This window comes from Adiantum capillus-veneris, chromosome 20 (assembly GCF_014529385.1).
Source record: "Adiantum capillus-veneris isolate H3 chromosome 20, ASM1452938v2, whole genome shotgun sequence".
NCBI classification, from domain to species: Eukaryota; Viridiplantae; Streptophyta; class Polypodiopsida; order Polypodiales; family Pteridaceae; genus Adiantum; species Adiantum capillus-veneris.
The window spans coordinates 9,543,688-9,669,977 of NC_140950.1; the positions used below are offsets into that span (position 1 = coordinate 9,543,688).

General features: G+C 43.4%; 1 protein-coding gene across 1 annotated transcript; it reads right to left on the reverse strand.

Moving 5' to 3' along the window:
- Positions 1–35,006: 35,006 nt before the first annotated feature.
- LOC147432073 (uncharacterized) lies at positions 35,007–121,685 on the reverse strand. Its single transcript, XM_086492083.1, has 14 exons — positions 120,161–121,685; positions 75,272–75,358; positions 75,023–75,129; positions 74,868–74,918; positions 74,427–74,598; positions 74,023–74,346; positions 73,650–73,856; positions 38,330–38,827; positions 37,471–37,686; positions 37,202–37,390; positions 36,902–37,068; positions 36,659–36,811; positions 36,499–36,583; positions 35,007–36,125 (listed from the first exon to the last, which is right to left on the reverse strand). The coding sequence occupies exons 1-14, from the start codon at positions 120,755–120,757 to the stop codon at positions 35,742–35,744; spliced, it is 3,237 nt and encodes a 1,078-aa protein (XP_086348209.1). The 5' UTR covers positions 120,758–121,685; the 3' UTR covers positions 35,007–35,741.
- Between the last annotated feature and the right edge of the window lie 4,605 nt (positions 121,686–126,290).

Below are 126,290 nucleotides of genomic sequence, written 5' to 3' on the forward strand. Positions count from 1 at the left end.
CCCAAGTAATGATGCAACAACCCCAAATCTTTCATCTTGAAAGTAGCATTCAAATCAGCCTTAAATTCAGCAATATGTCTCTCATTTGGTCCAGTGATCAGCAAATGATCGACATAAAGAACCACAATGAGAAGTACATCACCCTCACACTTTACATACAATGTGCTTTCTGTTGGACTGTTATGAAAGCCTCGTTTGTCCAAATGAGTGTCAAATTTCTCATACCAAGCACGAGGAGATTGCTTCAACCCATACAAAGCCTTCTTACATCTGCACACTTTGTCCTCTTGTCCTTTTATGACAAAACCGCGAGGCTGTGTTACATAAACATCCTCAAATATGTCACCATTCAAGAAAGCAGTAACACTATCTGATTGATGTACATCCCAACCAAAATGAGCTGCCAATGCACATAGAAAACGCACAGTAGTCATATGACAAGTGTGGGCAAAGGTCTCTTCATAATCTATGCCTTTTTGTTGTGCATAACCCTTTGCAACAAGTCGAGCCTTATGGCGATCGATCTCACCATCCGGCTTGCGTTTCAACTTGTAAACCCACTTAATACCAATGGCCTTTTTGCCAGGAGGCAAATCACATAAAGTCCATGTGTCATTTTCTATAAGTGCATCATATTCTGTTTGCATGGCAGCCATCCAATTTTCTGAATTCTGTGCTTCATCAAAAGATAGAGGCTCCTCAACATCATGTAAGCTAGACACAGCCAAAGCATAACAATCTGATCCATAAGATGCATGGCGAGAGTCTAAATGAGTACGACTAGACAAAGGTGCATCCAATTTACTGTCACGCAAAGTGTGCACCAGCCATTTTGGCATACCTCTAGCCTGCTCATTTTCAGCCCTTTCCTCATCAAGTACATCATGTACATCTGCATCAGTAATATATTGATTTGTAACATTTTCAGAAACCCCCATAGGCTGTACATTTGCCTCATTGGAACTTACATTCGTATTTCCACCATTGAAAAGAGGCAACAAAGTGTCATAAATGTCATGTGAGCTTATATTACTGTCTTTAGTACATGACAGGGAGGGCTGAACATAATCTTCCACAAACACTACATCCCGTGAAACCAGAATCCGCTTTGTTTGCGGATGATACAACCTGTAACCTTTGCTTTCAGTAGTATAACAAAAAAAAAAAACATTTGACAGCCTTATCATCCAATTTTCTGCCCTGTGTTTGTGGCACCAAAGCATATGCCAAACAGCCAAAAACACGCATGTGCTCAATAGAAGGCTTTCTATCATGCCATGCTTCATATGGAGTAATAGACTGCAAAGCTTTTGTAGGACACCTGTTTAGTACATAAGCGGCACACATGATGGCCTCAAGCCAAAAAGAATGCGGCAAAGCTTGACTTTTGACCATACATTGTGCCATTTCCGTAAGTGACCTGTTTTTCCTCTCAACAACACCATTTTGCTGAGGTGTATAAGGCATTGTATATTGGTGTTTTATCACACGACTAGACAGAAATGCATTGAATTCATGAGACATACGCTCCCTCCTCGATCGGAACGGAGGGTGCCCATAGTACATTTCGAGACATTTTCAGCCATAGCCAAAAATTGTTTGAAGCACATAAAAACTTCAGACTTCTCTTTAAGTGGAAATACCCATGCATGCATGGAGTAATCATCAATGAAAGTCACGAAGTAAAGGTAATTGCCCAAGGATGGAGTTTGCATGGGCCCACAAACATCACTATGCACAACCTGCAACCTGCATGTGGCCCGAACTGAACCATCCTTTGGAAACTTAGAATGCTGCATCTTACCCAAAATACAGCCTTCACAAATGTGTTTGACAGGTGCTTCAAGAGGCGGCAAAGAAGCAAACATGTCAGATTTCTGCAAACGCAGCAAACTGGAAAAATTCAGATGAACAAAACGTGCATGCCAAAGTTTTGCATCTGAATTAGCCCTTGAATTTGCAACAACATTTGCAAAATCTTGTCCACACTTGTCATACAAAGTGAGCTTATACAACCCACTTCACAAAAGGCTCTATAGATGCAACAATTTCATCACCAAAACTGAGATCATGAATTGTACATCTGTCATCCACAAATTTGACTACAAGTTCAAGTCTAGTAAGCGCGGATACAGACAAGAGATTCTTTTTGATCCCAGGTACATAAAGCGCATCAACAAGTGTGAAGGAACTGCCATTTACAACAGTAAGCACAATATTTCCAACTCCCTGAACTGGATAAGAGGCATTGTTGGCACAAGTGACTGAATTCCCATGAGGGACAGACTCGAGAGAGGTGAACAATTTACGATGTGAGGTAATGTGCTTTGTAGCACCACTGTCGAAATACCACACATATTAATCTACAGCAACTGACAAGCATGCATCATGGACAGCAGGATTGTAAGTGCACTCTGCGCTAAAAGCCCATTCTGCATCAACATCAGAAACACTGTCTCCTTTCACAGAAGACTCAACAATGGTTGCATTTGTAGTGGAACCAGCATTTATAGTGGAACCATCCTCTTTCTTCTTAGCCTCTTTTGCCTTCAACTTAGGACACTGCTTGATCAAGTGATCATTAGCTTTACAATAATGGCAACACATCTTCTTTTTGCCCTTATCACCAGAATTGCTAGACGAAGCGTTGCCAACAGAAGCATTGGGAACAGAAGTTTTGCCACTCGCAGCAGAACCATAAGTAGTGGCTGCATTGCTGTTACCACCCTTTCTTTGAGAAGCAATAAAAGCCTGTTCAACTACATGCTGTCTAGTCCTGTTTTTTTTTGGAAAGTGACTCTTGCAACAGCAATGTGCATAATGCATCAAACTTGACAACTTCTGGATTTCCTTGGGTCATAAGTCTCCAAGTACTAGCAAAAGTCTGGTAAGAATCTAGTAAGGCATCAAGAACAGTCTGCACAAGGGAACTGTCTGAAATGACTTCACCTGCAGAAATAAGTTGCTCATTGATATCCTTGACACTAGCAAGGAAAGTTTCCATATCATCTTCCTCATACATAATCTTTGACTCTAGCTCTTTACGCAGCAAAGCAATTTTAGCCTCATTGCGACTTGCATAAAGACCTGCTAAAATATTCCAAGCCTGTTTTGTAGATTTTGCTGAACGGATGTGAGGAACAATGGTGCGCTTCATGGACAACGCAATCAATGCATGAGCATGTGCATCCTTTACATCCCAACGAGCTTGTTCTACCATAGGCAAAACAACTCTAATAGCAGCAATCCTTGTAGTAAGACCTGCAACATCCTCAAGATCACCTACATCCTCAGAACCAGGACATACATCAATGCCCTGCACAATATTCCAGATGCTCTTTGACACAAGAACGTGTTGCATCATATAAGCCACAAAGGGTAATTGTCCCCATCCAACCTGTCCTCAGCAGCAAACATCTTGAAGAAATCCGTGTTGTTGTCAGCCATGGTAAATGCTGCACCTGATGTGAAAACTGCTCAAAAATAGGAGAAACAGAGAGGAAACAACACGTGCTATATAGCACAAACCATAGAAGACTGTAAGGCACCTGTTATGCAGAAAACGGAAGTGATAGAAACTCTACACAAAATGATAAAATAGCCTGTGCAACACTGCCTGTAGTGGAAATGGAGGCCGAAAGCTCACTAAAATGGAGAAAGTGAGCAGGCGTGTGCTGGAGCAGCTGGCGACTAAGCCCGGGAGGATGCAACCTGCTCTGATACCAATTGTTGGAATTAGGGTTGCAGAGAAACGCACACAACTTGTAGAAGACGAAGGAAGCTCAAGGCATACATTAGAGAGTGTGTTACTTAGTGTGCAATGGAAAGATAGATAGCCCTAGAGTGATGGGCCTATATACAATGCACGGGGGAAAAAACCTCCTAAAGAGGGAAAAAATACCCCGGCGGTCCTAGTGTGTTCACACACATCACTACCACATGTATATGGTAACAGAAGCATTAGCAACTGCTGTCCATCTTATTAATAGATCTCCTAACAAGGCTTTAGATGAGAAGGTACCTGAAGAGATTTGGTCTGGGAAGCCACCTTCTTACAAGCATCTTAGAGTCTTTGGCTGTGAAGCGTATTCCCATGTTCCAAAGGAGTTTTGAAGCAAGTTGGCTCCTAAGTCAAAGAAATGCATATTTCTTGGCTATGGCAATCCTGGCAAGATGGGATTTTGGTTATGGGATCTTGAAGCTAAAAAGGTAGTTCCCAGTAATGACGTATACTTCAATGAAGAAAAGATGCATAAGAAAACTGTGCATACAATGGAGGTCACGAGAGTTATCTTCCAAGAAGATGGAATTGTCCACAATAGGGCTGAAGTGCCTAATGTCAGACAACAAGTATAGAATCCTCCTAAAGTACAAGATGTTGCTGAGGGACAACCGGCTCAAGCAGTTATTAGAAGGTCTACAAGAGTTTCAAGGCCTCCTGACAGATTTACTCCCTCATTGGACTACATTATGTTGACAGATTGCAGAGAGCCTTCCTGCTATAAGGAAGCCATATCAATGGATGACAAGGCAAAGTGGGAGAAAGCTATGCAATCAGAAATGGACTCATTGCATAAGAATCAAACTTGGAAGTTGGTTCGGTTGCCTAACGGTAAAAAGGCATTACCATGCAAATGGGTGTACAAGCAAAAAATTACACCTCGTGATAATAAACCCAAGTACAAGGCACGACTTGTTGCTAAAGGATTTAAGCAACAGGGAATATTGATGAGATCTTTTCTCTGGTTGTCAAGATGACTACTCTGGGGTGTGTACTTGCATTGGTTGCTAAAGACGACATGGAACTTGACCAGATGGATGTCAAGACGGCATTCTTGCATGGTGATCTTCAAGAAGAAGTTTATATGCAACAACCAGAAGGTTTTGTTGAGAAGGGCAATGAAGACTTGGTGTATCAATTAGAAAAGACTCTTTATGGTCTAAAACAGTCATCAAGGGAGTGGTATCGTAATTCTACTCGTTCATGCTTTCTCAAGGCTAAAAACGTAGCAATATGGACCATTGCCTCTACACTAAGCGAGCTAACGATGGTAGTTTGCTGATTTTGGTCCTTTATGTGGATGATATCTTAATTGCCCGGAAATGTAGGGATGAGATTTCAGCCTTGAAGTCAGAGTTACATGCAAACTTTGAAATGAAAGACATGGGTGAAGCAAGCCATATCCTTGGCATGCGCATTAAGCGAGACAGATGCAAGAAATCGGTCTATTTGTCTCAATCTGAGTACGTTGCTAAAGTGCTCAAGCGTTTCAATATGGAGAAGGGGAAGGCATTGAGTACTCCATTGCCTCCATATGTGAAACTTTCTAAAAATGATTGCCCTAAGTCTGAAGAGGAAAAGGCTGAAATGGCACAAGTGCCTTATTCATCTGTAGTTGGGAGTTTGATGTGTGCTATGATTGCTACACGTCCTGATATTGCTTTTGCAGTGGGAGTTGTTAGCAGATATATGTCAAATCCAGGTTGACAAACCTCTTGATCAACTCCTTTCAGGTTCGTATGTTCCTATGCAAAGACATTGGGATGATGTTGTGGCCTTCTCTTTAATCTTTGTCTTTTAGATGCTTGTTGATCTTGATCATTCTTGGATTTTTCTTTGAGCCGAGATTCCATTCCTCTAGTTCTCGATCATCTGGAAGTAGCCAGTTTGGCCCACCTCCCTTTCTTTTGGCCATCAAATCTGCTTCCGTTTCAGTTTGAATGCCTACAGTGTAATCATTGAAAGGATTGTTGACTTCTAAAAGATCACTTTAAACATCCAATGCCCAGTGCTACTGGATTTTCCTCATCAAAGTTTACTAAACTGGCTCCTTTCTCTCGTCTGAAGTTGAGCTTCTCTGATGTTGAATGTTCTAGTAAGTGACCATCAATTTGAACTCTGTTCTCTAGAGTTTAGCTCAGTGAATTGCTTGGATATTGCTGCTTTTGCTATTTAGCTTTCTCTTTATCCATCAGCACCGCACTTTGATCAATTTCTGTTAACGGAAAGATGTTCATGGAGGCGAGCATTCTTTCAATCTTTTTAGTCCCATATTTCTTACATAAATCTTCCGATCTTAGAGCCTTCCTCCAGCTTCTTGTATTATCTGTCTTGATTTAAATTCTTTTGCTGGAGCCTTGAATGGTTAAGGTTTGATTTTCATAGTCATGAAATTGCTCTCAGTCCTGAGCCAAGGCCTTCCTAGCAACATGTCATAGTCTCCTTGAACATCCGGTACCAAAAAGCTGGGTTTGAACTTTTCTTTTCTGACTCTTTCTGCATGTTCTCAATAATCCCAGTAGCTTGGACTATTCTATGGTCAGTCATTGTCACTCTGAAGGGAGCTGGCTTCATCTCCGTTATCCCCAATTTCTAACTTAAATGCTCGTCAAGGATATTCACTCCGGCTCCTCCATCCAAAATGACACCAGACAATGGTTCCCATTGTTTTTGCAGCTTATAATCTATTTGGATCACTGGAACTTCATTGTCCCAAATAGCTGCCAAGTCCATTGCCTTGGCCTTTGCTTCAACTTTCCTCTTTTGCTTGATAAATTTGGTGGCCTTTGGCGTTGTGCGTCTTATGTCATCCAGTTCCATTGTCAGCTTCTGAATGCGTTCACAAACCTTCACATAGATTTAACCTTGTTCATTGCCAGAGCTACTGCTATCAAAACCAAAAGATTTCTCCTCTTGAGTGTATTCACAATTCCATCCCGTGTTCTCTCATCTGTGATCCTTCATCAAACCATTAGATTTAACTTTGGTTACTTCTACTCTGACTTGCCGTGTCTCATTTACCAGACTTTTCATCGTAGCGATCATGGACTCCTCAAGACCATATGACGCCTTCTCCTTCATAGGTTCTGAAGACTGGGGCTTAGCTGCAAGTGTCCTTTGCTCTTGCCATTCGTATGCTACCTTCTCCTTGCCCTTAGCCTTCTAGACTACCCTTTTTTTCTCCCATTGCTCATGTTTGGAAGGCTACTTATTCTCTTCTCTAGAATCTCTTCAATGACGATTCCCTAGCTTCTAGTGGTTGCCCTCATTGATATTGGTTTTGGTGCTTATTGGTCGATTACTTATGGCTTGGTTGAATTTGGACATTGAGCTGCGAAGTGGCCATACTTGCCACACTGGTAATAGTTCAAAATTTGCTGTAAAAAATCTCCCCTGCCCCTATCCCTGCTAGCTCCATTCTGGTACTGTCCTCGACCAGCCCAAGTACTTGTGCTAGCTTCATTTTCTTTAGACCCACTGACTCCATCTGCCTTGGGTGCTTCAAGATTGGTGAGTGCGATCATCGATAGATCCTTTCCTTTCTTGAAATGGTGAATCTTGATTTCATAATTGTTCCAAATGTGACCAGAGGCTTTAGAGTAGGTGAACTAAGAGCACTCATTAGACATATGATCCTTTGATCTACACTTGGAACACCAAATCTCCGATTTCTTCATTGAGGGTCTTGTTTTTGCTATTTCAACGATCTGTCTGGACATCTCCTCTATCTTCATGGTCTAGGACCCCTTCTTCTTCCCTTTACCCTTGTCATCTGATTCCCTTTTAGACGAACTGGAGTTAGAACTAGACCCAGAACTTTCTTTAGTAGAAGACTCACTGTCACTGGGCTGTCTTCTCTTATGGACCCTTTCCTTCTTAGCTTTGCTCCAGTTTTAGTGCTCTTTGTACCAAATCATTGAATTTCTTAGTTGGTGCTAGTACTTCCCGCTCTCTCAGTTTCTTACTCCAAAATCCATTTAAAAATCAGGCTATCATTCGTTTCTCCGAGGAAAGTTCTTGTAGTTGTCTCGTTGATTCTTTGTTTTTCTCTGCATAGCTCCTGATTGACTTCTTACTCGATCTGGGTTCTCCCTTAATAGAGTGGTTGGTCTTCGACCTCGTGTGCTAGTAGCTCTAATACCAGTTGGGAGGTAGTTAGTCTGTCCTAGAGCAAGTTAGCTCAAACCATCATGATTGTCAAAATTGAATGATCTAGATATATTCAGACAACTATTCCAGGTTGGTACTTAGAGTTAGTGATATCAAACTTGGAAAGTTCATATAAGAATAATCAGAGTACAACTACCAGTGATATTGGACCGTACAAAGTATACTAGTAAATGGCTCAAGATACAATAACAGGGCTTTGGGATTACAAGAGATCTAGAGATCAAAGTACTCAAGATAGAGAGAGAGTGGAGGATGACAAGATGTCCCAAAAATGAATAGTGGGTCCTATTTATAGGCATCTTAGTAATTGTGCACTGTCAGTTACAGTGGTAACTCTCTGGTTAGTACTTTCGGAAGCTTGTGGTATTCGTCAACGATCTCCTAAGGGTTCTTCCGCCTTCTACATTGATATATCACATTTTGAGATCAAAGAGATTGTTTACACAAGAGATGCAACAAAAAACCTGCATCCCAACATCTTAGTGGACTTATACTCCCCTAAGTTGAATGTCATTGGATTTAGTTCTCCAAATTGTGTTCTATCTCAAGTTTTTGTTGATTTTAGAAGATTTCATACTGTTCTAGTAATTTTTCACTACAGGTAGTTCCAAATTCTTCCAAACTCTATTAACCGCTTCCATATACCATCTATGACGCCTTGGTAATCCCCCAAAGCCAAAATATACTTCTCTAGTGAGGTTGCAAAATAGGCACACCTATTTTGGATTCCATCCAATATTGAATCTTTTACCTTTTTGAAGTTGCCCAAGGTTGTTAGGTTTCAATGGTGAAGGGGTCTAACTTTTGGATATCAAAACCTCAGTTGCCTCTCTTTTTTACTTGGTTCAACAATGTTTTCCTAGTTTTAGCTCTGTTCCAAGATCTAGCGGTCCAAATGACTCCAAACTTGGTAGTCTTGTCTACAAAATGCATACAATCAAGCTATATGGTCAAAAATAAAGGTTGGGTCTTAGATGGGTGCTCTACAAAATAGATGCACCTATTTTATAGGTGGCCTTGTGAATGTCAAATTTTCAATTTTGATCTATTGCACATGTTCATAGTGTTGTTTGGAGTGTAAGGGTAAACTTACTTATGAAAAAGTAATACCAGACCGGTGATCTACAAAATAGGCGCACTTATTTTCAACTTGGCTAGATTTTGAACAACTTCAAATTTTGATAGCACATATGCAACACTGACAGCATTTGACTTACCCCACTCCTATTTTAATTAAAAATAGCACAAGATGGAGATGAAATAACAAATTCTTTGAATCTTACCCTCCTAACTTGGCGTTGTCAACACCGACTCAACAAAAGTTTGAATTTCTCTGAATCTTATCCTCCTAAATTGGCATTATCCTTATCGACTCAACACAAGTCTCAAGGACCATCCACCATCTATTCCCTAACTAGCCTATAGTGACCAAGGTCCCTGGAAAATCTCCTACTCCTCAGTATCCTACACAGTCCGTAAGCTGCCGTCTAACTTTGCAAAATCAAAATAACAATTACTCTAGAGAATTCTAGACAAATTAATGGATTTTACTCATGATTGTGTGGGGTTTTTCTCTAGTTTAGGTTGCCTCATCCATGAAAATGGTGCCAACATTTCGGTCGACTGCCAAGCCTCACCATATCAAAAGTTAGGTTTCAATGGTGAAGGGGTATAACTTTTGGATATCAAAAACTCAGTTGTCTCTCTTTTTTACTTGGTTCAACAATGTTTTCCTAGTTTTAGCTCTGTCCCAAGATCTAACGGTTCAAATGACTCCAAACTTGGTAGTCTTTGTCTACAAAATGCATACAATCAAGCTATATGGTCAAAAATAAAGGGGGTCTTAGACGGGTGCTCTACAAAATAAATGCACCTATTTTATAGGTGGCCTTGTGAATGTCAAATTTTCAATTTGATCAATTGCACATGTTCATAGTGTTGTTTGGAGTGTAACGGTAAACTTACTTATGAAAAAGCAATACCAGACCGATGAACTACAAAATAGGTGCACTTATTTTCAACTTGGCTAGATTTTGAACAACTTCAAATTTTGATAGCACAAATGCAACACTGACAGCATTTGACTTACCCCACTCCTATTTTAATTAAAAATAGCACAAGATGGAGATGAAATAAAAATTTCCTTGAATGTTACCCTCCTAACTTGGCGTTATCAACACCGACTCAACAAAAGTTTGAATTTCTCTGAATCTTATCCTCCTAAATTGGCATTATCCTTATCGACTCAACACAAGTCTCAAGGACCATCCACCATCTGTTCCCTAACTAGCATATAGTGACCAAGGTCCCTAGAAAATCTCCCTACTCCTCAGTATCCTACACAGTCGGTAAGCTGCCGTCTAACTTTGTAGAATCAAAATTACAATTACTCTAGAGAATTCTAGACAAAGTAATGGATTTTACTCATGATTGCGTTGGGTTTTTCTCTAGTTTAGTTTGCCTCATCCCTGAAAATGGTGCCAACATTTTGGTCGACTACCAAGCCTCACCATATCAAAAGTTAGGTTTCAATGGTGAAGGGGTATAACTTTTGGATATCAAAAACTCAGTTGTCTCTCTTTTTTACTTGGTTCAACAACGTTTTCCTAGTTTAAGCGTTGTCCCAAGATGTAATGGTTGAAATGACTCCAAACCTCGTAGTTTTTAACTACAAAATGCATACAATTAAGCTATATGGTCAAAAATAAAGGTCGGGTCTTAGAAGGGTGCTCTACACCCATCTACAAAATAGATGAACTTATTTCATAGGTGGCCTTGTGAATGTCAAAGTTTCAATTTTATCGATTGCACATGTTTTTAGTACTATTTGGAGTGTAATGATAAACTTACCTATGAAAAAGCAATACCAAACTGGTGAGCTACAAAATAGGTGCACCTATTTTCAACTTGGCTAGATTTTTAACAACCTCAAATTTTGATAGCACAGATGCGTTACTAACATCATTTGACTTACACCACTCCTATTTTAATTAAAAAAAGGACAAGATGGAGATGAAATAACAATTTCTTTGAATCTTACCCTCCTAACCTGGCGTTATCAACATCGACTCAACAAAAAGTTTGAATTTCTCTGAATCTTATCCTCCTAAATTGGCATATCCTTATCGACTCAACACAAGTCTCAAGGAACATCCACCATCTGTTCCCTAACTAGCATTTAGTGACCAAGGTTCCTGGAAAATCTCCCTGCTCCTCAGTATCCTACACAGTCCGTAAGCAGCTGTCTAACTTTGCAAAATCAAAATTACAATTACTCTAGAGAATTCTAGACAAAGTAATGGATTTTACTCATGATTGCGTTGGGTTTTTCTCTAGTTTAGGTTGCCTCATCCTTGAAAATGGTGCCAACATTTTGGTCGACTGCCAAGCCTCACCATATCAAAAGTTAGGTTTCAATGGTGAAGGGGTATAACTTTTGGATATCAAAAACTCAGTTGTCTCTCTTTTTTACTGGGTTCAACAATGTTTTCCTAGTTTAAGCGTTGTCCCAAGATGTAATGGTTCAAATGACTCCAAACCTCGTAGTTTTTAACTACAAAATGCATACAATTAAGCTATATGGTCAAAAATAAAGGGGGGGTCTTAGATGGGTGCTCTACAAACTAGATGCACTTATTTCATAGGTGGCCTTGTGAATGTCAAAGTTTCAATTTTATCAATTGCACATGTTCCTAGTACTATTTGGAGTGTAATGATAAACTTACTTATGAAAAAGCAATACCAAACCGGTGAGCTACAAAATAGGTGCACCTATTTTCAACTTGGCTAGATTTTGAACAACTTCAAATTTTGATAGCAAAGATTCATTACTAACATCATTTGACTTACCCTTTTCCTATAAATTAAAAATAGCACAAGATGAAGATGAAATAACAAATTTTTTGAATCTTGCCCTCCTAACTTGGCGTTATCAACACCGGCTCAACACATGAATCAATATAATGCTTGTAAGGAGAGGGAAGCATTAAATCTAGCCCTCCTAACTTGGCGTTATCAACACCGGCTCAACATATGAATCAATATAATGCTTGTAAGGAGAGGGAAGCATTACTAACATCATTTGACTTACCCTTTTCCTATAAATTAAAAATGGCACAAGATGAAGATGAAATAACAATCTTTTTGAATCTTGCCCTCCTAACTTGGAGTTATCAACACCGGCTCAACACATGAATCAATATAATGCTTGTAAGGAGTGGGAAGCATTAAATCTAGGTTTAGATCTAAACCAAGTGTAGCTAGGAGGGACTAATCACACATGTGTGGCTTTCATACCAATTTTAGAGTTTAGGGAGGATGAATTAGAAAACCATTCATGGCATTGGCATGATAATTAGTACTTAATCACACACTAGAGAATAGAGTAGAATAATGTAGACACAATCTTGATTACAAGATTGAATAAAAGTGAGTACAAAGAGGCTCATTATACAGAGCTAGTGTAGGCATCTCATATGGCATCAGTCATGGCATCATAAAAGCTCCAAATCAGCCCAATTCACCTGAGAACTCCTAGGTGACCATTAAGGCTACTATAGGGATCTCTTAACTAAGTCTAGCTGAGTCCACACCCTCTAGTAATGGCGCCCAAGGGTATCTACACCCCTTAGCTTCCTTTTACACATGCTACCACATGGTTCTATGCCACCTATGCATCCCAATCCACAAGAGGTATTACATGCAAGCATAGGCTAAAGCCCATAGCCTAAGACATTTTCAAAACATTTGTTTGGAGCATTTGAATGGACTCAAATATTGGCAATGATGGATGTATGTCCATTGGACTACAAATTTTTGTGAAGAACAAGGATATGATAAATCCTAATCAAAATGGTGTCCATAGTGGGTGAGGATGGTGATAAGTCAAAAGTGGATTCCAACAACCTAGAGAGAGAAAACAAATTAGAGGAGATATTTTTATAATAATACAAGAAGAAATCTCCATCAATGAAATGACTTGTCCAAACAAAGGATCCAATCACTTTAAGTGAATCGGATTAAAAGAAGCAACAACAGAGTGCACTATTTTTGGTAAATAATGGAGATGATGCTTATTTGACTTTCCAAACCAGTGCCGCAATCGACAAAAATTGCTATCAAAACAAACTTGAGTAAAGCAATTAAGAACACATCCCATGCCAACATTGAGAGGAAAAACACATTCTCTTATGCGGTAAACATATAAGATTGTGTTTAAGATATAATAAGGCCAAGGCTCAAAAGTAAGTTGTTATAGGTGAACAATTGTATAGGAGAAGTAGGACCAACAACTTCATCTATGTGAAACAATTAGTCTCCTATCCTAGAGCAAGAAATGCAAGATTGGTAGAAGGTAATTTTTCAGCAAACACAACAACAAGTTCAATAATGATGGCTTAAATTTGGTGGACTGTTACCATATACATGTGGTAGTGATCTGTGTGAACACACTAGGACCGCCGGGGCATTTTTCCCCTCTTTAGGAGGCTTTTCCCCCCGTGCATTGTATATACGCCCATCACTCTAGGGCTATCTATCTTTCCATTGCACACCAAGTAATACACTCTCTATTGTGTGCTTTGATCTTCCTTCATCTTCTCCAAGCTGTGTGTGTTTCTCTGCAACCCTAATTCCAACAATTGGTATCAAAGCAGCTCACGTCCTCCCGTGCTTAGTTGCCAGCTGCTCCAGCACACGCCTGCTCACTTTCTCTGATTTCAGTGAGCTTTGGCAAGCGTCCGCAGGTCGACAAATATTTTGATTTGGGCTCATTTCGGCCTTCGTTTCCACTACAGGTAGTACTGCACAGGCTATTTCGTCATTTTGTGTAGAATTTTTGTCAATGTCGTTTTCTGCATAACAGGTGCCTTATAGTCTTCTACGGTTTGTGCTATATAGCACAGGTTGTTCCCGCCACGTTTCTCCTATTTTTGGGCACTTTTCACATCAGGTGCAGCATTTACCATGGCTGACAACAACAACACGGATGTGTTCAAGATGTTTGCTACTGAGGACAGGTTGGATGGGGACAACTACCCTATGTGGGCTTATATGATGCAATATGTTCTTGTGTCAAAAGGTGTCTGGAACATTGTGCAGGACATTGATGTCTGTCCTGGTTCTGAGGATGTTGCAGGTCTTGCTGCAAGGATTGCAGCTGTTAGAGTTGTTTTGCCTACGGCAGAACAAGCTCGTTGGGATGTTAAGGATGCGCAGGCTCATGCATTGATTGCGTTGTCTGTGAAGCGCACTATTGTTCCTCACATCCGTTGAGCAAAATCTGCAAAACAGGCTTGGGATATTCTAGCAGGTCGGCTTTGGATATTCTAGCAGGTCTTTATGCAAGCCGCAATGAAGCTAAAATTGCTTTGCTGCGTAAAGAGCTGGAGTCGAAGATTATGCATGAGGAAGATGATATGGACACTTTCCTTGCTAGTGTCAAGGATATCAATGAGCAGCTTATTTCTGCAGGTGAAGTCATTTCAGACAGTTCCCTTGTGCAGACTGTTCTTGATGCCTTACCAGATTCCTGCCAGACTTTTGCTAGTACTTGGAGACTGATGACCCAAGGAAATCCTGAAGTTGTCAAGTTTGATGCATTATGCACATTGCTGTTGCAAGAGTCACTTTCCAGAAAAAACAGGACTAGGCAGCATGCAGTTGAACAGGCTTTTATTGCTTCTCAAAGAAAGGGTGGTAACAGTAATGCAGCCACTTCTTATGGTTCTGCTACGAGTGGCAAAAATTCTGTTCCTAATGCTTCTGCTAGCAGCACTTCGTCTGGCAATTCTGGTGATAAGGGCAAAAAGAAGATGCGTTGCCATTATTGTAAAGCCAATGATCACTTGATCAAGTCGTGTCCTAAGTTGAAGGCCAAAGAGGCTAAGAAGAAAGAGGGTGGTTCCACTGTAAATGCTGGTTCCACTACAAATGCAACCATTGTTGAGTCTTCTGTGAAAGGAGACTGTAATGCTGATGTTGATGCAGAATGGGCTTTTAGCGCAGAGTGCACTTACAATCCTGCTGTCCATGATGCATGCTTGTCAATTGCTGCAGATTCACATGTGTGGTATTTTGACAGCGGTGCTACAAAGCACATTACCTCACATCGTGAATTGTTTACCTCTCTCGAGTCAGTCTCTCATGGGAATTCAGTCACTTGTGCCAACAACACCTCTTATCCAGTTCAAGGAGTTGGAAAGATTGTGCTCACTGCTGCTAATGGCAGTTCCTTCACACTTGTTGATGCACTTTATGTACCTGGGATCAAGTAAGAATCTCTTGTCTATATCCGCACTTGCTAGTAGGCTTTGACTTGTAGTCAAATTTGTGGATGACAGATGTACAGTTCATGATCTCAGTTTTGGTGATGAAATTGTTGCATCTGGGCTTTTGTGCCGTGGGTTGTATAAGCTCACTTTGTATGACAAGTGTGGACAAAATTTTGCAAATGCTGTTGCAGATTCAAGGGCTATTTCAGATGCAAAACTTTGGCATGCACGTTTTGGTCATCTGAATTTTGCCAGTTTGCTGCTTTTGCAGAAATCTGATATGGTTGCTTCTTTGCCACCTCTTGAAGCACCTGTCAAACATGTTTGTGAAGGCTGTATTTTGGGTAAGATGTAGCGTTCTAAGTTTCCAAAGGATGGTTCAGTTCGGGCCACATGCACGTTGCAGCTTGTGCATAGTGATGTTTGTGGGCCCATGCAAACTCCGTCCTTGGGCAATTACCTGTACTTCGTGACTTTCATTGATGATTACTCTAGGCATGCATGGGTATTTCTGCTTAAAGCGAAGTCCGAAGTTTTTATGTGCTTCAAACAATTTCTGGCTATGGCTGAAAATGTCTCGAAATGTACTATGGGCACCCTCCGTTCCGATCGAGGGGGGGAGTATATGTCTCATGAATTTAATGCATTTCTGGCTAGTCGTGGGATAAAACACCAATGTACAGTGCCTTATACACCTCAGCAAAATGGTGTTGCTGAGAGGAAAAACAGGTCACTGATGGAAATGGCACGATGTATGGTCAAAAGTCATGCTTTGCCGCATTCTTTTGGCTTGAGGCCATTATGTGTGCCACTTATGTACTTAACAGGCGTCCTACGAAAGCTTTGCAGTCTATTACTCCATATGAAGCATGGCATGATAGAAAGCCTTCTATTGAGCACATGCGTGTTTTTGGCTGTTTGGCATATGCTTTGGTGCCACAAGTGCAGCGCAGAAAATTGGATGATAAGGCTGTCAAATGTATTTTTGTTGGTTATAGTGATGAAAGCAAAGGTTACAGGTTGTATCATCCGCAAACAAAATGTATTCTGGTCTCTTGGGATGTAGTGTTTGTGGAAGATTCTGTTCAGCCCTTGCTGTCATGTACTAGAGACAGTAATGTAAGCTCACAGGACATTTATGACACTTTGTTGCCTCTTTTCAGTGGTGGAAATACGAATGTAAGTTCCAATGAGGCAAATGTACAGCCTATGGGGGTTTCTGAAAATGTTTTAGATCAGCCTATTACTGATGCAGATGTACATGATGTACTTGATGAGGAAAGGGCTGAAAATGAGCAGGCTAGAGGTATGCCAAAATGGCTGGTGCACACTTTGCGTGACAGTAAATTGGATGTACCTTTGTCTAGTTGTACTCGTTCAGGCTCTCGCCATGCATCTTATGCATCAGATTGTTATGCTTTGGCTGTGTCTAGTTTACATGCCATGCAATCAGAATATGATGCACTTATAGAAAATGACACATGGACTTTATGTGATTTGCCTCCTGGCAAAAAGGCCATTGGTACGAAGTGGGTTTACAAGTTGAAACGCAAGCCGGATGGTGAGATCGATCGCCATAAGGCTCGACTTGTTGCAAAAGGTTATGCACAGCAAAAAGGCATAGACTATGAAGAGACTTTTGCTCCCACTTGTCGTATGACTACTGTGCATTTTCTATGTGCATTGGCAGCTCATTTTGGTTGGGATGTACATCAATCAGACATTGTTACTGCTTTCTTGAATGGTGACATATTTGAGGAAGTTTATGTAACGTAGCCTCGCAGTTTTGTCATAAAAGGACAAGAGGACAAAGTGTGCAGATGTAAGAAGGCTTTGTATGGGTTGAAGCAATCTCCTCGTGCTTGGTATGAGAAAGTTGACACTCATTTGGTCAAACAAGGCTTTCATAACAGTCCAATAGAAAGCACATTGTATGTAAAGCGTGAGGGTCATGTACTTCTCATTGTGGTTCTTTATGTCGATGATTTGTTGATCACTGGACCAAATGAGAGACATATTGCTGAATTTAAGGCTGATTTGAATGCTACTTTCAAGATGAAAGATTTGGGGCTGTTGCATCATTATTTGGGTATACAGTTTAAGCAGTGCGATGGTGGTATTGCCTTGTGTCAGAAAAGTTACATAGAGACATTGCTATGTAAGTTTGGACTTGAGGATTGCAAACCTATTGCCACTCCCATGGAAACAGGTTTGAAGTTGAGTCTACATGATGCTGGTGATCTTGCTGATGTCACTCTTTGCCAAACTGCTGTTGGCTGCCTCATTTATGTATGCAACACGAGGCCAGATATTCAGTTTGCAGTCTCACAGGTCAGCAGATTTATGCATAGCCTAGGGTCTAAGCATTGGCAGGCTGTCAAGAGGATTTTCCGCTACCTTAGTGGCACTTTACATCTTGGCTTGTTTTATCCTAAGGGGGGATCATTGCCGCCATACTTACATGCTTTTTCGGACTCAGATTGGGCTGGTTGTTTTGACACGCGAGTGTCCACAAGTGGTTTTTGTTTCATGCTTGGCAGTTCATGTATATCATGGTTGGGCAAGAAGCAACCTACTGTGGCCACTTCGAGTTGTGAGGCTGAGTACAGGGAAGTCTTCACAGCTACGGTTGAGTGTGTATGGCTCAGACGCCTTATGGCTGATTTGGGTGTTGAACAGGACACTGCCAACACTATCTACACTGACAGTCAGAGCGCATTGGTAGTTGCGAGGAACCCAGTTTTTCATGCTCTCACAAAGCACATTGAGGTGCATTACCACTATGTCAGGGAGAGGCTCTCAGCAGGAGAGATCAGCTTGGCTTATGTGCCAACACACTACAACCTTGCAGATCTTTTCACAAAGGCATTGTCTCGTGAGAAGCTTGAAGTTTTCCGCAAAGCTTTGGGCTTACTCCCCTTTGTGGACTGATCCTGTCCTCAGGGCATGGCACTTCCCTTTACTCATGTGCCAGCTCTCGTTCACCGCATCACTCCAGGGGGGATTTGTTACCATATACATGTGGTAGTGATGTGTGTGAACACACTAGGACCGCCGGGGCATTTTTTCCCTCTTTAGGAGGTTTTTTCCCCCGTGCATTGTATATACGCCCATCACTCTAGGGCTATCTATCTTTCCATTGCACACCAAGTAATACACTCTCTATTGTGTGCTTTGAGCTTCCTTCGTCTTCTCCAAGCTGCGTGTGTTTCTCTGCAACCCTAATTCCAACATGGACGACTCTAGTCTCCAATGCTAAAGAATTTTGAGATGCATACCAAATGGAAAGTATGTCATAGAGAAAATATATATCACCAATGGAATTTTTATTTCCTATTTTGAGAGTAGCACATTAACTTGAATGGACTAAACAAGAATTTTTAAGAGGCTAGAAGAAATTGGGTGAGCGAAGACTTGTAGCTATTGATCATATCTATGCTTAAAAATAAAAAATAAAAATTATTTCATATGATGGCAAAAGAATTCAAGAAAGGGGATTTTGTTTTAGTGCTTTTCTTAAAGCAGCATATCCCAAAGTTTTAAAAGAAGGAAAATGGTCGATTTTATCATAAATGATGGCTTGTTGAGTGAGCTATTAAACTAACCACTTTGGATGGAGATATAATGGCCAATTGAATTGTGGATGCCTATGAGAAATACCCCTCCCCAAGGTCTATGCAAGGATTATACAATTCTTGATTTTATACAATATCAATATACATCAGAATTGTGAAAGTGATAACATAGGCTAGGAGTTCTCAATGCTTGACATATCATGGAGTTTAAGCCATGAGCCAAATTGCATCTAGAGGTACCCAGCAGCTAGTGTTGCCTCTAAATGTGTATAAATAAAAGCGTACTCAAGAAAATGACCAAGTAGAGGGTAAATGTATGTGTACACTGCATTGCAGTAATAGAGAGAGAGAGAGAGAGAGAGAGAGAGAGAGAGAGAGAGAGAGAGAGAGAGAGAGGAGGGTGAAATAGAATGCATAGAAAAATAGGAGAATGACAAAAGGGAATCTTAATGCAATAAAAAAATATGGGTATACCATAACTTTAAAAGATAAATGATTAAGTAGAAGCATCGGACTTGGTGTAGGATCGACTAGTCCACCCATCCATATTCGGACCCAATGTAGGATCGACTAATCCACCCATATACATTTGCTCCTACTACAGACAAAGAAAATTCACTTTTTCGGGAACAATCCAAAATACCTCCACTTACTTGAGCCAGCAAGGTCGCTTCACCTCCCTCCATGAACCTGAGCTTTGAAAGGATTCCAAATACCAATAGATGATGGAAATCAACACCAACAATGCCAGTTTAGGCTCCATGCCTCTTTGGTGACACATCAAGTGTTGGCCAAGCCAAGACAAGATCCCCACTGCATTAGTTGTGTAGGTAATTCAACCCTTGACACACTAACTGTGTAGATGAGCCTAACAAAAAAGAAGAAGATGTAAGCACCACCCCCAATCCAAAAAAGCCCTAGGTCATCTACCTTTTCGTCTAAGACTAAGGGATGTAGGTGATCCCAATCTTGTGTCGATGCTATCGTGACAAACATAACATATGAGCAATTAAAATAGCATTCTACATATGCACAAACCATCATTTCCAAGGAAATCAGAATGTATAGAGTCTCTACCCTTACGCGTCTAAGGGATGTAGATGAGCCTAACAAAAAAGAAGAAGATGTAAGCACCACCCCCAATCCAGGTCATCAACATTTTCATCTAAGAGAGGGATGTAGGTGATCCTACTCTTGTATTGATGCTATCATGAGAAACATAATATATGAGTTCAATAAAAATAGCATTCTACATATGCACAAACAATCATTTCCAAGGAAATCAGAATGTATAGAGTCTCTACCCTTACACCTCTATCATAATCCATCAAAACCACTTCATAATCAATCCAAAAACAATAAATTAAAATCCAATCCCCATCACATGGTTGAGCACTCCACCCTGCTTTGGGTGATACATGTCCATCCTGCAAAACCAACTTTAGCACATAACATGGTAGCAAAATTTCGTCAGCATTTTGGCAACACAACCGTAACCCAAAAAAAATCCAAGAGCCACACTGGCTTCTATAACCAAAATCATAAAGGATTCTTAGCCCTTGACCATGAACCATATTCCTCACTAAATCAACTCCCACACTTGGAGTTTTGACTATACACACCATAGTCAAACCAAGCCAACACACATGGTCTTTAAAGAATGAATGTTTAAGTGTAAGAATAAGACCAATCAATGACTAAACACAATCTCAAAAATATCATTTTGAAAGTGTTTAACCATACATAAACGATATACTATGATGGCACCTTACCTCCTTTGTACATAGAGCTAGTTTTAACCTAGAAGCATCGAAGTAGTACATGCATGCACATAAGACATCCACAACCACCTTTGAGGTCCCATTACATCCTACAAAATCATTACATCAATCCAATCATGATTCAAAATAGCCCCACCACTTTGATCAACCATATGCCATAACTTCACATGTAGGTGTAAAACAACTTTTTCTTAGTTTTGGATGCACAAATGACATGCAAAAAACTCTGTTTGATCTTATACCAATGTATCAATTTTAGCCATGTATCATAGACTATTAAATTATCACATCACTTCCCCCATATGAGACTCATGCAAATAATCGTGATACGAATAGAAAGCCGTTTTTTGCAAAATTTTCCATAGGGTTCGGGTTGACTAACTATATATTCATACTTAAGTTTATGAAAATCAAACACATGAAATCAAATCACCAAAACAAACCATAAAACGTATATGAATCACTCATCAAACCCACGACTCTATATGGTACTACCCCTAGGTAGCATCTCTACACGTATAGGTAACCTCGTACAAGGAACGATTAATAACTCGCACTCATAAAGTGATAATAGTGATCTAAATATATTAATCAACATATATAATGAAGGTTTTGATTTGGATAAATGGGTTTACTTATTCCAAAAAGTCTATATAGTGGTTCTCCAAGGAACCTAGACTCTACAATATCGACTCTACAGTGGGTAGCAAGTTGTATTTTGATCATAACTCTTCACTCAAGTGGAATTTTCACATGACACATAGAAGAGAAGAGAGAATTCTCTAAATGATATGTTTAATCTCTCATTTAAGGGGTTCGGCTTGATTCATAATGGTTTAGGAGATACGGCCAAAACAATGTTCTTACTGCCTACGTGACGTAAAAGCAAAGAGTGTTTTGTATGCATCTACGACTACCCCTATCTTTGGGGGGATTTTTTTGGCAAGTATTTCTTAGTGAACCGTTTTTGGAATTTGACGAGTAGATTTCCAAAAAGATTCTAGAGAAAGGTGTGCGAGAGAGAAAGAGAGAGGATGCATACGACAAAGACCTATCCTCTTTTTTCTTGCCTCTCCCTCCCTCTCTGTCCATCTCCATTGAGAGAAAATAGAGAGAGAGAGAGAGAGAGAGAGAGAGAGAGAGAGAGCATATCACCGACTCATCCTCTTTCTTTCTCTGGCTAGCTTTCCCCCTTTCTCTTTCCCTCTCTTCCCAGTGTGAAACAATTAGCTAATTAATGGATCACCATGGTGAAAATAATAGCTTATTGGGGGGGGGGGGGGGGGGGGGGAGAGAGAGAGAGAGAGTGAGAGATAGGCATACATACCATAAATTAAAAAATACATCATCGCTCAGATTTAAAAAGGTGACACTTTGTATGTTGTGACTGCATACAATTTCTTGAAGACCCAGGTTCTGTAGGAGCATAGTCCTCTATGGGCAAGTGATTATTCACCATGTGCTCCAGCTACTCCTTTTGTCTTCCCTTGTCCTCCTTTGTGATGATCCCATTTGTCTTCCAACAAGAGATGGTAAATTGGTCCTTTCAATATTAGCAACATGTGCATCTTGAGATTACAGATTTGATAAAAGCCATACATAACTAATGTTTTCTTGATCGCTTACTTGAACCATTGAGCTCCATATGTTGCGTCATCATTGATGATGGCATCTAGGGCATCCCAAGCAGATTTGATAGACGTCTTCAAGTCATCAGACATTGTGGCAAAAAAGTAATGCTCTATGTAAGCTAGTGGTTGTAGACTTCTAAAAGTGTGAAGATAATGACATTTTATGAATCTTGAGAGGCTTTTACTTTAATATAAATGTGAATAGATGGCTGATGTGACATGCCAATAACCTCATACCTTTAAGTTTTCATATACCGAAGGTGAAACTCTCTTCCCGAAATTCTCTATGCTCTTCCTTGTCTTCTTTGTGTTCCGTCACAAAGCCCATAGAGAAAACAACAATGGAGAGCAAATGACCTCGTCGACCGTCTACATCTATCAAGTCAGTGGAAATATTCAAAAGATTCGACCTGGACCATGGTCGATGGCTATCAATTGCAATAAGCAGCTGGATACTTTTATAGACAAGAAAAAGAAAGCGGGCGGGTAACAAATTTGTCAATAGCTAAGAAGGACATGTAAAAGAATTTTGCCTATCTCAGATGGGAAGCCGATAAAGGAAGTTCTCTCATTGAGCATGCATATATGCACTCTAATATGCAAATTGATGAATGTTCCTAGTGCACCTACTTCAAAGCCTCTGGTCACATATGGAATAACTACGGAATATAAATTCATCACTTCAAGAAAGGTAAGTAATTATCAATGATCACACTAACCAACCTTGAAGCACCCAAGGCAAATGGGACCAACGGGTCTAAGGATAATGAAGTCAGTACAAGTACTGGTACTAGCAGAGGTAGATATCAGGGAGGCACTGGTAGGGGCAGAGGACGAGGAAATTATGAAAAATGATACCTAAATTTTTACGATTGCGGCAAGTATGGACAATTTGTTTCCCAGTGCCCTGAAGGTTCAAAGCCAGGAACTACTAACCAAAAGGAACCAAAACTAGTGCTAGTCAAGGTGGTAACAAAAAGTAAAGGGGTAGTCATTGAAGAGATCAGAGAGAATTACAAAACATTGCTCTTCAATTTTCAACAAGAAAGTCAATATTAGGTAAAGTGGGAAAAATCTCACAAAATTGAAATTGTGGGAAAAATCGTTTTGCTAACTTCAAATTTGTCGGACATGATAGATCGAGATTCTAATTTCAAGAGCTTTCCAACGATATGTTACATGGAAGGGTTTTGATAAACTATTTGAAAGTTTACCATGCTACCATTTTTTTAATGGGAATGGGATTTTTCCCACTTTATCTAATATTGACTTAAGACAAAGAAGATGTATTCCAAAATCATATATCTAAAATTATTAATAATCCTTCATCATTAGGATTCCAAAATTTCATATACGTGGAGGAGAGAGAGTCAAGGATAAAATATATATTCAAGAGCATGTTTCATTATTGATCAAGGTAAATTATTATGCACTTACATGTGTATGGTAGGACAAGTGTGCTCCCTAATGAAAGCATTGAAGAATTGAACTTTGTCAATAACTGACTGATGGATAAACATATTAACATTTTGGCTTAAACCTAAGACATGCAAGAATACAAAGTATATGTGTTGACACACAAAATAGGGTCCCCTGCATGCAAAACTATTTTAAAAATCTAGGCACGTGCAAGTTGGCTCTTTGGAAATTTGAACCTCATACTTATTGCCATGGCTTCCTTCTCCATGGGTTTCCACCTTGAAAACTTCATTGACCTCTTCAACTCAACAAATCTCCTCTATCACCCTCGTCTTCAAAGCAAGAGCCAAAGAAATTTTGTGAGTTGCCTCTACTGAAATGGTTGTGAGGTACTTTGTTTGCACCCCATCTTGAGTGTTGGAATGATCGTTCTGCATTGGAGTATGTGATGCCTCTGTCACATACTCCTTGGCCCTTGGAGCTGCCACATTTGTAGAAGTGCACTCCCTTGAAACTTTCTCACTACCCATTTTCATACAATTTTTGCACTTCCTTCGGAGTAAGGTTTGTGCCAACTTGCAATGGCCAAACAATTGATACCATCCTAGGTTGTGTGTCAATATTGCTTTCCAAAATATGGCAATGCAAGACATGATTGAGACAAAACAAAAACCATTGGAAGACCATTCCTCTTGGATGCTTATAATATCCTTCAAAAGTGGGAGGTGGAACTCCCAGATTGGTTCGTGCAATGAATCTACCACATCTTTGCCCTCCATTAGCCCACTACAAGTCAAGATCTTTGCTACCTATGCAGGTGTGCCAAATAGCCCACATTGCTTCATTGATCTTGTTGTCCTTTACCATAGGTCCTCCCTCTTCATTCATCCTAGTAGGTGTGTTTGTGGACCCTTCACCTGAAAAGTTCCTGCTTGGTCATCCACATGGCCAGCAATCCGGCAATCCTTGGTGATTGAATTGTAGTCCGGTTGATGAATTGAATCATCCTCTACTTTATCACCTTTGTGGAAACCCCTTTTCTCAAGAAGTTTCCTTATTGAGTGTTAGAGGTGACCTCCACCTCATATGCATGCTCCATCTCAAAGTAGAAAGTGTGCAGGCCAAACAAGGCTATCATAGGTGTTGACCTTATGTTGCCTCCTCTGCAAAGAAATTTTGCCAAAAACCTCACGTTATCGAGACAATCACATAATAATCCGTGGCCCTAGGGGACTCCCCAAGACCTTCCTCCAAGTCCTTGACACACATCACAATACAAGTGGTTCCCTTTATGAGATCCTTTCCACGCATAAGAGTGCTACCTCGTCGGGCAAGTAGGGGATGATAGTGGTTCAACCATGCCCACACATTTCATTATTTAAAACACAGACCTTTGAAACCAAGAACCATGTCTACAAGGATCCTTTTGAGTAGTCCGGACTCCACAATAAACATAGGCGATCACAAAAAGCTCAACGTCACTCTCTTTAAGGATTTCAAAAAATGGTTCCTACTTCACTCCTTTGGACAATGATAAACTCATAACACTTCGTAAGAACAACTGATGTTGGCTTCTAGCTCTGTGCAGACCTTTGGTATGAGGGACAAGTACTCTACTTTTAACCCATCGACATTGTTCTTCTATGTTCGGACGACTCCGAAAAAGCATACGCATGGTACTCACCTACTTGTCAAAAAAAAAAAGCATACACAAGATCATTATTAAAAGCAAGCTTGAGCTCCTAGCCATGTGATTTTGCATGAGGTCAATGGCCTAGATCTTGCCAAGGAGCCATCTGTCGGCTCAAGAATCTGAAAAATCACATTGGGCTTACAAAGTAAACATGAACTTTTTCTAGAGAAAACTATAAAACATGTTCCAGTGAACAAAGTAAGAGAAACATTCAAGCAAGTATAGCCAATAACAAAAAATTTAGGGAACTAGAAATATGAAATACGATAATGAAACTTCAACTTACTAATGGACATGTTAAAAGACCAATGTGATTGTTAAAAGGAGATGTGGTCAAATTTTGTGGTATTGACTACCAACATAATTTTTGCAAGAGTACATTTTGGAAAGAAGTCCAACTACAAAATTGTGTTGCGAAGACTTTTTATGAGACAATTGCAAATGATTCAAAACTGGGTTTATAATTACATATACCTCAGAGAAGTTGGATCAATCGAGTGCATTAATTTAGAAGGTCATTGCTACAAGGATGTGTCAAATAGAAAAATTTGACTCGACATACTAAATTACATTCATGTTTGAATGCAAAAACACATCTTTGGATCAATGAAGCTTCAAAGAATGCTAATTTGGAAAGAGAAGATTGCATCCAAGATAAAGATGTTGTATATTCTTAAGTCATTTGTAAAGCATATGTTTAAACCATTTGGTTTTGACTCAAATATTGACAATGATGGATGTATTCATAAATGTATCAACTCTTACCAAGCTTTGTGAAGTAGAAGGATATGATATAATCCCAATTCAAATTGTGTCTATAGTAGGTGGAGATGGCGATGAGTCAAAAAAGGATTATAAAAAATCCAAATGAGAAAACCAAAGAGGATACATAAGAAGTCTTTGGCAATGACTTGTGTGAACAAAATAAACCTATTCCAAAAAGGATCAAACATGAGAACGATTTCTAGCTAGGAATGGAGAGGAAAAATGTTCAAACAAAGTATCATCAAAAGAAAAGTGAAGAAAAAATGAACAAGGACACATTCTATGCAAGCTTTGAAAATGAAAACACATTGTATTATGTTGGCAAATACACAAAATAGTACGGTGTTATTTGTTGCAAGTGAGAGAGATTAAAAAAAAACAAAACAAATAAAAATAAAAATGGAGATCAAACAATCCAAGAACAATGAGGCTGAGCAAGAACCAAAACTGACAAAAATAGAGTGGAAAGCATAATATTGGGAGTTGAAGAAGACTAAAAAAGTGTAGACTATTGAAATGGAGTTGGACAAGGACAAACAAAGTGACCCTATAAGCATTTTTTCCCATTATAAGAATTATACACTTGACATAAAGAAGAGATTATTATACTCTATGCTACATATACAATTTTGCATGGTTCTTTCAAACACTATATAGCTAAATTTAGTGCGTCATAAAACTCTCTTTTGTGAATGTCAATATACCTTGATAGGATTCTCCTTATTCCTAAGCTTAAATAGTACCAAGACCAAAAGAGAGAAACAAAATCAAGAAGCACTCATTAGAAATTGTTTGATGGCAACGTGTTACTACACATAAGTTGAGGTGATTTATGTGAAAAGACTCTATTTCTTGTGCTATCAAAAGCTAATTTTAATAAACACTACATAAGATTTTCACACCTAAGATATTGATCAAACTATCTATCTATATATGTTATTGACTTCATAGAGACTATGTGTTCCTCTCCTTTCAATACATCTTTATCTCTTCTCCTTCCCCTCCCTCCCCTCTCCACTTGAACTTGTACCCCCCCTCCCCCCCAATAATAAGTTAAGAAGGGGAACTTATTGGGGGCCTACCCTTCTTATATGCCTATCTAACCTTTTGTAAAAGCCTTCTCTGCACTTACATGGTATGTCAAGTTTTCAATAGTCGATCTCCCAAGGAATCATGAAGATTGAGGATTTTTTTGTATTGTAGTAATGCTCACAAACCTAGAACTAAGTGCAAGAACTATAATTAACTGATTCTGGCTGGTCAAATGTGAACCCTAGTTTAATAAGAGGGTTATGATTAATAACCCTTTTTGAGTCATTTTGAGAAAGAGATAGTCACATCAAGCTTGTGATATTTGAGAACACCCAGAAACTCCATAGCTTCCATATCCTCTCAGTGAATCTATCCAATTGTATTTTTATCTTTCCTCATGCTCCATGCATGATGGTTGAGTTCTTAAAGGAAATCAATCGTTTTCTTTTTGCCTATTTCTCTTTGTGCATTTGTGTTTTAAGCCGCTAATCAAGCTTGACTGCTAATTTGAGTTCTTAATCCTTGTGTTGTGCTCTTTGAATCATTCGTTGTGCTCTAAGTTGTGCATTAAAGTAGGTGTGGAGTAAGTAGCATACTTGGTGTTTCACTTCTTGCACACACATTGCTTTCTTGGTGCACACATGAAGTAGCTACATCACTCTAGGTTGCATCATGTTAGATTTGTTAAGAATTTGAGCTACCGAGCATTACATATGTAGGAAAGGACATTCGTAGAGTTCAAAGTAAGTGGGTCAATGAGTAGGAATGGTAGAGCTTGCAACACACACAGTTTGCATCTCTTGAAAGTACTAATGTAGTGGTGAGTATACATAGCTTCCGTGCTATAGGTTAGAGTTAGCTTCCTTGTGTCTTTGGTTGGCATGTTTAGTTGGTTACTGTGAATACTATACTACAATGGCAACATAGGACAAGGGTGAAGAGTTCACCTCCAATGCTTTTGCACTATTTTGTGTAGACCATGGTATCAAGGGAGAGCTTGTAAGTATTGGATTGGCCTCAAACAATGGAATAATGGAGCAAAATAATAGGACTATGGTGAAGATGGTGCGGGCAAAGCTCAAGCATCAAGATTTTTCAAGTTGCAATAGTGGTCTTACCCTAACTATTCTCCTATAATTTTTCTTCCTTGATAGAATTCAATTGAGGCTTTCTTCCATCACAAGCATGATGCCTCCCATTTTTGGATTTGTGGGAGTGATGCCTATGTCCATGTTCCAAAGAAGCAACAGGGGATGTTTGATTCCAAATTTGACCGAATTATTTTGTCAGCTACAATACTCTTTTCAAGGGCCATCGGTTTTATAGTTTAGACAGAAAGATAATGGTGAATCAAGATATGGTCTTCAATGAGCCTATTCCTTTACAAGGGGCTTCTTCTTCCAAGTCTTCCACAATATTCTTAGATTTTCCTATACTTGGTAATCTTGATGATGATTCCTATTCTCCGGTTTCTTTTCCTTAGGCTCCAAAAAGTGATCCACGGTCTTGATATGATGCACTGGATGGTGGTCCTCATCATAATGCATATGGTGAGGAGGAGTTATTAGTAGCTCTTAAGGATGGGGCAAACCCATCAAGTTACCAAAATGGCTTTTTCATACATTGCAAGATGCTAACGACAACATACTTTCCACCGACTTGATGTGCAAGTACTATGAGGTAGTCTCGATGTTTGTAGCATGTTCAGATAGATTTTGATTTATTAGAGGTGAAGTATGCTCGGATGTCCTCAATGGTGTAGGACTGAGCACCCCTTTTACAATTGAGGAGGCCCTTTCATAGTCAAAGTAGAAGGAGGCCATGCAAGCAGAGCTTGATTCCATCGAGCAGAATAACACATAGGAGTTGGTTATGAGGCCAAAAAAGAAGAGGATACTGATGTCGTGGGACTTCAAGATGAAGTAAAAATATGGTGAGTCTTTGGATAAACACAAAATTAGACTTTTAGTCAAGGGATTTTCTTAGATATCGGGAGGTGACTATGATGAGACTTTTGCATTGATTGTGCATGTGACGACTATTTGGATAGTTTTTGCCTAGCAATCTACCATTGCAGGCTCGTATTCCGGATGGATCTCAAGCCGGCCTTTCTCAACAATGACTAAGAGGAGGTGTACATAGAACAACTCAGTTCCAAGTTTAGGGGACAATGTTTACAAGTTGCGAAAGGCTCTCTATGGCTAGAAGAAGGTCCTCGAGCATGGTACCAAAAGATTGGTTCTTTCTAGAAAATCTTAGTTTTCCTCATCAATTAAGACTTCCACCATATTGATGGTTTTTGCAATAATGGGATGGAAAGATTTTTCAATGGTGGCAATTTTCCATAAGGGTACTTTGTATTTGTGATGGCCCCTTTTGATGAACTATGGGTTGCCCAATTGTGTTTAGCTTTGGCTTGTCGCAACCAAGTTTGACCCAATAGTAGATGATAATCATTTTTGATATCTTGAATCAAGTACACTAGGGAAAATGTAAAAGACAGTCCGACCACTTCAAGAATTTTTTATGTAAGTATGCCCAAAGGTGCACACAACACAACTCATCCATATGGACTAGAAATGGTGCCGATGGGAGTTCCAACCACCCATATTTCTAACATTTCTTCCAAGTTGCAGTGTTGATCCCAGAACCACCATCAACCAACCAAAACATTAGTAATTTCTTGCCCATGATAAAGTACTAAGATCATTGGAATTTTGATATCCGCAATTAAAACCGTGGAATACTGGAGCGGTATCTATTGCATTAACGTCCATTATGTATGGCTTTTCAAGTGCTTTCTTGAATGCTAGCACTAGCCACCATAGATCACCCAAATAAATCTATAAAGGGGCTTGCAAAATCATCTCCCACAGATATAAGGTACTTCTTCAGGTTCCTTAATTTGGATTTGTATCTTGGATTCTTCCAAAGGCAACTTGACTAGGGGTGCTACAATTTTTTGAAGCATCGCATCCGAGAACAAGAGATGCACATTATGTGCCCAGTGGAAAGCTTTTCGGACCCCTTTCACTTGCTCTTCTACAGAAGGCTTAAGAGGTTTTTTAGTGATAGATAAAATTTTCTTATTGAAAGAGGTCACTTTGTGCACCGCACGTGTGTATACTACTGAATCCTCTAGAACATCTTCCAGTACAAAGAAAACCATATTAACACTAGGTATCTTTTCCTTTTTTGGCTTTGCGCTTATCATATTTTGTATCTTCAGAGCACTCCGAACACCAATGACCATCCTTCGTATGAAAGAAGCACTTCTAAGGTCAGGGATAAGAATTATGTCCAGCACAACCTCCACCCTAGCCACCTCTCCAAAAAGAAGGATGTTGCACTCGTGAATTGATTGGTTATTATCTTTTTGTTAAACAAAGTTTTTTTTGGGGCCACAAAAGGTGAAGGTTGATTCTCCTGGGGCTACTTCAACACGTGTTGTGGAGACTATATTGGCAATTTTTCATGTGATTTTTCATCTGAAATATGTCACACCATATTTGATTTACAACACAATCTTGTAAATGGAGACCTCGATTATGACATTTGGTACACCATACTTTGGATGAAGCATTAATGGATGAGGGGGTGCATACTACTGAGCTACTACTTCACTCGCTTGCTATCCTTCCTTTAAGCTTTGTTGGATTTTGCTGACTTCACACGAGTATCACTTTCATCATCCAAATCGCCATCGCCATCATCATCTTCACTAGAGTTTTATTTTATTCAAATCACTATCCTCCGCTAATGATTTTTTATTTTTTGGAGCGGCGAAGGATCACTTTGCAATCATAGCACTGTTTATCACTTTTTCTAAGTCAGTGCTCTCCATATCAATGGTAGCGAGTGCAGTTAGACTTTTTGGCAACCCATGAATGCACTACATCTGTAGTGCAAAGACACTCATCAATCCACCATAGTAGCATACGCAAGCATGCGGTATATGTTTCAACATCCTTTGATTTCTGCTTCAAATTTTATAATTGCTCAAGTTATAATGTATGAGGCATCGATTACAAATAGGTATTCTTGAACAGTTACACTCGTATGCATGCAATGTTTTACATCTTCACACACGAGATCGAACAATAGTCTATAAGGATTTTGACTTATTTAACCAGTTTGTGATAGTACTCTAGGGCATTGCAATTCTCTTGGAAGAAGGAAAGCTTAACATATTAAAGTGGTCTCTAGTCAAGCAAAGGCCAATGCAAAGCAGTGACACTTTTCTTGCAAGACACATGCTCCAGGGCTCAAGACTACCCTTCCTTTCGGTGATCCTTCCGTTTATGAAAATCACCATATATAATTGGCACAGGGTGCCCTAAATGCTCTAATCAATGAAGACTCTAAAATATAAAGTAATTTTTTTTCTAGAAAATATAAAGCTAAACATTGTATTTCCCAGTTTACTTACAAGGAAATATTTTGTGGGTTTGTCCAAAAGCTATTCTATATATAGTTTTCTACTGAAAAGAAGCATATTGAAAAAAATGAAAATTTTGAGATCTTAATTTATTGTAATAATGTTTATGTATTGATGATGCAAGAACAATGAGATTCCCATAAAAAGGGGATGCATGTTAATACAACATACAACTGAACAAGATTTGATCACTAAAAAAAAAGGGGTACGCGCACTTATAAGTAGTGACCACTTTTTTTATATTTTTGTGCTATTCATGCTTTTTTCTCTATGCTTGCTTGAGATTGTAATTGATCTATTAGACTCTTTAGTCATTTTAGGAATTGCACGCTACCCTCAAATACATATAGCACTATCTTGAGAGTAGAGAATTTATAAGAGCCTAAAACACACCAAAGCTTTCGAATGGTTCATTTTAAAAATACTAGCATGTAGAAGCTTGCAGAATATATGGCCAAAGTAACCCAAGTACCCACAAGCAACCACATAAAAAGTTATTATGTAAACACAGCTCTATGAAAAAGCAGTAAAACAATGCTGATGTTGATAGCACATTGACATTTTCATTGGATTGGAAATACATAGGTGTTATCTTTGTACAAGTGTGAAAAATATCCAAAAGCGCTTGGAAAACACAAGAAATAGTACAAGAAGCACTCGAGTCCAAGTATCTCGATGAAGATGAATTTTAATACACTTTGATATGATATAAGAAAGATGTCCATAACGTGAGGAGAGAAGAAAGGAGCAGTAAATGAGCTTTCAAAAAAAAAAAATTGTCCCTTTTTTTTGTGGTGGAAAGGTTTTGTTGGACTCCTTGTGCAGTGATTGGTAGAACTCTTATCTATGCAATGAAGGAGAGCGATACGTGCAAAAAATTTCTTGAAAGAGTGTTATCTTTTGCAAGTGTAGGAAGTATGAGAACAAAAAAAATACTACAAGAAGCAATCGAGTCCAAGTATATTTATGAAGATGAATTTAAATACACTTTTACCCGATTCCATAACTTGAGGAGAGAAGCAAGGAGCATTAAATGAGCTTTCCAAAAGCCCCAAGTATTTCTACTAAAATGAATTTAGATACACTTTAATGTGATATAAAGAAGACATCCATGACTTGAGAGAAGCAAGAAGCTGTAAATGACCTTTTGGAAGAAAATTGTCTTTTCATTTTCCTTTTGTGGTGGACAGATTTTGCTAGACTCCTTGCTCAAAGTGGGTAGAACTCTTATTTTTTGAATGGATGAAGGAAAATAGTACATGCAATAAAACCCTTGAAAATGTGCTCTTTGTGAAAGTGTACAAAGTATCCAAAAGCAGTAGGATAACACAAGAAATAGTACAAGAAGAAATCAAGCTTAAGTATATATATGAAGATGAATTTAGACACGCTTTTATATGATATAAAGAAGACATCCATGACTTGAGGAGAAGCAAGGCAGGTGGATAGGTTTTGTTGGACTCCTTGCTCAATGATTGGTAGAAGTATCATTCACTGAATGAAGAGGAGCCATACATATAATAAGACCCTTGAAAATTGTACGTGTATGAGAAATATCCAAAAGCACTTGGAGAACATATAAAATATCCCAACAAGCAATCAAGTCCACATATCTTTGTAAAGAAAAATATAGATATAGTTTTGTCTGATAAAAAGAAGACATGCATGACCTGAAGAGAGAAGAAAGGAGCTATAAATGGGCTTCTGAAAAAATAATTTCCCTTCTCTAGTTTTTAATTTTGTGGTGGACAAGGTTTGTTGCACTCCTTACTCAATGATTGGTATAAATCTTTTTTATTGGATGAAGGAGAGTCGTACATGCCAATAAGTCCTTGACAATGTGCAATCTTTGTGCTATTGCGAAAAGTAACCAAAAACAGTAAAAGAACTTACAACCAGCAATTGAGTCCAAGTATCTTTATGAACATGAATTTAGATACATTTTTTATTGGTATAAAAAGACATCCATAATACGAGGAGAGAAGCAAGGAGCAGTAAATGAGATTTTGATTTTTTTGCCCTTCAATGGTGTTTTCCTTTGTGGTGGATAGGTTTTGCTGGATTCCTTGCTTAGTGATTGGTAGAACTCTTATCTATTGAACATATGAGACCTATACATGTGATAAAGCCCTTGAAAATGTGTTATCTTCATGCAAGTGTGAGAAGTATCCAGCTATAGGAGAACACAAGAAATAGTACAAGAAGCAATGGAGTCCATTGAGGATGAATTTAGGCACACTTTTATCTAATGTAAAGAAGAGATGCATGACTTGAGGAGAGAAGCAAGGAGAGTAAATGAGCTCTCAAAAAAGAATATCCCTTCTCTAGTGTTTTTTCCGTGGTGGACTCTAGTGGACTCCTTGCTTAGTGATTGGTACAATTTTCATTTGTTTAAAGAAGAAGACCCATACATGTGATGAAGCCCTTGAAATGAGTTATCTTCATGCAAGTCTGAGAAGTGTCCAAAAGCACTCAGAAAACACAAGAAATAGTACAAGAAGCAATTGAGCTCAAGTATCCCTATGAAGATGAATTTAGGTACACTTTTTTCGCATATAAAGTAGAAATCCATGACTAAAGAAGAGAAGCAAGAGCCTGTAAATAAGCTTTTAAAAGAAAAAACATCGTTTGTCTAGTGATCTTTTTTTTGGATATTCCTAGACTCCTTGCTTAGTGATTGGTAGAACTCCCATTTATTGAACGAAGGAGAAACACACACACAACAAAGCCCTTGAAATTGAGTTATCTTCGTGCAAATGTTAAGACATTCAAAAGCACTCGAAAAACACATGAAATAGCACAAGAAGCTTGTTGAACTACTTGCTTAGTGATTGGTAGAGCTCCTATCTATTGAATGAAGAAGAGCGATACATGCAATAAGGCTTTGAATCTTTGTGCAAGTGTGAAAAATATCCAAAAGCAATCGGAGAACACAAGATATAGTACAAGTAATCGAGTCCAAGTGTCTCTATGACAATGAATTTAGATACAGTTTTATATGATATAAAATAGACATACATGACTTGAGGAAGAAGCAATGAGTGGTGAAGAAACTTTCCAAAAAAAGTAAATGCCTTGTCTAGTGTTTTTGCTAGACTCCTTGCTTAGTCATTGGTATAACTCTTATCAACTGAATGAAAGGGTGATAAAGCCCTTGAAAATGTATCATCATCATGCAAGTGTGAGAATATCCGGAAATGGCACAAGAAGCAATTGAGTCCAATTTAGATACTCTTAAATAATATAGAGCAATAGATGAGCTTCCGGGCTTTTTGTATTTTTAAAAAAAAACTTATTCAGTGGTGGACAGGTTTTGTGATTGGTAGCCTTGAAAATGACATCCACTATCCGGGAGTGGAAGAGAGAGAGAGAGAGGGGGGGGGGGGGGGGGGGGGGGGGGGGGGGGGGGGGTGGCCCAATCCACCACTAAGGGTTTAATCAGTTGTCACAGATACAAAGAGAAGCATCAGTTGAAGGTGAAAAGAGGGGGTGGCACAAAGCCCATGTTGAGAGTGGAAGATATACGCCTTCCAGCCAGCATATGAAGCAGTTGAACATTGTTATCATGAATTTGAATGTGTCGTACTGTTTACACTTTGTATCCAGTGACAAAAATGACCAACAAACAAGAGGCAGCCTCTTTTATTGCCTTCCATAGACTGGTGCAAAACTCAATGTCAACTGACATCCGCCCACGAACCAAACCCTGTTCGCATTATGGGCTAAGATATGAGCGTCTTATGTCGTGTACTCATTGCTAGATGCTACTGGAACAAGTGGCCAGCAACACAAATTTCGTTGAACAAGCTTCTTAAAAGTGCCTACAACTGGGCAAACACTCCCAAAACTTTCCCTCTGGAGATAAATATGTATGATACCATCATACATATGACAACAGCTCAAGCACACGAGAAGGTAGAAGGCTGATGTAGAGGCACGCCCTAGTCCTTGCAATTTCTATGCCAGGATCGCAGCAACAAATAATGTCTGTGGAAGGCAAGTCCCTTAGATACTGGCATTTGGAGTAGCGGACACAGAGTGAGATGCAACCAGAACGTAGACCCATTGCTTGTGTGTCAAGAACACTCCATGCTTCCCTTTCCAAATTGTAGTATTTATGGATGAACCCCCCGTCTCGTAACATTTCTCTGCCTGTCTACTTAAATCGTAAATGCAAGTCTTATTTTAACCACCTGCCAGCGGTTTTTGTCGGTACCTGCTTTGAATCCTTTTTAGCCTCTCTTTGTTTTTCTTCTTTTTCTCCAAACGCTGATTAATATGTTCTCGACGCTCCCTCTCAAACATGCCTTGCCAATATACCTCGCCTGTTTGAGGCCATAGCCTTCCATCATGCTGCCCATCATCAAACTCTTCTGCCAAATCTTCATCCATGCTTTTTAAGGTGCTGTACACAAAATACTTCACCCACATTTGACCCTGCCTGCCCTCTAAAGGATGTTGTTCACGCATGATTCCTGTCTTTGGATCGACAAATATCATGACCCGAGCACTATGATATGCCCAAACATTCACGAGGAGATCCAACAATCTGCAATAACAGTGTTTCACCTGTAGTTGCATGCAAAATTGCCAATGAGTACTTTGAAAATGAGCGATTCCTTTCTAAAGTACACTTTTATCAAGTCACAAATCCATCTAGAGGCTAGAGTTCTTGACATGCATCCACAATCAGGCTGACGTTATCACAGCTATCAACATCAAACCAATGCCTTGGTATTATATGGAGGTAACCATTGAGAACCAATGCCTTGATTGTTTAAGAAGGTTTCTTTCCTTCTCCTTTAATCACACCACTATCATGATTCATTCCTAAGACTCTGGAAAATACATAGATATCAAAAAGCTTTGGAGAATAGGAGACATAAACATAAACAATAAAAACGCAAAAACACATGTTCTCCAGTCATTAAGCTCACTGTACCTCAGAGTTGGAAACTCCTAAGCAGCACCTTCCACCATCATGATGCTCTGTGTGGTGTTGCCAATCTAAGGCATCGACAAACATCCTACATTCATGAAGAAGCAAAATGGTGAGGAGCATACTTTAGCTTATGATTAGTCGAATTGAAAATCATAATTACCTCGCAAACATCACAAATTCAAGAAAGGATGATGTGGGCATTGCCCAGCAATGGAGAGCTGACCACTTTCCACCATCAACCGGCATCGGTGGCAAGGATGCCCACGTAGAAGGAAGCCCATACATTTGTTTAAAAACATCCATGAACACAGACCTATCATGAAAAACCAATTGTATGATGTTTGAGTGCGCAGTTGGCAATCAGCTATTTAAAACCATTGATTTATAAAAGATTAACATTAACCTGCAGCTATTGTTATTGATCAGGTCACAATAAGACCAAAAATCATCGTGAATTGACAGAACACTTTGATCCTCTGCAATATGACCCCAAAAATAAAAAGCATCCCCATGTTCTGCAATCTTCACCGCATCTCTTAAATTTTTCTCTGCTTCTATTGACAAGGAAGCCTGCATTGTTTACATGACCCAAACAATGAAAAATCTGTTGCAAGAGCAAAGCCTGACTAGATTACCCCCTTATAGCACAAGTTTTGCTGCTGTAAAAAAACACACTCCCAACTAATTTCTGTTTCTGAAATACCTTTCTGCCAAATGCCTTCCAAGACTGAAAACCAATCCAAGAGTTCTTATGCACTCTATCAATGCGATTTGCAATGGCAAACAATGCTCCAAATTCACACAAGACTTCTTCATAATATGTGTTGTTTAGTAATGGGAGGCGGACAGCCACATCTATGTCATCGTGTACAGGTCGTTTTTGCCTTGATAGCTGTGAAACACAACAATCGAGCACTGAAATCACCATAAGCAAGCAAAACCTGATAACCATGTGGGAACTCTAAAACTCACCAAACTCACACCCCGGTAGGTAGGATCATTTTGATGCACAAAGACAGAAGCACCGATGCCATAGTAGGGCTCATAAATACATATAGGCTGACCCGTTCTCTCGAGTTCTCCATCATCACGTTCATGAAGCTCTGTGTTTTTCAACCTCTCCATTTTCTTCACAACTTTATATACATCTTCCCAGGAGCCCCGCAAAAGCTCATGTCTTTCCTCGACCTAAGCAGGGTTCAAAACAACAGTTGTGAAAGTTTTCAAACTAATATCAATCATCCATCAACATTACAGAAAACATCTGTGCTCATAGCTCAGTTTCTAAACATATGTTCACAAAAGACTGCCTCCTCAAGGTAGAATTTTCTCAGCTTCTAATTAGATGTGTGGTAGACTGCATACTAATACCCCCCCTCACCTTCACTCTTTCCCTGTTTAAATTTGTCCCTTGATTTGTGATTCAACTCAGTGGCACAATTACAAAAAATGTTTGTACTCTCTCACCGAAGAACATGTCTAAGATGAAGATGAGTTTTGAAAATTTTTCTTTGTCATCATCATTCTTTGGTACCTTCTTTAGGAGTCAAAGATGTCTAAGAATAGTGAAATTGGAATTTTTTCTTTTTGTTCTTCACTTCCAGCTACTTGGAGCTAGCTAGGCTGTGGTCAACAAACCTCTTGTTTAATCAATAAATTCGAATTCTAGAAATCACACCATGAAGTTCTCAATATAATTTCACAAAAGAACTCAGATTGCCACCTGAGAGCATTGCAAGCTGTTTTGACAGAAACCACGATATAGAATCAAAATGGCAGAAATCAATAAAAGAATTATTACTGCCCCACACCTCAAATAAAGAATACACACCTGTTCTTCCTCTTTCCTTTCCAGATCATCTGACAAGACTATTGCTTTTTCTTCCTCCCACTCATCTTGTGTAAGAATGTCGTAATCTTCCTCGTTCTCCTCAAAGCTCTGGCTATTGTTTCTGGTGGCATTTAGCTGCCTTTCTATGGTGTAAACCAAATCTGAAACAGCCTGATTTCCTTCAACAAGAACGCTCCCAATTTCGTAGTTATTTATGCCATTTACAAGTTCCCATTGCCAATCAGCTGTCAGGGAGCTAGATACTTCTGACTTGGGTTTGGGGACCATTGTGCCAGATGGGAAAGCAAGGACATTTTCAAGCAAATCAGCATAACCCTTGAAAACATTATGCACCATGAGAGTTGTTGCATGCACCAGGCCTGCCGAACTGACTGCTTGATCCTGATTAGAACACTTCGATATTGAGAGTGCAATCTTCCCAGAGAGAGCATTGAGGTCTCCAGCAGGATAAAGAAGACTTCCAGAACCGTCTATCAGCTGAAAGAAAAAACTCTCTCTCTCTCTCTCTCTCTCTCTCTCTCTCTCTCTCTCTCAGCGGACGATGTCACACTACAGAGATCATTTCCGTACCATATTGGAGGACGGGTTCATACAGTGACCACGCTATATGGACATTTACATACCACACAGCTCACGAGTGGCGATTGGTCAGCTCAGAGTAACATTCCCAAGGAGGAGAGAGTCTGCCGAGTATGCAGAGAGGAGGTGGAGAGTGAGGAGTACTTTGTTTGCAGATGCAGAGCTTACAATGATATTAGTGTCACGTTTCAGAGGGCAGCCTACCCTACGCAAGATCTTGCACTCTCAAGATCAGAGACAGTTGGCACACTACCTACTGGAGATACAAAGGCGCGAGACACACTTCTACAGCCACCTACAAAGACACGGGGACGCGCGGGGGGGGGGGGGGGGGGGGGGGGGGGGGGGGGGGGGGGGGTAACGGTCACAGCTTACAATTTTTTTCCAGAGGACCACACCCCCTCTACTCCCAGATCCACCGAGGGGAGTGACTCTCCAGCAGGCTGAGACAAGCCGGGCCAGACGATGCCCACGTATTGCTGGATGTCAGGCCCCACAACTCTACCGCAGACAGATTTGGGAGATCCAGAACCAAGCGCGTCGAGCTACTGAGGAGAGACGAGCCCAGATGATGGCTCACCCAATTGCATTCATCCGGGCAACTCTTGCTCACGATCCTCCCATGTACCACATTTCACACCCTCCTATTGGCACAGGATGGAGCTAGCTAGCTTGATGCATTTGCATGGTTGTACTATCTAAGCATATAGACATGCACATACCCCTAGTACTAGAGCTCCATTCCCCCCCCCCCCCCTTATAGATCCCATCACAAACCAAGGTTTATATCCTTATCCTTATTTTGTACCAGTTTGGATTGTTTTTGTTTTTTTGATAGATGGAGGACATACACATATGTATATTCGATTTGTCTCCTAGGCCCACTTCGGCCTCACATAGACGTTAAAAATCTCTCTCTCTCTCTCTCTCTCTCTCTCTCTCTCTCTCCATTGTAATCAGTTTGGTCTCATAGGTCATTTTGGCCTTTTGTGGACGTTAATATATCATTTCATTTCATTTCATATCTCTCTCTCTCTCTCTCTCTCTCTCTCTCTCTCTCTCTCTCTCTCTCTCTCTGGATAGTTTCCTAAAATCCTCTTCTTCTCGTGTGTGTGTGTGTGTGTGTGTGTGTGTGAGAGAATAAAAAGAGGAAAATAATATAACCTTTCTATCACCCAAGTGTGGTAGATTGGTTATGCTATTTCCCACTTGAATAGCAGGTCTTGAGTTCAACTCTCGTCAGATCTTTGAGGTCTGTTGGGATAGTTTCCTACGACGTTAAAATCATCTTCTCCTTCTTCTTCTTCTTCTTCTTCTCTCTCTCTCTCTCTCTCTCTCTCTCTCTCTCTCTCTATATATATATATATATAGTACCCCTGACACTGTACTAGAGTCACACATGGATGTAACGTTTTGGTCTTATGAGTCATTTTGGCCTTTTGAAGACGTTAATATAACATCTCATCTCATCTCTCTCTCTCTCTCTCTCTCTCTCTCTCTCTCTCTCTCTCTCTCTCTCTCTCTCCGATGGTGCAGCAGAAGAATTTTTTTTTTGGCTATAACAGGCAGAAATCAATAGTTATCAGAAAAATTGCAAAAAATTCAAAATTCAGTTTTTTCTCACAAATTGCAAAGTTTGCAGAAATTGGAGAAAATGTACGCCATGTATGCTTAATGTGGGAGAACATGTATGCATAATGTGGAAGCACTTGTGCGTGTAGTGTGGTCTCCTCCCGCCCCAAAATTCCTCTCGTTTTTTGCAGCAACCAAACATGAGGAAGCAAAATGATAAGCCTGACCCCTTAGAAGATACAGGTCAAAAGTGCAAAGAAGAAATGACCGAAACCATTAACAACATCAACCGGAACCTATTAGGGACAATAAAAATGCTCGAAGATCGCGTTTTGGCCCAAGAGAGCAAGATCACTGCAATGGGAGATCGTGTGACGGCCCTAAACGAAGAGATTGCGTCACTCAAAGAAGGAGCTCGCTGAGGCACGATCACGAAACACGCTTGAAGAGGGAGAATTACAACCCTCTGTAATAGAAGAACTCAACACGATAAAAGAGAAAGTGCGAGCCATCAAAGAGGGGGAAGAGCAGCATAAAGAAATGATGACTTCTTGGGTGGAAGTTATTACAAAGACTCAACAGAAAGCAAATGAGACTGAGAAATGGATTGAGGTTGCCAAGAAAGGGAAAAGCAAGGAAACAACATCCACACCCACCATTATCAACCTGACACTAGAGGAGGAGCAAAGAAGACGAGTACGCTCTCTGCATGTGAAAATTTGCGGCCTTAAAGACAAAGATAATGTCAACAAAGAGGTAAAAGAACTCATGGCTTTGATGGGGGTTCATGAGCCAATGCACTCAAGACCTTAGAGAGTGGGCAACAAGAAAAATGGGAGCAAGGGGTACTCATCCTTCGTTTTCCCTCCATGGAAGCGAAGGACTTTTTGAAGAAGAGACCAACTCTTAAGAAGACGGGTATCTTTCTCGACGATGACTTTACCCTCTCACAGGTCGCCCATATGCAGGAGGTCCACACACAGAGTTGCTACCTAGAATTATAATGGATCTATGCGCCTTGATGTGGGTGCTTTTGAGGAGAGTTTTATCGGGAGAGACATCATCTTCTACTCTGAGACACATCAGCCTTCAGGCCCCTGGGCACTCTATGCCTCACATTAGTGGATACAAATGGGAGACAGCCTGTAGAGAGGAGACACGATCAGAGCACAAAGGGCAGGGCTCAAGAGGAGTGGCAATGTTATTGAGGGAGGAGTTGCAGCCATTGATACATATAGCCCGCAATGATGAGCAAGCTAGGTACATGTGGGTGAGATTGAGAGCAGAGATAGGCAGATATCTTTACATTGCTATTTGCTACTTTCACCCGAGTACGTCAGTATATGCACCACCCAGAGGAGAGTCCCCCTTCGCTATTTTGGATGATGACATATGGGAGTTCTCTAGAGATGGTGACATTATCATTCTAGGGGATTTCAATTCTAGGATTGCCCATCATCAGACAGTATTTTATGATACTTCAGAGGAGATGCTGAGAGAGCTGGATGTTGCAGAGACGGGCCTATCCAGACTATCACAAGATGATGGGGAACATACCGAGTATGAACGGCACTTGATAGACATGGGGACTGCACATGGATTGGCCATCTTGAATGGCCTACAGAGATTTCTTGCCGTGGGAGGTTTCACATGCTTTTCACACAAACATGGAGCCAGCACGGTGGATTGTGTCATGGCACAACCGAGCCTCATCTCTAGTATCCAGGATCTCATAGTTGGGCCCAAACCTGTTGGGGTAACAGTGGATCGTGCTCTTGTGTCGTTGAACATCTCTTTCCAGTTCAGTGTAGCACACAGAACACGGGTAGCAGCCCCTACTCGCTACACCTTCACGCGGCAAACGGATTCTGTATACATAGACGGGATCTACAGACGCCTATGCACTGAGGAGCCTGGGCGATCTCTGGAGGAGCTTACTACTATACTGACACAGACATTACATGATGCAACAGCAAAGGCATGCCCACACACCCAGCCTGAGCAAAGACGCCGTTCTGGGAGCATGCCTCGAAACAGCTGGTATGATGAAGAATGCCGCCAAACTAGAGCTAGACTTCAGAAGAGAGGTGCTTTTGGGGGGCATCACTCACAGATAGTCACAAATTGACTTCCGACGCCTAGTGCGGCGGAAAAAGAGGGCATTTTTGGTTCAACTAAAGCAAGATCTATACCAGCTAGTCTTGAGTCAGGACTCGCGTGAGGCAGGGCGGCTCTTTCATGAGCAGTACCCCCCCGGCCATTACCTCTACAGAGACCTGGGGTCAGTACGCATCATCTTTGTACACAGTTCCTGGACAACCGCCCCTTCCCGACCCCCCCAATCCATGCCCACGTGTCACAAAGTGATGACATGGCGGACAGCAGAAACCCTAATTTCTGCAAGAAACCCTAAAATTCCTGCAAACCCTAATTTCTACCAAAAACCCTGATTTCCGGAAATCGTGGAGGTTGAAAAAAATATATATATATTTTGAAAATGATGAGCGACGCGAATTTTGCTTTTTTTTATAAGAAAAAAGAGAAAAAGACTCTCTAAGAGAGAGAGAGAACTGATGCTTTTTATTTTAAAAGCTTTTGGGGCTCTACTATTGGGCATCCCTTGTACCTTTAAATTAGTGGTGAGGGCCTCACTTCTCAGAGCATCTGGACGCAGAGTTTGAGAGTGAAACCCTAACCGCTCTCTTGTACTTTGATGATTGATTAATACAAAAAGAAATACCGAAAGGGGCGCCAGTCTTTGGGGCCAATATCTCTAGGCACGGAATTCCGCCGGGCCAGTGCAAATCTATTGTGATCTGTGAATTGTTTTGAAGTGGTTATTTGGTGCTGTCGCGGTTGATTCTTGACTTGGAGTGTCCAAGTCTGTTACAGTGGTATCAGAGCACGGCCGATTCCTCTTCTACGAGAAATCCGAATCCTCGAATTTTTTTTCCGCGGCACCTATGGCTTCAAGCAATGATCAGTCGACTCCCTCTGCATCTGGAGATGCGGGCTGGGATCACAACGAAGATTCAGACAGAGAGTATGGCCCGCCTCGGCCTACTCAGGCGGAGCAACGAGAGATGGAGCGTCGTCAATTGATTGGCGATGCAACAAAGATGATGCTCAATTTTGCCAAGGACCCGAAGATGGCAAAATGAACCAGACCTCTTTGGAAGAGGTACAGATGGAGTGACAAAGAACCACAACACCACTCCCAAAACCCGCTCTCAAGAAACCTTCTGCCTCCAAGAAAATATACAGAGAAGGAACTGGAGAACTTGGTTGATGCACGGATTGCTCAGCTTTTTGACGCGCAAAAGAAAGGCAAAAAGCACGGCAAAAAGCAGAAGAAAGGCATTGACTTCCCGGGATATTTGGGTCGTCGGTCGACATTCGACAAGGCAAAGAAACAAAAGAAGCGTGTTCGATTTGAAGGAGTACCCAGTTCTTCTTCTTCTTCTTCTTCTTCTTCTGATAGTTCTTCTAGCTCCTCGGATTCGAGCGAAGAAGACAGAAAAAGCAAAAAGCGAAGCAAGAACAACGCTTCGGAAAGGGCAAGAAAAAGGCAAGGAAGTCTAAGTCTCGCCCAGAGACTGACAGTTCTATTGAGGACTCGTCTACAGACAGCTCACATTCCGATGACAGAAAGTTTTATGCGAACAAGAAGAATTTTTACAAAGCCAACCAGTATGACTTTCTCGAAGATAAAAGCAAGAAAGTCCGAGAGTTTAAGGAAGGTGGCCACTCGATCAAGTTTGATACTTTTCAGGATACTCAGATGCTTCGAAGGCTTTGTCTTTTATATAGCAGTTTGACATCGCTTTCGCGGGAGGACGCTATTCAGAGCACTCCAAGATTCGGAGAGCTACCTCTTACCTTAAGGGGAATGCTCGTACTTGGTGGTCCACGCTTCTTTTAAACAAGACTGCGCCAGTTAAATGGCTGAAATTTAAAAAAGCTTTTTATTTCTTCTTGGTTGACGCAAGAATATGAACGAGATATACGAGCTGCTTGGAACCATCTTCGGATGACCAAGAAAGATACAATTAATGCTTATTGTGAAAGATTCTGGAGCTCTTTTCTACCCGCCTCTTCATTCACGAAGTTCTCGTTCAGAGAACAGATTGAGCGGTTTACCTTGGGTCTACCTGCAGAGACCCGAGATCACTGCTTGGAACAGAAGTTAGCTTTGATGAGTCATGCGAAGCGGGGCTTTGCCATTCACTCTGGCAGTCTGACCTACCCCACAGATGAGGCCATGACACAACGAGCCGAACAGACTTCTGGGAATGAAAGCAGAAAGAAAAAGAGCAACCCAGAGAAAAATGATGCACGACCCAAGCTTACTCCTGAGGAGAGAGCTCGCTTCATCAGAGAGGGGAAGTGCTTTGGATGCGGGGAACAAGGACATATCTCCGCGAAGTGCCCTAATAAGGCACAAAAAGAACAGAATGATAAAGACGACGACAGGTTTGAGAGTTCGAGAGCAGCTGAGGAATGTGGCAGAAAAGGCAGATAGAAAAGCAGAACTGGTACCACATGGCGTGGGACCTGCACCGAATCTAATGAATGAAAGTACAAACTTTGCCGCTTTTGTGGCAAAGTGAAGGATCAGGAAGCTCTTTTGAAGGAGCCAAGGCCAACTTCTTTTCACTTGGAATTGGCAGCTCGATTTGGAATTACGCCCGACAGACTGACGCCACAGGCAGAGGTAGTTCGACTGGCACCCGGATGGGATGTTGCCATTACACCGAGCATTGGCATACTTTGTTTGCAATGACAGGGGTGTTCAGGGGTGACGTTCTACTCAGGATCCCTTGGTACCACAAGAACTACGCCGTGGTTGACAAGCGGGCCGAGAAAGCGACTTTGATAAATGAAGGGCTTAGAGATTGTACTTGATGAACTTCAGTTTCTTACTCATTCTTTTGGGAGAGAACTGAACGCTGGATAAAGTTTGAATATGTTTTGACCTGATCAAAAGAACGCCAAGATTTTTCTCCACACTCATGCCGATTGCTTTTCAGAGGGCCTGAAGATCAAACCATTGATCTGATACCTGGAAGCTCGCCACCGAATCGGCCACCTTACTATGTGAGCCGAGTACAGAATCAAAAGATTATGAGCCCACTGAAAGACCTCTTGGAAAAGGGTCTTGTCCAGCCTAGTACTTCACCGTATTGCTCTCCAGTGTTGTTGGTTTTGAAGAAAGACGGATCTTGGAGAATGTGCATCGATTATAGCACTCTCAACGAAATCACCATCAAGAACAGATTTCCGATTCCTAGGATCGATGATATACTCGACAAGTTACATGGATCCTCGTGCTTTAGCAAGATTGACTTGAAGAGTGGATATCATCAGATCAGGATAGCGCCAGGAGATGTCTACAAGACAGCTTTTCGCACGACTTTTGGGTTATTTGAGTTTTTGGTGATGCCTTTTGGCTTAACCAATGCTCCTGCGACATTTAACCGGATGATGGACAGGATTTTTCGAGAGTACACGGTATTTGTTGGCACTTTCTTTGACGACATCATTGTTTTCTCCAAGAATGAGGCAGAACACAAAGATCATCTGCTTCAAGTCTTTCAAGCATTACGATATCACACGTTAGTGATTAATGCAAAGAAAAGTGATTTTTTCCTACCAGAGATACACTTTTTGGGACACATTGTGTCAGCACAGCAGGAGTGAAAATGGACCCGGCCAAGATAGAGACTATCCGTGATTGGCCCGATTTGAGGAATGTCCATGAAGTTAGAAGCTTCTTGGGACTGTGTTCGTACTACAGGCGGTTCATACGAAAGTTTGCAGAGGTTGCTTCCCTTTTGCATACCTTGACACAAAAAGGAGTACCTTTTTCATGGGGACCCACAAAGGTGACTGCCTTTTGGACATTGAAAGAGAAATTGACTACGGGACCTATTTTGACTTTGCTGGACTTGCAGAAGTCATTTAAAGTATATTGTGATGCTTGTGGTCATAGTCTGGGTACGGTCTTGATGCAAGAAGGCCATGTCATAGCTTACGAGAGACATTTGTTCTCTAGGCCGAAGATGACAGCAAAGATCTATGAGAAAGAGCTTTTGGCCGTTATCCATGCTCTTACTCAGTGGCGGCATTACTTACTCGGAGCGGATTTTACTGTCTTTACAGACCATCAGAGTTTGCACTACTTCTTGTCACAGAAGCAGCTTTCGGAAAAGCAGATGCGGTGGGCGAACATCTTGTCACAGTTCCACTTCCAGATTGTCCATGTGCAGGGACAGAAGAATGTGGTAGCAGATGCTTTGTCTCGGAAACCGTTGGTTCTGGCTGTTTCTGCGATACATCATAAGAGCTTCGAGGATATGGTCGATCAGTATGCCACAGATACAGATTTTGCAAATATTTTCACACGGATACGGGATGGGGAGACAGTAGCTGGATACTCCCTTCGGGAAGGCTACTTGATCAAAAAGACTATGTTGTGCGTTACACAGCCGTTGAGGGATAAGGTTATGACTGAATGCCACTGTCCACCTTTTACGGGTCACCGCAGCATTCCTACCACCATGAAGGGGGTAGAGAGATACTTCTTTGGGCAGTTGCTTGGTATGCCAGAAGGTCAAGTTTGACAGGCATAAGGCACAGGGATTGTTACAGCCTTTACCCATACCCACCCACCACTGGGAAAGTATTGCAATGGATTTCATTTTTGATCTCCCGAGAACACAGAAAGATCACGATGATTTTCCGATTACATGGCAGGTCTGAGACGATTGTCTCCGACAGAAACCCCAGATTTATGAGTTTGTTTTGGAAGGCAATTTGGGAGAACATTGGCACGCAGTTGCAGTTCTCGTCATCGTTCTACTTGCAGACTGACGGGCAATTTGAGATTGCCAATTCAGTGATTTTAGATTTATTGAAGTCTTGTATCTCGGATCAGAAGACTCAATGGGAAAACAACTTACCTTTGGTGGAATTTGCCTACAATAACACGATACACTCTTCGACGGGGAAGACGCCATGTGAGATTGTTGAAAGTGCTACAAAGGTTTCATCCTTCCTAGGCACGAAAGATTAGATATTGGAAGCGGATGAATATTCGCGAGATTTGGATACGGCTTTTGCCAAGGTTCGCCAGACTTTGCAGGAGTCTCAAGAACAACAGAAAAAGGCAGCGGATCGCCATCGTCGCGACTTGAAATTGAAGGAGGATGATTGGGTGCTCTTATGTTTTGAGAAGGCACGCCTAAGAAAGAAAAAGGGAAAGGAGAGGCTTTTTCCAAAGCTTAGTATGCGATACTACGGACCTTTCCAGATAACTGAAAAGATAAATGATGTCTCCTTCTGATTGAAACTGCCAGATACTTGGAGGATTCACAATGCATTGCATGTGAATCTCTTGAAACCTGTTAAGGGTGATGTGCCTGATGATGGGGAGCCTGATGAGCAACCCGAAGTGGAAGAAAACGAGGAGATCCTTGTTCCTGAACAGATTTTGGCACATAATGATACGAAGAAAGGTAATGTCCGAAGGCGGTTCTTGGTTTAGTTTAAGAACTTTCCTGCATTTGATGCGAAGTGGATGGAGGAGGAGGACCTAGCAGATACTCCTCGGATTGTGAAACTTTACCTCGATGTTTTGGTTTAGCATAGTCTACTCCAAACGAAACCCAGAAATTCAGCTTGGCCGAAGATCTGGTGCAGTGGGATGCACAAGAGGGGAGTTACTCCGCTCCTTTGTCAACAGATGCCTTGATTTTGATACTAAAGTCATTCATGTCTCTTTGAGCTTCAGGGATACTGAGAGCTGACAGTATTCTGCTGGATGACTTTATGAAATGGAATTCCTGATAATGATATTGATTTGTTCTTGACTTCTTGTGAGTGCAGGAACTGACAGACGAAATGACTGCATCATTTTGGTCTGATTGATCTCGAATAGACATGGTTGCAATAGGGGTTAGTCAATCGGACATCGATGAGGTCCCGATTGGACCTAGATGTGATTGCTAGCTACATTACCGATAAATCATGGTCTAAGATCCGAATGAATGTTGAATGTCATGTGATGTCCTGTGATGTCATGTGATGTGACTATCGATTTTGTACATGTGCTAGATGTGTGTTCCTAGTACGTAGGTACTAACAGTCAGTGTCTGCTAAGACGGTTTATGGCTTTTGTCGGTTTTGCAGGCGTAATCGCGGTCGATGACAATGCTTTCAAGAGGGGGGTATGTCACAAAGTGATGACGTGGCGGACACCAGAAACCCTAATTTCTGCCAAAAACCCTAAAATCTACAAACCCTAATTTTTGCTAGAAACCCTGATTTCCGAAAATCGCAGAGGTTGAAAAAAATAAAAATAAAATGGAAAATGATGAGCGACGCGAATTTTGCTTTTTTTTTTTAAAAAAAAAGAGAAAAAGACTCTCTAACAGAGAGAGAGAACTGATGCTTTTGATTTTAAAAGCTTTTGGGGCTCTGCTTTTGGGCATCCCTTGTACCTTTAAATTAGTGGTGAGGGCCTCACTTCTCAGAGCATCTAGACGCAGAGTCTGAGAGTGAAACCCTAACCGCTCTCTTGTACTTTGATGATTGATTAATACAAAAAGAAATACCGAAAGGGGCGCCAGTCTTTGGGGCCAATATCTCTAGGAATAGAACTCCGCCGGGCCAGTGCAAATCTATTGTGATCTGTGAATTGTTTTGAAGTGGTTCTTTCGTGCTGTCGCGGTTGATTCTTGACTTGGAGTGTCCAAGTCTGTTACACCACGCACATGTGCTTTTTTCACCACTGAGATGGTGAACAAGGCCATTGACAAGATGAGGACTGGGAGAGCATATGATCGTGATGGCTTAGTGGCTGAGCATTTCAAGCATGCCAGAGATCTACTAGCAGAGCTTCTAGCAGTTATGTTTAACCGTGCCATATGTGAGGGCTTGCCTGATACTTGGAGCCTATCTACGATTGTACCTATTTTCAAGTGAGGAGACCCTATGGAGCCTGGGAATTATCGCACTATCATGATTGGACACACATTGGCACGGTTGTACGCATCCATTCTTGAGCAGCAACTGAGTAGATGGGCAGAGAGGGAGGGAATGCATGCAGCTGGCACGTAGGGTTCAGGAGAGGTTTTTCTACTCTTGACCATATCTTGACACTCAGGGCCATCATTGAGGAGGGTAGATCCCATGGGAGACGGATCTATTGTAGCTTTGTGGACTTCCGCAAAGCATTTGACACAGTACCCAGAGCTAGATTGATGCGCAGATTACAGGAGATGGGAGTACCCACAAAGCTCATTTGGGGGATCATGGCATTGTACAGACTAGTAGTAGGGCATGTACTCACTGTCACAAAGTGATGACGTGGCGGACAGCAGAAACCCTAATTTCTGCCAGAAACCCTAAAATTCCTGCAAACCCTAATTTTTGCCAAAAACCCTAAATTCCGGAAATCGCGGAGGCGGATTATTAATTTTAAATTTAAAAAAAATAATAAAAAAATTTGGAAAATGATGAGCGACGCGAATTTTGCTTTTGCTTTTTTTTATTAAAAAAAAAAAAGAGAAAAGACTCTCTAAGAGAGAGAGAGAACTGATGCTTTTGATTTTAAAAGCTTTTGGGGCTCTGCTTTTAGGCATCCCTTGTAACCTTTAAATTAGTGGTGAGGGCCTCACTTCTCAGAGCATCTGGACGCAGAGTCTGAGAGTGAAACCCTAACCGCTCTCTTGTACTTTGATGATTGATTAATACAAAAAGAAATACCGAAAGGGGCGCCAGTCTTTGGGGCCAATATCTCTAGGCACGGAACTCCGCCGGGCCAGTGCAAATCTATTGTGATCTGTGAATTGTTTTGAAATGGTTATTTGGTGCTGTCGCGGTTGATTCTTGACTTGGAGTGTCCAAGTTTGTTACAGTGGTATCAGAGCACGGCCGATTTCTCTTCTACGGGAAATCCGATCCCCGAATTTTTTTTTCCGCGGCACCTATGGCTTCAGGCAATGATCAGTCGACTCCCTCTGCATCTGGAGATGCGGGCTGGGATCACAACGAAGATTCAGACAGAGAGTATGGCCCGCCTCGGCCTACTCAGGCGGAGCAAACAGAGATGGAGCGTCGTCAATTGATTGGCGATGCAACAAAGATGATGCTCAATTTTGCCAAGGACCCGAAGATGGTAAAATATATGAACCAGACCTCTTTGAAAGAGGTACAGATGGAGTGGCAGAGAACCACAACACCACTCCCGAAACCCGCTCTCAAGAAACCTTCTACCTCCAAGAAATATACGGAGAAGGAACTGGAGAACGTGGTTGATGCACGGATTGACGTGCAAAAGCACGGCAAAAAGCACGGCAAAAAGCACGGCAAAAAGCAGAACAAAGGTACTGACTTCCCGGGATATTTGGGTCGACAAAGCAAAGAAACGGAAGAAGCGTGTTCGATTTGAAGGAGTACCCAGTTCTTCTTCTTCTTCTTCTGACAGTTCTTCTAGCTCCTCGGATTCAAGCGAAGAAGACAGACAAGGTAAAAAGCGAAGCAAGAAGCAACGCTTTGGAAAGGGCAAGCAAAAGGCAAAGAAGGCTAAATCTCGCCCAGTGAGTGACACTTCTACAGAGGACTCGTCTACGGACAGTTCAGACTCTGACAACGGAAACTTTTATGCGAACAAGAGGAATTTTTACAAAGCCAACCAGTATGACTTTCTCGAAGATAAAAGCAAGAAAGTTCGAGAGTTTAAGGAAGGTGGCCAAGCACTTAAGTTTGATACTTTTTCGGGATACTCCGATGCTTCGAAGGCTTTGTCTTTTATACAGCAGTTTGACATCGCTTTCGCGGGAGGACGCTATTCAGAGCACTCCAAGATTCGAAGAGCTGCCTCTTATTTTAAGGGGAATGCTCGCACTTGGTGGTCCACGCTTCTATTAAGCAAGACTGTGCCGGTTACATGGCTGAAATTCAAGAGGCTTTTTATTTCTTCTTGGTTGACTCAAGAGTTTGAGCGAGATATACGAGCTGCTTGGAACCATCTCCGGATGACCAAGAGCGATACAGTGAATTCTTATTGTGAAAGATTCTGGAGCTCTTTTCTACCCGCCTCTTCATTCAAGAAGATCTCGTTCAGAGAACAAATTTGAGCGGTTTACCTTGGGTCTACCTACAGAGATCCGAGATCACTGCTTGGAACAGAAGTCAGCTTCTATTCAGGAGTTGATGAGTCATGCGAAGCGGGGCTTTGCCATTCACTCTGGCAGTCTGACTTACCCCACAGATGAGGCCATGACACAACGAGCCAAACAGACTTCTGGGAATGAAAGTAGAATGAAAAAGAGCAACCCAGAGAAAAAAAAAGGATGCACGACCCAAGCTTACTCCTGAGGAGAGAGCTCGCTTCATTAGAGAGGGGAAGTGCTTTGGATGCGGGGAACATGGACATATTTCCGCAAAGTGCCCTGATAAGGCACAGAAAGAACAGAATGATAAAGACGACGACAGGTGTGAGAGTTCGAGAGCAGCTGAGGAATGTGGCAGAAAAGGCAGATAGAAAAGCAGAACTGGTACCACATGGCGTGGGACTTGCACCGAATCAAATGAATGAAAGTACAAACTTTGCCGCTTTTTTTTTGGGGCAAAGTGAAGGATCAGGAAGCTCTTTTGAAGGAGCCAAGGCCAACTTCTTTTCACTTGGAATTGGCGGCTCGATTTGGAACTACGCCCGACAGACTGATGCCACAGGCGGAGGTAGTTCGACTGGTACTCGGATGGGATGTTGCCATTGCACCGAGCATTGGCAAACTCCGTTTGCAATGACAGGGGTGTTCAGGGCACGTGAGTGACGTTCTACTCGGGATCCCTTGGTACCACAAGAACTACGCCGTGGTTGACTACCGGGCCGAGAAAGCGACTTTGATAAATGAAGGGCTTAGAGATTGTACTTGATGAACTTCAGTTTTCTTACTCATTCTTTTGGGAGAACTGAACGATGGATAAAGGTTGAATATGTTTTGACCTGAAGAAAAGAACGCCAAGATTTTTTTTCTCCACGCTCATGCCGATTGCTTTTGAGAGGGCCTGAAGATCATACCATTGATCTGATATCTGGAAGCACGCCACCGAATCGGCCACCTTATCGTGTGAGCCGAGTACAAAATGAAAAGATTATGAACCAAGTGAAAGACCTCTTGGAAAAGGGTCTTGTCCAGCCTAGTACTTCACCGTATTGCTCTCCAGTGTTGTTGATTTTGAAGAAAGACAGATCTTGGAGAATGTGCATCGATTATAGCACTCTCAACGAAATCACCATCAAGAACAGATTTCCGATTCCTAGGATCGATGATATACTCGACAGGTTACAGGGATCCTTGTGCTTTAGCAAGATTGACTTGAAGAGTGGATATCATCAGATCAGGATAGCGCCTGGAGATGTCTACAAGACAGCTTTTCGGACGACTTTTGGGTTATTTGAGTTTTTGGTGATGCCTTTTGGCTTAACCAATGCTCCTGCGACATTTAACCGGATGATGGACATGATTTTTCGAGAGTACACGGTATTTGTTGGCACTTTCTTTGACGACATCATTGTTTTCTCCAAGAATGAGGCAGAACAGAGAGATCATCTGCTTCAAGTCTTTCAGGCATTACGAGATCACACGTTAGTGATTAATGCAAAGAAAAGTGAATTTTTTTCCTACCAGAGATACACTTTTTGGGACACATTGTGTCAGCAGCAGGAGTGCGAATGGACCCGGCCAAGATAGAGAATATCCGTGATTGGCCCGACTTGAAGAATGTCCATGAAGTTAGAAGCTTCTTGGGACTATGTTCGTACTACAGGCGGTTCATACGAAAGTTTGCAGAGGTTGCTTCCCCTTTGCATACCTTGACACAAAAAGGAGTACCTTTTTCGTGGGGACCCACAGAGGTGACTGCCTTTCAGACATTGAAAGAGAAATTGACTACGGGACCTATTTTGACTTTGCCGGACTTGCAGAAGTCATTCGAAGTATATTGTGATGCTTGTGGTCGTAGTCTGGGTGCGGTCTTGATGCAAGAAGGCCATGTCATAGCTTACGAGAGCCGTTTGTTCTCTAGGCCGGAGATGACAGCACAGATCTATGAGAAAGAGCTTTTGGCGGTTATCCATGCTCTTACTCAGTGGCGGCATTACCTACTCGGAGCGGATTTTATTGTCTTTACAGACCATCAGAGTTTGCGCTACTTCTTGTCACAGAAGCAGCTTTCGGAAAAGCAGATGCGGTGGGCGAACATCTTGTCATAGTTCCACTTCCAGATTATCCATGTGCAGGGACAGAAGAATGTGGTGGCAGATGCTTTGTCTCGGAAACCGTTGGTTCTGGCTATTTCCGCGATCCATCATAGGAGCTTCGAGGATATGGTCGACTAGTATGCCACAGATACAGGTTTTGCAGATATTTTCACACGGATACGGGATGGGGAGACAGTAGCTGGATACTCCCTTCGGGAAGGCTACTTGATGGAAAAGACTATGTTGTGCGTTACACAGCCGTTGAGGGAAAAGGTTATGACTGATTGCCATTGTCCACCTTTTACGGGTCACCGCGGCATTGCTACCACCATGAAAGGGGTAGAGAGAGATTTCTTTTGGCGGAGACTGAAGAAGGATGTGGAAGAGTTTGTGCGCAGTTGCTTGGTATGCCAGAAGGTCAAGTTTGACAGGCATAAGGCACAGGGATTGTTACAGCCTTTACCCATACCCACCTGCCCCTGGGAAAATAATGAAATGGATTTCATTTTTTTTGATCTCCCGAGAATACAGAATGATCACGATGATTTTCCGATTACATGGCACGTCTGAGACGATTGTCTCCGACAGAGACCCTAGATTTATGAGTTTGTTTTGGAAGGCAATTTGGGAGAACATTGGCACGCGGTTGCAGTTCTCGTCATCGTTCCACTTGCAGACTGACGAGCAATCTGAGATTGCCAATTCAGTGATTTTAGATTTATTGAAGTCTTGTATCTCGCATCAGAAGACTCAATGGGAAAAGAACTTACCTTTGGTGGAATTTGCCTACAATAACACGATACACTCTTCGACGGGGAAGATGCCATGTGAGATTGTTGAAACTGCTGCGAAGGTTCCATCCTTTCTGAGCACGAAAGATTAGAAATTTGAAGCGGATGAATATTCGCGAGATTTGGATACGGCTTTTGCCAAGGTTCGCGAGAGAAAAAGGCAGCGGATCGCCATCGTCGCGACATGAAATTGAAGGAGGATGATTGGGTGCTCTTACGTTTTGAGAAGGCACGCCTACGAAAGAACAAGGGAAAGGAGAGGCTTTTTCCAAAGCTTAGTATGCGATACTACGGCCCTTTCCAGATTACTGAAAAGATAAATGAAGTCTCCTTCCGATTGAAACTGCCAGATACTTGGAGGATTCACAATGCATTTCATGTGAATCTCTTGAAACCTTTTAAAGGTGATGTGCCTGATGATGGGGAGCCTGATGAGCAACCCGAAGTGGAAGAAAACGAGGAGATCCTTGTTCCTGAACAGATTTTGGCACATAAGGATACGAAGAATAAGGGTAAAGTTCGAAGGCGGTTCTTGGTTAAGTTCAAGAATTATCCTGCACTTGATGCGAAGTGGATGGAGGAGGAGGACCTAGCAGATACTCCTCAGATTGTGAAACTTTACCTCGATGCTTTTGGTTTAGCATAGTCTACTCCAAATGGAACCCAGAATTCAGCTTGGCCGAAGATCTGGTGCAGTGGGATGCACAAGAGGGGAGTTACTCCACTCCTTTGTCAACAGATGCCTCGATTTTGATACTAAAGTCACTGATGTCTCTTTGAGCTTCAGGGATACTGAGAGCTGACAGTATTCTGCTGGATGACTTTATGAAATGGAATTCCTGATTATGATACTGATTTGTTCTTGACTTCTTGTGAGTACAGGAACTGATAGACGAAATGACTGCAGCATTTTGGTCTGATTGATCTCGAATAGACATGGTTGCAATAGGGGTTAGTCAATCGGACATCGATGAGGTCCCAATTGGACCTAGATGTGATTGCTAGCTACATTGCCGATAAATCATGGTCTAAGATCCGAATGAATGTTGAATGTCATGTGATGTCCTGTGATGTCTGGTGATGTCCTGTGATGTCGTGTGATGTGACTGTCGATTTTGTACATGTGCTAGATGTGTGTTCCTAGTACGTAGGTACTAACAGTCAGTGTCTGCTAAGACGGTTTATGGCTTTTGTCGGTTTTGCAGGCGTAATCGCGGTCGATTACAATGCTTTCAAGAGGGGGGTATGTCACAAAGTGATGACGTGGCGGACAGCAGAAACCCTAATTCCTGCCAGAAACCCTAAAATTCCTGCAAACCCTAATTTTTGCCAAAAACCCTAAATTCCGGAAATCGCGGAGGCAGATTATTATTTTTTTTAAAAATAAAAAATAAAAAAAATTGGAAAATGATGAGCGACGCGAATTTTGCTTTTGTTTTTTTTTATTAAAAAAAAAAAAGAGAAAAGACTCTCTAAGAGAGAGAGAGAACTGATGCTTTTGATTTTAAAAGCTTTTGGGGCTCTGCTTTTGGGCATCCCTTGTAACCTTTAAATTAGTGGTGAGGGCCTCACTTCTCAGAGCATCTGGACGCAGAGTCTGAGAGTGAAACCCTAACCGCTCTCTTGTACTTTGATGATTGATTAATACAACAAGAAATACCGAAAGGGGCGCCAGTCTTTGGGGCCAATATCTCTAGGCACGGAACTCCGCCGGGCCAGTGCAAATCTATTGTGATCTGTGAATTGTTTTGAAATGGTTATTTGCTGCTGTCGCGGTTGATTCTTGACTTGGAGTGTCCAAGTTTGTTACACTCACCTCAGAGGGTCTATCTACACTAGTTCACTCCACTATTGGGGTGAAGCAGGGCTGCCCGCTCTCTCCTACTCTACTTGGTATGTATGTGGATGAGGTTTCTGACTACATTGAGAGAGATGGTGATAGAGGTGCACTGCTAGCAGGGACATGGATTCCACTATTGTTATATGCTGATGATATTGTGTTGATCTCCGACTCTCCGGAGGGGATGCAACTTACTTGGATGCTTTGCATAGGTTTCCCATGAAAGTGGTTTGTCTCTCAACCTTGGTAAAACCAAGGTCATGGTATTTAATACCACCCCACAGTGGATCAGGAGGTCAGTACCCGCATTTACATACGGCCAGGAGACAGTGGAGTATACAGATGCTTACACTTACCTTGGAGTGGTTTTTAGTGGACCAGCATTTTCATTGAGGAGAGAAGCAGCAACTAGATTGACAAGAGCCCATGCGGCATTGGGTAGATTGGAGAGGATGTGTGTTCACAGGTTTAGTTTCAAGAGCCTCCGACGAAGCTCTGGCTCTTTGACACTCTGGTGGCTTCTGCATTTCTCTATGGAGCTGACATATGGGGGCCTTCATTGGATCATCACAGGAGAACATGTCGCACTGATGGATGGGGGGGCATGGAGAAGCCTCTGGTCTCTATGATCTCGCGGCTCATTAGAGCCAAGGCTTCAGTACCACGTGCCATTATCCGAGCAGAGCTAGCTGCCCCCCCCCCCCCCCCCCCCCCCCCCCCCCCCCCCCCCCCCCCCCCAACTAGTGGTTGAGGCGCTCACCAGATCTGTCTCCTTCATACACCGCATGTGGGAACTTCCCAGAGACAAATACGCCCGCCTTGCACTTCAGTCCTCTCGTCAGTTAGCCATTGCAGGGAGATACAGCATGTTGGTATGGGGAGATAACATCATGGTTTCAGGCACATGGGTTCAGCATAGACAGATTGCCCTCCTTCCAGTACTCACTGGATGCACGCTCTCTGACTCTTACACAGTTTGAGATCACCAGGTTCATCCGCCAGGACCTGACTCTGCTAGACATCAGGAGGACATGGATACGGCCAGCACAAGAGCTAGGCACGAAGATGGCTTTCTACAGAGAGTATCTTCTCCAGCTTACGGAGGACGGTTTTGTGACGAGGCCCAGATACCAAAGTTACTTGGAACAGGAACGGGGAACGACAACGGGGGGCTCTGGAGCGGTACCGGAACGTATAGGCGGGGACCGGAACGGGAACGCCGGAACGGTCCACCAAAAAACGCTGAAATTAGCCTCAAAACAGCCTATAAGTTAGGAAACAACTATAAGCCAAGCTTCTAACACCTACTTGGACAATTAGAATCATGTTCAAGCATGTTTTAAGTTTCAACATGTCGCTTGTGCGCGCCGCGCGTTAGTGGTTGCGGATGTAAATTCAATTTACTTGGGTTGTAGACACCTCATAACATACTAACCGCATCACAAATAACATTATCTAGGAAGTACAAAGATTAAAGAGCTCAATAGAAAAAAAGACGGACTAAAAACTTAAAAAACTATGACTATAAATTCAAGTGTGGCTTATAAGGCCAGCCAAGGCGCTACAAAAAGGTAAGCACTGAGAAAAGATAAGAGTCGAGGCTCAAGAGTAAAGACTAGCCACTATGGACTCAAGAGCTCAATACATAGATGCCAAAATGCCATAATGGAAACATGTCAAGGGCCAAGGCTCAAGGACGAGTGTGGCAGAAGAGCCAGCCTGCCAATCTGTAGTGGTGTCATGGAGATCATGGATGTCATCCCAATCCTCATCCCCAACAGGCTCGTCCGCATCATCCACTTCATGTAAAACCTCTGTAGATCCACCCTCCCCAAGTATCTCCGCCTCTGCCTCCATCTCCCACTATAGAAAGGGATCTGATACTTTGGATGCCGACTTGCAAAGCATACGCAAGTTTGCACTCACAAATACAAGATCATTTGCTTTCTCCATTGGAAGTCGGTTTCTCTTCCTGGATGCAACGTGGCTATAAACACTCCACAATTGCTCCAAGCAAGAGGAGCTAACCGCTTGGCTGAGGATGTGGATAGCTAGTCGCTGAAGCTCTGGCCCATCTGAGCCATAGTCCTGCCACCACAAAACTGAGGAGATCTTGGTGTGATCAACTTGGGCATCGGCAAAGCCCAAATGATCCTCGCATATCCCTATACATAGCAAGTTGATCCTTGATTTTGCGGCGCTCTTCTCGATCAGGGTGAAACATGGTCAAGATCTTGTTCCATTGCTTGGTCACCTCCTCGTCATGCTCCTATCCTGCACCTTGAAACTCTGGATCCAGCACAAAAGCCGCACCATGGAAAGGGGAAGCATAGGCATCCCATTTGCTCTGACAAAGCAGGCTAATCTCCTCAAATCTATCTGTATCTGGCTCAAGTGTTTGGAGAGCCTCCACCATGCGATCCATGGCCTCATAAACCTTGCCAATGCAAGGTTACATGCCATCAACTACTCGAAGCAAGTGGAGTACCGGCTGTACCATTTGGTCTTATAGTCTTTAGTGACTCCCAAAACTGGGGATCCTCTGACTTGCTTGCACATAAGATCCCTACGACTGAACCTGCGTAGGATGAGGAAGGGTACTCTGTACTGATGAGGGTCTGCCGCACTGCACTCTGACATTCGCATAGGCGATGAACCATTAGGCGAAGCGGTCAGGGGACAAGGTTCTCTTGAAGTATTGTGAGACCCTCATCAGTACGGAGTACACTTCAAGAATGCAGCACGAAGGAGATTGTGATTATTGATGAAGGACACTAGCTTGGACGCACTTGTAATGAGAGGCTCAATCCAAGGTAGGCGCCCTATATCCTTTAAAAGGTTGTTGAGACAATGTGCCATACAAAATGACACTTTGATGCGGGGATACATGCCCTCCAAAATGGCGCCGGCTGCCTTGTTTGATGCCTCCCCATCCGTGACAAGCTGCAACACCACCTCTGGGCCAATGATCTCTATGGCAAACGCCCACTCTCCAGCAAGCACATTAGCGGATTTCCCTGTTTCTGTGGCGTCATGTGAGTGGCAAAGTACATCTCTCCCTTGCGATAAGCCACAAGCCCATGAATGGATCTCCTCCTTGTGTCGCTCCATCCATCTACAATGAGTGTCACTCCATACTTGGCCCATTGTCGCTTCATGTTTACGACTGCCATCTCCACAACGGCCTTCTCTCTATCAAGAAGAGTAGTACGGAGGGCCTCTGAAGTGGGTGGCACGTAGCGTGGCCCGTAATCCCCAATCCTTGTGCACATTGCCTTGAAGTAGTCCGACCTATACAATGTACATGTCACAAAGGTCAAAAGAGAAGACAATGTAAATTGGAAAACAAACATACTAGTTATGGTCATGATATGAAAGAGCATGGAGAACTTGGAACTTACCAAGCCTTTATGAAAGGGATATGATCGTGATAAAAAAAGCGGGCAATGGCGGCATCCACATCCTCCTTCTTTTTGGGATCCCATGACGAATCTAGAGTTCGTTGACGATGGGTGGGATGAGAGGGAGTGCTCGTTTGAAATGATGATTGAGCCGCCGCACTACTACCTCCAACGGAAGCGTGCAAATGAGTGGTAGTAGAAGGAAAAACCAAGTGATTGGGGTCAATGGCTTTCCGCTTGGGTCGATCATTTGCTTTGGCTCTTATGATGGCATCCTTGATCTCAAGCTCCTTCTTCTCGGCCGTCACATTACTGCAAAGCTTCACTTGCTCCCCCACTATGTGAAGGAGATGTGCTCGAACCTTGCTTGTCCCGGATTTGCGTCGAAATCCACATAGTTTGCACGTCCATGATCTTGCACCGCCTTCTTTGCCCAAGACTTCGGAGTGCACCTCATCCCACCACGAAGGCTCATCCTTCTTTCCTCTCTTACCAACCGAGGGACCTTCGTTTGATGCGGAAGCTTGTGCCATATTGATGGCGCTTGAGACTCGACGCTTGAGGCTTGAAACTCAAGAGAGGGATGGAGCTTGAAAGTTGAGAGAGGGATGGAGCTTGAGAGAGGGATGCGATGAAGGAAATTGGAATGGAGCTTGCAAGTTGCGAGAGGGATGAAGCTTCAACCTTGAGAGCTTGTGGCTTCGAGCTTGAGAGAGAGGGTGAGAGAGGCTTGAAGCTTCAAGCTTCAAGCTTGAGAGGGAGGGTGAGAGGGAGAGAGTGGTGCTTCAAGACTCAAGTAGCAATGCGGGAGAGTGAGGGCTATGAAATTGTGAGGGGTGTCGATTAGCTTTTATAGGAGAAAATAGTGAAGACCCGCCTCCCCCCCCCCCCCCCCCCCCCCCCCCCCAACACATACACACCTCTAGTGTGAACCATCCGAAAAATGGGCGCTTCAAAAACTGCCGCTTGTTTTTGAAATTTAAGAACTACCGCCCAAATTCGAATTTTAAAAACTGCCGCCAAACGTTCCGGCCCGTTCCGTCCCGTTCCGCCCGGCTGGAACGCCGTTCCCCTGTTATGTTCCGGAACCAGAACGTCCGCCCATTCCCGTAGCCGTTTCCCCGGTCGGCCTTGCTCGGAACGCCGTTATGGAACGAAATGCCCCCGTTCCGCCCGTTCCGTGTTACTGTGCCAGATACATGGACACCCACTTGTCTCATGGGATACGATGTGCTATTGGCCAAATACGCACATCTTCACACGAGCTGCGGATCGAGGCTGGGAGATACAGCGGAGTACCAACAAAGGCCAGGACATGCCCCCTGTGTGACATTGAGGCTGAGACAGAGTTGCACTACACATGCCACTGCCCCGACTACTACGAGATACGAGGCCGCTTCCACTGCTTGTTCAGAGAGGGCTTTGGACCACTCTCCAAAGTCATGAGGTACCAGGATTAGAGATGCCTGGGTTTGTTTCTGCTCGAGCTGTGCAGACACAGAGAGAGCCTGATGAGAGGAGAGGCTAGCCAGTCTCAGAGACACATCACAGACTTCTTTAGAGCAGACATTGGACACCCGGAGGAGCTACTACCATAGTAGAGCTTGTCGCCTCACACCCTCTGAGGCACACTGATCAACCGAGCGAATGAGCTGGGGAGATCCAGACGCCCACGATTGTGGAGGACTACACAGCATCGACAGAGGCTACATCGGAGGATTCGGATCACTTTGGCTCGACATGCACGACACTCGGTCAGACTGCTAACCATGGAGGAGATTGATGAGATCCGCCAGAGACCGATGCTGGATCTCTTGTGATTTAGCTATCCCAGCTAGCTGCTTAGTTCACACCTACCAGTTTAGGACTCCATAGTATTTTTATTTTGTGATTTTGTTACTCTGACTTTGTATCAGATCCACCACATTGTAACATTCTGGTCTCATAGGTCACCTTGGCATTTTGAAGACGTTAATATAACATTTCATTTCATCATCTCTCTCTCTCTCTCTCTCTCTCTCTCTCTCTCTCTCTCTCTCTCTCTCTCTCTCTCTCTCTCTCTCTCTCTCTCTCTCTCTCTCTCTCTCTCTCTCTCTCTCTCTCTCTCTCTCTCTCTCTCTCTCTCTCTCTCTCTCTCTCTCTCTCTCTCTCTCTCTGAAAAAGTCAAGGCTGTATATTACTGAGTACAATATAATCCCCAGTGGATGCCAAAATAGCCTATCACGTGGGGTGTACAAGTTGAATGTAAGGAGGAGAGCCACTATAGTGACAAATCGACTAAAACAATCTCATGGTGGTTGGTGTGACGAGTGGAGGAGAAACCACTGAGGAGGGGCATAATGCCACGTAATCTGTCCACCTGTAAGTGTGAAGAAGAGTGGGGATCGTGCCCAACGCCGAAGGAAGGTAAAACGGCGCGCCTCGGCTGCTCGAGATGCACCTGAGGAAGAATCCCACTGCCAAATCAGGGTGTGAATGATATCCAGCCAAATGGTAGTGAGGGTACCCTGAAGGAGCTGTGGAGCCGCACTGAGAATGTGGAGACAACGAGCTCTCCAAACATTCCAGAGTGTAATACTAGTGATGACTGAAAAAACCTCATCACGTGTCTGAGAATCCCCCTGCCAAGCAATCTGTGGTAGCATAGCCAAAGTCCCTCGCCGATAACCAGCCGAGGTAAGCATAAAGGCTGGATCTGTGTCTGAGCCCTCGTAAAAAAAGATGGGGGCCGGGCATCGGCATCAACCATGAGACAGATCCCCAAGTAAGAAATCCATGCTAAACACCTGCTTTGATAAGTAGAAAGCAAACTGCAAGCCACTACATGGGAGGCTGAGCATGACCAAAGACAATGTGTAGGTGACTCAGGGAGTCGCAAAGGACAGCGAGGACATAATGGATCATGACCCAGAGTAGCTAGCCAAGTCCCAACTTGAAGTCCCGCACGCGCAATCATCCACATGAAAAAGGAAATACGACGAGCCGCATGTAAATCCCAGATGGCGGACCAAAACTGTTGCAGATAGGCATGAGAGAGACCTGAATGTAACCAGAAACGCATACGAGTGGGCTGCTCTAGCTGCTGTCTCATCAATGCTAACCGTCCAATCCTGAGAGTGTACTCAAAGAAGGATACAGGTGCACATGTAGGGTTAGAGTGAGGCCAATGCCACTCTCTTGGGTCCCAATATAGCTGAGATAGGGCACGACCCTCCCACACCCAAAGCCTCCAAAGTGCAGCATCAACGGAAGCGAAACGAGGGTCAACACAACGACGCTTACCGCGGGAGCCAACTACTCTAATGGCCTCCCATCGAGCTCCGGGAAGGATAGGGTGTGGAAAGGTGGCATCATATGTCAATCTAGCATGAATCCCCTCAGACTGGTCAGTATCAACTATGAATAGCATGGTGTCTAAACGAACTAATAAGAGAGTGCTCTGAGCAAAGAGGCCTTCCCAGCCACAATGGGGAGGCATCTGAACCGTGCCTCTCATGACTGCATCCCACTGTGAAGGAAGGGCGGTATCAATCTCAAGCAATCTGTTTGCCACCCCTCGACCAATGTCATAATGCTCTGCCACAAAACCAGCATCTAGCATTCGTGTCTCATTAAACAACCACATAGAGGCAGCAGGGTTGGCGTCCCAGGCAGCCCAATCAATATGAGTCCGCTCTCCAAGCTGACGGGGTGGATCAACCGAAGAATCAAGAACTGCAGCATTCGAAATGAGAGGCTGGCGCTCAATCTCCTCACGACATGAGGGAGGTGATAGTATGATAGCCCGTCGCATGGAAACCCAAATCTGAAGTAGTGATCGGATGAAGGGGGAGAGGGAGGTGGTGGACAAGGGGGCATCAGTAAAGAGAAAACGGTACCCTGTCTGCCAAGTATGACCATCTCTAGTGCTGAGTCGTGGAGTCACTGCGCAAAGAGCGGCCTGAAGAAGCATCTTCCAAGGTTCTTGTCCGAGAAAAAGACCCCGAACAATGAGCTTGGTAAGAAGGGCGCGGCTCTGTAACTCTGGATCAATAATGCCAAGGCCTCCCTCTGACCTAGGACGAATGATCATGGGCCAACGGACTCGAGCACGGGTATCAATAGTCCCGTCTGTGCCACTCCATAAAAAGTTCCGCACTAGGCGGCGGAGAGGAGCCATCACACCAGAATGTAACATCCAACAAGAAGCCGTATACCATACTATAGCCAGAATGACCTGGTTGGCACCAATGCACGGCCAGCCAATGACAGATGACGTGAAGACCAATGGCATAGCTTCCTGTGAATAAACTGTAGCATGGGTGCAAACTGCTGCTGTGAGGTAATATCTAATCCAACCTGAAAGCCCAGATATCTGCATGTCTGACCCGGTCGCAGCCATGTGAAACCATCAGCTACCCCCCAAGTAGGTATGTCATCACTACCAACCAATAACCCATAGGATTTATGCCAGTTAATGCGTGCACCACTGGCAATGCAAAAAACGTCTAGGGCCTCCCGCATGGCATCAAGAGCAGGTAGCAAATAGCGTAACATGAGCATAGTATCATCAGCAAACTCCTGATCGATAAGGTCTGGAGCTGTAGGTACTAGCATGGTCAAGCCACAAAATACATGACTCTAAGCACGAAGAAAGTCGGACATAATCTCTCCTACAAACAGATACAGATATGCTGCTAGAGGACATCCCTGGCGGACAGATCGAGAAAGCTCAAAACTACGACTTGTACGCGACGAATCTCCTCCTTGAGCTCTGTCTGTCTACCAGAAAGATAAGCATCCGGAGGCCACTCCTCGAGTAAGCGCTGAGTGGAACCAAGAGGGATGTGAAGATCAAACTCGTGTACCCTCAACTGACGATAAATAATAGCGGTCTGAGCACGGCAATAAATACTAGACTGAGTAATGCAATAAGCAAGAAACTCTCCAGGGGGTCCACAATAAGAAGCTTCCGTGGACCATAAGTCATGAATCTGTTGCTGCAATACTGGAGTGGTGAGAACACTGTCAGGGATGCGGCAGCCTCTCCTCTGTGCAGAGGATCTAGTGAAGGAGATAAACAATGAGATGGGTGAATGATCTGAGAGGCTGGTCCCTCTCCATATAGTAGTGAATCCGCCTAGAGCTGCTGCCCAAGGGCCAATGTAAAAACGATCAAGACGCTCTAATAATCTCCCCTGCTGTCTCTGAAACCCCCAAGAGTAATGAAGTGTAGCAGGGTGGTGACCAAAAGAGGGTATATGCCAGGCGTCAACGCCCTGAGTAGCTAGAAGAAATCGATCCCAAGCTGGCTGCTCATCGGGAGAGATGGATGATAGAACTGGAGGTGTGGTGGCTCGCCAATCAGAATCACTGTCAATGTTGTTGAAGTCGCCTCCAACAACCCAAGAGTCTACAGCAGGTAGAACAGCAACCAAAGAGGACCAAAATGTAGCCCTCTCCCGAGGAGTAGTGGGTGCGTAGACTGACATAAAACCAATGATAGATTCCCGAATCCGAATAGAAACATAAACTGCTCTGCCAGCGACAAGGGTGCCATGCTGTTGAACTGAGGCCAAGTAACGTGGTCCCACTGAGATGCATACACCGCAACTCTGTCCATGAAGGCCCAGAGCAGGCTCCCAAAAAGTGCGGGCGCCCGAGGGCATGAGATTGCCAAAGGGAGTGGCAATCTTATGCTCTTGTACTAGCAAAATATCCACAGTGCCCACTACATGAGAGTGTAAATCTCTGCGAAGTAAAAGCTTACGGGAACCTTTTACCCGAGAAGTCTGTAAACCATTAGCATTCCAAGAAACTACATGTAAATCCATAGACTGCATGAAAGAGTGTGAATAGAATCTGACTAACTGCGCATCTTCTTGGAGGCAGTTGGGCCATCCAAGGGGTGGGCTTCAGGCGGTAGGAAAGCTACTCGCAAGCCCTCTCTAAGATATGGTGTCTCATTGCACCAACTGCGGACCTCAGCTTGTTTACATTGCATTACCGATGCTGCAACTTTGACACCCCAAATGCGCAGACATAGGAAGCACCACATCTGAGGATACATGAATGACCATAGGCAGTAAATAGCAAGCATAAACATCACTCCACTCCATAGCACCAATACATGAAGGGTAGTGAGGAGACAAAACATCAGGAGCGGAGGGAGACAACCATAAATGAAGCTGAGCCATAGTCTGTGAGTGCACAAAATGTAGAACCCGATCCTCGGACCATTCCGGAGCAGCGTGGAATGGAAGGAAAAAGGAATGGGTAGGCTGAGAGCAACTGCCTACTAAAGAGGGAACACAACCTGTCTTGTGATGCAGAAGATAGAGCTGCACCCGCAATGGTCCTTCCGAGTCACCGCACATCTCAGCCTGATGAGTGCCCCGGGAAAGAGGGCAAGAGCTGAGAAAACTGCGTAAGACGTATGTATGAGCTGCTGAGGGAGGAGGAGGACCAGGAGGAGGAGGGGGGAGAGTAAGGGCGAGAGGAAGAGGAGGAGAAGGAGCGGTGGATGATCCATCTGCATAGGAACAGGGACCTCGGGCAGAGGGGAAGGAGCGGGCGGAGGAACTGCAGGTGAAGGAGCTGCTAGCAGAGGCAAGTGGTCCTGCCGGAAGAAGAAGAATGGTGAGGAGATGCAGGGGGTAAGGGGGTAGTGGAAACTTGAGAGGGAGCTGGAGAGGTAACACTGGGAGCTGGCTGCATTGCTGGTTGCTGACGAGAACGGAAGGAATGATTACGACCCACTGTCTGCTATGCTCCCTTAGTGTGAGCTGAAGCGGAGGGAGGAACAGGAGGGGCTGGAGCTCGAGGAGCGCCTGTAGACTGCTGAGGTGCTTGAGTAGTAGATGGGTGAGAAGGAGGAACCGGCTGTTGACGCTAACCACGTGGCTGAGCATGACTGCTGCGGGCCGGCTGTTGCTGCGGCCGATGTCGTGGTTGGGTGGGGCAATCTCGCGCCAAGTGTCCCATCTCGTGACAGCGTAAGCACTGTCTTGGGCAGCCAGTGACTACCATCCGGAGAGAGTAGTCTCGATTGCGCACAGCCACAGTAACTCTATCTGGTAATGAAGTATCCCCAAACACCAAGACCTGAATGCGAGGTGGGCCACACAGTTGAAGACAATGGATAAACAGAAGGGAGAGAACAGTCGACCAAGATGAGGGAAAAGAGGTAATTGACATCACCAAGAAACTGCAGGAGGATGCTACTAGATGAGCAACAAAGCATTGCACTGGAGAAGATAAGGAGCTATCAGAGCCAGGATAAAGACCGATCCACTTGTTGAAGGTGGCTCATGAAGAGCAGAGTTGGGGAGGGAACTCCAAGAAGGCAATAAAGGAGGTTCTGATGACAACAATCTTTTAGAAACCTGATGTAGAAACCTGGTAGAGCGAGAAGAGAGCAGAGCAGCAAGCCAACAATAGCAAACCCAACAACCAATGCGGAAACACAAGGAACACAATGAGAACACAAAAATAAAACCAATGAGATCAAACGAGAAATCATGCTCTAGAGCAGACCCCCCCCCCCCCCCCCAAAACACACACACTCACTAACTCACCCATCCACCCACCCAAAAGCCTGCAACAGAGCACGAGGAAAACAAAGCATGCAGAAACCAAGCTCCACACACACACCCGACACACACACACAAGACTAGAGAAAGGAATGCAAGCTGAAAGAAACAAAACAAAGCCAAGTAAAAAGAAAAGAACAAGAAAAGAAAAGCAGACCCGCCTAGCAACTTGTACCACATATTCGCTAGCCATGAAGACAAGCAACGTGACTCGATGTAGGGCCCTTTGCTTGTAGGGTCCGCTGTAGGCCCAGCTAAAACAGGACTCGGGAGCCCCTCCAAGTGGTTTCAAGAACAAGCAAAGAAAAGCAGACCAGCCTAGTAGCTTGTACCACATATTCACTAGCCATGAAGACAAGCAACCGTGATTCGATGTACGGCCCTTTGCTTGCAGCGTCTGCTGTAGGCCCAATTGAAGCAAGACTCGGGAGCCCCTCCAAGTGGTTTCCACGACATTGCCGAAGGAGGCCCTCATCGCAACCTATTGCTTTGGCGAGCGTGCGTCACAAATTGCTGACGTGTCAAAGCCCTGAAGAATGGAGCCAACTTGCAGATCCTGGCCGAGGGGCCTAAACCCTAAGAAGAACAAGTAACAGAAGAAGAAGTCCTACCAACTTATGGGGACCCCGTCCGATGGGGCCCCAAAGACATAAAGAAATTAAAATAAAGCAGAACCCACCCACACACATGCGCACAGCTGATGACGTGGTAGCAATATGGACGCTCCAGAAACTATGCTGACACTACTGACGTGGCAAGTCATACGGATTTTCGCGTTTTGTGCTGACATGCTGATGTGGCAGGCTGTATAGATTTCCGTAAATTACATTGGCAGCTTTTGGGCATTGCTTTTGGACCAGATGCTTTTGAGTTTGAAGGCTTTTCATGTAAAACTGCTTTTGGGGCCTAGGACCTTTAAACATGAGGCCATGGGCTCATTCTCTGGCAAGCTTCCTGGAGAAGGTGCAAAATCTGGAGTACCGGCTTGTACTATGTTGATGCAATATAAAGAAACACCGAAAGGGGTGCCAAGGTTTGGGGTCAATACTCTCTGGGGTGGAATTCCGCCACTCCGTGTCGCGTCTCTCTCTCTCTCTCTCTCTCTCTCTCTCTCTCTCTCTCTCTCTCTCTCTCTCTCTCTCTCTCTCTCAGTTCAATTGTTATTGAAGTGCTAAAAGTCTGTTCTTTTCTATTGGCAGGTGGTACCCGTCTTCTGATAGCGTGCATTGCATGGTAAAGCCACCCAAACAAGATTTAAAATGCCAGGTGCCTCTCGGCAAGAGGCGGCCACGAACAGACTCAGGGCCAAACTGGTGGTGACAGAGCTGACAAGGCCGGAAACCTTTCTTTGTAATGACCAAGCCAATATGAACTGACGGTGCCTGTGAAGAGTGGCAAGGTAAGGAGAGGGAAAAGCGTTAGCAAGATGCATCACCAACAAGCCCCTGTCAAGGAAGAGAAGCAATGCACAAGTGTGCAACCTGCAGCAAATGGTGAACATGGCGACAATTCATGACTGCAAGTGCAAGCGACGGGATGGGATAGGGACGGCAACAAAGACGAGGGTGACAACAAGAAGACCCGCACAAAGGTTGGGTTTCGCGAGTAGTTGTTGAGCGACGAGCATGTCGTGAAGAGCAGGGTGCGCTCGTGTGACAGGCTGCATGTGCCCCCCACCCGCCCCCCCTTCTCCCTGTCACACTCTCTAAAGGGGACGCAGAGACATCTTGATACGTTAAATGCTTATGCACATGATAGTGGGCTCTCCATCAACCTTGGCAAAACCAAGGTGATGGTATTCAATACTACAGCAAAGTGGGTCAGGAGATCAGCACCTATTTTTACATATGGGCAGATGATAGTGGAGTACGTAGACTCCTATGCAACCATGCTCTTTAAGGTGTAGATATGGGAGGCTAGCCTAGATCATCATAGTAGATTAGGGTGCACATATGATGGATGGAGATCCATGGAGAGACCACTTGTATCCATGATTTCCAAGCTGATCCAAGCAAAAGCCTCAGTGCCACATGAGAATATTAAAGCTGAGATCATTGTGGTGGAGGCTCTTGCTAGATCAATGTCTTTCATTCATAGAACATCGGAGCTCTTACACGAAACATATGCACGACCAGCGCTTGAGTCATCGCTAGAGGGAGAGTGCCGACGAGGAAGTTAAGACAGTGCAGCCCTCAGTAGCAGCAGCAGGAAACAGGTCGTGCAAAGCAGTGGAGCATGTAACCTGCAAGCCACTGGCGAGGCGGTGAATCCACAGCAAACACATGATTGAACTTGAAAACTGATAACACTTGAACTTGAAAGAGCACTAAAGACATGACACAATAGAGCGGAGTTCTCTACCGAGTTGCATTAGCCCCTAAGTTAGGCACCCCACACAGGAGGTTCTTTCATCCTTGTGATCGGCTGCCCTTGGATGGCCAACCAGCAAGTGCCACTTGGTATCAAGATTCAAACTGCTCACTGATTTGCCTATCATGCTGGTGTTTCGAGGAGGCTGCCCTCCTGCTTTCCTCCTTATGCAACTGCCGAGAGACTCAGGAAACTTCTGCCAATGTTCTCCCCAATAGAGAACTGCCACCTTGTACAATAGGACCTTAGTGGCTGTCAACAGGGGCATCCCTAGTGTGAGAAAGAGGCCTGCCTAGCTGGCAGCCTCCTAGGAGACTGCAGTATGTGAGTGCCATAGAATTAAATAGGGCCGCTCTTTCTCTCCTGCAGTTCTGCACCAACAAAAGATGCCACTTCCCATTCTGCTCGGCATGCTCAAAGAGGAGGGTGCAGGCTGCCTGTAGACACCTCAAGAGAGGTTGCTACACACATGCAGCTGATTCTAAAGAAGGCAACCATCGGCTGCCCTTCGAAGGCCTACTAACCCCACCCCATAATGCCTCCATCTAGGAAACAGGGTGCTGCTGCACTAGCAGCTGAAAGTATTTGCAGAGGGTAGTGACTGCCCTGATGAGGCTGCCCCAAGGCTACTGAATCGCAGGACTAAGCCAGGCGAGAAGACCCAGTACACGAACATAATTGAGTTCTGCAGAGGTTAGCATTCCAGCCACCATCAAGGAGCTCAGAGAAAACTTGGCCTAGGAATTTGACAAGCACCTTAGCTAGCAATGCTCCTGCTCCTGATAGATAGCCAAAGAAGAGAGCCCACCCTTCTATTTAAAGGCCCAAGGCCTTGAAAAACAGTTTACAATGAAAAGCTTCACGTTAAAAAGCATCTGATATCCAAAAGCTGGCTGCGCCTGAAAAGTGAAAATTCGTACTCTAGCTACGTCAGCAACAGCAGCGCAAATCGCGGAGTGTCGTACAGTCTGCCACGTGGCATGTCAGCGCAATATGTGGAGCATCCATGCAAGTCATGCCACATCAGCACTTTGTTACACAAGCCTTTTTTGTGTGTGTATGGGTCTTGCTTTATTTATTATGGGCCCCATCGAACGGGGTCCCATAAGTTGGTAACATCTTTAATTGTTTGGCCCACTCGGTGCGAGCCTGTAAGTTGGTGAGAACTTCTGCTACTTCTTCTCTTAGGGTTCAGGCCCCTCGGCCGAGATATATAGGTTGGCTAGGGCTGGGTCTGGGTCCGCGATTACCGTATATCTGCAAAACAACTCAAGTTAGCTCATAATTTTCCAAGGGTCATTCCGAGGGACATTCCAAGGGACAATCAGTTTTCTCATTCTAGATCGGAGCTCTTGATAAAATTAGCCATCATACCCAGACCGCGCTGATCTGTAACAAGTGTCTCGATGCACTAAAATTACATACCCAGGCAATCTCACCCAATTAGGAATATTCAATGGTTGGCACATCACAATGTGACACACCACTAGCAACCTTACATCCCTAGGGTTACAAGTAGACATGCTCTTAGGCACAAAACCAACATATCAGTGCATGAAGGACATATGCCTTCAAATCAAAGAAATGTTGATACAAATGCAAAGTGCCAGAGGAGTTCTGGATTTAAGGGTCAAAGCATTACTGGAGAATCATGCAACCAGCAGTCACGGACCCAAGACTAGTATGATTCTCCGAAAGCAAGAGATGCATCTGAAAAGTCTATTTCATCTGGTTCGGATCTCCAGGAAGATGATGCAACAGGAGAATTAGATGACAATGAACTTTTTGGAGTTTGTTCTTGATTCCCTAGCACCCTTGTATTCCATTCTTGTCAAAGAAGTAGAGTTACCTCGTTTCTTTCCAGCATTGTATCCTCCACATGCTGAGCCAGCAGATCAACAATGCTACATCTCTATAGTGGATGGGCTCATGGAATGGTATGAGGAAGCTACTATAGAGTGGCTGGCCTAAAATCAAGTGAAGATACCTGAGAAGGACCTAGCCAACAAGGCAGCCTCTGAATTCCAGCTTTGAGAAATGGCTGTCAGTACCTCGTCGTCGACATCATCATCGTCAACATAGACTCCAGCAGTACCTCGTCGTCGTCATTGTCATAGACCCCATCAGTACCTTGTCATCGACATCATCATCGTCGACATAGATTCCATCAGTACCTCGCCGTCGGCATCATCGTCGTCGACATAGAACCCAGCAGTACCCCGTAGTACCCAGCATCAGTAGCATTAGTATCCATTAGCATTAGCATCTCAGCATTTAGTCATTGTATCAACATTGTGCAAGAATAAAGAAAGTACTTGCTCTAGCAACAGAGCAAGGGGGCCCTTGAGGGTTTGGGACCCAACATTCGGTGGCGTCTCTTTTCTCTCTCTCTCTCTCTCTCTCTCTCTCTCTCTCTCTCTCTCTCTCTCTCTCTCTCTCTCTCTTTTGTCTCTCTCTTTCATTCAGTTCAGTTCAATTCTTGCAAGTGAAGTAAAGTGTCCCTTGTGTTTGTGCGGAGTACTAGATCCGAGCTAAATCCTTAAACACTTCCGCTGCACCTGACAGGTGTGTACGTCGTTAAAGATAGACTGGATGACAGAGGTTAACTGCTATCTATTAAATCTGACCTGGGCTATCATTATCATCCTTTATGGAGAAAGATTCAGAATTTGTTGGCACTTTTTGAGCCTATTCCTCCTCAAAATAAGTCGGAAAGATTGGTAGATTGGAGCCTATATCAGGCCACTCCTTCTCGTAGTCCTTTGTCTCTACCTCAGATTTCTGTGTATTCTGTTTAAACTTTCCTCCTTCCTGGACGATGGGTTCTGGATTATGCAAATAGCATTTGGCAAATGCATCATGGTGGTGGAGGAAATGACTCAAGATGGAGCAGTAAGATGCTTTTAAAATGTCGGCTTTTTCTATGGCGTTGTTTGCTAACAGTTCTTCCAATTGGGTCATTCTAGAAAGGCACCATGTGACATCGTCTCTTTGTTACGTTTGTGGTGCATCTGTTGAAATGGTTCCTCATCTATTATGGAATGTATTGCCTCTCGCAATTTGCTGGATCATATAGCAGGTCTTCTTCAAGCTCGTTTCCCTTCTGTCTTTTGGGAACCATTTTTTATTTTTTTGGCATTCATGCTCCTGCTCTCAAACAGTATAGACCTTTTCTTTATTGGCTCCGGCACTAGGCTATGTGGAGGATTTGGTAGTCAAGAAATCAGTCTGTTTTTGGTAGGTTGCCAATTCAGACCTTTTCCTTCTTTAGACAATCTTTGTATCAGTCTCTTTATGATTGTCTATCTCTACAGGAGAGTGACCCGTCATAGTATGCCCTTTTCTTAGATGTATTTGACTACGCATTTCTTCGCTATGCACTTGGGCTTCTCTTGTATATGATATACTATGTGGGTTTTCCTCATGTTGAGGTTTCCCACTAGTAATTCAAAGTGATTTATCAAAAGTGTGTTGTTTTTGAGGGGGAAGGAGTCGTAATTAGCAAGCCAAGGACACTGTAAGGTAAAAGTCATTTGCAAGCAAGTTACCGAGCATTTACAAAAAGTTCGTGAGTATGTTTTTGAGGGGGAAGGAGCCGTAATTTGCAAGCCAAGAACACTGTGAGGTAAAAGTCATTTGCAAGCAAGTTACCATGCACAGGCACAAGTGTCAAGTACGACACATGCAAGAATCCTATCCTTTCTGTAAACAGTTTGAAGGACCATCCAAAACTTTATTGCGACTTGTAAGAGAAGTTATTCCAAAAAATTGAGGACGTTCAGAAAATTTACTAATATTTGAACTTAAATTCATGGCCTCATGCAAACACCTCCTAGCAACTCCTTTGGCAATTACACGCCTCAAACAGAGCACATAAACCTATAACAACACATTTGAATACTTACAAAGTCCTGTATAATTGTAAGGTTGGGAGCTAGGACAAAGCGTTCAAGTGCAACAGCTTGGAGCAAAATGCGTGGAAATTCTTGCTCCTTACGAAGAGAGCTGTAAATAACGACATCTGCTGCCCAAAGCAAACCAATGACATCATCTACATCATCTTTAAAATATGAGACTGCCCCATCCTCGACTCCTAGATGGCTTGCCATTACCTGCCAAAACACACAAGTCAATATCACTTGATACCTGCTCTTTCCTCCTAAAGAGTAACACTCAAGCAACCATGTTAGCTCTTGACATGCCTATTTGCGGAAGCTAACATGAAGTAGGGTAAAAATTATCAGTGTTTTTAATGCACAATCCACAAAATATTCTTACCTGTACTACTTTGCTGTAACTCCTACCAGAATTGCTGCCGACAAAAATTAGCTTCAGTGCAGGATCATCTTTTCTGTTCATTTTCTTATTCTTTTCAAAGATTGGCAAAACTGCTTGCATAATCATGGCATGCTCCCTCCAGACTCCTTTATATGTGAATGGGCTTCCAACAACAGTAAGAACAGTATCCCTTGGTGAAAACCCAAGAGCTTGCCTTACATTCCCTCTTTTCTGCAACTTCATGTATGATTTTACATCCCATGTATCTTTTGGAGATCCAGGAAAAACAAGAAAATTCCCTGTATCCAGCAGTGTATGCATCATCTGCAAGTCATGAATTTAATCAAAACACACTTCCATGCTCAGTAACTTGTTGCATCTCTATATGCACAAAGAAGTCTTACTGCTGATGAATAATGAGGGAACACCACAACATCAGCCCGTGCAAATGTTTGCTTCCACTCATAAATCAAATGACTTGGCCCATCTCTTTCATACAGGCTGAGGCGCTTGCCCAATGTGTCTTCTAAAATGGCCCAAATAACTACTGTACGTTTGAATGGCTCCTGCAAAAAGCTGTCAACTAAACAAACATCCATCATCACGTTTCACACAAACACTATGGAAGTTCACATGAAACTTCAGAATTTGACTACATTAGGGCCTTCGCAGAGAGAATCACATCACAAAGAGCACATGTCACATCCTAGAGCTATCCTATCGCAATGCCCGTGTACGACCTGTCACATTGCCGCACATAATTCACTTGGGAACGTGTCACTGTGCTGAGCAGAACAGAGTTTGACTTGTGAAAGAAAAATTGGCATTGAAAATAAAGGGCTTACCTTGTAAAAACATGTTTGGCATCCAAAGAGCTTACGATCACTCCTTCAAATCTATCAATCAGGCCCAAATATCAGATGAAACCTCCATTCCATCTTACCTCATAAATTTCTGATTTTGCTATGAGCAAAGCTCATACCAAGACCAGGCATCTTACTTTGACCAATCAGCATAAAGGCCCCCTGGACTTGAGCTAAACCGTTCCACAAGTACACCTTGCTCTTCCCACACCTTTCGCAGTGGCCCTTCTTCAAAGCTGAACAACTGCAAAGCAAAGTTTTGAAACATAAGATGGTTCAAGGAAAGTGCCCAAAAATTGGTTGAGTGGCATACCATTCACCCATTTTAACTGCAGGATTAAAAAGATACAAAACCAGACTATCAAACAAAATTTAAGGTAGTTTACCTGAAGATTGTATCCAAGCGCTTGAACCCATCTCGCAATGGTAAGCAAGTACAATGAGTCAGGAGTGACATATAGATTTGCGCAAACCTGAAACAAGAAGTTTCAATTTTTAAGACATGGGACAAAAGTGATTTTCTAAGTTATTTTGGTTATTTCCCCTTTTAATTTACTATCAAAATCAGGGAATTTTGACCTTAATAAATATTTAAACTAAAAATCTAATTATGATATTTATATCTCTGCTTCCTACCACTATGTTTCCACTCTAACAATTACCTTGTAAGTTTCTAAGTTATTTTGGTAATTTTCCCTTTTAATTTACTGTTAAAATCGGGCAATTTTGACCTTGATAAATATTTAAATCAAAGTTTTGATTATGATGTTTTAATCTCAGCTTCCTAACAGTGTGTTTCAACTTTTAAGACGTGACAAACAAGAAATGTTTATAACAAATTTCTAAGTAGAATTACATACATGCTTGCCATTTGCCTGCCCCCCTTTCCCCCGGGGGCCTACTGCCTGTACATATGCTTCTCTTTAGTTTTTCTTGTTCAATGCAACTTGACTTATGCTGTTTTTCTAACTCTAAAGTTGGGTTTCTTCTGTTGGCTCTTTCCACTAACTTTAGAAGCACAGGGTTTCACAAGCATAGAGTGCTTCATCATACATAACCAGGTTAAATGCAAAACCACAAGAGTAAAACATCTATCACAAAGTGAGGACCAAATGCAATAATCCCACCACAAAGGCGATTGATATAAGTTATCTTAGAAAGCCTCCAACATAAATACTTTTTGAGGCATTCATTATAACCATTCACCTTGTCTATAGATACCCTATGGTAGCCAAGCAACAAGATTTATACAAATATAAAGGCAAAGGTCACAGTCAAACCCTAAAACCCTTTACCATATACTCCTTACCATATACTCAAAGCAAGGCTGAGTGCCAAAAGAAGGAAACAACCACTCTTACGTCTTGCAGTGAGTCCTCTTGTCACCTACTATGAACAACATACAAATACTTGATAGAAGAGACCACCTTCTATTTTAAGCTTCAAGGTTGCATTCTGACCTCGTGTTTATCATTCTTCCCATAACTTATGATAAATACGCGTACTGGTATTAGTAATTAACGTACTTGTTGTTACTTATACGCACTCAAGCAATACACATACATGCATGTATGCATGCATGTATATTAGGTTGTAGACATATGTATGTATATATGCATACATGTGCATGCATGTTAATGTGTATGCATGCATATTTACATGTATGCAACCATGCATACGTAGACAAGTACGTCTATTTGAAGTCAGCACTTCACGTATTTTTCATACTGGTAGTGATTACCCATAATGTACAACGTTTTTTTCGTAACTTATTTATCATACCTATTCACCTTGTTAAGCTTACATGAAGTTCTCCTTGTAGAGAGTTCTTAACATATGCAAGGCTCAAAAGTCAAACAATCCCAAAATCAATGCTCCATGACACTAAGAAATAATGGTTTTAAGTAATAGAATCAGGCCCAACAAAGTACTCATCAACCTCAAATTGAGGTGGTTTTACATACCAGTAATGGCTATGCGAGGTTGGTAAAGCATCGAGCCCACTTGCCCAAGTGCACCACCACGTATGTGCAGAGTTCAAGGGCGAAAGCACCCGCGTTAGAGCACACATATGGTTGGGCTGGTATGGGTCACTCGGTAGGCGAGCTCCTACATAAAGCCCGGTAATGAGTATGTTATGCTCATTATTCCCTTTATAGCTAGTTGGAGAGCCAAGCCTCGTTTCCTCAAGAGCACGTTAGTAGCTGACGTGGTTTAGTCAGAGTGCTAGCATTGGTATCAAAGCTAAGTAATCCATTTAATTTGCAATTAATAGATTATGATTCTATGTTGTTCATTTGTTATTGGCTTGTTCGTAAATATATTGTAGTTTGTGGTTGTGGAACATGTATACACACTGTGTTTTCAAAGTATGCATGTGTGGGTAGAGTCTGTGTCCCTTCTTTCCTTGGCTTTATGCTCCATATTATGGTTTGAGTGCAACAATTGTCCAAGTGCAAGTCATCCCACGACGTAGAGGACCAGTGCACTAAATAGGACGTAATATTTCTCCATAAAGGGGCTTTGAATTTGCACAAGCATACAATGGACACCGTGTTTGTCTGATGCATGAGGGGAGACTCCACTCGCTATAACAGATCGCCACGATTGGCAAGGGAAGTTATGATTATGTATTTTTAGATTAATCATCGATAGTGTAGACTTACACTATTCTACTTAAAGGTTTCTCTGCATGCTCGCAACTGCTGATTGCTTACTATACTCTTGCAATTTTGCAAATGTGTGTTTGTTTGAGTATGAAAGGTGAAATGACTATAGCATTTGTCTCTAGTCACTGATGATTGATATGATGAATTTAGTGCATCTCCACATCTGCTAGAGATCAGTGGGATCTAAATGTGATGGTTAAATGATTCATTGAAGTCACAGCTTTATGTCTAAGGCCGTAATGGGAACAAAGATGTGAATGTGATCTTGTTGCATAAACTGCTCTATCTGGATGAGATAACTAGGTACTGATCTTAGTGCATCAAAAGTTCTGAAAGGATGAGATGGCTAGATAGTGATCTTAGTACATCAACAATTCTGGATTAGATGAGATGACTATTGCTTGGTTGCATATAAATGTGAACTATATGAATGTAGACTGTTATTTGAAATCCAACGTGGATTATGATATGTGTGGATGCATGATATTCAAACACCATAATCATTGGCATGTTTGAGGGTCAGTGCATCAAAACATCTGTTAGAGATCAATGCAATCTGGATGCAATGGCTAAATAAGTCACACATCATGATTCATGTCTAAATATCTCCACGGTGATAACGATGTGAATGTGATTGTAGTTGTTCGGTGATCGATGTGCTAGTGCAGGTTTGAGCGGCTAAATGCATGTATTCATAGGATTCGTGTCTATTGAGCTGGTTTACTATTTACTATATCTCTTGCAAGTGTAATCGAGGGTGATTACTCTTCTTTTAAGGGGAGGGATATGTCACAGAGTGATGGCGTGGCAATTTTTAATCGGCCTGGACAGAGAAGACAAGAAAGTGATGACGTGGTAGAACTGTACGACCCCAGTTCGAATCACATATTGTGAAGGAATTTGCAACACCAAATGCGGATGCTTTTTCAACCAATAATAAACATCACTAAACTTTTTGAGAAGCAAAGCTTTTGGGTGTTAGTTTTTTGAAAGCGGTGCTTTTAGCAATCTTGCTTTTGGGCTTGGGCCTTTAAATATGTGCCTCGGGGGCTCATGGTTGCCCATTTGCAGAGGATGTGGATGCTTTTGTGCGAGCATGCTTGATTGAAAGGTCAAATTTTGACAGGCAAAAGGCACCAGGGTTGTTACAATCACTCCATATTCCAAATAAGTCATGGGAAAGTATTGCTATGAATTTTATCTTTGACCTTCCAAGAAAGCCAACAAGGAATGATGGAATATGGATCATCATTTGCACGTTCAACAAGCATGCCCATTTTATTTTTGTCAAGAAGAAGATAAAATCCGATCAGATGGCACGATTGTTTATGTACACTGTGTTCAAGTACCATGGTATGCCACAGTCCACTGTCAGTGATGGTGATCCTCGTATGAGGAGCCTGTTTTGGAGAGGCTTGTTTGAAAACATGGGCACCAAGCTCAAGTTTTCCTCCTCATTTCATTCACAAACTAATGGACAGTCAACAGAAGCTAACTCTATTGTCTTAAATCTGCTGAAATGTTATGTGTCAGATAATAAGGACAAGCGGGAACAATATTTACCCATGCTTGACTATGTATACAACAATATGGTGCATTCGTCAACAAGCAAGGCACCTTTTGAAATTGTTGAGGGTGGCAAAAAGGTTCCTCCCATTTTGCACACAAAGAAAAAAAAATTTGAAGCAGATCGATATGTTGAGAACATGGATGAAACGTATAAGAAAATCAAACTTGCCTTGGAGAAGACTTGGGAAAAGCAAAAAAGGGTTGTTGATTGTCACTGATATGAATTGTTGTTTTCACCTGTTGATTGGGTACTCTTACGGTTTGAAAAGGCAAGGTTACAGAAGATGAAGGGCAAGGAAAGGTTATTTCCCAAGCTCAGCATGCGTTAATACGGGCCTTTTCAAGTACTTAACTAGATCAACGACGTTGCTTATAGGTTGAAATTGCCTGACACTTGGAAGATTCATAATGCGTTTCACGTGAGTGTTCTAAGACCCTTTGTGGGTGATGTGCCAGAGGATATGCTAAATAAGGATTACCAAGAATTGGAGGATCAGGAACCTGATGAAATCTTGGTACCTAAGCAGATTCTGGCACATATGTAATGTGCAATGGAAGTGAATGATAGTGAGTACTCAAGGTTCCTTTTTCTTAGCAGAAGGCTCTTAAGGAAGAGCCTTCCGTACTTCGTGAGAAATGTGTGCAATGACCAAAACAACGAGAGAGTGGAAAACTAAGTGCGAAGTGCATGAGAGTGTTAGAGAGAGAGAGAGAGAGAGAGAGAGAGAGAGAGAGAGAAGAAAAAGAGAATTTTAACATCGTAGGAAACTATCCCAAGAGACGACACCAGATGGAGTCTCAAACCCCCTTCCAAGGGCCCCCTTCTCTATTGTTACAGAGGAATTTTCTTTAGATTGCACAAAGTTTGGTACAATGCTTCTAGATGTTGTGATACTTGACGACGACGGCTAAGGGCTAAAAATGAAAAAACGCTAAGGCTGATGCTGGCTGAAAACCGATTGCTAGTCTAGGGCTAAATTTTGCAACTGTGCAGGCGACGATGACGACGGCGACAACGACAATGCTTTGCAAAAACGTTGGTGGCTGAAATCTGACGGCGATGGCTGTCTTCCGGGGAGGATTTGGTGCGGGAAGGGTACTGTGCCGCGAGGCTAAGGGCTGATTGTTGATGCAAAAACACTAAGGGCTGAGCATTCATGCAAAACGCCAAGGCTGGTCACTCATGCAAAAACGCCAAGAGCGCTAGTCGTTGAGAGGCTCTCTGCTCTGGTCCTCTGCTAGGAATGAGGGCGCTAGATGTTGCTTATATAACCAAATTAGGCTGGGTTGAGCAATATGGATTTAGCCCCCATGATTTGATAAAAAGTCACTTATTAATAAATAAGTGCAAGAGGTGGTTCATATGCACTTTGGGCAAAAAAGGGTTCATGCGGTGGAAAATGCTCATGTTGGGTATTGATGATAATGCTAGTGATCATGGGTTGTGCAATCAGAGGGTATGCAGCTACTCTAAGTGCTTGGACATGCACAGCCTACGTACAGGCTCACAAGGGTGCCAAAACACTTCCTAAACCCTAGAAGTAGGTCAGCTTGTCCACATGCACATAGGGTTAGATGTGTACGTGACATCCCCCCCTTTTCAAGGTGAGGTATTGGTATCGAGTTGCATGGCTTCTTTTTAGTCCGCCAACAACTCGGGGTAATCTGTGAAAAAAGCTTCATCAACCCACACTGCCTCGTGGGTTCCTCAATCTTTGAGCTTCAAAAGTTACTGGTTGTCACGAGAACGTGGCACCTATTAACTATGTCACGAGGACGTCACAACTGCTAATCTTAGTTGTTGGTTTCTTTCCAATGATTTTTGTTTTATTTTTGACACCCTCTTTTTGAAGTTGCAAATGGCCGGACATTGTATGGCCAATGTGAACGGTAGTTTCACCTGCAGACGGGAAGTGCACTGGAATTCGTATAGTAAGAGGATGTCTAGGCTCAGTTCAAGAATGTAGGTCTCCCCGTCGCACTTAGCAAGTTGGTGGATACTAGGAAGTGAACTCAATAAGGGCACAAAGTCAAGGTGGGGTCACCAAAAGAAAGTACCCGACAGTTAAGCCACATTGCATTTTTGGATGCGGTCCCAATGGGGATAGATGGTCAGAAGACCAGTGGGGAGCCCAACGGAAGCATCTCCTAAAAATTAGGGAACTGCTCTTTTGGGCCATGAAATCTGTTCGCATCGTTATCTCCGGAATGACAAGGGGAACATTCTAGAACTCTGCCGCAAAGTCAACTGGGCAACCAGTCGGGAGATTTTTAAGCGGCAACCCCGAAACGGGAAATTGCTTGTAAACGCACCAAGTGGCACAATTTGGTGCACTTTCCTCTTGTAGAAAAATGGGCGTTGAATTTTAAGCTGGGAGAGGGCTCATTTGTTGCCTACCACAGGTTAAGAGCTATTGAATGCAAGCTTTCCCTCTCATGTACAGTGTGGTGCAAGAAGTCATGTCCTACACACCTCACACTGCTCTCTCTCTTCTCTACGTGCAGTGATGTGATGAACCACAAGAGGGCTCTTCATTTGACTCATGTACAGCTGTGTGGTTACATGCGTTTTTGTTGAGGCAAGAGCCTCTCTGAGCAGGAACAAGAGTGGCTAACTGCTACTCCAAAAGCAGGCACTGGTGAGGGTGATAACCTCACCGTACAGGTGCGATTTCAGCGTTGGTTATGCGCTGTATTTTGACTGTTTTTCAGCCATATGGGCGTCAGAAACATTGGGAACAGTGCCCCACTACTAGAGGGCAGTTCAGGGACTGTTTAGGGATGAAAACAGGGCAAAAACCAATAAATACAGCGTGCTGAATTTACTGTTTTTGGGCAGGAATCAAAGGGTTTATGTCAGTGGAAGCAAGGTCCCGCAGAGGAATTGGTTTCGGGCAAGTTTTAGGGCTGTTATGCTACCGAAATTTTGCCAGAACAGGTGGTATCTAGCTGGATACAGTTAAAGGATTCCCAAGACTCTTCTTTGTAATTTACCCTCCTAAAGAGTAAAGAAATACCAAAAGGGGCGCCAATTTTGGGGCCTACAAGTTGTCGGCGTCTGCTCGGAGCATTCTAGCTTCCGAGCCGTGTGTGTGCGTAAGTGTTAATTCCCGTTGCAGGTTCCCTTTGCAAAGTACTCTCTCTCTCTCTCTCTCTCTCTCTCTCTCTCTCTCTCTCTCTCTCTCTGTGTGTGTGTCTAAAGTAAAGTAAAGAATTTCGGGTGAAAGCCAAAGCCTACCGCCCCACGGGCCGGTTTCAAGGTTCTGTTGCCGAGACATCAATCTGTACATGAGAGGGAAAGCTATTGAATGCAAGCTTTCCCTCTCATACGCGTACTGTACGGTACGTCCGTATTGATCCGTACAGTACGCGTATGGATCGTACAGTGCAGTGATTTTTTTTTATAAAAAAATTAAAGCCCTTTTAGGCTATCTGGATATCGATTTGCGTTATTTTTTCGCTGCCCAATGCCGCTGCCGAGCGTTACAGAGAAAGGCATTTGCAGACTGTGCAGAACCAGGTACCTACTACCTCCCCCCCCCCTGCCCCCAACTCTCTCTCTCTCTCCCCCTCTCCCTCTCTCGAGTCTCTCTCTGCGAGAAAATACACCAGTCAAAGCATGTGTTTTCATCATGTTGAAACCTACGAACCCTTTGTGGAAAGAGCACACCAATGTAATTGAAGTTAAGTGAATCTCTAGTGGATAATGTGTGTAGTAATGTGTCCCCAAGTACTTTGCATGATATAGATTGGTTAAACCGCTAACGAGGAAAACAAAATTTTCTTAAATTTCCTCTCATTTATTGTTTTTTTACAAAGGTACGTATTTTTACGTACCTAAAAAATTTATCCATACGGCACGACGTACAGTACGTACAGTCACGACGCGTACAGTACGTATGGTACAACCTTGCAAGAAGTACAGGAACGCGGGATTACACTATGGTCGACAAAGGGAAGGGCATTATGGAAGAGGGTTCCTCTTCGAAGGACAGACAGGAAAATCCTATGGTGTTCGAGATTGGCGAGATCTCACGGCCACGTCATTCTGTACCTCCTGTTGATGTGAATGTCCCTCCAGTACAGGGCTTTATGACTCGGCAACTCGAGGATGATGCGTCCAGGACTCATCTAGTTGCCGCGGTGAATGTGTTTTCGCAACTGGTGCAGAACCCAAGGTTTGTGGAGTTCTTGCAAGCGCCACCAGTGCCACAGCGAAATAGGCAACCTACACCGCGAACAGAGCTTGTTGAGGCTCAAGCCCAAGTACTTCATGCGTCTTAGCAGGATAGGGAACACTCGCATGTTGCGGAGTCACGGGCTCCAAAACAGGTTCCTCCCGTCCTTGAACAAGTGGTTCGGACGCCTATTCCACAGGTTATGCCAATTCAACCCGCCACCTTTCAGAGCCCGCATGCTGTCTTGAATGGACAGGGAATTGGTTACCAGGCAATGCATCCAGCTTTTCCACCACCCACGGTACATCCTGGGTATTTCGGGGGTGGATCTGTGTTCCAGAGTATAACTGGTTATGCGCCTGGAAGTCAGCCGTACATGCCAGGAGCAGTGTTTGGGGGTATGCAAGGCATGATGCCAAACCCCATGTATAGTAGCATCGGCATGCAACAAGGTTTTCAGAGCAACCAGGCTAGTTTGGGGTGCCACAGGGTCATTTTGGCATTGGCTGGTTTTTCTGGACAGCAGCCAGATATGGCACCTCTGACCCAAAATGTTAATGGCCAAGACATGCCGATGATTCCCACTACAGTGCCCATGCTGCAGACCATTCCTTATGACAATTTGGGGACACTGGAAAAGCCGAAAGCTTACAAAGAAGGTGGTGCATCTGTAAAGTTCAGCACTTCTAGTGGCTTTGAGGATAAGACAAAGACTCTCACTTTCCTCCAACAGTTTGATACAACTTATGCAGGAGGGAACTTTACAGAGGCCTCCAAGGTCAAGAAAGTTGCCACTTTCTTAAAAGACAATGCGCTTACATGGTGGACGACATTGTTAATGCAAGGACACGCACCCGCCACTTGAATCTACTTCAAGCAAATGTTTGCATCTGCTTGGCTGTCAAATGAATTTGAAGCCGATGTCATGACAAATTGGCACCAACTCACTGCTGCTACTTGCAAGAGCCTACAGGAATTCAATCGGAGGTTTTGTAAAAGCCTTACTCTCAGTGACCTCCTATAAATTTGTGCCATTGACAGAGCAGATAGAGAAGTATTGTTGTGGGCTGCCTAAAGGGCTTCGGGACTACTGTACCAAGAACAGAGTGGCTACCCTCGCTCAGCTTATTGCTAACACTGGTCTTGCCTTGTTGAAAGGAGAGAACAGTGGGTTTCCGAGCAGCAAGAAAGGAGGGCAGCAAAAGAAAAATTCAGCGAAGAAGCCCTTTGTGAAACGGCTCCTGAAGCGTCACAGGGGTCAGAAAAGTCCACCAAAGACAAGGATTCATTCAGGACTTCTGGAGCGCGGGCAAAGAAACAGAAAAGGAATCCTTTTGTGCATAAGTCGCTCGAGGAAAAGAAGGTCCTAATGGCTGAAAACAAATGCTTTATATGCGAGCAGCCTGGTCACTTTGCTACCAATTGTCCACAAAGGAAAAGACCAGCTGACTCAGATGATAAAGAGGACCAGAAAGGCAAGAAGCCTAAACCCACGACAGGTTTGGTGCCAGATATGGTGGGTGACAGGCCCAATACAGATGCCATCGAGTTATGCAGAGCATGGGGTAAAGTTAGAGATCAAACGGCACTCATCTTCTTTGATCCAGGTGCCAAAGCAAACTTTATCTCACCAGAGTTAGCTATGAAGCTGGGCATCAGAGCTGAAGAGATGGGGTACACAGCAGAGGTAGGGTTTGCGATATATATCCTGGCTACTCAGAGTGTGCTACTCCCATTATTGGAAAGCTGCGTCTGCATATTCAGTCATATGTAGACACAGAAGAATTTTATATCATGTCATTGGAAGGGTGTGATGCGCTACTTGGAATTCCATGGATGTTCAGAGTACATGGCATGTTGGATGCCTTCGGCAAGACGATCACCCTTTAGCGTAGGGGCAAAACTCATGTTTTGGATGTAAAGCTCAAAGGGGAGTCTGTCCCTATTGTATCTGCTTCGGCTATCACTTTTGTAATAAAGAATCATCTTTCTGTGTACTTGATTTTTGCACGTGATGTCTCAGATAATTGTCAGTCAAATTTATTTGTATTAGATAAAGAAAGATCATCATTTGTGTGAGAGTTTAGTGACTGTTTTTCTGAGTCATTACCGTCACAATTGCCGCCAGAGAGCCTTGAGGACCACCGGATAGATTTGGTGCCCGGGTGTAGCCCACGAAATAGACCTCCCTACAGGGTTAGTGCGGTGCAGCAAAAAGAGATTATGGGCCAAGTTGAGGAGTTATTAGACAAGGGGCTGATTCAGCCTAGTTCTTCACCCTTTTGCTCCCCAATGCTCCTAGTGCAGAAAAAGGAGCAAGAAAGATTTGGTGAAGCCCGCTACCACTCGTTTTGCCTACTACTACATCATGCTTGCTAGTCTCGTGGATGACAGATGTATGCAAGGTGTGCGCACGCTTATGATTGATCCAAAATTTGTGAGGATGAAGACCTCCCAAAACTGTAAAGGCCACAATGGTCTCTGACATTGTATTTAATGCATCCTTTTGGCAAGAGGCCAAGTTGATTTTGAAGATTTGTGCCCCCATCTTAAAGATCCTTTGTTTGGCTGATAGGGAAGGAGCCACCATGGGGCTTGTGTATGAGCTTACAGATCGCATGGTTGAGCAAGTTCAAAACATGCCAAGTGTTGATACGGCAAGGATGCAAGAGATCAAGGACTTGTGTGTTGACAGATGGAATATGATGCACACACCGCTGCATGTTGTGGGATACTTGTTACACCATGTTTGGCAGGGAAGAGGACAGTACAATGATAGTGAGGTTCATGATGGGTGGATGACATTCTTGAACAAGTAAACCAAGGGAGATTTAACCATGCAAGGTACCCTCATTGGACACTTTTATGAATGAAGGAAAGACATTTGCTCATCCTATTGCGAAGGATCCAAAGAGAATGCAAGAGGGTGTGAAATGGTGGGAGACTTTTGGGGCTTGCACGCCCACATTGCAGACTCTTGCACTTAGGGTGCTTTCTCAAGGGACATGTGCCTCTCCTTGTAAAAGAAATTGGAGCACCTTCTCTCTCATTCACACTAAGAGAAGAAATCGGCTACTCCCTGCTCATACCGAGAAGCTTGTCTACATACACACCAACTTGAGACTCTTGTGCAAGATCAAAGACCGCGGCTATGAGAGGATTGAGGTCACTTTGGAGATGCTTAACAAGGAGAAGGATGAGGAGCGTTTGCTTCAGTTGCTTGCAGGAGATTCAGGAGGCTATTGCACAGAGTACAGAGGATGTTGTGGAGTCTCCTCTTCCGATTGCCATGCCTAGCGATATTGGGACGTCATGCTCCATCGAGGAGGTCCATGAGGATGAGGATGAGGATGAGGATGAGGATGAGGATGAGGATGAGGATGACGATGACGATGAAGATGATGATGATGATGATGATGATGATGATGAGGATGTGGCCTACAATGAGTGTTAGAGCTCATCATGTTTTGCTCTAGCCTCGGTTCTCTACTTATGTTTTGGTTTCGGTATCTAGTAGACGCTCCCCACTTATGTTTTGGTTTTGGTATCTAGTAGCTTGACGGCTCTACAGTCTAGACTCTACTATCTAGTAGTCTACTGTCTAGTGTCTACTTATGTTTTGTCATTCGGAGTCTACACTCTGTGACTCTTGTAGGTTTTGGTCCTTGGAGGCTCCATATTTTGTCATCTCCAGACTCTTGCGTTTCTCTAGTATGATTCTAAATTCTAATTTCTACTGATCTTATCGTCCGAAGTTCGAACGGCGAAGTCTATGATGTTTAAACTTTAAAGTTTTAATGTATTCTGTGGTTTTAACTTTTGTGTTGCTCCAATGCTCTCTCAGTCTCTAGTGTTTTAAACTTGCATTCTGTGGTTTTTGTGCTACTCTCTAGTGTTTTCTAGGGTGCCGTTTGGTATCCCACGTATGGAATCTTCAGGGGGTCTGAACCGGGCTTGTGGCGGGCTTCCATACCCGCCCGCGTATGCCGCATGGTTGACGTTAGAAAAAACTATGCTCTTGCCTCAGCACAAAAGCATGAACCCACACAGCTGTACATCAGTCAAATGAAGAGCCCTCTTGTGGGTCATCACATGACTGCACGTAGGGGGGAGAGAGAGCAGTGTGTAGTGTGCAGGGCATCACTCCTAGCACCACACTGTACATGGGAGGGAAAGAAAGCACTCCATAGCTCTTAACCTGAGACAGGTTCTCAATGAAGCATCCCCCCAGCATAAATCGAGCGCCCCCTCTGCTGCCCTTGACCTATAATGCATCTATGAACAAATAGATGCAAAAAGGGAAAGATTTCCATGGCTGCCAAAACCTGCGTATCGCTGAAAACGCAGCACAACAGCCCTGTAAACACGCATCTGATGCCTTCCAATGCTGAAAATGAGCTTCTTGGACCTAGGCAAAGTCATGGGAAGCTCAAAAATGGAGAGAAATGACCGAAAATCATTGCTCCAAAAAGCCAGTTACGAGTTCTCTTCTCCCAAACTTGGTAAATTGGCCAAAAAGTGCCACTTGGCACTCATATATGCAATTTCGCTGCATTGGGCTTCGTGCTTAAAAATCTCTCAACTGGTGCATTAGTTGACTTTGCGGCAGAGTAATAAAATGTTCCCCTTGTCATTCTGAAGCTAATGACGCAAACAGATTTCATGGCCCAAAATAGCAGTTCCCTAAATTTTAGGAGATGCTTTTGTTGGGCTCCCACCGGTCTTCTGACCATCTATCCTCATTGGGACCGCATCCAAAAGTGCAATGTGGCCCAACTATCGGATACTTTCCTTTGGTGACCCACCTTGACTTTATGCCTTTATTGAGTTCACTTCCTAGTATCCACCAACTTGCTAACCTACATGATCTTGAACTGAGCCTAGACATCCTTTTACTTTACGAGTTCCAATGACCCACCTTGACTTTATGCCTTTATTGAGTTCACTTCCTAGTATCCACCAACTTGCTAACCTACATGATCTTGAACTGAGCCTAGACATCCTTTTACTTTACGAGTTCCAATGCCGACCAACTTTCCGGCTGCGGGTGAAACTACCGTTCACATTGGCCATACAATGTCCAACCATTTGTAACTTCAAAAAGAGGGTCTCAAAACTAAAACAAAAATCATTGGAAAGAAACCAACAACTAAGGTTAACAGTTGCCCCGTCCTCGTGACACTACTTGTCAATCCTAAGAAAAGTGAATTCTTCTTTGAAGAGATCCACTTTCTTGGCCACATAGTCTCAAAGCATGGTGTCAGAATGGATCCCGCAAAGGTCGAAGATATTACGACATGGCCAAACTTGAAGATTGTGCACGATGTTAGGAGCTTCTTGGGATTGTGTTCCTACTATAGAAGGTTTATCAGGAATTTTGCAGAGATCGCATCACCTCTTCACGCTTAGCAAAAGAAAGAGGTCACTTTCAGATGGACCCAAAAAGAGATTTTGGCTTTTAGTCTCTTAAAGGAAAAGTTGACTTCAGATCAAATAATTGTTTTACCAGATGTCAGGAAGTCATTTGTGGTCCAGTGTGACGCGTGTGGCAGTAGCATCGGAGCAGTGATAATCCAAGATGGACGGGTAGTAGCTTATGAAAGCCAAATTTTGCAAGGGCCATAGAAGACTATGCAAGTCTATGAGAAAGAGCTCTTGGCCGTAATTCATGCGCTTTCTAGCTGGAAGTAATACCTTTTAGGTGTTGATTTTGTTGTCCAAACAGACCATCAGACCTTGCGATACTTCTTGACACAGTCAGAGCTACCGAAAAGTGTCACCAGCGTGTGACTACTATCTATCCTTTTTGTTGATTTCTTTCTTATTATTTATTTACTCTCACTTTTTGGAAACACCCCTCAGGAAATCTAACTGCCCTACATTGTATAGCTAGTGTGGAACCATTCAGAGGGAATCCAGGCCTGAGGGCAAGAGAGCACTAAGGTTGGACAAGGACTATGGTTAGCCAAAGTGGGGTCATTGACTAGCCAAAGTGGAATCCTTTGCTACAGAGACTACATTTCAGTTCTTGGTGTGGCTGCAGTGTACAAAGAGGGTCGGATGACCTAGAAAGATACAATGGCAGCATCTCCTAAAATTTAGGGAACTGCTATTTTGGGACCTGAAAATGTGTTCGCGTCATTACCTCCGGAATGACAAGGGGAACATTTTATTACTCTGCAGGTGAAGTCAACTCGGCAACCGGTCGGGAGATTTTTAGGCGGCAACCCCGAAACGGGAAATGGCCTGTAAATGTGCCAAGTGGCACATTTCTGTGCACTTTCCTCATGCATGAAGAGGGGGCGCTGATTTTAGAGAGGAGAGGGGCTCATTTTCAGGCTGTCACAGATTGAGAGCTTCAATGGAGTGCTTGCTTACCTCTTATGTACAGTGCGGTGCCAGGAGTGATGCCCTGCAAGCTACGCACTACCCTCTCTCTCCCCTATGGCAGTATGTTATGCCCCTCTAGTGGGCTTTTCAATTGACCAATGTACAATTGTGTGGGTTCATGCGCGATTGCCGAGACAAGAGCCTCTTGCACAGGTACTGGATTAGCTAGCGGCTAATCCCCCGCAGGTACAGGTGATTCGGAGAGGTTTCACGTGCAAAATCTCATCCGATTCAAAGGGCAAGTAGCCCTGCAAGTGCGGGAGCTCGAGGACTTGCTACGGATGCGACCGGCACGCAAAACGGAGCCTGAAACAGTGAATTACAGCCTGCTGTGTATTTTTGCAGGTTTAGGGTTTTGGCCCTAAACGGACCCTAATACCCCCAGGAAGTTCGGGGACGCGAGGGGACCGTTGTACAGGTGATCCGGCGCATTTTCAGGGCAGAAAACAGAGAATTCAGCGTGCTGCAGATTCTCGCCAGGTTTTGCAAAGTGTCCGTATGTGTCGGGAAAGTCATCCAATGCGTGGGAATACTGACTGTGAAGGGTCCTAGTACAGTTATGCTGCCGAAATCAGGCCAGAACGGTTGAAATTCAGCCAAGATTGTGCGGGGCAGCTTGTAGGGAACCACAGCTTTTATTCCCTCTGTTAAAGAATAAAGAAATACCGAAAGGGACGCCTAATTTAGGAGCCAGTATGGTGACGGTCTTCTCATACAGGTGCAATCTAGCAACCTGTATCCCTTTCCCCTATGTTGTGTCTTGAAAGTACAAGTAAAGTGGGCGACAAATTAGATGGGTGAAAGCAAATAAGGTTTAAGTCTAAGGTCTACCGCCCTTTTTGGATGAATAGGCCGGTTTCATGGTTCCATTGGCGGGATTAAATGACTTTTTCCCATAGAAGTGAGCCTTGGTCGGTTTGGGCTTGAAGACACATGGGATCATAGACCAGACACAGGAAATTGCAATTATGGCTGACAGACCAGATGATGTGACTGAAGAGGTTTCCTCTTCGCAGGGTCAACAGACACATGAAGTGGGTGAGTCTTCAAGACCACCACAGACGGATGATGATATATTCAGGACCCAGTTGGCTACTGTTGTGGCTATGTTCACACAAGTAATGCAGAACCCGAGGTTTTTAGCCTTTCTGCAACGTCCTCTTCAGTCTCAGCAAGTTGGGTCACTGGAACATATTCAAAAGCCTGTTAAGGCTCAAGCACAGGTGATTCATACTGCAGAGTCAATGGAAACACCTGTACACTTGACGGAGAACATGCAGTCTCCACAACCTGTGCCTAAGGTGCAAGAACAGGTGGTTGAAATGCCAGTCTTTCAAGCTGTACCAGTTCAACCAGCCACCTTTCAGCAGCCTATAGCTGGTTCTAATGGACAGGGAAGCAACCTACAGGCTATGCAACAAGTCTTCCCACCACCTTCAGTACACCCTGGCTATTTTGGAGGTGGATCGGTATTCCAGAGCATGGCTGGTCATGCACCTGAAAATCAGTTTTACACGCCAGGAACAGTGTTCGGGGGTGCTCAAACAATGATGCCTAACCCCATGTATGGTGTCACGGGCATGCTACCAGGGTTTCAAAGCACTCAGGGCCAGTTTGGGATGCCACTGGCAAATTTTGGTATGGCTGGAATTACAAATCAACAGCAAAATATGGCATTTCCAGGTCAACTTAATAGCGGCCAAGGAACACAGATGAACCCTAACAGTGTTCCCATGTTTCAATTACTTCCATATGACAACTTAGCGCCGTTGGAGAAGCCAACTCCGTACAAAGGTGGTGGCAAACGTGTGGCATTCACGACCTTTACAGGGTTTGATGACAGGAAGAAGGCTCTCTCATTCCTCCAGCAGTTTGACAAGGCCTATGCAGGGGGAAACTTTACAGAGGCTTCAAAGGTCCGCAAGGCAACCACTTTCTTGACAGGGAATGCGGGACAATGGTGGACAACTTTATTGCTTCAAGGGCAAGCTCCGTCCACATGGATTTACTACAAGCAGATTTTTGCAGCAGCATGGTTATCTGATGACTTTGAAGTAGATGTCATGACAGAATGGCACCAGCTTAATGCTGCCACTTACAAGAATCTGGATGACTACAATCGGAAGTTTTGGAAAGCTCTACTTCCAGTAACTTCCTATAGGTTTGTGCCATTGATAGAACAGATTGAAAAATACTGTTGTGGCCTACCCAAAGGATTGAGAAAGTACTGCACGAAGACCAAAGTCACTACTTTGACGCAGCTCATCGAGGTAGTAAACACTGGCAATGGTTTGCTCAAGGGAGAAGATTGTGAATTTAATACTGGCGTCAAGGAAGGATCAGCGAAAAAGTACGTTCCCAATGAGGTTCCTAAAGCGACTCAGGAGCCAACCAACGCAGGGAAAGGCAAAGCTACAGCTCAATCAGAAAAGGGACAAGCAAAGAAATGGAAAAGACGTTTTCCTCGCAAGTCGGAAGAGCAAAAGAAGATCCTGAGGTCAGAGAACAAATGCTTTATCTGTGAGCAGCCTGGCCAAATTGCCTACAATTGTCCTCAAAAGAAAAGGCCAGCTGATTCTGAAGACAAGGAGGACAGGAAAGAAAAGAGGCCCATGGCTGGTCTAGTGCCAGATATGGTGGGCGACAAGCCAAATTCAGATGCAAGTGAGCTTTGCAGAGCATGGGGAAAGGTCAGGGATCAAACAGTGCTTATCTTCTTTGATCCAGGTGTCAAAGCCAACTTCATTTCCCCAGAATTGGCTTCAAAGTTGGGAATCATACCTGAAGAGATGGGGTATACAGAAGAGGCAGGTTTGGCATGTCCTGGCCATACAGAGGCTATGACACCCATCATCGGAAAGTTGCGCCTACATATCCAGTCCTATGTAGATGCTGAAGAATTTTACATCATGCCACTGGACGGATGTGATGTGTTGCTAGGTATTCCTTGGTTGTTTCGTGTACAGGGAATCATGGATGCCTACAACAAAAAGATCACTGTACAAAGCAGGGGCAAGACTCACATTCTGGATGTAAAGCTTAAAGGGGAGTCTATTCCCACTGTATCAGCTTCTGCTATTACTTCTGTAATGAAAAAGCATCTTTCTGCGTACTTGGTTTTTGCACGTGAAGTGTCAGATTGTGATGAATCAAATTTATCTGTGTTAGATAAAGAAAGGTCAATGTTTTTACAACAGTATAGTGACTGTTTTTCCGATTCATGACCGTCTCAATTACCGCCAGAGAGACCCGAGGACCATGCGATAGATTTGGTGCCAGGCAGTAGCCCACCAAATAAGCCTCCGTACAGGGTTAGTGCGGCTCAGCAGAAAGAGATAATGAGCCAAGTACAGGAGCTGTTAGAAAAGGGGCTGATTCAGCCCAGTTCATCTCCATTCTATTCTCCAGTGTTGTTGGTGCAGAAAAAGGATGGCTCATGGCGTATGTGCATCGACTACCGTGCACTGAACAAGAATACCATCAAGAATAGGTTCCCTATACCTAGAATTGATGATATTATGGACAAATTGGAAGGAGCAGCTATGTTTAGCAGGATAGATCTAAAGAGTGGGTACCATCAGATCCGCATTAGATCAGAGGATGTGCACAAGACTGCTTTTAGAACGACGTTTGGCCTTTACGAATTTTTAGTGATGCCCTTTGGTCTCACAAATGCTCCTGCTACGTTCAATAGGATGATGGACAGAATTTTCCGTCCACACCAGCAGTTTGTTGGTACATTCTTTGATGACATGATAGTCTACTCAAAGAATGAAGAGGAGCATAGGCATCACTTGTCCATTGTGTTCAAAGAGCTACGCAGTCATAGGTTGCTCATCAATGCAAAGAAAAGTGAGTTTTTTCTGGAAGAGATTCACTTTCTGGGACACATTGTCTCAAAGGATGGTGTCAGAATGGATCCTGCAAAAGTTGAAGCGATCAAGTCATGGCCAAATTTGAAGACGGTGCATGATGTCCGAAGCTTTTTGGGACTATGCTCCTATTAGAGAAGGTTTATCCGAAATTTCGCTGAGATTGCTTCACCTTTACATGCTCTTCAAAAGAAGGGAGTCACCTTTAGATGGACACAAAAAGAGATTTCAGCTTTTAATCTCTTAAAGGAAAAGATGTCTTCAGATCCAGTCATTGTGTTGCCAGATCTTAGGAAGTCATTTGTGGTCCAGTGTGATGCCTGCGGTAGTAGCATTGGTGCAATGCTAATGCAAGATGGCAGGGAAGTAGCCTATGAGAGTAGAATCTTGCAAGGGCCAGAAAAGACTATGCAAGTCTATGAAAAAAAACTGCAGGCCGTGATTCATGCGCTCTTAAGTTGGAAACACTACCTGCTAGGTGCAGATTTCGTTGTCCAAACGGATCATTAGACCTTACGATACTTCTTGACACAGGCAAAGTTATCTGAGAAGCATATGCGATGGGCAAATATTTTGTCCATGTTCCATTTTCAGATTGTGCATGTGGAAGGCAAGAAGAACGTTGTGGCTGATGCCTTGTCAAGGAAGCCACAAATTTCAGTTGTGTCGATTCCTTATCACCATGAACTTGATGATATGAGGGAACAGTATGCAAATGATGAAGATTTTGCAAGGGTTTTCGAGCAGCTAATGGATGGACAACGTCATGAACACTATCTTCTCAAAGATGGGTTCATGATGATGCATGGCAGATTGTGTGTCACAAAGCCATTGCAACGCAAAGTTATGGAAGAGAGTCATGTCCCACCGTATGCAGGGCACCGTGGTATCGATGCTACAGTTAAAGCGGTTGAGACATTCTTCTACTGGCCTACATTGAGAAGAGATGTAGATGCCTTTGTGCGAGAATGCCTAATATGCCAGAAGGTCAAGTTTGACAGGCAAAAGGCACCAGGGTTATTGCAACCACTACCTATTCCAGATAAACCATGGGAAAGTATTGCTATGGATTTTATCTTTGATCTTCCGAGAACGCATACAGGAAACGATGGTATTTGGACCATCATTTGCAGATTCAACAAGTAGGCTCATTTTATTCCTGTTAGGAAGAAGATAAACCCAGATCAGATGGCACGCTTGTTTATGAGCAATATTTTCAAGTATCATGGCATGCCACAATCGATTGTTAGCGACCGTGATCCATGCATGACAAGTTTGTTCTGGAGAGGCTTCTTGAGGATATGGGCACAACGCTCAAATTCTCTTCGTCATTTCATCCTCAAACAGATGGGCAATCAGAAGAGGCAAATTCTACTGTCCTAGATCTGCTGAAGTGCTACGTGTCAAAGCATAAAGGAAAGTGGGAGCAGTATTTGCCATTGGTGGAGTATGCATAGAATAATACAGTGCATTCATCAACTGGCAAGGCACCTTTTGAGATAGTTGAAGGTGGCAAGAAAGTTCCTCCCATACTGTATACAAAGGACAAGATATTTGAAGCAGATAAGTATGTTTAGGACATGGATGAAATGCACAAGAAGGTCAAAGTGGCCTTAGAAAAGTCTCAGGCAAAGCAAAAGAAAGCAGCTGATCGTCACCGTCGTTAAGTGGTATTTTCACTTGGTGATTGGGTGCTTCTACGCTTTGAAAAGGCAAGGTTAAAGAAGATGAAGGGCAAGGATAGACTGTTTCCAAAGCTTAGCATGCGTTACTATGGGCCTTTTCAAGTATGCGACATAATCAATGATGTTGCATATAGGCTGAAATTGCCTGAGAGTTGGAAGATTCACAATGCGTTTCATGTGAGTCTTCTCAGACCCTATGTGGGTGATGTGCCAGAAGATATGCCAGCTGAAGATCAGCCGGAAGTCGAGGAACTTGACGAGATCTTGGTCCCGGAACAGATTTTGGCACATAAAGAAAGAAAAGTGAAAGGCAAGGTTGCTAGGCGTTACTTGGTGAAGTTGAAAAACTATCCACCAATGGATGCTAAGTGGATGGAAGAAGGTGAACTTGCAGAGTCACCAACTGTGTTATCACTTTACCTTGAAGCCTTCGATTTGCAACCTACCTTGACCCCTTCAGTTTCAAAGCTACATGGATTGTCAGTGTGACAATGGCTTCTGAAACAAATGATGTACATGGTATTTAAAGTGAGCTCAAATCAAGTACATGTTACATGAATGTTAGAGCTGTACAGATTGTCAGTTTGGCAATTTCTCTTTGTGGTTAGTGCTATAGAAGTGAGTATTTCTTGTCAGTTTGTCAAGGATACAGTAATTGCTTCTATTAAAGGGTACATGTGTAACTGCATTCTTAAACTATCGGTTTGGGTATGCTTGAAAGTGTTACTGGATCTAACGTGTACTAAAAGACAGTGGCAAAATGCGTAGCTACCATTTTGTCATTGGAAAGTTAATGACTCGGATTGTCAGTGTGACAATGGCTTCTGAAACAAATGATGTACATGGTATTTAAAGTGAGCTCAAATCAAGTACATGTTACATAAATGTTAGAGCTGTACACATTGTCAGTTTGGCAATTGCTCTTTGTGGTTAGTGCTATAGAAGTGAGTATTTCTTGTCAGTTTGTCAAGGATACAGTAATTGCTTCTATTATAGGGTACATGTGTAACTGCATTCTTAAACTATCGGTTTGGGTATGCTTGAAAGTGTTACTGGATCTAACGTGTACTAAAAGACAGTGGCAAAATGCGTAGCTACCATTTTGTCATTGGAAAGTTAATGACTCAAAGCAATGGCAGAGTACGAAGCTACCACTATGTCATTGGGACAAGGCTCACACGCAGGCAATACATGTGTCGACGAGGTGTTGAATACACCAGTGTTGACTATGAGCATGTATGTGTAGTACATGTGTCGACAGGTGTTGAATACACCAGTGTTGACTGTGAGAATGTACGACATAGATGCAAACGAGGACGTTTGAGATTTCAAGAGGGGGGTATGTCACCAGCGTGTGACTACTATCTCTCCTTTTTGTTGATTTCTTTCTTATTATTTATTTACTTTCACTTTTTGGAAACACCCCTCGGAAAATCTAACTACCCTGCATTGTATAGCTAGTGTGGAACCATTCAGAGGGAATCCAGGCCTGAGGGCAAGAGAGCACTAAGGTTGGACAAGGACTATGGTTAGCCAAAGTGGGGTCATTGACTAGCCAAAGTGGAATCCTTTGCTACAGAGGCTACATTTCACTTCTTGGTGTGGCTGCAGTGTACAAAGAGGGTCGGATGACCTAGAAAGATACAATGGCAGCATCTCCTAAAATTTAGGGAACTGCTATTTTGGGACCTGAAAATGTGTTCGCGTCATTACCTCCGGAATGACAAGGGGAACATTTTATTACTCTGCAGGTGAAGTCAACTCGGCAACCGGTCGGGAGATTTTTAGGCGGCAACCCCGAAACGGGAAATGGCCTGTAAATGTGCCAAGTGGCACATTTCTGTGCACTTTCCTCATGCATGAAGAGGGGGCGCTGATTTTAGAGAGGAGAGGGGCTCATTTTCAGGCTGTCACAGGTTGAGAGCTTCAATGGAGTGCTTGCTTACCTCTTATGTACAGTGCGATGCCAGGAGTGATGCCCTGCAAGCTACGCACTACCCTCTCTCTCCCCTATGGCAGTATGTTATGCCCCTCTAGTGGGCTTTTCAATTGACCAATGTACAGTTGTGTGGGTTCATGCGCGATTGCCGAGACAAGAGCCTCTTGCACAGGTACTGGATTAGCTAGCGGCTAATCCCCCGCAGGTACAGGTGATTCGGAGAGGTTTCACGTGCAAAATCTCATCCGATTCAAAGGGCAAGTAGCCCTGCAAGTGCGGGAGCTCGAGGACTTGCTACGGATGCGACCGGCACGCAAAACGGAGCCTGAAACAGTGAATTACAGCCTGCTGTGTATTTTTGCAGGTTTAGGGTTTTGGCCCTAAACGGACCCTAATACCCCTAGGAGGTTCGGGGACTCGAGGGGACCGCTGTACAGGTGATCTGGCGCATTTTCGGGGCAGAAAACAGAGAATTCAGCGTGCTGCAGATTCTTGCTAGGTTTTGCAAAGTGTCCGTATGCATCGGGAAAGTCATCCAATGCGTGGGAATACTGACTGTGAAGGGTCCTAGTACAGTTATGCTGCCGAAATCAGGCCAGAACGGTTGAAATTCAGCCAAGATTGTGCGGGGCAGCTTGTAGGGAACCACAGCTTTTATTCCCTCTGTTAAAGAATAAAGAAATACCGAATGGGGCGCCTAATTTAGGGGCCAGTCTAGTGACGGTCTTCTCATACAGGTGCAATCTAGCAACCTGTATCCCTTTCCCCTATGTTATGTCTTGAAAGTACAGGTAAAGTGGGCGACAAATTAGATGGGTGAAAGCAAATAAGGTTTAAGTCTAAGGTCTACGGCCCTTTTTGGATTAACAGGCCGGTTTCAAAAAGCATATGCGATGGGCAAACACTCTTGCTATGTTCCACTTCCAGATTATGCATGTGGAAGGCAAGAAGAATGTTGTGGCTGATGCGTTATCAAGGAAGCCACAAATTTCAGTTGTGTCAATTCCTTATCATCATGAGTTGGATGACATGAAGGAACGGACGCTACCAATGAAGATTTTGCAAGGATCTTTGAACAGTTACAAGAGGGGCAACATCATGAGGACTACCTCCTCAGAGATGATTTTATGATGATGCATGGCAGACTTTGTGTCACTAGGCCATAGCGACATAAGGTCATGGAAGAGAGTCATGTCCCACCATGCATCGTGGTATTGATGCGACAATTAAAGCGGTAGAGACATTCTTCTAGGGGCCTACCTTGAGGAGAGACGTGGATGCCTTTGTGCAAGCATGCTTGATTTGCCAACAGGTCAAGTTTGACAGGCAAAAGGCACCTGGGCTGTCACAACCACTGCCGATTCCGGATAAGCCATGGGAAAACATTGCTATGGACTTTGATCTTCCAAGAACGCCAACAGGGAATGATGGTATATGGACCGTTATCTGCACGTTCAGCAAGCAGACCCATTTTATCCCTATAAGGAAGAAGATAAAATCTGATCAGATGGCACGTTTGTTCATGTACATTGTGTTTAAGTACCATGGTATGCCACAATCGATTGTCAGTGATCATGATCCTCGCATAACGAGTTTGTTCTAGAGAGGATTGTTTGAGAACATGGGCACTACACTCAAGTTCTCGTCTTCGTTTCATCCACAAACTGATGGGCAATCAGAAGAGGCTAATTCTACTATCTTGGATCTGCTAAAATGCTACGTGTCAGATAATAAGGGCAACTGGGAACAATATTTGCCTATGCTTGAGTATGCGTACAACAATACGGTGCATTCGTCCACAAGCAAGGCACCTTTTGAGATTGTTGAAGGCATCAAAAAAGTTCCTCCCATTTGCATACAAAGGACAAGATCTTTGAGGCAGATCGATATGTTGAGAACATAAATTAAAGTTGCCTTGGAGAAGACTCAGGCAAAGCAAAAAAAGGTTGTTGATCGTCACCGTCGTGAATTGGTGTTATCACCTAGTGATTGGGTTTTGTTAAGGTTCAAGAAGGCAAGGTTAAAGAAGATGAAGGGCAAGGAACGGCTGTTTCCTAAGCTCAGCATGCGTTACTATGGGCCTTTTCAAGTGCTTGACAAAATCAACGACGTGGCTTACAAGCTGAAATTGCCTTATGCATGGAAGATTCATAATGCGTTTCACGTGAGTCTTCCAAGACCCTTCGAGGGTGATGTGCTAGAAGATATGCAAGATGAGGATCAGCCAAAAGTTGAGGAACTTGATGAGATCCTGGTACCTGAGCAAGTTTTGGCACATAAGGGCAGAAAAGTTACAGGACAGGTTGCAAGACGCTATTTGGTGAAGTTCAAGAACTATCCACCTTTGGATGCGAAGTGGATGGAAGAGCATGAACTGTCAGAGTCACCAAATGTATTGCAGCTTTACCTTGAAGCCTTTGGGTTACACCCTACTTATGCCCCAACCCAACGTGTGCAAAGGAGGGGTAATGATAGAGCTAGCACATCAAATGTACAAATGCATTCAGTGTAATAGATAGAAATGACAAAAGTATGAAGGTCTCATTAAGTCATTTGTATCTATGTGTTACGACCTTTCTTGCGGATACATGCGATGATAAAAGAGTGCTAACAACACAAGATCATTAGTGGCGTGTATTTATGGTATGTAATCGAGGACGTTAGCGATTTCAAGAGAGGGGTATGTCACGAGGATGTGGCAACTGCTAGCCTTAGTTGTTGGTTTGTTTCCAATGATTTTTGTTTTATTTTTGAGACTCTCTTTTTGAAGTTGCAAATGGTCGAACATTGTATGGCCAATGTGAACGATAGTTTCACCCGCAGACGGGAAGTGGTTCGGCACTGGAATTCGTATAGTAAGAGGATGTCTAGGCTCAGTTCAAGATCATGTAGGTCCCCCCATCGCACTTAGCAAGTTCGTGGATACTAGGAAGTGAACTCAATAAAGCCACAAAGTCAAGGTGGGGTCACCAAAAGAAAGTACCCGACAGTTAAGCCACATTGCATTTTTGGATGCGGTCCCAATGGGGATAGATGGTCAGAAGACCAGTGGGAGCCCAATGGAAGCATCTCATAAAAATTAGGAAATTGCTATTTTGGGCCATGAAATCTGTTCGCGCCATTATCTCCGGAATGACAAGGGGAACATTTTAGAACTCTGCCGCAAAGTCAACTGGGCAACCAATTGAGAGATTTTTAAGCGGCAACCCCAAAACAGGAAATTGCTTGTAAAGCGCCAAGTGGCACAATTTGATGCACTATCTTCTTGCAAAAAAATGGGTGCTGAATTTTAACCTGGAAGAGGGCTCATTTGTTGCCTGCCACAGGTTAAGAGCTATTGATTGCAAGCTTTCCCTCTAATGGACAGTGTGGTGCAAGAAGTCATGTCCTGCACACCTCACACTGCTCTCTCTCTTCCCTACGTGCAATGATGTGATGCCTCACAAGAGGGCTCTTCATTTGACTCATGTACAGTTGTGTGGTTACATGCGTTTTTGTTGAGGCAAGAGCCTCTCTGAGCAGGAACAGGAGTAGCTAACTGCTGCTCCAAAAGCAGGCACCGGTGAGGGTGATAACCTCACCGTACAGGTGCGATTTCAGCACTGGTTATGCGTTGTATTTTGACTGTTTTTCAGCCATACGGATGCCAGAAACATTGGGAACAGTGCCCCACTGCTAGAGGGCAGTTCAGGGACTGTTTAGGACTGAAAACAGGGCAAAAACCAGTAAATACAGCATGCTGAATTTACTGTATTTGGGCGGGAATCAAAGGGTTTATGCCAGTGGAAGCGAGTTCCAACACAGGGGAATTGGTTTCGGGCAAGTTTTGGGGTTGTTATGCTGCCGAAATTTTGCCTGAACAAGTGGTATCTAGCTGGATACAGTTAAAGGATTCCCAGGACTCTTCTTTGTAATTTACCCTTCTAAAGAATAAAGACATACCGAAGGAGGCACCAATTTTGGGGCCTACAGGTTGTCGACGTCTGCACAGAGCATTCTAGCTTCCAAGCCATGTGTGCTTAAGTATTAATTCCTGTCGTCGCAGGTTCCCTTTGCAAAGTACTCTCTCTCTCTCTCTCTCTCTCTCTCTCTCTCTCTCTCTCTCTCTCTCTCTCTCTGTGTGTCTAAAGTAAATTACAGAATTTTGGGTGAAAGCCAAAGCCTACCGCCCCACGGGCTGGTTTCACCTGTCATGCTTGCTTCTTGATCCATGGCCAAAACGATGCAGTAAAATCTGCTCCGATTCCATGACTTCTGCTTCATCGATGATCTCGGGTTCTTCTTCTTCAGGAATGTCTTTTGGTGAGTCTCCCTGAAACGACTACTTTTTAATGACTGAAAATGGACCATACATACGAAAAGACAACTTTGGACACTTCTTTCCTACTTGCTTAAGACATTGCTTCATGATCCTAAGATAGACCAAATCCCTTCCTTGATAGTAACATCCTGACGAGCTTATTAGCCTGACGTGAATAAGACTCTTGAGCCTTGCTTAGCCGAAGCTTCACACTCTCAGTAATCTCATCCAAAGACTGGCTTTCAGCATTGACATCAGGCAACTAACTGACCGATCGAGTCAACAAAGACTGAAATGGACGGCCAAATGCTACCTCATATGGAGCTCTACCAATGGCACTGGAATATGAGTCATTTAAAATTGCTTGAACTAACGAGAGATACTACTCCCAATGAGACTGTTGATTATACACAAAAGACTTCAAAACATCCAAAGCCAGCTGATTGTAGATCTCAGTTTGACTATCAAACTGTGGATAAAATGCGGACGAAAAATTCAACTTGGTGCTTTCCAAAAACGTGACGTGAATTTGACATCCCTATCTCACACGATAGACTTTGGCAAACACAAAGGGAATCCCAATGCTTAAAGAACAGACATGCTACATCTTGTGCTCTTATTGTGGCCTACAAGAAATCAATATGCAAAACTTGCTGAAACGATCAACGATGCTTAGACACAGAGTATTCCTTGAATGCAAACTAGGTGGAAGATTAGTCACAAAATCCATGGAAATGTCCTCAAATGGGCCTTCGGGAATAAGCAACGGTAGCAAGAGGCCTGCAAGAGGCCTTATTGCTTACCCCTAGGGGCTTTACTTTTTGACAAACGAAACACTGTGCGACATACTTAAACACGTCTTTTCGCATTTTAGGCCAAAAAAGGAATCTTTCTACCTTTTCTAAAGTGGTATTCATGCCTTTGTACCCACCCGTGAGTGCATCGTACAATATGGCTCGCCTAAGACGAGGCGATACACAAAGACAGTGACGAAAATACAAAAGACCCTCACGAAAATGAGATAGTTGCTAGGCCCTTGGGAAGCAAGAGCCTACAACAATTGCTTACCAAACTCGGAATCTGCATGCATACTTGTTTTTCATGCTTTCAAAAGAGACTCCTTGAATGGAGACTGCTGAACTTGACTCAAGAGCCAAGATCTGTCCTTTGCGACTTAGCGCATCTGCAACAGGGTTAGCCTTACCTGGAACATACTCAATCAAACCTCCAAATTGCTCAAAAAACTAAGATCACCGTGCTTGGCGGTCACTCCAATGTGCACTAGGCATAGACTGAAGCCATTTGAGGGCTTAATGATTGGTAAGAACAGTAAACTCTCTTCCATACAAAAAATGCTTCCAATGCTTGAGAGAATGAATGACAAAGAGAAGTTCCTTATCATACACAGAATAAGTCTTTTCAGCACTGTTTAACTTCCTACTGAGAAATACAATTGGGCGACTATGTTGTTGAAGCACAGCTCTTATGGCGACGTTACGCGCATCCGTCCATACCTCAAAGGGGTCATCCCAAGAGGCAAGGATGAGACATAAAGCCTTAGTCACCGCAACCTTGAGAGCTTCAAAAGCCTCAATGGCTGACTCGAGCAAAACAATGCGCTGACGGCGAGTTTTTACCCCTTTCAAAACATCAGTCATGGATGCGGCAATGCGTGCAAAATTCTTTATATGCGAACTATATACACAAACCTAAAAAAGAACGCACATCATATGCACTTTGGGCAAATCCAAATTACGAACCTGTCCTACCATTGCGGGGTCCAACCTGACACCGTCTATAGAAATGATATAGCTCAGATAAGTAACCTCAGTGAGAAAAAAATATGACTTCTTATCTGCAATGTATAGCTAGCACTCGTCTAAACGCGCTAAAACCCTTTCTACATTCCGTTCATGTTGTTCAAATGAGACTGAAAAAATGAGAATATCATCTAGAAAATAAAAACACATACGCCAATCATGTCACCAAAACGACCTACCAAGAGACGGTTGAATGTACCCACGGCGCCTATCAATCCAAAAGGCATAACAACATACTCCCATTGCCCCCGCTCTGTGTGAAAAGCGGTCTTGTAGATGTCGCCCTTGAATACCCTTACCTGATGGTACCCACTTCTGAGATTGACTTTATTGAAAACCTTCGTGTCATTGAGTCTATCGAAAATATACTTAATGCGAGGCATCAAAAACTTATTCTTCACAGGTATCTTGTTGAGTGTCCTGTAATCTACACACAAACGAGACGACCCATCTTTCTTGTGAACAAACAAAATAAGAGTAGCAAAAGGACTTACACTAGGGCATATGAAACCCCTAGCCACTAGCTCGGTGAGTTGCCGCTCTAACTCTACTTCTTGAGACTTATTTAGATGGTAGGGAGCACTTTCTTCCAAGGTGTCTTACGATTCCTTGAGCAAATTTTCATATTAGGTGTCAACTTAGTTTTATCTTGAGACTTGTTATTTCCCTTAGATTCATTGTGAGAGTTCTGTGCTCTAGGTGTGTAGGAAAGATTGAGAAGAGTTATTGTTATGCTTATCATTGGTCTTACCGTTCTTACCATTCAACGGGTTCTGAGGGTTCTGGGAGGTACTTTGAGACGACTTGGCCTCCTTAGGCTTGCCTTTGTTGAGCTTCATTTCTTGGGCGAGAGCAATCGCCAATGCCGTGTCGTAGTCCGTAGGGTTAAAGACTTGTACATCAAACTTGATGTACTCATCTAACCCGAAAGGAAAAAGTGACATTTAAGAGAGAGAGAGAGAGAGAGACAGAGAGAGAGAGAGAGAGAGAGAGAGAGAGAGAGAGAGAGATGCAATTTGCAAGGTGGAGTGAAGGGTGGTTGGGGGGGGGGCGGGGGGATCTAGAGGAACCCCCCTTTTAGGAGAGAGGTAGGACAAATTGACAACCACTAGAGAGAGAAAGGATTGGTTTTTACCCCAACTTTTTAGGAAAAAGTTCAATCCTTTTATTTTATAAGAGATTCTTTCTCTCTTTATATTTAAAAAAGAGTGTCTATGTCTACAAGTTTGGCTACTCACTTTTAAGCCCTTCCCTGCCCACCACTTCAATCCACATGGCATCCACCCATTTGTCCATTCCATAATCTCATCTTAAATCCCATGGCAAATATAGAGGCCCTCTTAAACCCATTCCCTTCCTAAGAAAGAGGGTGCGCCTTCCTCGGCATGCACAAGATGCTCAGACAATTGTGACTCCTACCAAGCTTGATACCAATTAATGGCATCACTTGCTAGATACATGGCAACCGTCAAAACTTTACTGTTACTTGTTTTCTTGTTAGTCGCAAAGTGAGCATTAAATTGATGCAACCAAGAATGAATCACAGATGCATCCATCTTACCATCATACTTACTAAACGTCAACTTCTCAGTGACTAGATTGTTGGAGTCTTCGTCTCTACTTGTGCTACGTGATGACTCGCCAACCTCCTTGAGTGGCTCGTCTTTCGTGGAGAGTACCTTTGGGACCAACTCTTGCATGCGTTGGTCCCTCTACGCCTCTCATTCTAACTCCAAAGCCGCTCGCTTCTCTTCGGTCGCTATGCGTTGAGCCTCGCGTGCTTGCTTACGCTCGAGCTCCATAGCTACTCTTCTTTCTTCGGCCGCTCGCTTCTCTTCGCTCGCTATGCGTTGAGCCTCGCGTGCTTGCTTACGCTCGAGCTCCATAGCTACTCTTCTTTCTTCGGCCACTATGCATTGAGCTTCGCATGCTTGCTCACGCTCAAGCTCCATAGCTGCCCTTCTTTCTTCACGGTCGCGATCCATGGTGGCATGATGCGCCTCTTGTTGTAGCATCATCTCCATCATCGACTTGACCAAAGCCTCCATCGGGTTTGGTGCTATCCGTGGTGTAGATGGGGATGGGGGAGGATTGGAGAACAATCCTCCTGGTGTAGAAACTTCGTCTTCTCCAACTCCACTCTCATCACCTTCACGCAAAGTATCCATTCCGCTTCGGGGGATGACCATGTACTGAATTCTTGGGTACTTGGGGTCGTGAGGTTCTTGAGTTCTTGAGGTTCTTGACTCTTGAATTCTTGAGGTTCTTGAGGTTCTTGGCTTGCAAACTGCGTTTAAGAAGGCTTTTCTCTTATCCAAGCTCAACTCCTTCCAGCGGGTGCACCCCTTGACGGCCTTGCGTTCACACCAAGGTTGCTTTTTCCCACCTCACGTCAATTGCCCTGCCGCGAAGTACAAGGTCCATTCTAAATGTGGAAAAAAGGAACGAGGGGACGCTGGACAAGCCCTTCTTTCTTAGGTTACTTGCCACTCTTCAAAAACACAGATTAGAGATCAACACGCCCAAGTGGTCTTAGGTTACGTGCGACCACAACAAGCAAAAAAAAATTATGTGGTTCTTAACTTCTTTGTGCTTCTTTCATTGAATGATGATATCGAACACTGCCAAAGAGCTTTGATACCAATGTAATATGCAACGGAAGTGAATGATGGTGTAAGCTTAGGATGAGGGATTAGTGAGTGCTAAAGGTTCCTTTTTCTTAGTGGAAGGGAGAGCCTTCCGTACTTAGTGAGAAATGTGTGCAATGACCAAAACAACGAGTGGAAAATTATAAGTGCAAAGTGCATGAGAGTGCTAGAGAGAGAGAGAGAGAGAGAGAGAGAGAGAGAGAGAGAGAGAGACGACACAAGAAGATGGGGTCCCCAACCCCTCCAAGGGCCACCCCTCTCTATTGCTAGAGAGGTATTTGCTTTAGATTGCACAAAGTTTGGTACAATGCTTCTAGATGTTGTGGTACTTGATGATGATGACGATGACGAAATCGATGATGGCTAAGGGCTGAAAATGAAAAAATGCTAAGGCTGATGCAGGCTGAAAACTGATCGCTGGTCTAGGCTGAATTCTGCAACTGTGCCGGCGACGACGACGATGACAACGGCGACAACGACGATGCTTTGCAAAAATGTTGGTGGCTGAAATCTGACGGCAATGGCTGATTTCCGGTGAGGATCTAGTGCAGGAAGGGTACCGTGCCGTGAGGCTAAGGGCTGATTGTTGATGCAAAAGCGCTAAGGGCTGAGCGTTGATGCAAAACGCCAAGAGCGCTAATCTGCTGAAGGCTCTCTGCTCTGGTCCTCTGCTGGGAATGAGGGTGCTAGATGCTGCTTATAGAGCCAAATTAGAATGGGTCGAGCAGTATGGATTTAGCCCCCACGATTTGATAAAAGTCACTTATTAATAAATAAGTGCAAGAGGTGGTTCATATGCACTTTGGGCAAAAAAGGGTTCATGCGGTGGAAAATGCTCATGCTGGGTACTGATGATAATGCTAGTGATCATGGGTTGTGCAATCAGAGGGTATGCAGCTACTCTAAGTGCCTGGACATGCACGGCCTGCGTATAGGCTCACAAGGGTGCCAGAACACGTCTTAAACCCTAGAAGTAGGTCAGCTTGTCCACATGCACATAGGGTTAGATGTGCACGTGACACATAAGGAAAGAAAAGTTAAGTCAAAAGTTGCACCAAGGTATTTGGTGAAGTTCAGAAACTATCCACCTATGGATGCAAAGTGGATGGAAGGGAATGAACTGCTAGAGTCCACGAATGTACTACAGCTTTACCTTGAGGCTTTTGGGTTACAGCCTACGTATGGCCCAACTCAACGTGCTCAAAAGAAGAATGATGATGGAGCTAGCACATCAAATGTACATACGAATTCAATGCGATAGAAGTGTACACTGCTCTACAAACCACTAACCTTAGTTGTTGGTTTCTTTCCCTTGATTTTTATTTAATTTTTGGGACCTTCTTTATGAAGTCACAAATGCCCGGACATTGTATGGCCAGTGTGAAACGGCCAACAACCGAGAGTTTCACCCGCAACTAATAAAGGCCAGGTTGCCACGAGTTGATCGGGCCAGTCGGCATTGAAATCCGAGTAGTAAAAGGATGTTTAGGCTCAATTCAAAGTCATTTAGGCCCCACGCGACACTTTATAAGTTGGTGGGTACTAAGAGTTTAATATCAATTTGGGCTGATCTGGGCTGCCTCTCCTTCAAGTGAGACTACAGTGTGTGGGTGCAGGTGATCACAGCTTTAATGGAAAGCTTGTCTTCTCCCCTGTTCTATGTAGCAAGATGATTCGGCTCTCATGCACCTCTCTCCCCCTTTGAATACAAAAACATAATGCCCACCTCAAGGGCTTTCCATTTGAATGTACAGTTGTGTGGGTTCATGCACGAGAGCCTCTGTCATAAAGTGATGACGTGGCTACGACAACAAAAACCCTAATTTCTGCCAGAAACCCTAAAATTCCTGCAAGCCCTAATTTCTGCCAAAAACCCTAATTTCCGAAAATAGCGGAGGTGGAAAAAAAAAATTGGAAAATTTTGGAAATTTTGAGCGACGCAAATCTCAGCTTTTTGCTATGATTTGGGAGAAAGAGAGAGAAAAAAGAGAACTTGCTTTTTATTGACTCTCATTGAAAGAGAGAGAGAATCTGCTTTTGCTTTCAAGCTTTTGGGCCTCTGCTTTTGGGCATCCCTTGTAATCTTTAAATTAGTGGTGAGGGCCTCACTTCTCAGAGCATCTGGACGTAGAGTCTGAGAGTGAAAACCTAGCCACTCTCTTGTACTTTGATCTAATCAATATAAAAAGAAATACCGAAAGGGGCGCCAGTCTCTGAGGCCAATATCTCTAGGCACGGAACTCAGCCGGCGGGCCAGTGTAAATCTATTGTGATCTGTGACTTGTTTTGAAGTGGTTATTTGGTGTTGTCGCGGTTGATTCTTGACTTGGAGAGTCCAAGTCAGTGGTATCAGAGCACAGCCAGTTACTCTTCCATGGGAAATCCGATCCCCAATTTTTTTCCCGCCGCACCTATGGCTTCACGCAAGGATCAGTCGACTCCCTCTGCATCTGGAGATGCAGGCTAGGATCACACCGAAGATTCAGACAGAGAGTATGGCCCGCCTCGGCCTACTCAGGCGGAGCAAAGAGAGATGAAGCGTCGTCAATTGATCGGCGATGCAACAAAGATGATGCTCAGTTTTGCGAAGGATCCGAAATTGGCAAAATATATGAGCGAGACTTCTTTTCAAGAAGTGCATGCACAGTGGCAGAAAACCACTACACCACCCCCGAAATCTACTTTCAAGAAACCTTCTGATCCCAAACAATATTCAGAGAAGGAACTAGCAGAGGTGGTTGATACACGGATTGCTCAGCTTTTTGACGCACAGAAGAAAGCCAAAAAGCACGGCAAAAAGCAAAAGAAAAGCACTTACTTTCCAAGTTATTTGGGTCGCCAGTCGACTTTTGACAAGGCAAAGAAGCAGAAGAAGCATGTTCGATTTGAAGAAGTACCCAGTTCTTCTTCTTCTTCTTCTTTTGACAGTTCTTCTAGCTCCTCGGATTCGAGTGAAGAAGACAGAAAAGGTAAAAAGCGAAGCAAGAAGCAACGCTTCGGAAAGGGCAAGAGAAAGGCAAAGAAGGCTAAATCTCGCCCAGAGACTGACAGTTCTACTGAGGACTCGTCTACAGACAGCTCAAATTCCCATGACGGAAACTTTTATGCGAACAAGAAGAATTTTTACAAAGCCAACCAGTATGACTTTCTCGAAGATAAAAGCAAGAAAGTCCAAGAGTTTAAGGAAGGTGGCCACTCGATCAAGTTTGATACTTTCTCAGGATACTCAGATGCTTCGAAGGCTTTGTCTTTTATACAGCACTTTGACATCGCTTTCACGGGAGGACTTTCACGGGAGGACGCTATTCAGGGGACTCCAAGATTCGGAGAGCTACCTCTTACTTTAAGGGGAATGCTCGTACTTGGTGGTCCACTCTTCTTTTAAACAAGACTGCGCCAGTTAAATGGCTGAAATTTAAGAAGCTTTTTATTTCTTCTTGGTTGACGCAAGAATATGAACGAGATGTACGAGCTCCTTGGAACCATGTTCGGATGACCAAGAAAGATACAATCAATGCTTATTGTGAAAGATTCTGGAGCTCTTTTCTACCCGCCTCTTCATTCAAGAAGATCTCGTTCAGAGAACAGATTGAGCGGTTTACCTTGGGTCTACCTACAGAGATCCGAGATCACTGCTTGGAATAGAAATCAGCTTCTATTCAGGAGTTGATGAGTCATGCGAAGCGGGGCTTTGCCATTCACTCTGGCAGTCTGACCTACCCCACAAATGAGGCCATGACACAACGAACCGAACAGACTTCTCGGAATGAAAGTAGAAAGAAAAAAAGCAACCCAGAGAAAAATGATGCACGACTCAAGCTTACTCATGAGGAGAGAGCTCGCTTCATTAGAGAGGGAAAGTGCTTTGGATGCGGGGAACATGGACATATCTCCGCGAAGTGCCCTAAAAAGACACAGAAAGAACAGAATGATAAGAACGATGACAGGCCTAAGAGATCGAGAGCAGCTGAGGAACGTGGCAGAAAAGGCAGATAGAAAAGCAGAACTGGTACCACATGGCGTGGGACTTGCACCGAATCAAATGAATGAAAGTACAAACTTTGCCGCTTTTTGGGGCAAAGTGAAGGATGAGGAAGCTCTTTTGAAGGAGCCAAGGCCAACTTCTTTTCACTTGGAATTGGCGGCTCGATTTGGAATTACGTCCGACAGACTGACGCCACAGGCGGAGGTAGTTCGACTGGCACCCGGATGGGATGTTGCCATTACACCGAGCATTGGCAGACTTCGTTTGCAATGACAGGGGTGTTCAGGGCACGCGAGTGACGTTCTACTCGGAATCCCTTGGTACCACCAGAACTATGCCGTGGTTGACTACCGGGCCGAGAAAGCGACTTTGACAAATGAAGGGCTCAGAGATTGTACTTGATGAACTTCAGATTCTTTACTCATTCTTTTGGGAGAGAACTGAACGATGGATAGAGGTTGAATATGTTTTGACCTGATCAAAAGAATGCCAAGATTTTTCTCCACACTCATGCCGATTGCTTTTCAGAGGGCCTGAAGATCAGACCATTGATCTGATACCTGGAAGCACGCCACCGAATCGGCCACCTTATTGTGTGAGCCGAGTACGTATCTTGGAGAATGTGCATTGATTATAGAGCTCTCAACGAAATCACCATCAAGAACAGATTTCCGATTCCTAGGATCGATGATATACTCGACAAGTTACAGGGATCCTCGTGCTTTAGCAAGATTGACTTGAAGAGTGGATATCATAAGATCCGAATCGTGCCGGAAGACGTCTACAAGACAGCTTTTTGGACGACTTTTGGGTTATTTGAGTTTTTTGGTGATGCCTTTTGGTTTAAACAATGCTCCTGCGACATTTAACTGGGTGATGGACAAGATTTTTCGAGAGTACAGGCTATTTGTTGGGGCTTTCTTTGATGATATCATTGTTTTCTCCAAGAATGAGGCAGAACACAGAGATCATCTGCTTCAGAGATACACTTTTTGGGACACTTTGTCTCAGCAACACAAGTGCAAGTGGATTCGGCCTAGATAGAGACTATACGTGATTGGCCCGATTGGAAGAATGTCAATGAAGTTGGAAGCTTCTTGGGATTGTGTTCGTACTACAGGCGGTTCATACGAAAGTTTGCTAAGGTTGCTTCCCCTTTGCATATCTTGACACAGAAAGGAGTCCCTTCCTCGTGGGGATCCACAGAAGTGACTGCCTTTCAGACATTGAAAGAGAAATTGACTACGGGACCAGTTTTGACTTTGCCGGACTTGCAAAAGTCATTTGAAGTGTATTGTGATGCTTGTGGTCGTAGCCTGGGTGCGGTCTTGATGCAAGAAGGCCATGTCATTGCTTACGAGAGCCGATTGTTCTCTAGGCCGGAGATGACAGCACAGATATATGAGAAAGAGCTTTTGGCAGTGATCCATGCTCTTACTCAGTGGCGACACTACCTACTCGGAGCCGATTTTACTGTCTTTACAGACCATCAGAGTTTGCGCTACTTCTTGTCATAGAAGCAGCTTTCGGAAAAGCAGATGCGGTGGGCGACCATCTTGTCACAGTTTCACTTCCAGATTGTCCATGAGCAGGGACAGAAGAATGTGGTGGCAGATGCTTTGTCTCGAAAGCCGTTGGATCTGGCTATTTTCGCGATACATCATAGGAGCTTCGAGGATATGGTCGATCAGTATGCCACAGATACAGATTTTGCAGATATTTTCACACGGATACGGGATGGGGAGACAGTAGCTGGATACTCCCTTCGGGAAGGCTACTTGATGAAAAAGACTATGTTGTGCGTTACACAACCGTTGAGGGAAAAGGTTATGACTGAATGCCACTGTCCACCTTTTACGAGTCACCGCGGCATTGCTACCACCATGAAGGGGGTAGAGAGATACTTTTTTTTGGCCGAGACTCAAAAAGGATGTGGAAGAGTTTGTGCGCAGTTGCTTAGTATGCGAGAAGGTCAATTTTGACAGGCATAAGGCACAGGGATTGTTAAAGCCTTCACCCATACCCACCCGCCCCTGGAAAAGTATTGAAATGGATTTCATTTTTGATCTCCCGAGAACACAGAATGATCACGATGATTTTCCGATTACATGGCACGTCTCAGACGATTGTCTCCGACAGAGACCCCAGATTTATGAGTTTGTTTTGGAAGGCAATTTGGGAGAACATTGGCACGCAGTTGCAGTTCTCGTCATCGTTCCACTTGCAGACTGACGGGCAATTCGAGATTGCCAATTCAGTGATTTTAGATTTATTGAAGTCTTGTATCTCGGATAAGAAGACTCAATGGGAAAAGAACTTACCTTTGGTGGAATTTGCCTACAATAACACGATACACTCTTCGACGGGGAAGACGCCATGTGAGATTGTTGAAAGTGCTGCAAAGGTTCCATCCTTCCTGAGCACTAAAGATTAGATATTTGAAGCGGATGAATATTCGCGAGATTTGGATACGGCTTTTGCCAAGGTTCGCGAGACTTTGCAAGAGTCTCAAGAGCCACAGAAAAAGGCAGCGGATCGCCATCGTCGCGACTTGAAATTGAAGGAGGATGATTGGGTGCTCTTAGGTTTTGAGAAGGCACGCCTACGAAAGAAAAAGGGAAAGGAGAGGCTTTTTCCAAAGCTTAGTATGCGATACTACGGACCTTTCTAGATCACTGACAAGATAAATGATGTCTCCTTCCGATTGAAACTGCCAGATACTTGGAGGATTCACAATGCATTGCATGTGAGTCTCTTGAAACCTGTTAAGGGTGATGTGCCTGATGATGGGGAGCCTGATGAGCAACCCGAAGTGGAAGAAAACGAGGAGATCCTTGTTCCTGACCAGATTTTGGCACATAACGATATGAAGAAAGGTAAAGTCCGAAGGCGGTTCTTGGTTAAGTTCAAGAACTTTCCTGCATTTGATGCGAAGTGGATGGAGGAGGAGGACCTAGCAGATACTCCTCCGATTGTGAAACTTTACCTCAATGTTTTGGTTTAGCATAGTCTACTCCAAACGGAACCCAGAATTCAGCTTGGCCGGAGATCTGGTGCAGTGGGATGCACAAGAGGGGAGTCACTCCGCTCCCTTGTCAACAGATGCCTCGATTTTGATACTAAAGTCACTGATGTCTCTTTGAGCTTTAGGGATACTGATAGCTGACAGTATTCTGCTGGATGACTTTATGAAATGAAATTCCTGATAATGATACTGATTTGTTTCTTCACTTCTTTTGAGTGCAGGAACTGATAGACGAAATGATTGCAGCATTTTGGTCTACTTGATCTCGAATAGACATGGTTGCAATAGGGGTTAGTCAATCGGACATCGATGAGGTCCCGATTGGACCTAGATGTGATTGCTAGCTACATTGCCGATAAATCATGCTCTACGATCCGTATGAATGTTGAATGCCATGTGATGTCCTGTGATGTGACTGTCGATTTTGTACATGTGCTAGATGTGTGTTCCTAGTACGTAGGTACTAATAGTCAGTGTCTGCTAAGACGGTTTATGGCTTTTGTCGGTTTTGCAGGCGTAATCGCGATCGATTACAATGCTTTCAAGAGGGGGGTATGTCACAAAGTGATGGCGTGGCTACGGACAGCAGAAACCCTAATTTCTGCCAAAAACCCTAAAATTCCTGCAAACCCTAATTTTTGCCAAAAACCCTAATTTTCGGAAATCGCGGAGGTGGAAAAAAAAAAGGAAAATTTTGGAAATTTTGAGCGACGCAAATCTCAGCTTTTTGCTATGATTTGGGAGAAAGAGAGAGAAAAAGAGAACTTGTTTTTTACTGACTCTCATTGAGAGAGAGAGAGAGAGAGAGAGAGAGAGAGAGAGAGAGAGAGAGAGAGAGAGAGAGAGAGAGAATCTGCTTTTGCTTTCAAGCTTTTGGGGCTCTGCTTTTGGGCATCCCTTGTAATCTTTAAATTAGTGGTGAGGGCCTCACTTCTCAGAGCATCTGGACGCAGAGTCTGAGAGTGAAACCCTAGCCACTCTCTTGTACTTTGATCTGATCAATATAAAAAGAAATACCGAAAGGGGCGCCAGTCTTTGGGGCCAATATCTCTAGGCACGGAACTCCGCCGGGCCAGTGTAAATCTATTGTGATCTGTGACTTGTTTTGTAGTGGTTATTTGGTGCTGTCGCGGTTGATTCTTGACTTGGAGAGTCCAAGTCTGTTACAACCTCTTGCATAGGTACTGGATTAGCTAATTGCTAATCCCTCGCAGGTACAGGTGAGCTCGTAGAGATTTCAGAAGAGAAGTCTCATCCAATTCAAAGGGAAAGTAGCCCTACAGGTGCAAGAGCTCGAGGGCTTGCTACGGATGCGACCGGCATGCAAAACAGAGCCCGAAACAGTAAATTACAGCCTACTGCATATTTTTGCAGGTTTAAAGTTTTGATCCATTTTGATCCCTAATAGCTCGAGGAGCTTCGAGGAAGCGAGGGGATCATTGTACAAGTGTTCTAGTGCATTTTCGGGGCTAAAAACAGAGAATTCAGCATGCTGCAATTTCTCGCCAGATTTGGGAAAGTGCTCAAATGCAAGTCATCTGTTGCTCGGGGGTTTTGTTTGTAAAGCCTCCTGCTGCGGTTATGCTGCCGAAATCGGGCTAGAATAGGTCATTTTCAGCCCAATAAAAGTGGGACAGCTCGTAGGAATTTACAAGTTTTCTCCAAAGTTTAAATTGAATAAAGAAGGGGCACCAACCTTTGGGGCTAACGCGGTGTCACTGTCTGCTTGGAAGCACTCTAGACGTCGGGCCGTGTTTTGTTTGAAGTTTAATTTCCAGTCACAGGCTTATTCGTGACGTTCCTCTGTGTCGTAATGTTTAACAGTGTAAAGATCGGGTGAAAACTAAAGTCTACCGCCCTCAAGCGACTCTACTCTCTCTCTCTCTCTCTCTCTCTCTCTCTCATTCAAGCTTATGTGAGGAAGGAAGACATTGGAGGAGATTCCACCAAAGTGATCCCATGAGGAAGTCAGTGCTGAATTTTCAGCCTATAATCTTGTAATTCTGGAGAAATAACCATATTCCTGTGAAAGGACCCAGCCGTTCCACGTCAACACTATGCCACTCTCAATCTTCTCTTGCTAATCTGTCTAACCACACATTGGTATTATTCTTTTGTGCAGAGTGTAAATTGGCAGTAATAAGCATGTGATGTATCAAAGGCGAGTTTCAGTATCCTCCTTAGGGCAATGCCTCGAATCCTCGATTGCTCACCACCTCCTCTAGTCGCTCTAGGTGTGTCCATAGATCATCATTGCAATACCCTCCTCATGTTGTGTCCCATAGGCCCTGAGCGCCTATGCAACGACCTTGCCATCAATGATGACTCGGCCATTGCGGTACTATGCCTTCTTCTCTTCTTCCATGCTTTGAGGACCTTACGCATGCATGCCCATCTATGTTCTACCTGAATTGGTGTGACGTTGTCATCTATGTAGATGGAAGAGCCTATGAGTTCTCGTAAAATCACCCTCTTTGTTAGGTGCAGTGGAATGAATGTTGTATTTTCTCAAGATTAGTGATCTTTATTGCTCAAGGTTCCTTTTAGTTCTTTAGGGAAAGAGAGAGCTTTACGTCTTGTAGAGTGCTGTGGTCACAAACAAAGTGAGTGGATTGTGCGTGCAAGTGAATGAGACTGAGAGAAGGAGAGAGTAGAGATACGACACCCGAAAGGTTGTAAAACCCTCCTCCGAAGGCCCCACTCTCGTCGGCAAGAGTGGTCTATTCTTTGATTGCACAAACGTGTACAATGCGTATGCAATGGACTATGCAACTTGGTCTATGCTGATGACGACGACGGTGACGACGACGACTTGATGCCTGAAATCTGAGATCTTCTAATCGCTGAATTTCGGGACTGTTTCGGTGGCTGAAAATGACTGTTTTGGCTGCGTTTTCTTGGCTGAAAAATGAGGTTTCTTAGGGCTGAAAACTGATGGTCTTTACGGGCTGAATCTGCTACACTTTAGGTGAATAATGCCGGTCCTAATTTGCTGCTGAAATCCAAAAACGCCAGGGGCTGAAATTGGTCCTTCTGTCGCCGGGGTTCTGCAAATGAAAAAACGCTAGGCTGATCTGCTGTGTCGTGATGACGCCGGGGCTGATCTGCTGTGCACAAATCGCCAAGGCTGATCTGATGCAAAAACGCTGGGTCTTCTGTGGAGAAAACGCCAGAGTAGTCGCGGGGGTTGGTCTTGCTGAGAAGTTGCCTGTTGAGCAAGGTGCTCCTGCTGCCTCTTCTGCCATTTAGTGCTAACTTGGGTCTGCTTATATAGAAACTTAGCAAAATTGCCCTACCTACTTTTGTAGGAAAGTCACTTAAAAATAATAAGTGAAAATCCCAATAAATAGGAAAATAGGCTAAATGCACTCGAAAATTCCCCTAACTGATGCTAATGGATTCTGATGGGAATTCCGATGATCATGTTGTGTGCAACCGGAGGATATGCATCTATGCTAAGTGACTGGGCATGCACGGTCTACGAATAGACTCACAAAAGTGCCAGATCACTGCTATTCTAAACTGATCGGACTGACTGAACCCTGTTGTGGTGTAGCTTGTCCACGGACACATAGGGTTGGGATGTGTCACGTGACACTCTTTCTGATGAAAGAGGTCCTTGCCTCTTTGGAGGAGAAATGGAGGATGAGGGCCCTCTCTCTCGTTAGGCCTTTCCGGCTCGCCAAATCTTGTTGAAGGGTATGCCGGTGACTCTTATGTTGAGTCGACACGCACGTCGCATCGTCTCCTCCTCAAGGGTAGGGTGTGCAAGAAGGGATTTCTTCTTGGAGGAGAAATGGAGGATGAGGGCCCTCTCTCTCGTTAGGCCTTTCCGGCTCGCCAAATCTTGTTGAAGGGTATGCCGGTGACTCTTATGTTGAGTCTACACGCATGTCGCATCGTGATTCGTCCCCTCCTCAAGGGTAGGGTGTGCAAGAAGGGATTTCTTCTTCTTAGCGTCCACTTTAGCCACACACATACACACATAGAGGAGATTCAATGCACACAATGTACATCTGAATGCATTACAAGCAAGGGATAAGGGACTATATAGAGCCACCCACTGTTAGAGTGACACCACCGTTGCTACGCCATTTTGTACGGCTAGTGATTGTCCCGGGTTAGCCACAATGGTGCAAGTCAAAGGGCATCCAGCACCAGCTAACTACTCACGCGATTGATGGATACCGGCTATATGATCCCGACGCCAAGACCACCACAGTTACCCGTGATGTGACTTTCATGGAGCTTTTCAACACACCTGCAGAGGGGCAGCAACCAAGCCTATACCTTCCCTACCTCCTCATCCACCTCCTACACCTGATCCTACCCCTATCCATGTTCCTGTACCCTCTACACCACAGCCAGTTACTTCACCCAATCATGCCATGTCACATTTCAATACTGATGTGGATGATGGTTCTCCTTCGGTGGAGGGGGTTCCGCCGCAAGGAGAAGTTAGTACCTAGGTGGCTTTACTCTACGGTTTCTTCCTCTGGAGTCACGAAGTTACCAGACTCGCCAAACCCTGGACAGTTTCGACGTTCTGCACGCCTCAAGCAGAGGCAAGTTTATGACGGCGCAGAGTTCGTGAACTTTGCACTCATGTCTCAGATTCAAGAATCGGGCTTCACCAGTTGAGCCTTCCTTGGTGGAGGAAGCACTCCAGCATGATTGTTGGAAGCGTGCCAAGCAAACAGAGCTGGACACTATCGAGCGAAATAAAACCTGGACTTTGGTTCCCAGGCCCAACAAGCGGAAGGTGGTTTTTGCTAAATGGATTTTCAAGACAAAATACAAGGCCAATGGCTCCCTCGACAAACACAAGGCGAGACTTGTTTCTCGGGGTTTCACACAGCGACCAGGCGTGGACTTTGACGAGACCTTTGCTCCCACCGCTCGCATGACTACCATACGCACAATGTTTGCTCTCGCAGCCAACTTTGGTTGGCCTATCTTCCAAATGGATGTCACAAGTGCTTTTCTAAATGGAGATTTGGATAAAGAAGTTATGTGGAGCAACCTCCTGGGTTTCGTATACCAAGCAAGGAGAATTAGGTCTAACAGTTGTGGAAAGCATTGTATGGACTGAAGCAAGCTGGACGATAGTGGTACCTCACACTTAACCAGTTTCTTGTGAAGCTAGGGTTACGGCGTACATCATTAGATTCCAACTATTATGTTGTCTTTGATGGCTCTTTGCGATGGTGATTGTCTATGTGGACAATCCCATTTTCACAGGCTCGTGGACCAACAGGATCAAGTCGATCATGAAAGCTATGGAGACACGTTTCGAAATGACTGATCTTTGGCTTCTTCACTGTTTTCTTGGATTTGAGATCTTTCAGACACTAGACGGCATATTCTTTTCTCAGCGGAAGTATGCGAAGGCTATCCTAGAGAGATTCCAGATGACAGGCTGCAAACCGATTGGCACTCCTCTTGAGCCCGAAGAGAACATATCGCTTCACGATCCTTCCCCACGAATTGACTTAGAGCAGTACAGTTGTTGGCTGCCTCATATGGCTTACTTATTCACGACCAAACATCCGTTACACAGTTTCTGTCCTCAGTTCCTTCAACACCCGACCTCGTCAGCGACATTGACAGTGTGCACCTTGGACCATGGTGTGTTCCATGGTCGCTCCAAGGGTTGCACCTTACTTGGTTGGTGCAATTCAGATCAGGCAGGAAATCCAAATACTCGGCGCTCTACTACAGGAGTAGTTTTCACACTCGGCTCCACGCCCATTTCATGGAGAAGTAAGCGGCAACCCACCATTGCGCTATCTTCCACAAAGGCAGAGTACAGAGCAGCTTGCTATGCTGCTTGTGAGGCCATATAGCTACAGAGATTACTGGGAGAGTTGTGTTTTCCCCAGACTGCTACGACTCATCCTTTGTTCCACAATCAGAGTTGCATTGCTATTGCCAAGAATCCTATCTTTCACGCTCGGACAAAGCACATTGAGGTGCAGTACCACTATGTTCAGGAGCGAGTTTTGGCAGGAGACCTTCATTTGGAGTATGTCCCTACAGCGGACAATGCAGCAGACATCTTCACGAAGGTTGTACCTCAGCAGACCTTGGCTTCTCACCTTCGACTCATCTGTGTCGTCTCAGCATCCGGTGCTGAGAGGGGGTGTTAGAGTTACACCACCCATCGCACATCATGTAGATTGCATGGGTGGACATTGTAGCACGTGTCCAGCCAGTCATTTTCTGAGCCTGGCTGGGTGCACACACTTTTAGCCATTTTTGGGCTTTTATGTTTTTCGCACCAGTTACACATTTTGCCCTACCTCAACCTAAGATTCTATAAATAGAATGCTTAGGGTCGTGTAGTCATTCAAATTGTGTATTGAGGGCATCATTTGCAGAGCACTTGTGTTCTCTCTCTCTCTCTCTCTCTCTCTCTCTCTCTCTCTCTCTCTCTCTCTCTCTCTCTCTCTCTCTCTCTCTCTCTCTCTCTCTCTCTCTCTCGTTTTCGGTGCGCGTGGCTCACACCCTCTCCGCTGTTTACTCTCACACCCACAAAGTCATTGGAGCAACTCCACCACTACATGCCATATCAACAAAGTAGACACAGTAAATTTCCATTGACATGGGACTCCTTAACAAGGCTGGTCAGCCACACAACCAAGGCCCACAACCTAACCCGTCAGACAAACAAGAGATAACCTGCTAAACACTCTCAAATGTACCCTTGATATATGTGATATAGGGCAATTGATAAGCAAAGTTTTCTCCTATGTACAAAATTCGATAACTTCATATCCCCCATTGGGTCACCTCTAGAGGGACACCTTGTGCTCACTTGGTGGTCACGTTGCTAGGGCTCTTGCCCTTGGACATTCGAGTGCATCCTCCTCCTGGGGAGGGTCACCCGAGGAGGAGGTTCCTAGCTGGTTGCTACGAGTTCTCTTCGTCGTTCCCAGCACGTGGTGCATCAATTAGGTGGCCATGGTGATGCCTACGCGTGGCTCTTGCCCGATGGTACGCGGCCCTTGCCCGACCATGTTTCATGGCTACTAATTGGAAGGGATAAGCACCTCCCCCTGAAAGCCCTCTGGTGTATTTTAAAAATAACTTGAAGACAGAAACTCAAGCTGGGGACAAAAAAGGTAAGGTGTGCTTAAGACATTCAAAAGTAAGTTGTATCCTATTTGGTTCATGATGAGCATTGAATACATACCAGTGCAAGGTAAGGTGATCGGAGGGCAGTTTGTTCAAGCATTCTCATCCTTGCTGCACTATCCCTCTGCTGTAGAACTCGATCTTCAAGCATCCATGGGTCGAACCTCAACTTATACTCTAAAGCATACCTTTTAGGACCTTCTAACACATAGTCAAACTCCATTGCTTTTAAGTTTCCTGAGTTCTTAGAAAAGTCTGTCTGTTTCCATAACATCATAACTGAGCCCTGAAGTACTACTTCTGCTAAAAAGCAGCACAATACCACCAATATCAAAATACTACAAATGCATGACCTGCCTTTTGAATTCCCATTCTCTCCATCCAATTTGATGCTTCTCCCTGGCAAACTCCTACTACTCCTCACTAGAAGTTGCACATTTCCTTTGTGTGCATCCAATCCATTTTCCTCCCGGACAGTACAGTTCAAAGAATCCCCAGCAGTGCCGATAGGTCGACCAGCTGCTGGATAACGCTTAACTGGATATCCATTCCCTCTTCCTGCCGACCCATTATCAATCCTTTTGGAGTTTCCCCTGGAGGAAAAGCCAGCTTCAAGTAATCCATCAATGTTGTCCCATGAACTGCCTGTTGCCATGGTTAAGCACGAGCGTTACTCTCCTGGGCCATAAAATACAAGATGTTGGATCTCTTTGTTCTTAGAATACAGTGTCTGTGACATCTCAAAGCACACAACTGCCAATAAACCATAATACACACTAATGAGTCCCTGCATACGACCCAAACTGCCCTCTTCCAAAAGCTGTCAGCAAGAATAGCAGTGCTGGAACCACATGAGGACATTACACTATGATTAAAAATGGCCCGTCAAACAAGGTTGGCATTGCTTGGCCGTCGGTTCTCCATTCAAAAGAACAAAGCATAAAATCAGGCTGCAGAGCAAGGAAGTGCACATGGATTCCAACATTTGCATTGCTTCCTTCTTACATAAAAGCTTCTTTGAAGCAACATCAATTCATTAGTGAGATGATGAGCAAAAGGAGGCAGCTGGTTACTGATCACGTCAAATGCTGCTGCCCAGTAACAAACCACCACCAGATAACACTGTAACTTGAGGCAACCACGTAATCTTGTCAAGCTCTAAGACCCCACAAATTATAATGTCATTGCTACATACAGTTTGTGAGGAGTGACAAGTTTGCGGAGAAGACCTTGCAGCTCTGGCAAGCGGAGAAAAAAGCTACTGCTCCTCACCTTCGTCAGCGGATCAATTAGGAAAGGGTAAGCAAGAACTGCACAGTAGGAGGACGGATCTGTGGCAAGAAGCTAGCTACAAAAGCTTGGTGGGCTGTACGCATTTTGGGTTTTGTTGTGTGTGTTGGTTTTGAGAGGGAGGAGGGGAGGGGGGGCAAAGAACAACCTGTGACCCACCAGACACCCTCACGGAGGAGCTGCGTGCTCCAGTGTACACCAATTCGCTCACACGTCTGTCTCTCTCTCTCTCTCTCCCTTCCTCTTCCTCTTCCTCTTCCTCTTCCCCTTTTCGTCAACGCTTTTACCCAGCTGATTGTCACGAGCTCCGTAGGAAATTTGTTGGTTTTGGGAACCTTATTTGTGTGAATGTGCTTACTGTTAACTGCCAAAAGAACAAGTGAAAGGGTCACGATCGCTTCCTTTAAAACAAAGTAAAGATTTACGACGGCCTACTATAGATAGGGAGAGAGATACTTCGACTCCAATGAGTAAGAGAGTGAGGGGCACTCCCATAGACACACATTAAAATCCAAAAACGTTCAAATATCACATCGAGAACATCCAACAATTCAATTCAATTTAATGATAAAAGAATTGCACCAAAAATCTTCTCATGACTAGTTACATACTGGTAGGTTTCCAATTGTAAATGCTCGAATCTTCGCAGATGCCATCTTGACACAATCTTCCCAGATGTCGTCTGCAATCGAGAGTAAAACTTTTACTCATGATAGGTTTGATCTGTACACGTGATGATGGGCGACCTACAGCACTCTTTGCTATCCATCACATCAACACCTTGGTGATGTCTACCGGTTGCGTCGTGCAATATAAAAAAATTACTTTACGATGACATGCAACGAATGCGCGAGAGCTGGGTGTAGGTGTCTGCGGGCGCACCAAGCCCTTTGCCCTCTAGACTGCTAGCGACGAACGTTGTCCCCCAGTGCTGCAATTTTGGTTTTTTTCCATTGAACGCAGGCCATCCTTTGCCTTCCCTTAATTTTCACTTTCCAATGAGCATTTTCCTAGATACTACCCTTCCATAATTTTTTGAAAATCGTGGGGACATACTTATGTCTTTATGTATGAGTGTTATATTAATTGACCTCGTGAAAACCAAAACATATAAAATATTAGTGAGAGTTTATGAATTGATCTAATTCTTATATAAATATATCAATAAAACAAATTACATAATAAAATGATGCATGTTATTAAATGAAAGAAATCCATAATATCTTTAGAATAGAAATGAATATTGAAAATGTCTAAACTTAATCCCTAATAATAATACATGCACTAAAGTAACAAGGTGACATTAACATATCCAAACAAAAAATTAAAAAAAAATCTTAGTTGTGATAAATTCTAAAAACTAATCCCTAATAATAATATATGCACTAAAGTAATAAGGTGACGTTTGCATATCAAAATGAAAAGTTTTAAAAAAAAATTAGTGGTGAAAAATTTCTTTTATTTAAGGACAATTTATAATTGTCTGTAAATGAAAAAAAAATTACAAGCAAAAAAGTATGTTCTAAATCAAAAAATTGACAAGAAAGTCATTAGATCTTTAAATGAAAAGACCCATTTATAAATTAAACAAAGATTTTTTTTTTAAGTCAAATGAGAATTAAATAAAAGGAGCAAATTACAATGATGAAAAGAAACACTTACATTATAAAAGAAGAATATAACCTTTATAAAACTTATAAACTAAACAAAGATTTTAATTTTTTTTAAGTCAAGTGAACATTAAATATAGGAACCAAATTACAATGATTAAAAGACCCATTTACATTATAAAAAAGAAATACAACCTTTATAAAACAAGGAAATCAATTGAGTATTAAAAGAAGGGACCAAGTTCCAACGATAGAAAGCCCCACATACATTATAAAACAAACTCACATGACATGTGTCGCCAATCCGTGATTCTTAATCAACGGTCCAGAAAGTGCACCAATTCTCCACCCACTCTCCTATGGCCTTCTGAAGGCCGAGGAATTACAAACTCCAAGCAAAACATTCCGAGCAATCATAAAACCGAGCGGAGCCAAACATGATTGACATAAAGGAAAATCATAAAAGGCATTTAATGCATAGCAAAAAACATACAAATTTACAATAGTCTAGCTAAACTTAAACACCTCTTTGAGAAATTCCAATCATCTTTGAGATAGTTCACATGGGGCACCAATTTTTAACATATTGGCCACTTGTTCTAAAATTCTTAAGTTCTCCCAGGGAATTTCTGAAAATCTATTGTGCATCATTTGCAAATTAGCTACAAGCTTGCTCTACCCATGGGAAGTGGAGCACCATGGCAACCATAGAAGAAGACAACAATCAACAATAATAATGGTGGTAGAAAGGCTTAGAGTCTCACGTTCTAAGTCACCTACGTAGCATATATAGATTCAAAATTAGCATGAAAGGACCGAGAAAATTGCACACCAAAACATCTCTAGAAAAAATTGCATAGGCCCTTTGTTTTAAAAAATTAAGAAAAAATCTCCTAAAAGAGTCCGCGCCGATGCAAATTGTTTCAAGAGGTTTTTTCATGGTTTTTGGAGGTCGATACCATGCCAAATCTCTCTCTCTCTCTCTCTCTCTCTCTCTCTCTCTCTCTCTCTCTCTCTCTCGCGCGCGCATGTCTGTAGGTGAGCTAAGAAATTGGTTATGTCATTTCCCTCTTGAATAACAGGTCTTGAGTTCAATTATCCTCGCCCGATAGATCTTTAAGGTCTCTTTAGTTTCATACAACGTTAAAATTCTCTTCTTCTTCTTCTTCTTCTTCTTCTTCTTCTTCTTCTTCTTCTCTCTCTCTCTCTCTCTCTCTCTCTCTCTCTCTCTCTCTCTCTCTCTCTCGTGCGCACGCGGGTGTGTAGATGAGACAAGCCGCCTCTCTTTGTCTCTCTCCATCTCACATCTGCAGATGATCAGCTAAGAAATTGGTTATGCCATTTCCCTCTTGACCAACAAGTCTAGAGTTCAATTCTCCTCATCGGGCATAGGTTTATTGGGATAGTTTCCCACGACGTTCAAATTCTCTTCATCTTCTTCTTCTTCTTCTTCTTCTTCTTCTTCTTCTTCTCTCTCTCTCTCTCTCTCTCATGGAGATAAAGCATCTCAAAAAATGAAAAAATTGCCCAGCGTACGCATTTTGTTAACGAAAAAAAACTCATGAATCAATCTGCATCGGCACAGATTGTTTCAAGAGGTTTTTTTTAAGTTTTGAAAGTACCATGCCGGCAATACTCTCTCTCTCTCTCTCTCTCTCTCTCTCTCTCTCTCTCTCTCTCTCTCTCTCTCTCTCTCTCTCTCTCTCTCTCTCGCATGCACGCTTGTTTCAAAAAATTTAAAAACATCTTGAAACAGTCCGCGTCGACGCGGACTATTTTAGGAGTTTTTTTTCATGTTTGGAGGTCGCTTGCAACCGCAAAGTACAGACGGATAGTCAACTTATGTAGTAGCAAACAAACAAGCGCTTGGCGCACTTTTGCAAATCGGAGTCGTAAGAGCTTTTCAAAGAGGAAAGATAAGTTTGATCTCATAGTGGGAATTAGGATATGCAGCACTCCTTAGTCTTAGGTTCCGGTCTGCTCGTCTCAGTGTCCAGCTAGTATGATGGTACTGTATTTATCTAGCTGATAGTTTATTTCATTTCTATGTAACTCAGACATAGATTGAACCATGGTCTCTATAGAATGCCATATTCAACCCTCGTGTCTCTATAGAATGTCATATTCAACCCCCATGTCCGTGTAGATATCAAGCATGTCTGGCTGATATCGAGCTGCAGAAGATTCCATCTGATGATGGAGCATTTAGTGAGTATTGCAAAGGATGCAATTTGTCCATGGTGAACCCATGTAGCTTTAACCAAGAGGTGGTTTTGTGCTGAGGTGTCCGGCACCTCTATTGCTACATCTACCCGGAAGACTCCATGGCCAGTTATACATGCATCTGTTTGGGAGCTTTTAAAGAATTCATACTACAAAGGATATCGATCTCGTCTCCAGTAGCTAAGAATCGGGACAGTTCGCAGGCAGGCTTTGCTTTGGTACCTTAGTCCTTATCATCCGAGATATTATGCGTATAGTGGACACTCCTTGCACATTTGCACATCGTGACGAGAGAGAGAGAGAGAGAGAGAGAGAGGGAGAGAGGGAGGGAGATTTGTTGCCTCACAAATCACTTGCAAACGAGACCTCCAAAAACAAAAGAACAAACCTTGAAACCGTCTGTGTCGGCGTGGACCCTTTCAGACCTTTTTTTCATTTTAGAAACATGACATACACACACACACACACACACACACACACACACACACACACACACACACACAGTCGGCATGTCAGATTTGAACCTTCTGTGAGGGATTTATTATCTACTCATTTCTCATATACCAAAAGGCGAGAAGCACAGCCTGTAGCCATTTCTGGTTTTCACGTGCAACATATGATCATTGCGTCAGCAAGGTCCATTTTAATCATTGAATATTTTCATTCATTTACGTGTGCGATAGTGAGGAGGATGCGATGCCACTGATTTCTTGGGCAAACTCTAGGGCTCAGTGGCCATCATAGAAGAACAAGAGAATGGGTTCTCTCGATATTTGTCCTCACATTGTTCAAGCAAGGTCTCATCGACGCGGCCTGTTTCACATATGTTTGTGTATGGCAAACTTTGGATGTGGGCAAGAGAGAGAGAGAGAGAGAGAGAGAGAGAGAGAGAGAGAGAGAGAGAGAGGAGGAGGAGGAGGAGGAGGAGGAACACTACACTCTATGACAAAGAGTACATTCACATTAGCTGACTTGGACCTCTACAACCCTAACTTTAGCTACCTGTGTGAGCTTTAGATTATCATATGTATTTTAGGTACTTACACACTTCAATATGGGTTCCTC

Excerpts from the sequence above, each read along its gene's own strand:
- LOC147432073 (XM_086492083.1), bottom strand. The coding sequence starts at position 120,757 with ATGGCAACAGGCAGTTCATGGGACAACATTGATGGATTACTTGAAGCT. Across the intron at positions 75,130-75,271 it reads CGCTTGGATACAATCTTCAG|TTGTTCAGCTTTGAAGAAGG; the intron begins GTAAACTACCTT and ends TTTGCTTTGCAG. Across the intron at positions 36,126-36,498 it reads TAGGAGTTTCCAACTCTGAG|GTGAAACACTGTTATTGCAG; the intron begins GTACAGTGAGCT and ends ATGCAACTACAG.